The sequence below is a fragment of the Cucurbita pepo genome, chromosome 1, assembly GCF_057944985.1.
Source record: "Cucurbita pepo subsp. pepo isolate OVF chromosome 1, ASM5794498v1, whole genome shotgun sequence".
Lineage (NCBI taxonomy): Eukaryota > Viridiplantae > Streptophyta > Magnoliopsida > Cucurbitales > Cucurbitaceae > Cucurbita > Cucurbita pepo.
This window is the reverse complement of record NC_141798.1, coordinates 12,803,126-12,947,304: the sequence shown is the minus strand read 5'-3', so window position 1 is coordinate 12,947,304 and position 144,179 is coordinate 12,803,126. Positions and strand designations below refer to the sequence as shown.

Here is a 144,179-nt window from a genome sequence, read left to right as displayed (position 1 = left end):
AGGTGTATCTTGCCGACAACAAAACCTTGGAGATTGAAGGAAAGGGAGATGTCTCCATACAAACCCCAGTAGGAAATCAGTGGACATTACAAGATGTTAGATACATTCCTGGTCTCAAGAAGAACCTGATCTCTATTGGTCAGTTGGATAGCACAGGCTATGCAGCAGAGTTTGGAAAGAGTTCATGGAAGATTGTGAAGGGCGCCATGGTTGTTGCACGTGGCACAAAATCTGGAATCTTATACACTACTGCAAAGTGTATAAACATGACTGTTGCTGCTGAGAGTGCTTCCAATTTAAGTCTATGGCACAATAGACTTGGACATATGAGCGTCAAAGGAATGAAGATGCTCACTGCGAAAGGAGCTTTAGAAGGCTTAAAATCTGTTGATATGGGTTTTTGTGAGAGCTGCGTTATGGGCAAACAGAAACGAGTTAGTTTCACAAAGGCTGCCAGAGAACCGAAGAAAGTGCGGTTGGAAATGGTCCATACAGACGTCTGGGGACCATCTCCAGTTTCATCACTCGGTGGATCAAGGTACTACGTCACCTTCATCGATGACTTCAGCAGGAAGGTATGAGTTTACTTTCTGAAACGCAAGTCAGATGTGTTTACCATCTTCAAGAAGTGGAAAGCTGAATGACAATGGAGGAGAGTACAACAAATCAGAGTTTATAACATTTTGTGCAGCTGAGAGAATTAGATTAATAAGAACAATTCCCGGTAAGGCAAAACAAAATGGTATTGCAGAAAGGATGAACAGAACATTGAATGAGCGAGCAAGAAGCATGAGGATTCATTCTGGATTGGCAAAGACATTCTGGGCTGATGCTGTGAACACAGCAGCATATTTGATTAATAGAGGGCCGTCAGTACCCTTGAAGTTCAAATTGCCCGAAGAAGTATGGACAGGAAAAGAACTCAAGTACTCTCACTTGAGAACCTTTGGCTGTACTGCGTATGTTCATGTTGATCCAGAGAAGAGAGATAAGCTTGATGCTAAGGCTGTGAAATGCTACTTCATAGGCTATGGCTCTGACATGTTCGGGTATAGGTTTTGGGATGAGAAAAATATGAAGATCCTAAGACACTTTGATGTGACCTTTGATGAAAATGTCATGTACAAGGACAGAGAGAAGATAAACTCTGAGACTACGAAGCAAGTGGGAGTTGAACTTGAGTGGCAAGAAAATTCATGCAGTGGTGGTACAACAGAAGCTCAAGAAACTCCTGATCCTATTGCTGAAGAACTAGACGTGGAGCAAGTTGCACCTGAGCAGGTGTTGAGAAGATCATCCAGAACTACCAGAGCACCAGATAGATATTCAACCTCATTACATTATCTGTTGCTGACTGACGAAGGAGAACCAGAGTCCTTTGATGAGGCCCTACAAGTGGAAGATTCAATCAAGTGGGAGCAAGCCATGGATGATGAAATGAGCTCACTTGAAAGGAATAATACGTGGGTGCTGACTGAGTTGCCTACAGGAAAGAGAGCTCTGTTGAACAAATGGGTGTTCAAAATCAAGGTTGAACCAGATGGCAGAAGGTGGTTTAAGGCTCGGTTAGTAGTTAAAGGATATTCACAAAGAAAAGACATTGATTATGCTGAGATCTTTTCTCCAGTTGTGAAATTAACTACTATCCGAATTCTACTGAGTATTGTTGCATCGAAGAATTTGCACCTTGAGCAAATGGATGTAAAAACGGCATTTTTACATGGAGATCTAGATGAGGAGATCTATATGCAACAACCAGAACGGTTTGTAGCTCCAGGCAAGGAGCACATGGTGTGTAAGCTCAATAAGAGCTTGTATGGACTGAAACAAGCACCGAGACAATGGTACAAGAAGTTTGACTCCTTCATGAGCAAGAGTGGTTTCCACAGAAGTGAAAAGGATCAGTGTTGCTACCTCAAGAAATCCACTGATTCTTATGTGTTTCTACTCCTGTATGTGGATGATATACTAATTGCTGGATCAAGTATGAGGGAGATAAACCACCTGAAGGCAAGCTTGTCTTCAGTATTTGAGATGAAAGATTTAGGTGCAGCGAAGCAGATCCTTGGGATGAGGATTTCTCGAGATAGATCTGCTGGCACATTAAATCTATCCCAAGAACAGTACATTGAGAAGGTGTTGCCAAATTCAAGATGAATAACGCTAAACCCAGGACTACCCCCTTGGCAAATCATATTAAATTGTCAAAGGGGCAATCTCCGAAGACAGTTGAGGAACGTGAGCACATGACATCAGCTCCGTACGCTTCTGTAGTTGGGAGTTTGATGTATGCTATGGTCTGCACTAGACCTGACATAACACATGTAGTGGGAGTGGTTAGCAAGTACATGGCAAATCCAGGGAAGGAACATTGGGAAGCTGTGAAGTGGCTTCTGAGATATCTGAGAGGTACATCCAATACTACACTTTGTTATGGCAATGGCAAAGTAGTTCTGCAAGGTTTTGTGGATGCTGATCTGAGTGGAGATGTAGACTCCAGCAAGAGCACATATGGGTATATCTACACTATAGATGGAACAGCAGTGAGTTGGATGTCCAAGCTTCAGAAATGCGTTGCTCTTTCATCTACTGAAGCTGAGTACGTGGCCATAGCTGAAGCTGGAAATGAGATGATATGGATGACAGACTATCTAGAAGAATTAGGCCGAAAGCAGTGCAAGAAGATCCTTTATACAGATAGTCAGAGTGCCATACAGTTGGTGAAAAACCCAGTCTATCATTCAAGGACAAAACACATTAGAAGACGGTACCATTTCACTCGCAGGTTAGTGGAAGAAGGCGATATGTGTTTGGAGAAGATAGAGGGTGCAAAGAATCCAGCAGACATGTTGACAAAATGTGTTGATGTTGGAAAATTAAGGTTATGCAAAGCCCTAATTGGTATGGTGTAGGATCAGTCTCCAAGTGGGAGAATTGTTGAGTTATGGAGTCTGCTCCCTGTATTTATAGCTTGGTCAACAGCTATATCCGGTAAAGCTATATTTGGTAAAGCCATATATGGTAAAGCTATATCCGGTAATGCTATATATGGTAAATAGCTATATATAGTAGATGGTTAAATCTGGTAAATCTATATTTAGTAGACTGAACCATATATATATATCCCGTCCAGTAAAGCTTTGGAAATGTACTTTCTATTCTCTGTACTCTATCTTGTTGTACATACCTGAAGTCATCAATAAAAAATCCTTTTAGCCAGAGTTCTCCTTGCAATTTTCTCTATCCTTTTCTTTGTGTTCATCTAGATCGAGCGTGTGCGTTGTTGTGTGATCCTAACAGTCACCTGCGCGTGCATGTTCAATCATTTGCAACACAACCGACTTGCCTCTACATTAGAAAAGTCTACCATGACATTTACTTATCGTGGCACCAACCCATACAATACCAACCCATACAATAGTGATGTTTGAAAGCTTGTAACACAACCCTGTGTTGGCACTGCATTTCAGCAAGCTCTTCACTGGCCACCTTTATGTGGCAACATTTCTTTGACACTTCTTTGGTCTTGCTGCATGTTCACTTCTTTTTGCCCATGTCTAGCTAGTTCTCACTTCTCGAGCTGATGGTGGACTTGATCCTCTTGTGAAACCACCCACCTTTGGCACAAGGCAGTGGCTCAATGAATACACGTGTGCTTGCACTTTGGAGCATATTCATAGGCTGAATAACCCATTCACTCGGGTCCTCCCCCACTCAAACTTGGTTGCCTCTCTACAGCAAGATCGTCCCCCATAAGAACTTGTGTTGTGCTCAACTTTGCATTTGGTCGATGCTCGTCTTGTCTTGATCCTCGACTTCTCTACTTGCAACTACTTATACTATTCCACTAATGCGAGGGTTTTTTTTGGAAGACATTCGACCTGATGCGTCCTCTGTTTCATCTCTTGCCCACATCAGCACCCCAATACCTTGGAAAATGAGCTTGGTCTTGCTTGATGCGTAGATCTCCCCAAACTTAAGTGTCAACACATGAAACTAATGATCTTGGAGGAGTCTTGGTTTCAACCCACAACTGAATTCTGATTTTGACCCACAACTATCCTGCCAAATCTGACACTCTTGACACACTTGCAAGGTCTTTGGCCAACCCTCAGGTTCTGTGTCTTGTTGACTAGACACACAAAGTGTAATTCTGATATCAACTGCCATGTTTGTACTTTTTCAAACGTGCGGCATTGTGATCTTAACACGCTCAGGACAAGCCTCGAAGGGAACTCAATCCTCATACTCTTTTTTTGCATGACTTTGTGGCTTCATTGGACCTTAGGCGGGATTTGTCTTTGTGAACCGAACATCACTTGTGTAGAATCCAAGCTTGTTTGACCACACACGCCGCCTGCGCGTGTCTTTCAATCATCTGTGACACAACCGAATTGCCACTACACTAGATCAAGTCATTCGGCTCGACCTTGCTTCTACTTGGGATCAAGGTCTCTCAATGCAACGTCGTATCCCATCGTCTCATCTTGGTTTTAAATTAACATGAACCATATTTCTTGGCCATCGTGACACATAACCTTGGAATATCTCGAACATATTAAAATACCCTAGTGTCACTAGGTGTCGTTGGCCATCGCAGCTCACTTAGTCATGCCATCAAAAACGGGTCCACGTATCATTTATAACATTGGAACATCCCGAACATCTATCCATCTACATTTTATTGAGGGATTGTGATATGGAATCAACCGAATAGAAAGTTTTGGAATGAATTGTCTTGATGATCAAGATCAAAAGTAAAGAAAACTTGTCTCTAAACTCATGATTTGAATCATTCGACAAGATGTTTGATCAATACCACTTGAATGACTCTAGAATGCAAGTTCTAAACATAAGAATTTGCAAAGTAAAAACATATCTCTCAACAATGCTAAAATAGAAACTCTATTCTTTTCAATTCCAAAAAATGCGATGTCTACCATGAAAGAAAAGAAGTTTTATATAGCCTTTGTTAACTTAACTTAGAGACATAACCTCCCTATTAAAATGACTAGTTAATTAGAAATACCCATAATCTCTATATTAAAATGGCTCGTTAATGAGAAATACTCATAACCTCCATATTAAATTGCTGTGTAAAAACTCCTCGATATTAGAATAAGGTTGTAGATCAGCCTTGTTTGCAATCTCCGTGTTTAACCTATTAAGAAACCGTGCATAAGAGCCTCTATGTCCTCATCGAGATCAAGTCGATCCATCCGTGTATCCATCTCCTTGTAATAATCCTCCACAGGTTTGCGTCCTTGTTTCAATGCTTGAAGCTTTTGCGCCATGTCCCATTGAATATTGTGGAACAAAATGCTTCTTCATGGACTCTTTCCACTCGTACCATGAATCATTGCTGCTTCAAGATTTCTTCTCCTACTTGACATCAATTTATCCCACCAAATTTGAGCAAATTGTTTGAATTGAGCAATGCATAGCAATACCTTCCTTTCATCACTCAAATTATGACAGTTGAACACTGACTCCACCATTTTCTCCCATTCAAGGTACTCCTATGGATCTGTTTTGTCATAAAACTTGGGAAGTTTTAATTTGATGCTCTCCACGTTACGATCAATTCTATCTTCATAAGAAACTCGTTGTTGAAAATTATGATGGCTTCTTCCACGGTCTCTCCCTCGCATCAAGGCACGACCAACCGCATGTGGATTATCCTCGTCTTGATCAAAACTGTCTCCTTCATATTAGTCGACATGTTGTGCAGGTGGTGGAATCCTCTCTAGAGCTTGATTTTGAATCTCCAATCTTCCTATTCGATTTGTCAACTCCTCTATTCCTCGAATTAGTCTTTCCATGGTTCATTGTTGTGCTTCTTTCAATCGTGCATTAATAATGTTACTATTGTCTTTTGGATTTTTCATGCAACAAAAGAAAGTTAAAAGAGAGAGAAAAAAAAGGACCTTACAAGCGCTCCCTCACGTGTGTTCACTCGTTAATGTAGTTCACTCGTGTTTAGCACTCAACACTCGAATCAATGTATCACTCCCTTACTAACTCACCCTCAAAATTGAGTACACACAAATCACACTCCAAAACACGTTGGAATGTGAGACAAGCTACGTTATAGAGCTAAATGCAATTCAAAGTGAATAGATAGGACACTTAACACATAAACAAGGGTATTAAAGGAAGAATCCGAATAATAACAAAGAAACAAATTAAAGACAGAAGATGAATAAGGACGATTATAGTAACATATAATAAATAAAAAAAAGACATTTAACCTCAATAAGCTTTTTTTTTTTTTTTTTTAAGTGATTGTCAAAATCCAATAAGTTTACCATCAAGAGAATCTATTTAGAAGATCTTAAAGAAGAACGAAGTATTGATAAGATCAAGACCTAATACTTTATAAAATATGTTATATATATATATATATTTTGTTGAATATGAACATTCTACACAAATTTAAAAAAAATATATATATATATAAAAGAGAACTAAAAGAGATAAACGCAAGAAAACATATATCCAGCCTCGAACTTAAAGCTCTGATACCAAATGATATGAAATCAACCCAAGGGAAAGTTTTAGAATGGATTACCTTGATGATCAAGATCAAGAGTAAAGAAAACTCGTTTCTAAACTCGTGATTCGAATCACTCTACCAGAGGTTTGATCAACATCACTTGAATGACTCTAGCATGTAAGTTCTAAACATAAGAATTTGCAAAGTAAAAGCTTATCTCTTAGCAAATCTAAAATAGAAACTCTATTTTTTTTTCATTCCAAAAAATGTTATGTCTACCATGAGAAAGAAGACTTTATATAGCCTTTGACAACTTAGCAGTGACACATGACCTCCGTATTAAAATAGTAGTTAATGAGAAATACCAATAACCACCCTATTAAAATGACTAGTTAACAATGAAATAGTATAACCAATGCACAATAACCTTAACTTCAATATTAAAAATGAGTTTAAATAACAAACAAATATTTAAATTATAATTAAATAATGCAATAAATGAAATATGTTTATTGGTCATCCTTGGACTAGTTCCATCAATTTAATGGGTTCATTAAATGCAAATTAAAATGCATTTAATGCACCTCTATCTTGAAGCTTAACTTTACATAACAGGTAAAGAAGGTCTCCAACGTTTTTTAGAATTTTCTTTGATGAGCTCGTCGTAGCTTGAATATATGCGACTAAAGCTTATTGTAACTTCTTGGCTCTCATCCTTGTAATTGGACCTTGAAGTATGAAAATTCTTAGTCGTGGTTCATATCACATTGGCCCTCACGTGCTTATGCTATGTCATTTACGGATACCGTACCGGATAGTAGGTACAAAATCCAACCTCTGACCCATGGGTAGGGACATAATACCGACACACTCGTGTCGCTCAAGTGAATCAATTCAAATCGGTTCACTTGAATCGATTTTGGCCCAACAAAATCGAAAACCCCCTATTTTCATAATATACAATATTATGACTTGATTTTCGCCTTGATTCCAACCGTTCTAATATTTTTCCATAATATAGAACCTTATTAAACATCCATGTACACATACTTTGGATATTTGCCCTGTGCTTAGAGAGTCAGGAAAAAACATATAAATAAACTTGAGCTACTATTTTATGTTTGGTAAGCCATAAACCCTACTTTTTGGCCCATAGGCATTTTCGGTAGGTTAGGTATCCGGTAGGGACGGTGGGGGAGTGATTCCTAATTGTGAACTTTCCTCGAGGGGTCAAGGTCTACTAAATACACATAGTTTATTAGTCACCTACGAGGGACTTCAAGAGTCATATTGTGTATGCTATTGAGGATACGCATGCATGGGGGACAAGCAATCAGAGTACTTGTTTCATAGAGCATGACTCACCCATACACGAGACTTACTGTATGGCCCCTTACAAGGGCAAGTGGACTCACATATTAGCACAAGATTGATAGATTTTAGTGAGCGAAAATATAGAGCCAAGCATATCAGAACAACCCCTACACTATGGCCCGAGGTTAGGCATACACCCTAGAGTATAGTGTATAAAGTTTGGATACATATGAAGCTTATAGATCTAACACAAACTACATGTCAAGATATCAACTAATGCTAAGATTATTATAATGAACACATGCATAAGAACTCATCATAGGAATAAGTATGACGAGAGTCTACAAATAGATCACTTACTATAGTTTTATATCCATTCATATTATTCTTCATTTTTCAAATGAAGCGTAGATGACTATCCTACGAGATGGAGTCTTTTCCATCTCAACTCAACCAAGGGTGTAAATGGACTGTGAGAGAGATTTATTGGGTCCGATAAGAGGCCAAAATTGGGTCCACTGAATTCTTTGTATTTGGAGAACCAGTGTAAATTGATCCATAATGTTTAGTATTTAATAATTTTTTTTTAAAAAAAATGCAATAGAAGAAGTTAAAACTGTGCACCCACTTGAGAATAGGAAATTGGGTGAATTCATGGAATGCCAGAAAAAGGAAAAAGAAAGAAGAGAACTGAGAAAGTATTTTCCTGATTTGCCTCTCCAAACCCCAAACCCACAGAATTGATCGCTTCCTTCTTCCAATTTTCTCAAAACCAAATAAGGGAAATGAGATGGTGGGATATGTTGGGTTAGTGTGGAACAAGGGAAATGAAAATAATATAATATATAACCCAAGGAACAGAGGCATGACATGATTTGATGTAATCACATGTCCAAATCATACCAAATTCATAAACCTATTTTAACTTCCATTTCTGTGCTCCTCCTTTTCCCACTTTTCCCCCGTTTCTATTTATTTATTCAATTAAAATTTTTATGATTTGATAACAGCTCCATCACTTCTTAAAAGAGGTTACATCATTTGTACACATTACTCTATGCATAAACAAGAAACTTTATTATTCTCAACAATTTCAGACTGTCCTGTTTTTCTTTTTTTTTTTTTTTTTTTTTTTTTTTTTAATTTCTTTTTTTAACGCAATTCTTAGGTACACACTTGATGGGGTAGTTTTTATGTCAGTTGCTTTGTTTTCGATAAATGTGCCAAAAAGATTCTTACTTCCTCCTTTAATATATTTGTCCAATAATTGTTATAAAACAAATCTTTCCATATCATAAACAAAAGGTGACGGAAGATTTGTGTATATTCATTAAAAATATTTTTAGTTATTTCATAACTTTTTTGAGAAAGCGATCCTTCAAATTTTCACATTTTAAAAAGGTTCTGATTCTTGAAAACCACAACTTGTTTCTCTTTTTCTCTTCTATATATATAATATATGAAACTGGAATATTCGTTTACCATATTAAAAATTGTTAAATAACATTTTGAATTGATGTGTAATTAAATTATATATAAATGTAACATGAAAACGGTAGCGTTGACGTGAATTAGAAGGAAAAGAAAAAAGAAAAAGAAATAGAAGAGGGACAGGGGGTGGGAACCTTGGAAGACACACTCCCCGTTCTGTTTCCAGAGGCGGCAACTTGCATCTTTCCTCAACCCCACTTCACTTTCCAATTCACTGAATCCACCCCTCTCTCTCTGTGTTCTTTTTTAAATTAAGATTTCATATTGAGGAGAATTTAAATAATTAAGCCCCCAGATTGCTCCATCTTCCACAATCTCCTCTCCTCTCTCTCTCTCTCTCTCTCTCTCTGGATCTCTGTTTTCCTTTCCTTCTCTGCCCAATTTTGGGTTCCTTCCTAAATGAGTCTTGGACTTCCAGACACCGACACCCCAGGGGTTCCCAATCCCGACGACTTCATAAGTATGCAGCATCACCACCCCAACCCCCACCATTATTACTTTCTCCACGCCGCGGATTCCAAACCCGCCTTCCCTTCCTCCAATGCCACTCCCTATGACGCAGCCCCCCAGGAGCAGCGCATGCTGGAGTACACGCGGTCACTATCTCAGGGGACGGCGAGGCGATTGGTGCCCGCGGCCACGTATTTGGCGGTGCTGGTGTGCCTGGCGGCGTCGTTGTTGATCCTTCCGTTGATTCTACCGCCGTTGCCGGCGCCGCCGTTGATGCTGCTGTTGCTTCTTCCCATTGGTATTTTGGGAATGCTGATGGTGTTGGCGTTTATACCTTCGAATGACGCCAAGGATATTAGTTCCTCTCATACGTATATGTAATCTAAATCTCTCCTTCTTCCCTTTTCTTTCTTTGCCCTGCTTTCTTTTGTTTCTCACCCCTTCAATTTTCCCTCTTTTATTTCATTTTTCAATAACATATTACATTTTTATTCACACCCATCAAAACAAAAAATATATATTACAAATACAATTTATTCTTTAAATATTTAAATTTTTTATTTTTAAAATATATAATTAATGAGCTTATGATTGATCTATTTGGGTTTGGGTGGATGATTCTTAACCCTCTCAACACTAGTCTTTATTTATTGTGTTAAACGGTAAGTGAAAGCCCTCATATTTACTTAATACGCCACTTGCCACTTCCTCATATTTGTGCTCCATCTTAATTTTTTTCTTTCATTCAAAATTTTATTACAAATTTTCTTTCTAATTAAATGCTAATGTACCTGTATATGCTTTGTTTTATATGAAACATCAAATTTTCTACTTCAGTCTCGTACTCTCTTGAGAGGAGTTTCAGCCAGGTACTTTCTTAAGGTGCTCCAGCTGATGTTCAATCAACGATACAGTAGTAATATATGTCCAGTGGTTGATCTTTAGGTCTCATGTCACGATGTCCAACTAACTTGCAATCTTTATTTCTATTGTACAAAACATTATAGTCGATTATATTATTAATATATGTCAAGATTAAAAGATTATAGTCGATTGTATTATTAATATATGTCAAGATTAGTCAAACCACATTTAAATAAGATTTCTTTGAACTTTGCATGTGCTTACTAATGACTCCAATTAGCATTCTCAAATCCCTCAACTTAATGACTCCAATTAGCAGCATTCTCAAATCCCTCAACTTAATGACTCCAATTAGCATTCTCAAACAGGTAGATCTTTTAGTTCAACTCTTCGTTCAACTCTTCAGGTAAAAAAACAAACATTCCATACGTCCATCTGGTATAATTTTCTATTTTTACTTGACTTAAAGTACTAGTGGGATCTGTATGATAGTGATCTTCGCCATTGGACTAATTATTTCAATATTTGTTGAGAGAACCTTCGAATAACAGGCTAAGTCTTGTATCTCTCAATTGATTTATCTGATTGACACTTTATTTTGCTGACCCATTTGCCAGAGATGAGTTTGACATCTCCTAGTCTTGGCACTAGTTCCAAGATTTAATTTTGCTCTAGGGCTATGATTTATTTCTTCATCGCCTTCTGCCAAGTTGAATTTTGTGATGCATATTTACATGTCTCTCGCTCTTTAACTTTGTCTTCTATAATAGTAGTTATGTTGACATACTTAGGATTTGACTTTCAAATTATTTCTGATCGTTTATGCTATTAACTTGTCATTTCCTTTTCATTGGATTCACTCGTTTAGTTACTTCTTGCTCACAAACATCAATGTCATTTGGATCTTCAAACACATCAACACTTGACTGAATGTGTGTAGTTTGCTCCCCCATCTTTTGTTGTAGAACTTCTTCGATGTTGTTCAAGTCTGGAAAGACTTTCTTCTCTAAGAACCACCACTCTTCAGTTACACAACTCTAATCGCCAATTAGGTGGTTTGAGCATCCGGAATCAATGACCCAATTATTCTCATAATTTGGATTCTCTCCATCGACCCAATCATTCTCATAATCTGGATGCTCTCATCATCACCATGAGTGTTATTTGTCTTCTTCGGGCACATAGTACTTGTGCATCCCATTCATCCTCCATGAAGAAATTTTTCCTAGACCAACAATCTTTAGATTTGTAGCCATTTTTCCACATTTGTTGCAAATATCTTTGAATATTTTCTCTTGAGGAACTCTTGTTTCGTTTTTTTCTGAGCTCTCTAAGGTTGTGTAGTTTCTTAATGATTTTTTCTTTTGTCACTATTTTTATATCCACCCTTGGTGGACAGCTTATTGTTGCTCAAACTATCATTAGTGTAGAGCGCTTCTTCTTCCTCCCTCAATGTAATACCTTATGAGTTAATAAGCTTTACTTAACAAAATAAGTTATTAACGTGGAACAATTTTACTATAATTGTCCGTCATTATTAACTTGAACAAGTTTAACAAAATTATAAGTGTTTTATTCAGGAGAATGGTCCGTACTAATTAAGTTGGGGAGAAAGTTTAGGAAATGTAGTAATGTTTTCCTTATAAATAGGCTTGAGAGGTAAGTTTTATTTACAACAACTAAAAAAAAATTGAAAGCATAGTGCTTAATATTGTTCCGTTCAAAGAATCTCTCCTTATCATTCTTATTTGTGCTTCAGTTATTTGTTTAGGTGTACTTGATTAAGGGTCATATTCACCGTACCTTCTATTTGCTTAGCCATGGCTTCTTGGTTAGCTAGAAAATTTTAAAACTTTATAAGTGATGATTTGGGTAGGTTATTCTGGTAAAGTAACAAAAACTTCTATACTCTAGCGGTAATCCATGGGTGTTCTTTTTCATTCAAGCTTCTCCAATGACAAACTCTAAATCTAGTTTAGTAACTTCCCAACAGATCGATTTGACCCTGTGGAAATATTGAGCAATCGTCATGTAACATTGTGAGATTGATAATAACTCATTCTCCAAAACTTATAGTATAGTCTCACGTCATTCATCTTTGAGAAAAACGTCACGACCATGTCCTATACTTTTTTCGGTCTCTTGTTGATATTGCAACCCTAATCCTCGGCCCAATGATCAAAGCTTTTGTGGAAGCAAGAACCCTTGAATCAATGAAATTAACACTTTCTTACACAAAATTTGGATCAACCAAGAGATAAGACTAGAATTAGATTACCACTTAAGATCAAAGATCTAGATGTAAGATTTGGAATCATGTTCTAAATTTAGTTACTCCACGATCATCCAGGCTTGATTGAATGATTGAGAGATGCAATCTACACAAGAATTGGTTGAAACTTAGAAATGATAAGGATGATGCTTAAATTTTGTAGGACACAGGTCTCAATTTTAGATCTCAATTTCATTCATTCCACGTATCTGTCTTTTAATAGTCTCTCAAGTTAGTGGCCATAATTTAATCCTTACTTTTAATGCTTCGAATGCCTAAGTTAGTGGTCATAATTTAATCGTGATCCCCCTCCAATTTGTACAAAAGCAAGTCAATTTGACAAATAAATTCCACCTTTTTGCCCATTACAAAATTTAAAATAATAAATAAAGTTTTCTAACAACTTATCAAATTAGCTTGTAACACATGAGATAATGGTCGAACCGAGCCTATCCAATTTTGTAGATGAAGAATGAATGTTTGTTGAATTTTCTTGGCCTTTGATCGTATAATAGATCCAATTGGAACATTTGGAACCTCGTGATCCTTATCATCAATAGGTCCAATTGGAACATTTGGAACACCGTGATCCTTATCACTTGTTATCTCGAATCTGCTCTAAAATCTCCTCTTGGGTTATGGTCTTCAAGAAAAAAGTTGTCTTGTCTGCTTTGATTCTCCATTTACGCAAGGTACCATTAGCATCCTTCTCTATTGGCATAGTTTTGCTTCCGCCAACGACCTCCCAAAGACTTTGTCCTTATAGATAGGATATCATGCATATTGTAAATGTGTTGTAATTGTTGTTGTTGAGTTTATTGATTGCTCTGACAAATTGGAGATCACCCATTGTGATGACAATACCTTAGTAATGCCAAACAAGCTTTTTTTTATACAAAACTAGTAGAGTCACAAACTACTCACAACACAAAGAAACTCATTCACTAATAATGTTAAGAAATCGTTTCTAATGCGAAAGATAAAGACAAATATGCAATCACAGAGCATATTAGGAATTCCAAAAGAGACTCAACAACCTATACCAACTTCGCTTTAATACTAGATTGTTGAACACAACTCTCTTATGGGAAACACTCACACTTTTATTAATACCAATCAAGAAGAGATTATGAGACATTTGGTAGAAACTACTCCACTTTACTTTACTTGAGATTGTTTGGGATGAAAAACTTAATAGAGTGGAGGGGTATTTACAGTAGAGGCTAGACGATTTATCATAAAATATCTAAATATTTGTTCATAAACTACCTAAATCATTTTTCTAAAATATTAGGCAATAGGTTCATACAAATACTATTGGACTAGTGATAATCTTTTAACATGAATTCCATTCCAGCATACCTGAAGTTTATGGAACAATTTCAATGTTGGCAACTATCTTTATAATGTCATAGAGAATGTTGTAGCAAGTCTTTTCTAACTCTAGCTCATTTAACAAGGTCAAATCTTCTCTACTCTCATAAAGTTTTTCTTCTTAGGACTCGGTTCTCGATTCTGACTCTAGCTCCTTGAATGAGATCAAATCTTCTCTTCTTTCACAAAGATTTTCTTCGTATGACTCAATCACAAAACCAAGGTTGATGAGAAACTCTCAGAAAGAAATCCACAAATAAATTAGAATAGAAGAAATGTTGAAATGTAAAAGCTCAAAAAGAAAAAAAACAAATCCTATTTAGGCCTAAAAGCAAAGGTTCGCTTCAATTTAACCTTTCAAAAAGGAAAGATGTTGCATGCAGCCCAAGGAAGATTTCCTTCTCCACATCGTGATCGACACCCAGTTTACACAGCTAAGTTAACCGATGTATTCTTGTTGTAGCATCAACCACTCAATTTTTGGACACAACACAACCGCAAGGATAAAAAACTTTAGGTAATTACTTGTGTAGTCTCAAGTCACTCCTCATAATCGATTTAACAAGATCGTGACATCAACATTGTTCCAACTCTTCACTCAATAGTCACTCAAGTGGCGCTTTTCCACCATGTAACAGAACCCTCCTCAAGATTGAGTGTTTTGTGGGCGCTTTTCCACCAGAAGGGTATTTCGCCTTTTTAACATATGAGTGGCACAATGAAGCTAGTACCCAGCATGGCAGTTCATGTAGTACAAACCTGTCTCAACAACCTCTAGCTATAGATCTATCGTTTTGCCATCGAACAAAGAGGGTTATGCTTCTAAAAATCTCTCAGGTAATGAGGCACAACTTTCATACCCTTATTTTTGTCTTGTCTGAGCTTGAGTCTCTAGGGTTGGACTTCATCAAAAAACTGTCGAACCTCTAGAGTAGGGATCCCACATGGTTGTGCGATCAACACTTCTGGCATTGGCGCCAACACCTACAACAGTCTTTCTCTGAACCCTCCTAGGCGCTTGTACCTACGACATAACTCTGTCAGCATTGGGAGGCAACTCTGTAGTCTCACCCTGAGGTGGGTACTACTCTGCCTCAAGTGCTAGAACAACGGTGCCATCAACGACCCTTCTCCTACCTCTCTTGGGTGAAGGACTGACAACGATCCCTCTTTTCTTAGGATACTTTATCTATCATCAAACCAAAAATTATTGGATCATTACCTTTCCCATTTAAACTAATTAGGCAGACAAGGTATATTCTCTCAAGAATTTATTCTACAATTAAGTTCAGATATCTTACTTGGCCATGGTGGGGCGTGTTGACAAGCTGAGACACGATACATAACTCTTTATTCAAAATATATAAAATTCATCTCTTCTGATACTAATTTATCATGATCCCAATTTTTAAGTTTCAAATCTTGGACTGTGACTAAAAAGATAAGACAAAAATAAAAGCATAAGTACTAGCTTTAGCGCCCTAATCATAGTTTGGTTCACTCAGGCATGCTTTACCATTGAAATACTCCTATCAATTACCTAAAGCTCGAAATGCATATTCTATTTATTCATATATGTGCAGTTTCACACGCCAGCACCACCTCCCATGTCTACATGCTTTAGACCCACAATCCAAGTCTGAAAGCGTAGTCTAAGTCGTCTTCAACACCGACGTGTGTGAGGCTCAACCAACCTCCTAGCTTTGATTCAACTCGGTTCGATTTTTTCATTAGTAGTTCAATAAGTTTTTAGCCAATTTAGGGTATTTTTTCATCTAGTATGAAACGTTTCGTTACGTTTTAGACCAAATTAAATTTGAGGCTATCCAGACTAGTTTAACTCATGTTTTAGCTGATTTAGTACTATATTTTAGTGTTTAGGGTCGAGTTAAAGATAATTAGGTAGTTGTAGCTCTATGATTGCTTAAATGCTTTGAATGGTTTTAGTGAAATTGAATTTTTTTGGGGTTGAACATAGAGATGATTTTAACTAAAGGGATTGTGAGAGTATCCGATTAAGCTTCTATTGTAAGTGAACTTAGTGTTTGAACGCCTACGAATAAGGTTGGATGCTTGAATAACATGTATCATGTGACTTATTTATCAGTTATTAATTTGTTGTAATGATGTATGATTTATATGATGATGTGCTTTATGATTGTGTATAAGATTTACAAGATAGGATGACATAAAAATGTATGGTAAAAAATGATTGAAATGCCTCAAAAATGTATATGGTCTCTTAGGTATTTAAGACATAATATAGGATAGTATTATGTGCATCATCTCATTGAACTATGATTTTATATGTGGGACCTCATAAATGTTGTGTATTCATATGATCATGGATTTACTCCTCAAGGGAATGAACTCTTCATTAAAAGAAAGCATTCAGTATGAAAGTAAAAACTCTAACCATCATAGAAATCGATGGAGGTAAGACTCCTAGGTGCGTTTCAACATAGTAGAAGTTCCTCTAAAAGATCTTCCTCACTTTAACTCACTTTGACTTCAACACAAAGTCAAAGCTTGTTGGAGCATTTTAAGAGAAAATCTCCCTCACAAGGGAGAATGAGAGTTTTAGAGAGAAGTTTGTAGAAGAGAAAGTGTAGAATGAGATTGATACATTTTCACTTAACCAATTGTTCTATTTATAGTCACCTATAATTTATTTTTTATTTTTGTCAAATAATATATTTAAATGTCATGTTCCACGTCCTAATATATACCTAGCTAATTTAAATCTCAATCAGATATATATTTTTATTTAATATATTAATATATATTAATTATTTTAATATTTAAGGTGTGAGATGTAATAAATATATTTTTTTCTATTTCTATTTAATATATTAAATATTAATTCGAACATTTTAAATTATTTTTAAATTACATCTATTTTTTTTATTTATATTTAATATATTTTAATATATTAAATATTAATTTGAACATTCAAATTTTTCCTTAACTAAATTGAACCTTTTAACGTTAGCTAGCAAAGAAATCTGGTAGACCTATAAATTATAAGTTCCAATAATATAAATTAATTAATTAAACTCTTAAATTAGTCAACTTCCATTCATTAACTATATGTCACTCTACTATGTACCTAGAGGTGCACTCATATGCACCGTAAGATAAGTTGTGTCCATTGATATAATCATTACAAACAAGTCGATTCGTTCATAAGTTGTTCGTAATTACAGTCGGGTCAAAAGTTAGTTTTACCCCTATAATTACATCTTCCACCTTAAGTACTACTGGTTCTCTAATGAACAAATTTTCATGATCCAATCATAAATCAAATCTCATTTGGGCGAGTGAGAGGGTGCAACCCCATTGTTCAAGTCCCAAAATCAACACTTAGAAACTACTCATCTACTTACCCTAGATTGGAAAGGGTGAATTCCATCGTGTAAAATTATGTTTACAGCCCCATATTTGGTCAAGTTCCCAAAATAGCAGCCATATTGAATGAGCTACAAAAGTCATTCTCACACATGCAAATGAAAGGACAAACCCCTCCTAGGCCGGAGTTATGGAGTTCATAACTGACTTAGGATTAAGATCAAGTTACATACGATCATCTTGTGAAATATTAATCTTCTCGATTAATAGATTTATAAAGAGAAGTTAAATATTTTGTGATCTAGTCTTTTATATAGGATACTAATAAGGCAACCCTAATCCTTAGTTCAACGATCAAAGCTTTTGTTGAAGCAAGAACCCTTGAATCAAAGAAATTAACACCTCCTTATACAAAATTCGGATCAACCAGGAGATAAGGCTAGAATTAGATTATCTCTCAAGATCAAAAATCTAAAAGCAAGATTTGGAGCATTGTTCTAAATTGAGTCACTCCACAATCGAACTTAAAAGACTTGATTGAATAAGAATCTACTACAAGAATTGCATGAAACTTAGAAATGATAAAGATGTGCTCAAACTTCTAACGGTAAAAGTTTCAATTTGAGATCTCAATTTCATTCATCCAAAATCTGACTTTTACGTAGTATTTTGTTGGTATTTATAGTCTATCCACAAAAAAAAGTATTACTCTTCGAATGCCCACTAATGAAGTTAGTGGCCAAGATTGGTGAGTTAGTCCCACTACCCTTCAAATCTCTACAAAAATAGATGTTAGGACCACTTTCACAAGTAAATTCCCACCCTTTTCCACTACAAGAAATTATGGAATTAAAACAACATCATCCGTTACTTTAACCGTGCACATATTCACTTCTGAAGCTCCAAACGGTCATTCCTCAATCGAATCAGCTTGTAACACATGAAATAATGATTGAACCGAGTCTATCCCATTTTGTAGATGAAGAATGAATGTTTGTTGAATCTTCTTGGCTTTGGATCGTATAATAGGTCCAATTAGAACACCGTGATCCTTATCAGATACTCCCTGTAAAGACCAGATTGACTCGATGACTCCAAAAAGACGGGTAAATTTTTCCTAAAATAAAACAAACCAAATTTAAAACATAATAAACATATTTACATTATATCAAAATAAATTTTATACATAAGTATTTAAGACACAACATACTAGTTAAGACATAAAATAAGAAACAGACACAAAACATTTTAAAACAAAAGGGTTGAAGACGATGAGGCTTGTCTATGCACCTACTCCAGTGTTAGTTCCCGACCTTGACCAACACCTTATTACCTAAAAAAAAGGAAAATAAAGAATGAGTACAAGAGTCGGTAAGTAGCCTACTTGTAGGCTCTTAATAACGTTCTCTATATGCTAAGATACCACACTCTTTTTTGTCTTGTTTTGGTTCTTGTTGTAAGTACTTAGGCCCTCTATTTCTTGCTCTTGACTTGTTGTATTCTTATCATGGTCTATTCTAAGGACCTTGGTCATTGGATTCTAGAATCTTAGTTTTGATCTAAGGGCCTTAGTACTTTGGTTCGTGGTTCTTATCCTTAGGACTTGGATCTTGATCCATGTTCTGGTCCTTGATCTTTTTATTATTCTTGGTTACCTTCTAGGTTCTAGGTTCTTGGTTCTTTCTCCAAGACACAACCCCTGGGATTTACGGTACTAGTCATGAACATGACAACCTGTGTCCAAGGCTTCATGAGTTCCAAGCAACATATTCTTAACCTACGTCCAAGACTTCATGTGTTCCCAGCAACGTAGTCTGAACCGCATCTTAGGGCTTACCTTTCGATATGGTATAAAAATCTATGTCCAAGGCTTCATGCGTTCCAAGTGGCATAGTTTGAAAACCTACATCCAAAGCTTCTTATGTTCTAAGCGATATAGTCTAATCCTGCATCTAGGGCTTGCCTTGTGATACAACCTGTATACCTATGCCCAAGGCTTCATGTGTTCCAAGCAGCATAGTCTGAATACCTAAGCTCAAGGCTTCATGCGTTCCAAGTAGCGTAATCTAAGTCATGAGCATGTTGTACCATGGAAGGTCTTAGGAGGTTCTTGATTCTTGGCTAAGGTAACTTACTCTCATCTTGTTCCATCGTGGCCCCAGATTACTCCCCATGATAAATCATAAAGGTCACGTGATCGGTGCATACATGAACATGACATCCTACAAATCTTTGGGTACTCATAACATGGTGCAGGACATCTCATCTAGGTGAGGGAAACATGAGGCCAAACATGACATCCTGCAACGAAAACATGGTGCAGGGTGTCACAATCGCACTCTTGCAATAGATGGATAGTAAAATGTAGTAAAATGAGCAATTGTGATTTTCTTTAGCCAATGACTAAGTTTCTTTGCAATTCTATATAGTTTAGGTTGCATGTAGAATCATTCAAGCTTGTCATGATCAATCTTGCTTGTGGAATGATTTGAATCTCAATCAAGTATTCTTGCCTTGAGATATTTGATCAACAAGGTAATTTGAATCTTACTTCCTTTGTAGTGATTTCCTTATTATTTGGTATCAGATCTTTCCCTTGGGTTGATTCCTTATCATTTGGTATCAGAGCTTCATGCTCAAGATCAAATATATGTTTCCTTTACGTTTCTTCTCAATTTGATTTTTATTTATTTTTATCTATTTAGTTTTTAATCAACCTAGAGTTTAAAATTGAATCTTTGCTCTATTGAAATTTTTTGAGAGGTGAGAATGAGAGCTTCATTTGTGTAAATAAGTGTAAACAGAGTGACCTAAAATTCCTTGAGTGTATGCATGTGAGAGAGTGTTGTGAGGTCCTTTGTATTTTCATAACTTATTTTTTGCAACAAAGTTTCACAAATAGATTTGAGGACTGGTCCTCTCGAAGAAGTGGAGAATGAAATGAACCAAGACATCAATCATGCAATATAAATTTCAAGGAAGATGTGAAGAAAATGAGTGCAAATAGAGTAGCCTAAAATTCCTTGAGTGTATGCACGTGAGAGAGTGTTGTGAGGTCCTTTGTATTTTCATAATTTATTTTTTTACAGCAAAGTTTCACAAATAAATTAGAGGACGAATCCTCTTGAAAAAGTGGAGAATGATATGAACCAAGACATCAATCGTGCAATATAAACTTCTAGGAGATGTGAAGAAAATGTTGTCAAAATTAGCAAAAGATGTTTCAATTCATGTCACATTGAAGAAGAATCAAGTTTCATTGTTATAAATTTTGGATGGATCATCATTTTGAGTTATGATGTTTATTTAATGTATTTTAAGGCTTATTTACACATTAGTTAATTATAGTAATATAAATCTATGTATGTTATCTTACATAAAACTTGGAAAATGCAGTAAAAAGAGCATTTGTTCCTTCTTTTGGCCAATGATTAAGTTTCTTTCCAATTCTATATAATTTAGATTGCATGTAGAATTATACAAGCTTAACATGATCAATCTTGCTAGTGGAGTAATTCGAATCTCAAACAAGTATTCTTGCCTTCAGATATTGGATGAACAAGGTAATCTGAATTTTACTCTTCTGGGAGTGAGTCCATATAAAAGAGTTTATTTCATCCAAAAAATCTGAGCACAACAACTAGCAACCACAATATATTCCTCTTCGATAGTAGATAAGGTGTAAGAATTGAGATGACTCGATAACTCCAAATAGACGGATAAATTTTTTGCAAAATAAAACAAACGTTATTTAAAACATAATATTCATTAAAAAAAAATAGTGTTTATACAAGAGTAATTAAAACATGGCACAACAGTTAAAACACAAAATAAGGAACAGACACAAAACATTTTAAAACAAAGGGGTTGAGGACCACCAATGAGGCTTGTTTATGGCACCTTCTCGATCTTAACCTTGACCAGCTCCTAAAAAAATGGAGAATAAGGAATGAGTATAAGACTCAATCATGTCCTTGATGTGCTAGGGTACCACACTCTTTCTTTTCTTGTTTTTTAACCTACTTATTTATATGTTTGTAATATTCATTTTTAATACAAGAACTTGACCCTTGAAATTAACTTTATCTTCTTCTTTAATAACCCAAAACAGTTTTTAAATATCCTTTGCATCTAATGAAATTAACATGCTCTTGCCCATCTCATAAACATATTCTATAAATCAATAAATTAAATAACAAACTAAAAAATTAGAGAGACCTGTAAGCTAGTAAGCTAGGGAACCTTAGACATTTAATTAGATATCACCGCATTAATCACTCCTCTTCTTAAGCAAACTGATATGTAATATTTAGGTAAAGAAGCTGTCAAATCTTCTCCTAATGAATAAAAACTTCTCATTGGTAACTGAACCAATAAGCCTCCAAGGTAGAAACATTGTAACAAAGAGACATCAAATGCATTAGTTCACACCTTGTTTAACACCATATTTTGCAAATCACTGTGATTTTGAGCCCTTCCATATTTTAAAATAGTAAATTGAGCCAACAAATATTTTGAGAAAACTAGACTATTGAAACAACCATTTTAATGCTTACACTCCCTACACCTTTGCTTGCATTTCTGCTAATGCCTATAGCTTTCACCTGTCTTTTCAAGGTAGTATCACTCTCTAAGTGTTGAGTCTATTATTGCTTAAACAACTTGCTTAGGCTAAACCATACGAACTACTGCATCTAGATCTACTATTAATGGTTCATATATAACTCTAGCCTCTACTAACTCTAACTAATCTATTTTTTCTTGATTTGCAAGCAAGGTGTGCAAGAGAGCAGAGGTTGGTATTCAAGCTAATGCTCCTAGAACTCTCTGTAAAAGGCACTTGAGCAACTAACTAATATTAAGCATGAGTTTCTTCTTCATATTGCGAGCATTATGGATCTTCTAGTCTATCAAAGGTTCAAGTCATTTGAGCCAATAAGCAAAATCCGCTACTTGATTGAATAGGAGGATGAATGTTTTCCATCTACTCATTATAATATGCACATAGTGGATTGAAACTCAGAGAGCCAGAAGTTTGCCTTCTATCACATTGAGCTTCTATCACATTGAGGTAACAAATACTTTCGGACATCCATCCCATTGAGGCGACCAATATTGTGGAGCAAAACCAACCAATATTTGAAGGCAACTTATCTTTTGAGACAAACATTATGTTTAGTTCATTTCAGACAACCAATATTTCTAAACAATCATTATAAGTGAGGCAACTGACCTTTTGAGACAACTATCATACCGAGGCAATCATTTGTCTTGAAAATTATTATACTAAGGCAACTAATATTTCACAACTGTACTATTATGAGGCAACCATATTGGAAACTAAGCATATCAAGGCAACTAATATTTTCGGTCCATTATCATTTTAGGAAATAGCACATCAAGACAATCTTTCGGGATAACTATCATAGTGAGACAACCCATGTATTAAGACAATCATCAATTTTGAATAATTATTATAACTAAGAACAATCGATATTTCGAGACAAGTATCATACTGAAGCAACCAACTAATATTTTTAGAAGGCTTCAAAAGGCCAGGCCGTGTTCGTTATGTGATATGGAATCAACCCAATGGAAAAATCTGAAGCCAAATGATAAGGAATCACTTCAAGGGGAGTAAGATTCGGATTACCTTGTTGATCGAATATCTCAAGGCAAGAACATTGTTTGAGATTCGAATCATTCCACAAGCAAGATCGATCATGTCTAGCTTGAATGATTCTTGTTGATCAAATATCTCAAGAGAATAACACTTGTTTGAGATTCGAATCACTCCACAAACAAGATTGATCATGTCGAGTGATAAGAATCACGGTGTTCCAAATAGATTTATTGCCAAAAAGATTAAAAAAATGTCATGAAGATTCAAAAATGTCAACAACAGAATTCAAACCTACGCGCAGAGAGCTCAATTGATTTCAAACCTGTCGCATTAGCCACTCACGCATATCAACATTTGTTGGAAAGTATTATTTTCAATTTCATAAAATATGTAAGAGTCAAATGGTCAATTTGACTTCGTCTTTTGTGGAGATTAAAGAGGATCAGAAATAAATCCCGGCCACAAGCGTCTTTTATCGGGAGACTATAAATACCCACAATATGTTATGTAAAAATCAGATTGGTGAATGAATGAAATTGAGATCTCGAATTGAGACGTTTTTCATAGAAATCTGAGCATCAATTTTGTCATTTCTAAGTTTCAAGCAATTCTTGTGGTAGAATTGCATCCGAGCCATTTAATCAAGCCTTGATCAAGTTAGATTGTGGAGTGACTTAATTTAGAACAAGGTTCCAAATCCGGCTTCTAGATCTTCGATCGCAGGAGGTAATCTAATTCTAGCCTTATCTCTTGGTTGATCCAAATTTCGTATAAGGAGGTGTTAATTGCTTTGATTCAAGGGTTCTTGCTAAAACAAAAGCTTGGATCGTTGGGCTGAGGATTAGGGTTGCCTTATCAATTTGGTATCAGAGCCGGGTTGCATCTTTGTGGCCGACTCTAGAATTGAGTTTATCTTTAATTTCCGCTATTGTTTATCGTTTCTTTAAATCTGTCCATTTATTTTCTGGCTGCCATTTCCACCATTCTTCATTGTCTTTCTACTTTGTTCTTATTGTTCTATTAAAGATCATATTTAGATCTTGAAATAAAAAAAAAAAAAAAAATTCTTATCATATTATTGTTAATAAATCCTTATCATTAGACCATTTGCACGTTTATTTGAAGATAAATAAATTTCAATTCTCAATTTTTCCATAAAGCATATAAATCTGGAATTGTTGTGTTCGATATTTTTCTTTCATCATTTAAACTCGAAGATAACTTCTAAAATTTTTCGAATTCTGTAAAAAGGAAAGTTAGATCCTTCTCAAATCTTCACGACCATTCTTTAGAATTCTTTTTTTTCAGTGTGCAATTATATCCAAAAATATCTTTGTCCCTTATTTATTTGTTCCTTTCTTGTTTTATTTTGTTGTTACTACATAATTACCTGTCTTCATTGTCTTGAATAGCTTGCTACTATCAGAATTGCTTTATCCATATTACCTACCTTGATCATAAATTAGTCACTTTCCCAAATAGCCTATCTTTGTGTGTTAAACACGAGTGTTCTTAAGTGTAAAATCAGTGAGTTGAGTGTGTGAGGTCCTAAGCATACAAAACTACTGTTTGTACAATCATGAATCAAGACGAGAAAAATGGAGGGGAGATCAATGATCTAGTTGAAGAAGTCCAGAAGAATGAGGAGGAACTGGAAGATGATATTTATTTGGCACTTATTACAAGAAGACTTCTTAAAACTCAAGTTACGGAGAATGATGTTGATGATCAAAGAGACAACCTATTTCACACGCGTTGTTTAGTCAAGGGGAGTGCTTGTAGTCTTGTCATTGATAGTGGAAGTTGCACCAATGTAGTAAGTACCATGTTGATCAAAAGGTTGCAAATTCTAACTCAAGATCATCCTAAACCTTACCAGCTCTAATGGCTCAATGATAGTGGAACAATGAAGGTAGTTTCCCCAACTTTAATATCTTTTACTTTGAGAAAATATAAAGATGAAGTTATTTGTGATGTGTTACCAATGCATGCTGGAGACATATTGCTTGGCCGATCATGGAAATTTGACAGGAGGATTATGTATGATGGCTATTTGAATAGGTATTCTTTCGTAAGAGATGGTAGAAAAACCACTCTTGTACCTTTGAGTTCTACAAATGTATTTGCGGATCAATTAAAGTTGGAGGAAAAAAAGAAAGAGCTTGAGGAAAAAGAGTGGAAAGAAAAACAAGAGTAGAGTGAAAAAATAGAGAAAAATCAAAGAGAAAAAAATAGTGAAAAGAAGAATGAAAAAAGAGATGAAGTTGAAGAAAGAAAGAGAGAGAGTTGTATGGCTAGAGTTGGAGAGGTCAGGAGGTTTTCACAAAAATCAATCTTTGTACTTATGTACAAGGAAGAATATTTGGTCTCTAACGATAACAATTTGTCTTTCCCTAGTGTGTTTCAATCTCTTTTACAGAACTTTGAAGACATGTTTCAAGATAAAGAAATCATTCTCATTAAAGGTATTGAACATAAAATAGACTTCATTCCAAGGACTGTCATTCTTAATAAGGCAGCTTATCGAGTCAATCCAACTGAGACAAAAGAAATTCAAAGGCAAGTGGAGGAGCTCGTGGAGAACGGCTATATACGAGAAAGTTTGAGTTCATGTTTTATACGAGACTTGTTAGTGCCAAAGAAAGATGAAACTTGGCGCATGGGCATGGATAATAGAGTCCTCAACAAAATCACTGTAAAGTATCGACATCGTATTCCTAGGTTAGACGATATACTTGATTTATTGAATGATTCATGTCTATTTATAAAGATTATTTTGAAATCTGGATATCATCACATTAGAATCCATGTAGGAGATGAATGGAAAACAACTTTCAATATTAAGTTTGGATTGTATGAATGGCTTGTTATGCCTTTTGGGTTAACTAATGCTCCTAGTAAACCTATGCGCTTAATATATAATGTTTTGAGAAAATATCTGAAAAGCATGTTGTTGTTTATATTGATGATATTATAATTTATTTGAAGATTTTGTTTGAGCATGTGGAGCATGTTAAGTTAGTTTTGATTACACATCTAAAGGAGAAATTTAATTTTAATAAGTGTAGTTTTCGCATGGAAAAAGTTCACTCTCTTGTTTTCATAGTTTTCATAGTTGGTAAAAGTAGAGTAGCATTAGATAGAGAGAAAGTTAAAGTCATTAAGAATTTGACAACACGAAGAAGTGCACGTAAAGTTCGGAGTTTTCATGAGTTAGCTAACCTCTATAAGAGATTTATAAATGATTTTAGAACCATAACTGAACTATTGAATGACTTAGTGAAAAAGAATGTTGTTTTTAAACGGGAAGAAATGCAAGAGAATGCATTCAATTTGCTTAGGAAGAAATGAAGCAATGCATCATTATTTGTTTTGCCTAGCTTTTATAAAACTTTGAAATTGAATGTGATGTATGTGGTTTGGTCATAAGCATTGTTTTAATTCAAGATGGAAAACTGTTAAAATACGTGAAAAACTAAATGAGGCAATATTGAAATATTCTACTTATGATAAAGAATTGTTTGTAGTACATATATTGCATAGTCGCAACACTACTTGTGGCCTAGAGAATTTGTGATCCACCTTGATCAAGAAAACTTGAAGTATGTGAAGGGTCAAAGCAAACTGAAGCGTAGACATGCAAAGTGGGTGGAATTTATTAAAACATTTTCGTATGTCATCAAATATAAGCAAGGTAAGGATAATATTGTAGCTCATGTGTTATCTAAAAGGTACGATCTCTTTACTTCTCTTACCGCAAAAATTCTTGGATTTGAGAATATTACAGAATTATATAGAGATGACCAAGACTTCAGAACTATTTATGCATTTGTGTTGCAAAAAATGCGGTGCATGATTATTATGTGTGTAACGACCCAAAATTTTCTACTTAATTTAAGGTTGCTACTGTATACGTACCATAAACAGTGAATGCGGAAGACTTCATTTAAATTCCATAAAACATAACCTTTAACTTAAACACAGTCATGGACTTACATGTTTCGAAAACATCTTTAAAACGACAGAACAAAAGACCTGAAATAAAATAAATAAGCGTTCAAGTTTAAAACATCCTATTCTAGCCTAAGTCTAAGAAAATAAATACCACTATCCTATGCATGTGCCATGATCTCGAGTTGCGATGCCGTCGTCAACCGTACAGGAATGCTTTGCCTTAACCTGAAAAATGTAGTAGCTTGAGTATTTCTAGAATACTCAGTAAGTGACCCCATATCGGGGTTATGCAACAATCTCATGCAATGAAATGATGGGACCTATCTTTCGTTTCGTTTCGTTTCGTTTTCCTTACGGTGCTGTCCTAACGGGTTATCGTGGACGTGTACCATATACTCTACACACAACCCATACGTGCGAGTATGGGCTCACCAGCTAGTTCGCACACCTCTGGGCCACTTTCCTTATCCGGTGGGCATACTCTAGGAGCCCCTTATGCCGGGATCCATTAAAACTAGTAACCGTCACGGCAGCGCTATGCAAAGCATAACGATCGTTGTCCTGCCATTGGATGTACGCGTCCGTACCCTCGTGATGATATAGGGTATCCCCCCTAATGCATGAACACACATAATGCATGAGGTCCCCCCTGCTTCTACATTTATCATTAATGATTATAACCCCCTTGTCACGTTCCATGCTTCATGTCATTCTCATTTTCAATTTACATTTCATACATATTCCTATCGGGGTTATGATTCCAGACAGTTTACCGTATTTCATGTCATACAATTCATGCTGTTTACATTCAAATATTCCATACAATCATGCCATAATCATTCAGGAACCACATATTGTCACATGCATAACATATCACATCAAATTAAACAGCATACATAGCATACATTCACGGTCACATGAGTTCGTACTTAAGCACATTAAACTAGCATACAATTTAATGACACGTGCAAATCCACGGGCACGTGCCAACATACAACAAATAACGCATACCTACGACGGGTGAGCCACTTACCTGGCTAGCTTAAGTCGTTGTCACGAATATATCTTTAATGAAAGTTCGATTCCGTCATTTGAAATCCGAGTCAACCTATATGAGCCCATGACATTAGTTTTGGGTTTGAACTCTACAACCTTATTTCTCTAATTTACATTGGTCCATTGTTAAGAGTTTTGAAATGTTATATATCTATAATTATATTTTTATTAACAATCTTAATTTTCATGGTTACTATTGTATAAGAAAGTAGATAAAACTATTTCAAGTTACTTAATTTTGATGGTTACTATTGTATAAGAAAGTAGATACAACTATTTCAAGTTATTCTGGGCTTTATTACTCTCTATATTACCCTCTGTATTTACCTTTTCCTCTCAAATCTTTTTATTTTATTTTATTTTATTTTATTTTATTTTTTTTATTGTTTCCAAATCTTTCCTTATCTACGTGTTTCCTATTTCCTTATCTCAGTGTTTTACTATTCAGAAGTTTTCTTAGTCATTCTATCTTTAATCTATTTATTTGGCTACTGATAAAAATTTAATCTAATATTACTAATGTGACTTGATTTACTAGAATTGTATAAATGATTGTCATTTAGTTTCTAACTCAAACTAGACCATTGAAATAATTCAAACAAGATCTAACTATAATTGGTTGTGATTTCTAAAAAAAAAAATAGGATAAGAGAAAATGAAGATTTAATGTATACCTTATTGATCAAATCTATCTTCATGTAAATCTCCGCGAATCTAACTGGGTAAAGACTATTCTCATTTTTTTTTTTTACTCAAGTAAATCTAACTATTATTGTTTTTCTATTTCTTTTTGCAGTAACTGTTACTTTCGGGCATAAAGATGGGTTGAGGAAAGATGATTGTGGGAAGGGATGAGAGGTTAGTAGAGAAGTGGAGAAATGTTATTTATTTATTTATTTATTATTATTATTATTTTAACTACTTTTTATAATTATTTTTATTTATTTATTTCTTTATTTATTTTTGGGCTCTCTTGGTTCTTCACAATTGATGTCTCTTGGTTCATATAACATGAAAAAAATTTCTATGAGATATTATCAATCAATTCAAATACTACTAACTAAGTAAGAGGATGAGAGTAAAAATGAATCGTAAGCACTCGCCTGTTAGCTCACTTTCGATCATTTTCTGAACATCGTTGACAACTAAATATGCTTTGTAAAGACCAATCACCTCGTCTTGTTTCTTACCATCCTCCTATAGCTGCAATAAACATAATCAAAATCAAGAAATGGAGAAAGAAGATTGGGAGAATCTTCCTATTTCGGCGTCTGATCCACGCCCCACCTCCAATCTGAAGAGGTACAAGCATCATTAGCCAAAAATTTGGGGAAATAAAGAACGAAGATCTGGAGAATCTTCATATTTTCGTCGTCTGATCCATGTCCCACATCCAGTTTGAAGAGGTACAGGCGCTGATTGCCAAAAATCTGAGGTATAGAGAACGAAGATCTTGAGAATCTTCCTATTTCGGCTGTTTCATCCACGTCCCACCTCTAGTCTGAAGAGGTACAGGTGCTGATTGCCAAAAATCTAGGAAAATGGAGAACGAAGATCCGAAGAATTTTCCTGTTTTGACCGTCTGATCCACACCCCACCTCAAATCTAAGAGGTATAGGTGCCGATCGCAAAAAATTCAAGAAAATGGAGAACGATGATTTGGAGAATCTTCCTATTTCGACCTTCTGATCCATCCCCCACCTCCAGTGTTAGGAGGTACAGGCGCCAATTGCAAAAAAATTCGGGGAAATGGAGGACGAAGATCTGGAGAATCTTCCTATCTTTTTATTTCGCCTGTCTGATCCAAGACCCACATCCAGTCTGAAGAGGTACATGCCTCAATTGCAAATAATCCAGAGGAATAGAGAACGAAGATTTGGAGAATCTTCCTATTTCGGTTGTCTGATCCACGCCCCACCTCAAGTCTGAAGAGGTACAAGTGCCGATTGCCAAAAATTTGGAGAAATGGAGAACAAAGATAAGATAATCTTCCTATTTTGGTCGTCTGATCCGCATCCCACCTCAAGTCTGAAGAGAGGTACAGGCGCCGGTTGCCAAAAATCTGACGCGATAGAAAATGAAGATATGGAGAATCTTCCTATTTTGGTCGTCTGTTCCACGCCCCACCTTCAGTCTGAAGAGGTATAGGCGCCAATTGCCAAAACTTTGGGGAAATGGAGAACGAAGATCTGGAAAATCTTCATTTTTCGATCGTTTGATCCACACCCCACCTTTAGTATGAAGAAGTACAGGCGTCGATTGCCAAAAATCTAGGGAAATGGAGAACGAAGATTTTAAGAATCTTCCTATTTCGGCCGTTAGATCCACGCCCCACCTCCAGTCTGAAGAGATAGAGGCGTCGATTTCTAAAAATATGGAAAAATGGAGAACGAAGAAGAATTTTCATATTTCGGCCGTCTGATCCACACCCCACTCTTAATATGAAGAGGTACGGGTATGAAGGGGTACATGCATTGTTTGCCAAAAAAAAAAAATCTTGAGAAATAGAGAACAAAGGTACAGAGAATCTTCCTATTTTGGTCTCTAGTTTGAAGAAGTATATGGGCCTATTGGAAAAAATCCAAGGAAATGGATAACTAAGATCTTGATAATCCTTCTATTTCGTTTGATCCACACCCCACGTACAATGTGAAGAGTTACAGGCACCGATCCCCAAAAATCTGGAGAAATAGAGTACGAAGATCTGGAGAATCTTTGTATCTTCATATTTCGACATCTTATGCACACCCCACCCCTAGTCTGTAGAGGTACATGTGTCAATTTCAAAAAACCTAGAGAAATAAAGAACGATGATCTGGATAATCTTTCTATTTCGGCCGTCTGATCCACGATCCACCTTTAGTTTGAAGAGGTATAGGTGCCCATTGCCAAAAATCAGGCGAAATGGAGAATGAAGATATGGAGAATCTTCCTAATTCGGCCGCCTGATCCACGCCCCACCTCTAGCCTGAAGAGGTATAGACGCCAATTATAAAAAATTCGAGGAAATGGAGAACAAAGATTTTGAAAATCTTCCTATTTCGGCCGTCTGATCCATACCCCGCCGTCTGAATCATACCCCACCTCTAGTGTGAAGAGGTAAAGGCGCCAATTGCCAAAAATCCGGGAAAATGGCAAACGAAGATCTGGAGTATCTTCCAATTCGGCCGTCTGATCCATGCCCCACATTCAATCTTGAGAGGTACTGGCGCCGATTGCCAAAAATCAGGAGAAATAGAGAACGAAGATCTGAAAAATCTTCCTATTTCGGTCGTCTGATCCATACCGCACCTCTAGTATTAAGAGGTACAAGAGCCGATTGCAAAAAAATTGAGAAAATAGAGAACGAAGATTGGAAATCTTCCTATTTTGACCTTCTGATCGACGCCCAAAAAATTCCAAAAAATTCCAAAAAATTCGAGGAAATGGAGAAAGAAGATCTTGAGAATTTTCTTATCTTCTTATTCGGCGGTCTGATCCATGACCCACCTCAAGTCTGAAAAGGTACTGGCTGGCGCCGATTGCCAACAATTTGGGAAAATGGAGAACAAGGATCTAGAGAATCTTCCTATTTCGGTCGTCTGATCCATGCCCCACCTCAAGTCCGAAGGGTACCGACGCCGATTGCCATATCTGGGAAAATAGAGAAAGAAGATATAGAGAATCTTCCTATTTTGGACGTCTGATCCACACCCCACCTCTAGTCTGAAGAGGTACATGCATCGATTACCAACAATCTGGCGAAATGGAGAACAAAGATCTAGAGAATCTTCCTATTTCGGTCATCTAATAGATGCCCTACTTTCTGTAAGGATTCAAATTTTTGTTTTATTTATTTTAGATTTTATGATAAGATTTTATTTTTGCTGCTAAAACGAAAAGATATTATGCTGCATTTATTGTCGCTGGAAAAGGTACGATTTCTAGCAAGGAAATTACTACCTTAACGGAAAAGTCATAAAGACCTTTTATATTCCCATATAAAACTCTCCTCCTTCCTTGGAAACAACTTTTGCTCTCCAAACGTTTAGGGTTTTCGAGGGTGTCTGAGAGTACGGAAAAATCGAGAGGGTTAGCTAGGAAAAAACGTGTGAGGTGGTTCGCTGGATTTTCTTCGGTGAGTGGCCGGAGGGAGAAGCGACCGAGGTTATCGGTGTTGAATATCGTTGGTGTTGAATATCGTTGTGCGTCGGTCGGAATAGGCGAGGGGTGTCGTCGCATCGTCGGAATTGGGGTTGTGACGTCATCGTTGGCGGCGCAGCGACGATTAGGGTTTTCGCGAGATTTCGGGTAAGGAAGACGAAGGAAAACGGGTCGGGTTCACGTTTGGCCTCTGGACAAGCCCACGGAACGAACGCGGGCCCTGTGCGTTTCGGCCCAACGCGGACGCGCGCTGCAGCCTTGGTCTCGGCTCCGCACGCATGCTCTCGGCTCGGCTTGACGTGTACGGCGGCTCGGCTCCGTCAAAACCCGCGGCTCGGCTCCGTCAAATCCCGCAGCTCAGCTTGGCGGCTTAATTAGTCGGCTCGGCAGCTCGGCTTGGTGAATCGGTATCACTATAATATATCGATTCCAAGGTTTTTGGCCCTTTCGAAGCTGTTTCTGCCCTTAGTTTTACCATCCGAGGTCAGTATGACTCCTAAACGTTAAAGACAGATTTGTCGAGGGTTTATTTTGATAAATAACATGAGGTTTAGCTGGGTACCTTATGAAAGGTTCTAAATTTTTATGTGGTTATCATAGGACATATTTAACCACTGGGATTAGCTCATTGTGAGTGACTTCAACGAAGGCCATCGAGGTAAGTGACTTTACTATTGGAGTTAGCTTACTACGTGTTGTATGATGGTGCGTGCCCTGTGGCCCCTACATGCACCATATTTATGTGATATGATTATGTGATGTATAGATTGTGTTGACTGTCGATTGTGTATGTTATGTGATGTATGAATTATGTTGACGGTTGACTATTTATGTTATGTGATGTATGAATTATGTTGACGGTTGACTGTTTATGTTATGTGAAGTCATGAATGAGATGTTAGTATTATATGTCATGAATATGTTGATCGATGCCATAGATACACGTAGAATTATCGAGTCATGTCAAGAGATGTTTATGCAACTGAAATGTTTATGTAATATGCCATGTAATGTAAGCCATGTGAGATGCCATGTGATGTAAGAAACGCAAATGCGATGTTAGCACTGCTTATGTAATGCCATGTTAGATACGTTAAGAAACCTCATGCATATATGTATGTCATGTGCATCGGGATTCTTCCCCTTTATGATACGAAAGAATGAAATACGATATTTATGTTCGCCATGATATCATGCGGGCCCTTTTCTGTTATGTGGTGTCCGGCTACGTGTAACACGTTGTGCCCGACCAAGTCAGGCCCAGGGGGTACGTATAAGAGCTCGTCTGGTGGGTTCATGTACACGAACATGGGCCATGTGTGAAGGAGTACCCCACATCCAACCCTACCCGGAATAGAAAAGCCCCCAAGGCTATGAAAAGTTTATGAAAAGTTAGGTCCCGCTCATATGTTGCATGTGTTTGCATTCCTAACCCCAACAGTGGGGTGACTTACTGAGTACTTCATAAAATACTCAAGCCACGTGCTACCTACATTTTTCAGGTAAATGCAAGGCGCTAATGTACGATTGACGGCGGAGCTGAGGCCACCATGGAAGTTGGAGACGGGATATTTTTAGGAGTTTACTTTTATTAGACTGTTTTAAGTTATAGGATTGAGAAGGTTTATTTTCAGAGTTTAGGTTTTGTTTTGGATTCATGATACCGAGCCGCCAAGTAGAGTTGCCGAGCCGACCAACTAAGCCACCAAGTCGAGCTGCGGGATTTGATGGAACCGAGACATTTTCGTACACGTGCGAGCTGAGCCGCACTGTGTACGCATGCGAAGCTGCCAAAGCTGTTGGGCGTGCATCTGCGGCTCGACCCGATTCCAAAAACCTTGCCTTCCTTACCCGACATGCGATGAAACCCTAGTTTCTGCCTCCCCGATTCTGGTGACGCGCCGACGATCCCACAACATCCTCAACACCGATTTTCGATGGTCAACCTTCTTTGACACAATGATCCCGACATCAATACCTTACTTCCACTCGATTCTTCCTCCGAAGAGCAACCCAACGTTCTGGAGGAAAGTTTGAAGAGATAATCGTTTTCAATGGAGGTAAAAAGTTGGGCATACGAATATAAAAATAATTTCAATACATTTCCAATAAGGTATTCTAGAGTTTTAAGATAAAGAAAAGAAATATGAATGTTTCTATTAGGTAATAAAAGTATGCGAGATTACATTTAATTATTTATTTTATTTTTATTTGATTTTATTTTATTCCAGAAAACTTGAATCATTACACACCACCTCTGAGAGGGTACAAGCGTCGCTTGCCAAAAATTTGGGAAAATAGAGAATAAAGATTTGGAGAATCTTTCTATTTCGGCCGTCTCATGCATGCCCAACCTCCATTTTGAAGAAGTACAAGCGCCAATTGCCAAAAATTTGAGAAAATAGGGAAAAGATGAGAATCTTTTTATTTCGGTTGTCAAATCCACACTCCATGTCTAATCTGAAGAGGTACAGTCGCCGTTTGCCAAAAATCCAGAAAAATGGAGAACGATGATCTTGAGAATCTTCCTATTTCGGCTCTCTAATCCACGCCCCACCTTCAATCTGAATAGGTACATGTGCCGATTACCACAAACCTAGGGAAATGGAGAACAAAGATCTGGAGAATCTTCCCATCTTCCAATTTCGACCGTCTTATCCACGCCCCACCTCAAGTCAGAAGAGGTACATGCGTCGATTTCAAAAAATCCAGAGAAATGGAGAACGAAGATCTCGAGAATCTTCGTATTTTGGCAGTCCGATCCATGCTCCACCTCAAGTCTAAAGAGGTACCGTCGTCGATTTTCAAAAATTCGGAGAAATGGAGAACAAAGATCTTGAGAATCTTCCTATTTCGGTCATCTGATCCACGTCCCACCTTTAGTCCGAAGAGGTACAGGCATCGATTGCCAAAAATCTGGAGAAATTGAGAACGATCATGTGGAGAATCTTCCTCTTTCGACCGTCTGATCCACATCCCACCTCCAGTCTTAAGAGGTACAGGCGCCAATTGCAAAACATTCGAGAAAATGGAGAACGATGATTTGGAGAATCTTTCTATTTCGACCTTTTGATCCATGCCTCTCCTCCTGTGTGAAGAGGTACAAGTGCCAATTGCCAAAAATTTGAGAAAATGGAGAACGAAGATCAGAAGAATCTTCCTACTTCGGTCGTCTTATCCACGCCCCACCTCTAGTTTCTAGAAGTATGAGCACCTATTACTAAAAATTCGAGAAAATAGAGAACAAAAATCTTGAGAATCTTTCTATTTCGGCTGTCTAATCCACACCCCACATCCAGCCTGAAGAGGTACAGTCGCCGACTGTCAAAAATTTGATAAAATGGAGAACGAAGATCTTGAGAATCTTCCTATTTCGGCCCTAAGATCCATGCCCCACCTCCAGTCTAAAGAGGTACAGGTGCTGATTGTCAAAAATTCAGGGAAATGGAGAATGAAGATCTGGAGAATCTTCCTATCTTTCTATTTCGACCATCTTATCCACGCCCCACCTCTAGTCTGAAGAGGTACATGCGCCAATTTTAAAAATTCTAGAGAAATGGAGAACGAAGATCTCGAGAATCTTCCTATTTCTGTCGTCTGATCCACGCTCCACCTCCAGTCTGAAGAGGTATAAGCGCCGATTGCCAAAAATCTGGGGAAATGGAGAACGAACATCTAGAGAATCTTCCTATTTCGACCATTTGATCCATGCCCCACCTCCAGTCTTAAGAGGTACAGGCGCTGATTGCAAAAAAAATTCGGGGAAATAGAGAATAAAGATTTGGAGAATCTTCCTATTTAGACCTTCTGATCCACACCTCACCTCCAGTGTGAAGAGGTACAAGCGCCAATTGCCAAAAATCCGGAGAAATGAAGAACGAAGATCTAGAGAATCTTGCTATTTCGGTCGTCTAATCCACATCCCACCTCCATTCTAAAGAGGTATGGGCGCTTATTGCCAAAAATCTGGAAAAATGGAGAATGAAGATCTAGAGAATCTTCCTATTTCGGTCGTCTGATCCACAACCCACCTCCAGTCTGAAGAGGTACAGGCACCGGTTGCCCAAAATCCGTGGAAATAGAGAACGAAGATCTAGGGAATCTTCCTATTTCAACCCTTTGATCCACGCCCCACCTCCTGGCTGAAGAGGTACAGGCACTGATTGCCAAAAATCTGGGTTAATGGAGAACGAAGATTTAGAGAATTTTCCTGTTTCGGTCGTCTGATCCATGCCCCATCTCCAGTCTGAAGAGGCGCAGGCCTATTGCCAAAAATTTGAGGAAATGGAGAACGAAGACCTTGAGAATCTCTGTGATCCACACCCCATGTCCAATCTGAAGGGGTACAGGTGCCAATCGCCAAAAATCCGAAAAAATGGAGAACGAAAATTTAGAGAATCTTCCTATTTCGATCATTTGATCCACGTCCCCGCCTCGAGTCTGAAGAGGTATAGGCGCCGATTGCCAAAAATTTGGGGAGATGGAGAACGAAGATGTAGAGAATCTTCCTATTTTGGTTATGTCTAATCCACACCCCACCTCTCTCAATTATTTATGAGAATCGTGTTGTCAGTCGAATCCACGTCTCAATTTTTTCCACATCTCAATTTTTTTATTAGAATGGTACAACTAATTTATTTATGTAATTATTAATATAAATTAATTATGATTTATAGTTTTATTAATTATTGGGCTTTTGCATTATGGGCATTTCTTTTGCTTTGTAGTTTTCGTGCCCTTCCTTTCAAACTGTAGCTAGCTACTTTTTGTCATGTCTCATTTCTTCAAACTGTTTGAGCGGTGTTTGTCGTCTCTCATTTCCGTCCTCATTCCCTCCAATGATTTGCTTCCTCCTAAGACAACTCTTGGTCGTGTTTGCGTTGGTAAGGAACTCTATTTTTTAAGTTAGTCTTTCTTTTCTTTTCTTTTTTTTTTTTTTTTTTTTTTTAGCTTAGTGTAAATCGGTGTTCATTGTTCTGGATATATATTACGCTAAATAGTTGTTCATTGTTCTGGATATATATCATCTAAGCATAGTTGCAAAATGATCTTGCTCTAAAGGATCGTTTACATGTTTGAGTACATTGGTGGAGAGTATTCAGTTTTATAATACTACTCGTTTTCATGTATAAAAACATTGTCGGACTAGACTTCGTTGTCTATCGAAATGGTTGACCCCTTTCCTTTCAAGAAGATACATCGAAGACTAACGATCTCGTCGAACCGGCTTCTATTTCATTCTGCTCCAATACATTCCAGAATCTATTTTGCCAACTTTTTATTCTTTTACTTAACATAACTTAAGTGATTATTCCACTAGTTCACACCTATACTTCCTTATAATAAGGAAACATGTAAATCCAGAAAGGATACCCCTATACATTAAAGTTTGAACATAAGGACACTACTCAATAACTATTTAGGTTTTAGATTTTTGAATAATGAACCCCAATCATATTGTGTCGACATAGAAGTTTGAACAACCAAAATAATGAACAGCAATGGAAAAATTGAAACACAGCAAGATCTATAAGTTTGAAAGAATAATGAACAGACCCTGAAAAAGATCACGTAACCATATTTCTTAAAATTCATCTACAATCCTCCTAGTTTCATCCTCTCTAAACATGAGATTTTTTTTTTTGTTTGAGAATTCGCCTACTCTACTCATGGTGAACCATTTCTTTGAAATTTCAAATGGTGACTTCAAATGGCAATTGAGTTGCACTCTATGTCTGTTGTTTTGACTTCAGATGGTAATTATAGAGTGATTTGTTATTTTATCAACATCTTATTTTATGTAGCAACATTTTAATTGTCTAGTACATTGTCTTCTAAACTCTCTCGTCCTAAATGTAGTTTTTTTTGTTTGGAGATATTTGATGAACAATATTCATGTCTTACTTTTTGTTGAATGATTAGTTTTTGTTGTGAGTTTTTTTTTTTTTTTTTAAATCAACCAGATTACATGAATAAATTATACTTTTCATATCGACAGTAATATGGTATTAAAATTCGTATTTAGACCTTTTTCTTTATAGATATTTGTATATCAAATATTTAATGATGTATTCATTTAGTTGAATTTAAAATACTTTTTTTTTTGTTTAAATATTTTTTTTCTAGAAAAAATGAATTAAATTATAAAGAGTCTCCTAATTAAAAAAAAAGTTCAAATTTATTTTATAAAACTTTATTTTGATGATCGGATAAATTTTCATGAAATAGTAATTTAATAATATTCAAAGGATTAATTCTCCTTCTAAAATCTTTGATATAAATTATTTTTTTATTAAATTTTGTTAACGGTATATATTATTTGTTTTTTGAAGTTGGAAGAAATTACAAATAATTTAAATTTTAGAATAATTTACTATTCATGTATACGCTCCAATATTTTTTTGATAAATATTTTAGTCTATTCGACTCATTTATAAATATATTTGTGTTAATATGAGGTTCGACCTTAACTAAAGACGAGACCAAAATAATTGAGAATATTATCTTATGTTTTTTTTTATACATACTTTTTTTTTCTTTTATGAGCGTTTGAACTTGAATTATTTTTTCATATTGACGTATCATTAGGAATGAATTTTTATCTCTCAATAATATTTGAGTCACGCTAAAATATATTATCTTTTCTCTACAAGCATGGTAGCCTAACAAAAAAAAATTTATCAGATAAAATTGTGCAATACAGATGAGTTCCACCATGAAAATTTGTACATTATTTCTAAAAATAAATGAGTAGAGCAATGAGTTTAAATTGAAGTTAGACTGAGAAGAGTAAATTTGTAAATTAATTAAATATTATGTAAATATAATTTTAGGATTATTTACCGATCTTAATATTTATTTAAAATTGCAGTAAAAATATTTTTATCAGCAACGTAATATTCTTATTCCGAAAAAGATGTAATTATTAGTTATGTTTTTGTTATACATGTATTTTTATATTAATATTAAGATTTATTTTACATTTCAATAATAAAAATTATGTTTTTTTTTTTTTTCCTTTGAATTATACTGCGGTTAGACCATAGGTGCGGCCTACATTTCAACATTTTATACATTCACTTAGTTTAGAGGAAGGTTAGAAGCTTTTGAATGGATTTTATCTAATGAAGGAATTGTCAATGAAAAGATTACGAGTTTATGTATTTTATTAATTGTACAGCCTGATCCAGATTATAGCTAAAAGTAATATTGAAAAACTAAAGTCGAAGATCGAGTAACAACCAATAACATGTGGTCGAAGAATAACTAATGAACTAAAATTTTTCACAAATGTATGTAGAGTAAAACTCTATTAATAAATAAAATATCATAATTAAACATTATTATTTTAGTAGATTTAAGATAACGTTGTTTGTAATAAAAATATATTATGGTACTAAATTGATGGATGTAAGTTGGCATCCTGTTTTGACTGGATTAGGGAAAAAATGATAATGATAAAAAAATATTGGATGGGGAGATGAGGATATGGAAAGGTAAATAAAAATATTATTAATACAAATAATGGTATGTATATTTGTTTGTTTGTTTGTTTTTTTTTTTTTTTTTTTTTTTTTTGAAAAAAGTAGAGAAAAATGTTGTTATCCAAATAATCAAAATATGGAGGTCTAATTTTATTTGTTTTAAAACCAATATTAAATCTTCGGTTGAATGTATAAGTAAACATAAATGTAACGACTTGAACTTTTCTACTTAATTTAAGGTCGCTACTATATACGTACCATAAACATTAAATGTGGAAGACTTCATTTAAATTCCATAAAACATAACATTTATCTTAAAACACAGTCATGGACTAACGTGTTTCGAAAACATCTTTAAAACGACACAACAAAAGACTAAATAAAATGAATAAGAGTTTAAGTTTAAAAAATCATCATATTCTAGCCTAAGACTAAGAAAATAAATACCACTACTCTATGCATGTGTCATGGTCACGAGTTGCGATGCCGTCGTCAACCGTATAGGAGTGCCTTGCCTTAACCTGAAAAGTAAAGTAGCACGAGGCTTGAGTATTTCTGAATACTCAGTAAGTGACCCCTTATCGGGGTTATGCAACAATCACATGCAATGAAATGATGGAACCTATCTTTCGTTTCATTTCTTTTCGTTTCGTTTCGTTTTCCCTACAGTGTAATCCTAACAGGTAATCGTGGACGTGTACCATATACTCTACACGCAGCCCATACATGCGAGTATGGGCTCACCAGCTAGTTCGCACACCGCTGGGCCACTGTCCCTAGCCAGTGGACATGCTCTCGAAGCCCTTATACCGGGACCCGTTAAAACTAGAACCGTCACGGCAACGCTATGCAAAGCATAACGATTGTTGTCCTGCCATTGGATGTACGCGTCCGTACCCTCGTGATGGGATAGGGGTATCCCCCAAATGCATGAGCACACAATATGCATGAGGTCCCACTAGTCCTACAGTTATCATTAATGAACATAACCCCCTGTCATGTTTTCATGCTTACATGTCATTCTCATTCTCATTTCTTTATATGTCATACATATTCCTAACGGGGTTATGTTTCATGCAATTTACCGTATTTCATGTCATACAGTTCATGCAGTTACATTCAAATATTCATACAAACAAGTCATAATCGTTCAACGACCACACATCGTTACATGCATTACACATCATATCAGACTAAAAGCATACATTCACGTTCACATAACTACGTACTTGAGCACAATAATCTAGCATACAATGCATCATATCATAAACAATTCATAACGTAAACACTTCATAGTCATATCGTTCTCTAACTTACCATAGCCTTAATGTTCTTATACTTATCACAGACATATCATTACGTAACGTACCTTAGTCATATCATCACCAGAACGTATCCTAACGCCATTGTTCTATCAATCTATCACAAACCTATCCCTTTCTACCCATAACCTAACCGTATTCTTTCATCAATCTCTCCTATCCATAGAACTCCGGTATGTAACCTAACCTTAACGTTTCATGAACGTATCTTACTCCTATCGTTACATTTTGTTTTGTGCATCCTTCTCGTATCCTATCTCAAACATCTTCTAGAGCACATCGTACCATAATTATTATCATACAATCCACATATTATAACATAACATAACATATAGGAAGCATATCGATCCACAGACAATTCACACATATCAATATATATGACACGTGCAGAACCACAGGGCACGTGTCAACATCAAATATAACCATGCCGATAGTAATGTCACTTACCTGGTTAGCTTAAGTCGTTGTCACGAATATATCTTTAATTAAAGTTCGATTCCGTCATTTGAAATTCGAGTCAACCTATATGAGCCCATGACATCAGTTTCAGGTTTGAACTCTACAACATTATTTCTCTCATCTACTTTGTTAAAATTGTGATATTTACTGTTAGACAAAATTTAATGAAGTTCCATGCCCTCCAAAATTTCCGATATTATTTTTAAATTATGTTCAACAAATCTTTCCTCAATCTTCCCTTTTCCTCTGTAATTATTTTAAGGGCAAGGAGATAGTGTTAGGCAATTTTGTTAATCTATTCCTACTTCCAAATCTTCCCTTTTTATTTTTATTCTCTTTTTCTTTTGAGTTACAGTGTTCTCCATTTCCATCTCTATTTCATTTTTTCTTATTTCCTTTGTCTTCTTTCTCATTTAGTTAACAATTATATTCTTAGCTTTTAATTTAATCGATTCATTTGGTTATATTCTTTTCTTATAATTCATATAAAATTATTGACCAACCTAAATCATTGCAACAATTCAGTAGATTTAATTCATTGCAACAATTCAGTAGATCTAAAATATAATTGGTTGTGATTTCCGTAACTCATACATAATTCTTTTCATTTAATCTCTAATTCAAAACTAAATAATTGTAACCAAAATAATATTATTTAATAAAATAGAATGAAGATTTAACATAGACTACTGACCTCTTCAAATGACATATCTCCTCCGGCGAACTAAATCTACTTAAACTTTTTGTTTTTTTTCTATTTGTTTTTGTAGAAAGAAGAAATTCTGGGTAAATCTGCAGTTGTTTTTACTGAAAATGAATTTCCTTATTTGTTGACAGATTTATTTTGAGGGGAGGAGTGGTGAGAGATTGAAGGAGGAGGGATCCTTTACCAAATGTTTTTCTTCTTTTAATTTTTAATTTTTATTTATTATTTTATTATTATTATGATTATTATTATTATTATTATTACTATTTTATTTTATTTTATTTTTCCGGTTGTTACATTATATACCTCTCAAAAAAACTTTCGTTCTCGAAAGTGCTTTAATCTCGAAATAACTCGAGCTTTCGTTCTGAGAGTTCTTTGTTAAGTCTTGAGGCACAACTGAGGAAGAATTCTTAGCAAATACGCCCTCATTTGTTTGGATCATAAACATTTCTTTACATGCATAAATCCTTCCTAAAGTCTTTCATAAATTCTTAACAAGTATAAGTCTTTCGTAACCATCTAGTTGTGAAGAATAAAAATCATGAAAATGGTGGAAAAGTTTTATAGATACTATACAAACGGAGGTGTGAAGTGAGCAGTATATCGTACCGCTTTCCAAGATCCTTCTACATCCTTGAAGATTGTACTATTTCATTGTAACTAGATGTTCCAAATGATATAAAAAATGTTGCATAGATAAGTTTACTTCTATTTTGAAAGGGTTTTACAAGGCAACATCTCATCAAGTTCTTGACAACTTTGTTGGGAGCCAAACTCACACCAAAATTTTTAAATAATCTCTCATAAACCTTGGTAGCAAAGAGATATCTTCATGAAACGTGATCATTGTCTTCTAACCAACGTCCTTGGCAAGAAACGTACCGTGAGTTTCAAAAACTAAGGATGAAGATCGCTTGAAAAAAACCATTGTATTACTCCTCCTCAAAGAACCAACTTGCAATAATCTTATGACAAAGTCTTTAGTAGAGGAAATATATTAATTAGCGCCAACATTCATTTGCTCATTTTATTAACATTTTGTTTATTTGAAGTGCATTGTCACTCGTGCCTTTCATATTTGCTGTATTGCCAATTCCATAATAAATAAGTTTACTAATGTTCGATTTCGCATTAGAATATCAGTGAGAATACTACTATCCTTATATTTGTTTCCTATTGACATTGGTTGTCATCAATTGTCGGGGAGAATATTGTTATCCTTGTATCTTTTCCTCTTGATTCATATCCCAAAGTTGTCCTAATCTCCTTAAGATCTTCCATACTCATAGTTAATATCATATGAGTCTCATATAAATTTTCATAGTATTTTGAGTCTTTCAAGTCTTAAAAACATCTTAGAATTCGCATAAGGGTATTTTGGTCATTTACCACCCCAAATCTTTGTTTAATTTCTCAGCATATTCCAATGGCCTTGTAACTTTGTATAATCCTTTCATATCATGACATAAGACTCCTCTTCAACTTGAATACTATTGAGAGATCACTTTGGTCATAAACCAGTGGTACATAATTATAGGGGCATTTTAGTCATTTTTCGCATACCCTTGGTTTAGCCTTATCATATTCGAATGATCACCAAAATTTCATAAATAACTTTATCGCGTCATCTTGATTCTTCTCGTAAATTTCATGAGCAACAGAACTCTGGCTCAGACGCTTCATTGACATCAATGTTCATGTGGACACTAAGGTGGGCAAACTTACTCAATTTAATCTCAAGACCCTCATTTCTTTTTTTTTTTTTTTTTTTTTCTTTCATGATGATTTCATCAACTGATTTGTAGTTTTACTAGTTTCCCACACTACATTGTTCTCCCAGTCAAATTCTCTAACTTTGGTAAAGGTTCAATAATTGACCTCTTTGCCCATACATCCTCAAAATTTTATTTTTAACAATTGTCCTCTGACCATCGTAGGAGGGCACCACAACTTTTTTTTTTTTTCCAACTACCTCGTAATACCAAGAAGGAGGCTTAACAAAATTCTAAAAATTGGTATTACATGAGCATGATAGATATCCTCAAATGCCATAAACTTGGGATACATAAAAAAGAATCCAACTTAAAATTACAGTCTTGATACCTTAACTATGGTAGTACCTTTTAACCAGGTTGACTTTGCTAGGAAAAATTGTTCGATAATTTTCTACAATAATTTGTTTACGTTGAGCTTCCGGAGTGCATTCATGTACCCTAAGGAGGGTTACCACAAAACTTCTAGTTGATTTAGATACAATGTCCCACTCTACTCCTCGTGTATCCCCCACCCAAGTTCATCTTAAATCATGATTTCTTAAATTTAAGGTATCTTGACAATCTCATACCGTAGTCCCTCTCCATATACCTCTAAAATTTTGACCATAATCGTAATGCATCGTCCAAACTGTGGTTCTATGCTTTTAAATCACCTCACAACTTCCATAATTGGTTGTATTATTATTATTATTATTATTATTATTATTATTATTATTATTAATTTTCAACTTGTATTAAGGAAGGAAAGTTTTCTAATCTCAGTACTTCCAAAGCTCAGCTTCCAGTAAAGGCACTTATGTCATTCACCAATCAATTTAAGTATACATGTTTTAAACTTTTATGGTCTTAACTCAATTCTTGTTTTTTTTTTTTTTTACTGATATTTTTAATTTCATCTTTACATACTTCAAAGTTATAAAGTTTTCTTTCAAACACTACCACTTTTAATATCTATAGTATACTATAGGATATTGACATTTATCAAGCTTCTTAGGTCATTTTATTTCATCTAAAACTACTTACTCTTCCGTATACATTGGTACAGTCCTCCCCATCTCTATGGTCATAAGACTGTAGTTTATCTATGTTCAAGACGTCTAACTAAAACATATGATCTTGCTTAGCAAAATCATTTTCACGCATACACTAACATTTAGTAGCTTACTAAAATTAAAGCTACTCATTCACAGTAACAATCTCAATAAATCTAAACATCATCAATACAACAATTTACATTCACATTCTAGACAAGGTAAACATAACGTATTCTAAATTAAAATAAATATAGAATTAAGCTAACATCAATGCAGTAAATTATAATACAGTCAATAGAGTAAAAGTCCAATTATGAGTTATATTTTATAATGACCCAGCAATAACAACATACACAATCAATGACATTTCATTTTCTTATCTTACGCAAGACATACCTGACGGAGACGGGGCACCGACGGTGGGACCATGGAACATGTCAAGCCTACATCGTAGGCTAGTCTACAAGATCTATAACCTAGAGCTCTGATACCAACTGTAACGACCCGAAATTTTCTACTTAATTTAAGGTCGCTACTATATACGTATCATAAACATTAAATGCGGAAGACTTCATTTAAATTCCATAAAACATAACCTTTATCTTAAAACACAGCCATGGACTTATGTGTTTCGAAAACATCTTTAAAACGACACAACAAAAGATTAAATAAAATGAATAAGAGTTTAAGTTTAAAAAGCATCCTATTCTAGCCTAAGACTAAGAAAATAAATACCACTACCCTATGCATGCACCATGGTCTCGAGTTGCGATGCTGTCGTCAACCGTATAGGAGTGCCTTGCCTTAACCTGAAAAGTAAAGTAGCACGAGGCTTGAGTATTTCTAGAATACTCAGTAAGTGACCCCCTATCGGGGTTATGCAACAATCACATGCAATGAAATGATGGGACCTATCTTTCGTTTCGTTTCGTTTTCCCTACGGAGTAATCCTAACAGGTAATCGTGGATGTGTACCATATACTCTACACGCAGCCCATACGTGCGAGTATGGGCTCACCAGCTAGTTCGCACACCGCTGGGCCACTGTCCCTAGCCGGTGGACATGCTCTGGGATCCCTTATACCGGGACCTGTTAAAACTAGAACCGTCAAGGCAGCGCTATGCAAAGCATAATGATCGTTGTCCTGCTATTGGATGTACGCGTCCGTACCCTCGTGATGGGATAGGAGTATCCCCCCAAATGCATGAGGTCCCACTAGTCCTACAGTTATTATTAATGAACATAACCCTCTGTCACGTTTTCATGCTTACATGTCATTCTCATTCTCATTTCTTTACATATCATACATATTCCTAACGAGGTTATATTTCATGCAATTTACCGTATTTCATGTCATACAATTCATGCAGTTACATTCAAATATTCATACAAACAAGCCATAATCGTTCAACGACCACACATCGTTACATGCATTACACATCACATCAGACTAAAAGCATACATTCACGTTCACATAACTACGTACTTAAGCACAATAATCTAGCATACAATGCATCATATCATAAATAAGTCATAACGTAAACACTTCATAGTCATATCGTTCTCTAACTTACCATAGCCTTAACGTTCTTATACCTATCACAGACATATCATTATGTAACATACCTTAGTCATATCATCACCAGAATGTATCCTAACGCCATCGTTCTATCAATCTATCACAAACTTATCCCTTTCTACCCATAACCTAACCGTATTCTTTCATCAATCTCTCCTATCCATAGCACTCCGGTATGTAACCTAACCTTAACGTTTCATGAACGTATCTTACTCCTATCGTTACATTTTGTTTTGTGCATCCTTCTCGTATCCTATCTCAAACATCTTCTAGAGCACATCGTACCATAATTATTATCATACAATCCACATATTATAACATAATATAACATATAGGAAGCATATCGATCCACAGACAATTCACACATATCAATATATATGACACGTGCAGAACCACAGGCCACGTGTCAACATCAAATATAACCATGTCGATAGTAATGTCACTTACCTGGTTAGCTTAAGTCGTTGTCATGAATATGTTCTTAATGAAAGTTTGATTCCGTCCTTTGAAATCCAAGTCAACCTATGTGAGCCATGACATCAGTTTCAAGTTTGAACTCTATAAAATTATTTCTGTCATTTACATGTTAAAATTCTGATATTTACGGTTAGACAAAATTTAATGGAGTTCTATGCCCTCTAATATTTCCTGTTTTATTTTTAAATTATGTTCAACAAATCTTTTCTCAATCTTCCCTCTAATTATTTTCACTGTAAGGAGATATTATTCATTTGTTTTTGTAGAAAGGAAGAAATTCTAGGTAAATCTGGAGTTTTATTTACAGAAAATGAATTTCCTTATTTGTTGACAGATTTATTTTTAGGGAAGGAGGGGTGAGAGATTGAAGGAAGGAGGAGGGATCTGTTACCAAATGTTTTTCTTCTTTTAATTTTTATTTATTTATTATTTTATTATTATTATGATTATTATTATTATTATTATTACTATTTTATTTTGTTTTTCCGTTGTTACAATAAATTTCAACTATAATACAAGTAAATAAAATATCAAGTTATAAATAATCGAGAAGATTTTTTAACAAACTGAGAGAGTTGTTATCATAATTATTTGTTAAATCTAAAAAGTGGTGGTATATTTATTTAATGAATCCATATAGATAATAACTATCATTTTTTTAGGGTTTAGAGCTCTTCGCCAAGGCGTTCCTCACCACATGTCAGCAACAATATTCTGCAGAGAGATAAACAGAAAAAAAAAATATCGCTATATATACATAAATACCTGTTAAAAAGTCAATAAGAACAAATCAAATAAATTTACCATTGAGGTGTGCCTGAGTAGAGTAGTTGGATTCATACCACTTTACTTATAAACATGACAATCAAAAGTACAAAGCAACAAATTATAATACAATTGGTAACCTAATCTTAACACAAAAATTAGGCTTCTTTGTTTTCTTCATAAAACTCAGTAGTTCCTTGAGAGATTGATGACTATATTTACGTCTTCTAAATTATTTCTCATCAACACGAAGTCGGCTACCTCGATGGCAAGTCTAACAGGAACAATGCAAGAGCAGCGATCCATCCATAATAGAGAGTATATAACTTTCCAAGTAAATTGAAAGCTCATCTCGTAAATTGAAAGTCCATCTACCCATAGTTAAAAATCTTATATCACACTTTCATGAATTACTATTATTATTATTATTTTATTTAAGAATATGTATAATGTTCCTTCATTTCAGTAGATACAAGGATATGAGTAATTTTTGTAGGTTATAGAAAAAATAATAATTCGAGAGAATGAGGAGAGAAGAACGAGCCAATTATTACTGAAGTCTCATATATATATATACATATATATATATATATATGTATATATACATATATATACATATATATACATATATGTACATATATATATATGTACATATACATATGTATATATATGTACATATACATATATATATATATGTATATATATACATTTCAATTCTATCTGATAATATTTTTTTTTTCAAATTTAATATTAATACGAAGAGCTTATATTTAAAAATATTTATGTTAGATAGTAGATTAATTTATTATTGCTCTAAGATGTGTTGATATATATATATATAAAATTCAAACCAAGCCAATACATTTAATTCTTCCAAAAAAAAAAAAAAAAAACTTATATAGGATAAAAATTCAAAAACAAGGTCAATACATTTAATTCTTCCCAAGAAAACTATATTAGCATAGAAATTTAAAAATAAAGTCAATACATTTAATTCTTCCAAATAATGTATTATAGAGATTATGCCGTGGCCAATTAAATGGCTTTGGCCGACAAAAACAAAGTTCAACCACTATAATTGGAATACGTAATAAACACCTTAGCTTGGAAGATTATCTTGGAAAATTCAGCTCATGTTCCAATTGGCTTCACATTAAATGTGATGTAATACCTTGTCCTACAGTCTTCTCATGATTCAACTTCACAACGATTACAATTTCAAAATTAGTTCTCTATTAATAAGGCAGAATAAACATTCATATATATATATATAAATAAGCACAAATACATCGGAGAAGGACAATTTATTTTTTCACATAATAAAAGAACACAAAATGGACATAGCGAACGAGTTAAAATGATTACATTAGATTCTTCAACGACATAAAAATATTCCATCTCTTCGTTCTGAGTGAGAATATGGTAACATCTTGATAAAATTCATCATCTAAATCCATCTCTTCCATCTCTTCTTCCTTAGTAAAACTACGATCAAACCTTTCCAAACTGTTTTTTACATTGAGATCCAAAATATGTATATATATATGAAAATTATTAAGATTTATATAGTTAAAAATATTTATAATTTTATTCTCCAACCAACCGCACACATGAATGAAATAAGAAAGGAGAAACAAAAAGAATAGAGTGAGTTTTTTTTTTTTTTTTTTTTTTTTTTTTTTTTTTTTTTTTTGAAAGAGAATCAAATGGTTTATGTTTCTGACATTCTTCACTTTCTCCTTCACTATTCTCCATTTTCATCATTTTCTTTTTTAATTGGCCTAGGCTTCGAATCAGGTTAAGTTCTCTCTTTCCGCTTATTTTTGCTCCTAAATTCCATACCATTTCTCTAAGCATGAACTCTTGTTTTTATTTTTCCTCCATTTGTGCAACGAATTGAGTTAAATTTGTTTTCAGTTGTTTTAGCTCGTTGTTTCTCGTTCTAACCCAATATTTTACAAAAGTGAGCTCATTTGTGATACTTAATATGTGTTTAGAAGCTTTGGTGCTCTTTTCTTCGATTTTTCTATTTATTCTATCCATTCCAAATTTGTTCATGTTGTCAAGTTTCATCAGCTCAGCTTCATGATTTCGATTTTTTGTTTGAATTGTCTCCTCTTGCTAGTATCTTTTGTTTCTCGCCCTGAACTTTTCTCTGCTTTCGTTTTGTAGTTTCTTTGCAACTAGGAAACACTGAGACAATAGACGGATTTTATCTTTCAGGCGGTTGCGTAGCTCTTCCAAATATGGATACCTATAGGACCCAATTTGAGTTCGTGCAGGCAACTCTTCCAAATATGGCTACCTATAGGACCAATCCCATCGAGACTAAGGAGATTTAGAGACAAGTGTAACGCCCTGTTGGGTTTAATTATATATATATATATATATATATATATGTGTGTGTGTGTTAAAATAAAATTAACAAAATAAGGAAAAGAAAAAAAAAAACTGACCACCTCCTTTAATCTCTCTGTCCATCCCCTAAAATACCTCCCTCAGCAGACAATCGAGAGATGGTAGACAGAGGAAGAGAGATGTCATTTGAAAAGGTTAGTAGTCAGATTTACCTTTTTTATTTTTCTCTTTCTTTCTAAGGATATTAGCCATTATTTAGATAAAATTTAAAAATTTTCTGTTGCAATGATCGGAATTAGAAATTATCTATCGTAGTGAGGGTCCATGAAAATTGATCAGACAAAAAAAGAATAGATAGATAAGGAGGAGAGGAAGATAGGGAAAAGAAAGATCTAGCAAACATATTCAAATAAAAAAAATAAAAAATCTGGGAATAGAATTAAAATATGAGACAGAGAATGAGAAGAGAGAAAGATTGGAAAACAGATCAAATAAAAATAAAAAATACCAAATTAGGGAAAAGAAAGATCTAGCAAACATATTCAAATAAAAAAAATAAAAAATCTTGGAATAGAATTAAAATATGAGACAGAGAATGAAAAAAGAAAGATTGGAAAACAGATCAAATAAAAATAAAAAATACCAAATTTGGAAAACATAATCAAAAGAGATTTTCACAGAAAAGAGAGGAAGATTAGATTTGGAAATAGTAAAAACTTAAACCCTTGAAATAAACGGCTTAAAAAAATGAAACTAATTAAAAGAATTAAATTTAAATTACTTCAAATAATTAGATATGGAAGTAGAATTGAAAGGAATTAGAGTTAAAAGAAAGAAAAAAAAATAAAAGAGAGAGGTGTTAAGGATAGTTGACCGTTCATTATAAGCCAAATATCGATATTTGCCTTACATTACGGGTTACCATATTTGCCCTTATTAAAGGCAAATATATTGCATTCATTTATTATTATTTCCTTTTATTACTATTTCCATATTATTTGTAATTTACCATATTTCTGTATCCTGTAAATGATTATAAATAGGAGAATTCTTACCCCATTTAGGTGTGGTGATTCAGCAAACATTCACATGGTATCAGAGCGCTTTCGGTTTAACAACCCTGATCCTTTCTTCTCTATGGCTTCCGAATCTTCTTATCATCTTCTTCCTTTCAATACTCTAATCCATATGATCACCATCAAACTTTCTTCCTCCAATTATCTTCTTTGGAAAAGCCAACTTCTCCCTCTCCTTGAGAGTCAAGACATGCTGGGCTATGTCGATGGAACTATGGTTCCACCACCTCGCTTTAAACCAGAAACCTCTTCAACACTCAACCCCAAATATTTGGCATGGAGAGCAGTCGATCAACGACTTCTCTGTCTCCTGCTCTCCTCTCTCACTGAGGAAGCCATGGCTGTTGTCGTTGGTCTCTCTACTGCACGTGATGTTTGGCTTGCGTTGGAAACTACGTTCAGCCATCAGTCGAAAGCTCGTGAACTGAGACTCAAGGATGAGTTGCAGTTGATGAAACGTGGCACCAAACCTGTTGCTGAGTATGCCCGTGCCTTCAAAAAAATTTGTGACCAACTTCATGCCATTGGCAGACCGGTCGAGGACATTGATAAAGTGCACTGGTTCCTTCGTGGACTCGGCACCGAATTTTCAGCTTTTTCTACTGCTCAGATGGCTCTCACCTCTATCCCCTGTTTTGCAGATTTAGTCTCTAAAGCTAAAAGTTTTGAGTTGTTCCAGCTCTCCCTTGAGTCTTCTATCCACTGATGAGCGCGTATGCGCACAGGTGCGAAAGCACACAGATGAGGGTGTTCATGAGGTGCATGACACTATGGGGTTCCGCTGACCTCCAGACGTCGCTACAGATTAGCTTGACCAGAGGGTCTAGGGGGTGTGCGAGCGCCATGGAGATTCACACTCGCACGTGTGAGTCGTGTGTAGGGAAGTACTACACATCCAATTTGTCCGAGACTGGAGGCCACCCCTAAGATGATTAGAGATAGGTCCCTAAATCATGATTGCATGTGTTTGCATTTGCATGGCCCCCTATAGTGGGGCTACTTACTGAGTATTCTTTGAAATACTCAGGCCGTGTGCCACATCATTTTTCAGGTAAAGGCAAGGTGCACTTGTACGGAGGACGGCGGCATCGCGAGCAGAGACTATGGCACGTGCATAGGGTAGATTCAGATTTAAATTTCTAGTCTTAAGTTAGAATAGGTTGTTTTGCATTTCATTGTTTTAAATTATTTTGTATTTGTTTTTTTTTTCTATAAATTTCAGTATTTCATATTTAAACACGTAAGACCATGGCTGTCTTTTTTAGAGAAGAAGTTGTTTTAAACGTTTTTTTGAAGTTTACGTTATCAACTATATTCATGTAAGAGTTATATTTCCGCATTATAGATGAGCATGAGACGTTAGTAGCGACTCTGAGTATGTGGAAATTTAGGGTCGTTACAGTTGGTATCAGAGCTCTAGGTTTTAGATTCTGTAGACTAGCCTACAATGTAGGCTTGGCACGTTCCATGGTCCCAACGTCGATGCCCCGTCACCGTCAGGTACGCCTTGCACAAGATAAGAAAAGAGTAACGTTTTCAAACTCGCATGCATTTTTATGTTAATGTTACTGAAATTGTTATGATATTTCACGTATTTATTTAAGAGCATGATGTGATGTGTTGCATGCTGAGTGATTTTGTTTGCAATATGATGTGAACCTAGTAGATGTGATGCATAGCATAATTTCATAGGTAATGAGCCTTAGACTTAAGAGATGCTATCTTGGTTTCTAGAACCATGCTGCCTAGACCATGCGAAAGAGTAAGACGAGGAAGGGGACTACCTCCTATTAGAGATAGAGGACGAGGTGAGGCTAAAGAGAGCCCACCTCAAGAGGGACCTGAGACAGGTTTGAATTAGAACCCTTATGGTATGTATGGTCGGCAAGCAGCCTTGAGAGGGTAGACGTAGTAACTAAGGATAGAGTAAATAATGACCAAACAATAGTAGCCGACCAAACTCTAAGCGTAGTCTTAATAGTAGTAAAGATGACCGACTTCGACGTAATACTAGACATGGATTGACTAGCTGCAAACCATTCTATTATAGACCGTCACAAAAAAAAAAAAAAAAAAACGAAGAGAGATATTCTCACCACTGATGTGACCTAGCTTTAAATTTAAAGGCACAAGTACTGGGACTACCTCAAAGGTAGTCTCGATGATGAAAGCAAAGAAACTAGTCCAACAAGACGGTTGGACTATATTAGTATGTGTCGTAGACATAAGAGGAAAAGAAAAGACCCTAGAAAACGTGTCCAGCGTAAACGAGTTTCCAAATGTGTATCCGGATGACCTACTTGGAATACCCCCTTCTCGAGCGGTTGACTTTATCATCAAACTCGAGTTGGGAACTGGGCCTATTTCTAAAGCACCAAGGCGCAATTACAAGACTTACAGGATAAAGGGTTCATTCGACCTAGCATATTCCCCTAGGTTGCGCCAGTGTTGTTTGTTCAGAAGAAAGATGGATTGATGCATTTGTGCATCCATTACAGAGAGTTAAATAAGAGAACCATAAAGAACAAATACCCTCTGCCTAGAATAGAAGACTTATTCGATCAACTAAGAGAAGCAACGATATTTTCTAAGATAGATCTGCGGTCAGGATATCAGAATAAAGAGTAAAGAAAAAGACGCACCAAAGACAGCATTTAGGAAAGGTATGATCGCTATAAGTTCGTGGTAGTTCATTTAGCCTCACCAATGCTCCAGCTGTGTTAACGGAGTTAATGAACCGAGTGTTCAAAGACTGTCTAGACACTTTTGTGATCGTGCTCATTGATGACATCCGAGTGTACTCGAAAACAGACTTGGAACATCAGGAACACCTCTAAAAAGTCCTAACCACCCTAAGAGAGAACAAGTTGTATACCAAGTTCTCAAAGTGTGAATTTTGGTTACGATAAGTCTCTTTCCTAGGTTACGTGGCGACAAAGAACGAAGTATCCGTAGATCCTACTAAGGTCGAAGCGGTCACGAAATAGGAACGCCAAACTTCGACAACATCAGTACAGAGTTTCTTGGGACTAGTGAGATACTATCGAAGGTTCGTGTAGCACTTCGCTAGAATAGCCTCGCCTTTGACATAGCTAACGAGAAAAGGGGTACCATTTATATGAAATGATGCTTGTGAGGCCAGCTTCCAAAACCTAAAAGAGAGATTGGTAACCGTCCCGGTACTTACGGTACCCGAGATCTCAGAAGAGTATGTAATCTATAGTGATGCCTTTGAAGAATGGACTAGGATGTGTGTTAATGCAACACGGTAAAGTTGTTGCATACGCGTCCCGCCAACTAAAAGAATACGAAGATAATTACCCTACCCACGACCTGGAGTTGGCCGCTGTAGTGTTCACGCTGAAATTTGGTGACACTATCTGTATGGAGAGAAAATTCAAAGTTTAACCGACCACAAGATTTTAAATATTTCTTCACCCAGAAAGAGTCAAATATAAGACAGAAAAGGTGGTTAGAATTGGTGAAGGACTACGATGTAGATATCCAGTATCACCCTAGAAAAACAAATGTGGTCGCAGACGCTTTGAGTAGAAAGGCGGCCCACTCTTCGGCCCTCATTACGAGGGAAGTAAGGGTACAAAGAAAATTCGAGGGAGCCAACATAGTTGTAGCGACCGAGAGAGTCATAACACAACTGGCCCGACTTATAGTGCAACCTACACTTTGGCAAAGAATGGTGACCTCCCAACGAGAGGATCCAAACCTACAGAAAGTCTTAAGCCAGCTAGCTGAGAGTCTAGTAAATGGATTCTCGAAGACCTAAGATGAAGGACTATTCTATCAGGGAGGCCTATGTGTCCCAGAGAAGTTAAGGAAGGAGATACTAACGGAAGCTCACAACTCGCCATTTGCCATGCACCCAGGAGGTACAAAAGTGTACCAAGATTTTAAACAACATTTCTGATAGAAGAGCATGAATAGGGACATGGCCGAGTTTGTGAGCGAGTGCTTAGTTTGTCAACAAGTGAAAGTTCCTAAACAAAAGGTAGTAGGGTTGTTGTAGCCCCTAAGCATACCAGAGTGGAAGTGGGAAAACATAGCAATGGATTTCATAGTAGGATTACCCAAAACGCACAAAGCATATACAGTGATCTGGGTAGTTGTCGATAGGTTGACCAAATCGGCACACTTCCTACTTGGGAAAGCTACATATACAGTTGACAAATGGGCACAACTGTATGTGAAAGAAATAGTAAGACTACATGGAGTCCTAGTGTCTATAGTGTTGGATCGGGATTCACGCTTTACGTTAGCATTTTGGCGCGGACTTCAAAAAGCATTGGGTACCCGCCTCGATTTTATTACCGCCTTCCACCCCCCAAACAGATGGACAAACGGAGTGTTTAAACCAAATTCTAGAGGACATGTTATGCGCTTGAGTACTAGATTTTAGGGGAAGTTGGGATTCCATACTCCACCTCATGGAATTCTCGTATAATAACAACTTCCAAGCCACTATTGGTATGACACCGTTTGAGGCCTTGTATGGGAAACGGTGTAGGTCCCCACTATGTTGGGACGAAGTAGGCGAAAGAGAGTTAGTAGGACCTGAGCTGGTTCGACTCACCAACGAGGCTCTTCAGAAAAATTCGAGCGAGGATGCGTATCGCTAAAAGTCGACAGAAAAGCTACGCTGATGTAAGGCGTAGAAGCTTAGAGTTCGAGACAAGGGGCCTAGTATTCCTCAAGGTGGCACCTATTTAAGGTGTCTGGAGGTTCGGACGTACAGGCAAGTTAAGTCCTAAATTCATTGGACCATTCGAGATCCTAGAGCGAGTTGGTCCAGTAGCGTATAAGTTAGCCCTACCTCTAGCCCACTTAGGAGTACACGATGCATTTCATGTGTCGATGCTGAGGAAGTACATTACGAACCCTATCCATGTAATAGACTATGAACCACTCCAACTCAATGAAGATCTGAGTTATTAGGAAAAACCAATAAGAATCTTAGCAAGAGAAGTAAAACCGTTATGCTACAGAAACATTGCGTTCATTAAGGTGTTGTGGCGAAATCACCACACTGAAGAAGCCACGTGGGAGTGTAAGGACGAAATAAAAGAAAAATTCTTTGAGTTAGTATACGAGTTGGAGACTTTCGAGGACGAAAGTTCTTTTTAGGGGTAGATAATGTAACGCCCCGTTGGGTTTAATTATATATATGTGTGTGTGTGAAAAAAAAAAAAAACTGACCACCTCCTTTAATCTCTCCGTCCATCCCCTAAAATACCTCCCTTAGTATCAATAATTCAGCAAAAAAAAAAAAAAAAAAAAAAAAAAAAAAAAAAAAAAAAAAAAAAAAAAAAAAAAAAATATTTTTCTGGAGAAAAAAAAAATGCATATAATTGAGTGGTTATCCAATAATGGAGACATCGGTAAGGCAGACAATGGAGAGATGGTAGACAGAGGAAAGAGAGATGTCATTCGAAAAGATTAGTAGTCAGATTTACCTTTTTTATTTTTCTCTTTCTTTCTAACGATATTAGCAATTATTTAGATCTGAGTTAGAAATTTAAAAATTTTCCGTTGCAATGATCTGAATTAGAAATTATCTATCCTAGCGAGGGTCCATGAAAATTGATCAGAGAAAAAAAGAATAGATAGATAAGGAGGAGAGGAAGAAATTGATCAGAGAAAAAAAGAATAGAGAGATAAGGAGGAGAGGAAGATAGGGAAAAGAAAGATCTAGCAAACATATTCAAATAAAAAAAATAAAAAATCTGGGAATAGAATTAAAATATGAGACAGAGAAGGAGAAGAGAGAAAGATTGGAAAACAGATCAAATAAAAATAAAAAATACCAAATTTGGAAAACATAATCAAAAGAGATTTTCACATAAAAGAGAGGAAGATTAGATTTGGAAATAGTAAAGTTAAAGAAAATCTGGCAAGTAGAATTAACCCTTGGAATAAACAGATTTTGCTTAAAATAATTAGATAGGGAAGTAGAATTGAAAGGAATTAGAGTTAAAAGAAAGAAGAAAAAAAAACAAAAGAGGGAGGATTTTAGGAAAGAAAAGAAAGTTAGAACTGTTTGAAGATGACAAGCACTGTTCATATGGCAAAATTGAAAGGCTAAAAAGAATTAGAGTTAAAAGAAAGAAGAAAAAAAAAACAAAAAAAAAAAAACAAAAGAGAGAGGATTTTAGGTTAGAACGGTTTGAAAATAACCAGAACTGTAAATAGAATTAAAATATGACATAGAAGAGAAATAAGTCAGAGAAGAAGATATGAGAAATTGTTATATTTGTATGTCTAGGATATAACATTAAATGTTGAATTATCCAAACCACTTGAAATATTAATAATATTGACATATTATTAATTTAAGTTTTAAGTTTTATTATCCTATATAATTTAGAAACAATGAAAACATGGAATTCGATTTTTATTGAGACCGTTTACAGCAGTTTTTCACACGGTTAGTTGGATTATTAATTAAAATGTGAAATACTAACAAAATGTGACGAACGATGCGATAGGAAGCAAACCTTGGCAACATTTGGTGTAGTTCTCGAGGAACGGGAGCTTACGTAAATAAATTAGGGAATTCTTCGACTAAGGCCAACCAGGTAAGTGGCCTTACTATAGGATAGGCTAAAAAGTATATGAGTTATGATGATGTATGAGTTATGATGATGTGTGGGTTATGATACCTGATGATGTACTCAGTATATATATATATTTTGATGAATGTCGTACTTGATATGTTTGATGCACTTTGTGGCAATATGATGAGTATGATGATTGCGTGACGTTTATCTTAATATGATGATGTTTTCCATATTGAGCATGCTATATGATGATGAGTGCCATATTGCATCATGTCGTTAGATCGACATAGGATACAACCCTAAGAGCGTGAAAATGATATTAATATAAATATCCACGAGTATGTGTTACTTAAAGTAACAAAGAGATGAGACTAGAGGGTTGTGTCAGAAGAGATTATGATGGATTTAGAGGGACCTCATGCATATTGTATGTTCATAAGCATAGGGCTACTTCCCCTAGAGATGATGAGTGCGAACGCGCACCGTATGATGAACGCGTATGCGCACAGGTGCGAAAGCACACAGATGAGGGTGTTCATGAGGTGCATGACACTATGGGGTTCCACTGACCTCCGGACGTCGCTACAGATTAGCTTGACCAGAGGGTCCAGGGGGTGTGCGAGCGCCCTGGGGATTCACACTCGCACGTGTGAGTCGTGTGTAAGGAAGTACTACACATCCAATTTGTCCGAGACTGGAGGCCACCCCTAAGATGATTAGAGATAGGTCCCTAAATCATGATTGCATGTGTTTGCATTTGCATGGCCCCCTATAGTGGGGCCACTTACTGAGTATTCTTTGAAATACTCAGGCCGTGTGCCACATCATTTTTCACGTAAAGGCAAGGTGCACTTGTACGGAAGACGGCGGCATCGCGAGCAGAGACTATGGCACGTGCATAGGGTAGATTCATATTTAAATTTCTAGTCTTAAGTTAGAATAGGTTGTTTTGCATTTCATTGTTTTAAATTATTTTGTATTTGTTTTTGTTTTCTCTAAATTTCAGTATTTCATATTTAAACATGTAAGACCATGGCTGTGTTTTTCAGAGAAGAAGTTGTTTTAAACGTTTTTTTGAAGTTTACGTTATCAACTATGTTTATGTAAGAGTTATATTTCCGCATTGTAGATGAGCATGAGACGTTAGTAGGGACTCTGAGTATGTGGAAATTTAGGGTCGTTACATAAAGGCTATGTTAGAGAAAGCATGAGTTCTTGTTCGGTTCCTGTGATTTTGGTACCCAAGAAAGATGGCATGTGGAGGATGTATGTTGATTGTCGAGCCATCAACAAGATAACGGTAAAGTATCGATATCCAATTCCTAGATTAGATGACATGTTAGATGAATTATATGGTGCTAATCTGTAACGCCCCGTTAGGTTTAATATATATATATATATATATATATATCTGTGCGTGTGTATTAAAATAAAAATAACAAAATAATGAAAAGAAAAAAAAAACTGACCACCTCCTTTAATCTCTACGTCCATCCCCTACAATATCTCGTCCATTTAGTATCAATAATTCAACAAAAACAGAAATAGAAAGAAAATATTTTTCGGGAGGAAAAAAATGCATATAATGGAGAGATGGTTATACAATAATGGAGAGATTGGGAAGGAAGACAGATAATGGAGAGATGGTAGGTAGAAGAGAGAGATGTCATTTGAAAAGGTTAGTATTCAGATTTACCTTTTCCTTTCTAAGAAGGATATTAGCAATTATTTAGATATGAGTTAGAAATTTAGAAATTATCGGTTAAATTATCTATCCTAGCTAGAGTACATTAAAATTGGTCCAGGAATAGATAGATAAGAAAGAGAGAAAGATAGGGAGATAAGAAAGAGAGGAAGATAGGGAGATAAGAAAGAGAGGAAGATAGGGAAAAGAAAGATCCGGAAGACATATTCAAATAAAAAAAAGAACAAGATTTGGAAAACATGATGAAAATGAAGATTTGTATAACATATTCAAATAATAAAAAATAAAAAAAAACTAAGATTTGGAAAACAGGATGAGAAGGAAGATAGAGAAAAGGAAGATCTGGAAAATATATTCAAATAAAAAAGAAAAGAACGAAGATTTGGCAAACAGGATGAAAAGGAAGATCTCGAAAACATATTCAAATAAAAAAAAAACCTAAGATTTGGGAATAGTAAAGCCAAAGAAAAAAAATCTGGGAATAGAATTAAACGGGTGAACAGAATTAAACGAAGATTTTAAGAAAGAAAAGAAAATTAGAACGGGTTGAAAATAGCAAGTACTGTTCAAGTACTGTAAACAGAATTAAAATATAACATAGAAGTGAAATAAGTGAAATAAGTGAAATAAGTGAAATAAGTGAGGGAAGGAAAATGGAAAATATGAGAAATTATTATATTTGTATCTATAGGATATAACATTAAAGGTTGAATTATACAAGCCACTTGAAATATTAATGATATTGACATATTATTAATTTATGTTTTAAGTTTTATTATCCTATATAATTTAGAAACAATGAAAACATGGAATTCGATTTTTATTGACACCGTTTAGAGCCGTATTTCACACGGTTAGTTGGATTATTAATTAAAATGTGAAATAATAACAAAAGGTGACGAACGATGCGATAGGAAGCAAACCTTGGCAACATTTGGTGTAGTTCTGGAGGAACGGGAGCTTACGTTAAATAAATTAGGAAATACTTCGGCTAAGGCCAACCAAGTAAGTGGCCTTACTATAGGATAGACTAAAAATTGTATGAGTTACGATGTTGTATGAACTATGTCGTACGATGCGGTATATGAGTTATCATGATGTATGACTTATGATGATGTGTGGGTTATGATACCTGATGATGTGTGGGTTATGATACCTGATGATGTGCTCAGTATATATATATTTTGATGAATGTCGTACTTGATATGTTTGATGCACTTTGTGGCAATATGATGAGTATGATGATTGCGTGACGTTTACCTTAATATGATGACGTTTTCCATATTGAGCATGCCATATGATGATGAGTGCCATATTGCATCATGTCGTTAGATCGACATAGGACACAACCCTAAGAGCGTGAAAATGATATTACTATAAATATCCACAAGTATGTGTTACGAGTAACAAAGAGATGAGACTAGAGGGTTGTGTCAGAAGAGACATTATGATGGATTTAGAGGTACCTCATGCATATTGTATGTTCATAAGCATAGGGCTACTTCCCCTAGAGATGATGAGTGCGGACGCGCACCGTACGATGACCGCGTATGCGCACAGGTGCGAAAGCACACAGATGAGGGTGTTCATGAGGTGCATGACACTATGGGGTTCCGCTGACCTCCGGATGTCGCTACAGATTAGCTTGACCAGAGGGTCCAGGGGGTGTGCGAGCGCCCTGGGGATTCACACTCGCATGTGTGAGTCGTGTGCAGGGAAGTACTACACATCCAATTTGTCCGAGACTGGAGATCACCCCTAAGATGATTAGAGATAGGTCCCTAAATCATGATTGCATGTGTTTGCATTTGCATGGCCCCTATAGTGGGGCCACTTACTGAGTATTCTTTGAAATACTCAGGCCGTGTGCCACATCGTTTTTCAGGTAAAGGGCAAGGCGCACTTGTACGGAGAACGGCTGCATCGCAAGCAGAGACTGTGGCACGTGCATAGGATAGATTCATATTTAAATTCTTAGTTTTAAGTTAGAATAGGTTGTTTTGCATTCCATTGTTTTAAATTACTTTGTATTTGTTTTTATTTTCTCTAAACTTGAGTATTTTGTATTTAAACACGTAAGACCATGGCTGTGTTTTCCAGAGAAGTTGTTTTAAACGTTTTTGAAGTTACGTTATAAATGATGTTCATGTAAGAGTTATATTTTCGCTTTATAGATGAGCATGAGACGTTAGTGGCGACTCTAGATATGTGGAAATTTAGGGTCGGTACATAATCTGTTTTCAAAAATAGATCTTAAAAGTGGTTATCATCAAATTCGAATGAACGTGAGAGATGAGTGGAAAACGGCTTTCAAAACAAAGTTTGGGCTTTATGAGTGGCTCGTTATGCCGTTTGGCCTTACAAATGCGCCAAGTACTTTTATGAGGCTAATGAATCATGTTTTGAGAGACTATATTAGAAAATTTATTGTTGTATACTTTGATGATATCCTTATATACTCAAAAAACACTCAGAGAAGAGAAGCTTCATGCCAACTTCAAAAAGTGCAGTTTTTGTCTAGACCAAGTCAACTTCCTAGGGTTCTTGGTTGGAAAGAATGGAGTACAAGTTGATGAAGAAAAGGTAAAGGCCATTAGAGAATGACTAACACCCACAAATGCAACCGAGGTAAGATCTTTCCAGGGTTTGGCTAGTTTCTATAGGAGATTCATTAAGGATTTCAGTAGCATAGCATCACCATTAAATGAACTCGTTAAAAAGCATGTGAAATTTGAATGAAAGGAAAAACAAGATAAAGCATTCAATGAACTAAAAGATAAATTAATCAATGCACCTTGTCTTGCTTTACCTAACTTTGATAAATCTTTTGAAATTGAATGTGATGCAAGTGGGATAGGCATAGGAGCTGTTTTAATGCAAGAAAGAAGGCCAATCATGTTCTTTAGTGAAAAGCTTAATGGAGCACAACTCAACTATCCAACTTATGACAAAGAGTTATATGCACTTGTGAAGGCTTTGCAAGTTCGGCAATACTGTTTGTGGCCAAGAGAGTTTGTTATTCATACGAATCATGAAATCTTGAAGCATCTCAAAAGCCAAACAAAGCTAAATAGGAGACATGCAAAATGGGTGGAATTCATTGAGACATTTCCTTATGTAGTCCATCACAAAAAGGAAAAGGATAATGTGGTCGCAGATGCATTATGAAGAAGGTATGCTTTATTTTCTACCCTTACTGCACAAATTCTTGGTTTTAAACACATGATTGAATTGTACAAAGTTGAAAAATCTGAATTTTATGATGTGTATATGCAATGTTTAGAAGGGAGACATGTGCAAGATCATATTGATGGTGTTACTCTAACACGTGCGGAAGCAATTTGGATCTTAGGCACTCTAAGTACATTAATTATAGTAAATTAGCTAGCATGTTCAAAAGCATTAAAACTCAATGAGTTTAAATACTAACATTTTGTAGTTCAAATTTCTTTTTCCTCACGAACCGGTTTCGAACTACCTCAGTGTCTTCCCTACTATTCTCCAGTCTTAGAACGGGATTGTGGAATCCGATGAGTGACTAAACTTGATAGAAATTTAGTGTAAAGAGAGAGTTTTGAGAGATTTTGTCAAAGTTTTTCAAGCCAACTTTCCATGTACCTTGATCACTCTATTTACAGAGTCATATTTGCATCTTCATGCAAATTTGAGATTACCAAATTTTGACACTCAAAATTCCACTCAAATTTGTGGAATTACGTGGCAAGCATGCAAATTTGAGTTAACCAAATTTTGACACTCAAAATTCCACTCAAATTTGTGCAGTTTACTTGGCAAACATGCATGATTGGTTAAACCAGATTTTGACACTCAAAATTTTACTCAAATTTGTAGGATTATGTGGCAAACATACAAGTTTCGTTAAATGACCTTCAATATTCTACTAACTCAAACATGGATTAAGTCAACATTTTGACTTTCTTTATTTTAATTCAACAATTAATTTAAATAATTAATTTCAAATCAAAATAATATTAAACGATTAATTAAAAATTTAATTAATATTTAACATTAAATAAAATATCAATCCCAATCAATTCCGGCACATATGGATTATGAATCCCTATTCATAATTAAAATACAATTCTCTCTTTTTGTTTAATTCATAATTAAAACAAAATGCGGTTAAATATATCGTATATATTTAGCATATATTCCCTAATTTGAATTCGAACACTTCGAACTCACTCGTCACATTGTTCAAAGGTTGAGTCTGATATGAGCTAGTAGGGGGACCTAATGGACCTTCAGATCATGGGCTCCAACGATCCGAGATTAACCGGCTAAACTCATTAACCTTGTTAACCAACATTCATTAACTACTAGGACACTCTACTATAGCCTAGTAGTTGCGCTCCCCTCACTATAGATATTTCTGTCCATTTGATATAACCATGATTAGTAAGTCGATCCTTCACATGTTGTTCTTAACTAGAGCTGGGTCAATTTACCATTTTACCCCTAAAGTTACTTCTTGTTCCTTGAGTCCCACTGATTCTCTAATGAACAATTGGTTGTGGTCCAACCACCAAACCGAATCCTTCTCGGGTCAATGAGAGGGTGGGGCCCCTTGTTCAAGACCTGGAGTCAGTACTTAAGGGAACAACCTCTCTATTATCCCTAAAAGCAGGTAGGAGTGAATTCTATCTTACACTCTGTGTCCCCAGCTATTCACCCAGTCTTACCCCTGAAATGGGAGGCTTATGGAGTCGGCGAACTCGGGCCACTCTCACCCATGCAAATGAGGATAATTCCGTAGTTCAGGATTAAGATCGAGTTACCTAGGTCATCAAATGAAAAAATCAGTCTCAACAGTAAACGACATTATAAAGTGAAAGTAGTTTTCTTCATGGTTCGATCTTATGCAATACTCATTGCATAGGACGCCCCCACTCACATGTCTCCACATGTACAATTTAGTGATCACATTGTTTATATCATATACAAAAGTGGGTCGCATCTATAGTGTCCCTAGAATAAGGTACTCAACCTTATCCCTGTACTATAGATCATTTTGACTCTATACTTGAACTTGATCCACTCTTATGTCTCTACATAGAGTTCAAGTAATTCGACTAAAGCCAGAGTGTTCTTAGTTTATTGAATTTAGATTAATGATCGTAACATTCACTTTATTCAATAACAATCTTTACTAAATAAACATCAATAATAACTTTATTAAAACAGAATATGTTTTTGTTTACAAACTATGAGTTTTAGGACATAAAACCCAACACATATTGTGTTCGATGATATGCTTTTTAGGAAGGGTAAACTTTGTATTCCTAAGTGTTCTATTCGAGAGTTACTTGTGAAGGAGGCTCATGGGGGATGACTTATGGGACATTTTGGAGAATTTAAAACATATAGCATGTTCTATAAACATTTTTATTGGTTGAAAATGAGGAAAGATGTGAACAAAGTATGCAAGCAATGTTTTAAATCTAAGGAGGCTAAGTCTAAGACACAACCACATGGTCTTTACACACCTTTTGATGTTCCTAGTGAACCATGGATTGACATTAGCATGGATTTTGTTCTAGGATTACCAAAGACTAGAAGACACAATCATAGCATTTTTGTGGTGGTTGATAGGTTTATTAAGATGAGACATCTCATTCCATGTAACAAAACATGCTACCAATGTAGCTAATCTATTCTTTTAGGAAAGTGATTAGATTGCATGTTATTCCCACAACCATGGTTAGTGATAAGGATTTAAAATTTTTAAGCCATTTTTGGAAAGTTTTGTGGGGAAAGTTAGGAACTAAGCTTCTATTTTCTACAACTTGTCACCCCCATGTAACAACCCCGAAAAATAATAATAATAATAATAATAATAATAAATAAATAAATAAATAACTAATAAAAATATTTTTAAAAAAACATTTGGTAACCGATCACTCCTCCTTCCTTCAGGAATTCCTTTTCTGTAAAAACAACTGGAGATTTACCCATGTCACAATTTCTTCCTTCCTACAAAAACAAATAAAAAATACAAAAGGTTTAAGCCGATTTAGTTCGGCCGAGGAGATATGTCATTTGAAGAGGTCAGTAGTCGTATGTTAAATCTTCCTTTTATTTTATTAAGTAATATTAATTTGGTTACAATTATTTAGTTTTGAATTAGAGATTAAATGAAAAGAATTTTGTATGAGTTTTAGGAAATCACACCAATTATATTTTAGATCTACTGAATTGTTGCAATTACTTAGGTTGTTGATAACTTTATATGAATTATAGAAAAAGTATATAACCAAATGAGAACTAAATCAAAAGGAAGACAAAGGAGATAAGAAAAAAAAAACCAAATAGGGATGGAAATCCATTAACGGAAAAGAAAGAAAAAAAGAAATAAAAATAAAAAGGGAAGATTTAGGAGTAAGAATAGACTAACAAAATTGGCCAATATCTCTTTACAGTCAAAATAATTACAGAGAGAGGAAGAGGGAAGATTGAGAAAAGATTGGTTGAAATGAATTTAAAAAATAAAATAGGAAATATGAGAGGAAGGAACTCCATTAAATTTGGTGTAACAGGAAATATCAGAATTTAACAATGGCGAACGTAAATTAGAGAAATAATTTTACAAGTTCAAACTTGAAAATGATGTCATGGGCTCAGATAGGCTGACTTGGATTTCAATGCACTTTCATTAAGGATAACGACGGAACATCAGTCTAAGCTAACCAGGTAAGTGACCTTACTATCGGCATGGTTATATTTGATGTTGACACGTGCCCTGTGGTTCTGCACGTGTCATATATATTGATATGTGTGAATTATCTGTGGATCGATATGCTTCCTATGTGTTATGTATATGTTATAATATGTGGATTGTATGATAATAATTACAGTACGATGTGTTCAAGGATATATTTGAGATAGGATACAAGAAGGATGCACAAAACGAAATGTAACGGATAGGAGTAAAAAACGTTCATGAAACGTTAAGGTTAGGTTACATATCGGAGTGATATGGATAAGAGAGATTGATGGAAGAATACGGTTAGGCTACGGGTAGAAAGGGATAGGTTTGTGATAGATTGATAGAACAATAGCGTTAGGTTAAGTTCTTTTGATGAGATGACTAAGGTACGTTCACGTAATGATATGTCTGTGATAGGTATAAAAACGTTAAGACTATGATAAGTTAGAGAACGATATGACTATGAAGTGTTTACGTTATGACTCGTTTATGATATGATACATTGTGATGCAATATGTCATGGTATGACGTGTATATGATGAAATGTTATGTTAAAAGCATAGAACGTTATGTTAGGTCTCGTAAATTGTGTGTATACAGCATGATGTGAATGACATGAAATCACGATAAATGACATGAAATATAACCCCGTTAGAATTATGTATGATTTGAGAACTGAAGAATGAGAAACGATATGATATGAATGATGAACGATATCTAAAACGATATGAAAAAATGATATGATATGTACATAATGCTAGCGGGGTTGTATTAAAGGATAATGAGAATGGAAAAGTTTTGGGACCTCATGCATTATGTGTGCTCATGCATTTGGGGGGATACCCCTATCCCATCACGAGGGTACGGATGCGTACATCCAATGGTAGGACAACGATCGTTATGCTTTGCATAGCGCTGCCGTGACGATTACTAGTTCTAGCGGGTGTCAGGCCTAAGGGGCTCCCAGAGTATGTCCACCGGATAAGGAAAGTGACACAGCAGTGTGCGAACTAGCTGGTGAGCCCATACTCGCACGTATGGGCTGTGTGTAGAGTATACGGTACACGTCCAAAATTACCCGTTAGGATAGCACCGTAGGGAAAACGGAATGAAAGATAGGTCCCATCATCTCATTGCATGTGAATGTTGCATTTAACCCCAATAGTGGGGTCACTTACTGAGTATTTCTTTAAATACTCAAGCCATGTGCAAATACATTTTTCAGGTTAAGGCAAGACATTCCTGTACGGTTGACGACGGCATCGCAACTCGAGACCATGGCACATGCATAGAATAGTGGTATTTATTTTCTTGGACTTAGACTAGAATATGATGTTTTTAACTTAAACGCTTATTTATTTTATTTAGTCTTTTGTTGTGTCATTTTAAAGATGTTTTCGAAACACGTAAGTCTATGGCTGTGTTTTAAGATAAAGGTTATGTTTTATGGAATTTTAATGAAGTCTTCCGCATTCAATGTTTATGGGACATATACAGCAGCGACCTTAAATTAAGTAGAAAATTTTGGGTCGTTACACCCAAACCCATGGACAACTAAGGTCGTTAATAGAACATTAGGTGCCTTAAGGAGCCTTACTTACGTCACTAATTTCTAAAAAACTGAAGTCTTGGGAAGAAACTCTACCTTTTATGGAATTTGCATACAACAGAGCGATACATAGCACCACTCATTGTTCACCTTTTGAGGTTGTGTATGGATTTAATCCTTTAACTCCTCTGGATTTATCACCTTTGCTACTTAATATGTTTGCTAATGATGCAGCTTCTTCCAGAGCCGAATACTAAAAAAAAAAAAAAAAACTAGTTACTCCCAAGAACCAAGGAAGAAAGAAATTGATTTTTAAACGAGGTGACTGGGTTTGGGTTCATCTACCAAAGGAAAAGTTTCCAAATCAGAGAAAATCTAAACTTCAACCAAGAGGAGATGGTCATTTTCAAGTACTAGAGCGGATCAATGACAATGCATACAAGGTAGATCTCACATGTGAGTACAATGTATGTTCTACTTTTAATGTGGCTGATTTAACTCCATGTGTTGTAGGGAATGAACTTGATTTGAGGACAAATCCTTTAAATAAAGGGAGATGATATGAATTCAACTACTGACCATTTGTAGGTACCCGAAGGACCGATTACAAGAAGTAAGGTTAAGAAGATTCAAGAGACCTATACATTGCATCTTCAAAGGCTAGCTAATGTACGAGTTGAAACAAAGACTTTTGAGCGAAAAAATCTTTATAGCATTAGCCTATCAAATCAAAAAAACAATGAAGTGGCAATAAACTTCACCTGACATTCGAAAGTGATTAGAAGAATTTTGCGTTTTGTAGTTGAACTACCAATTAAGACAATTGATTAGAAGACTTTTGCCTTTGGTAGTTAACTACCAATTAAAACAATTTATGTCATGCTTTATTTTCTTCTTTTGTATTTACTAGCTTTTATTGGTAGTTGTAGTTTGTAGTTTGTTTAGGTTACTTTTTGGTCTATCTAAAGGCATGAATATTCATGTTGAGAATCAATTATGAAATACAAACAAAACCTTTGTGTTTTCTTGATATCTTTTTGGTGTTTTTTTTTTTGTTTTTTCAAACCTTGATTTAGGTTTGATGTTTAAACGATCCATTAGATTAGTTCCGATCAAGCTAATTCTGGAGTGAGTCGTCTTGGAATCTAAGAGTAACAATCATAGATTTCAAGTTCGATCTAAGAGCTATTAATCTCCTAACCAGTTCTTGGTTGGAATTAATTCGTTAAGTTAGTTTTCTTTGCCAAAGTTTGCAAGGATTCTAGAAAGACCTCTAACTTCACAAAATCTAGCATTGTTGGCGCTTATCACTTAGGGGGAGTGTCTTGGAGAACGAATCAAGAACAAAATAAAAACCAAGAACAAGAGAAAGATCAAGGTCTAGAACATGGATAAAGATTCTAGTTCTAAGGACAAGAACGTAGAACCATGGTACTAAAGCCCAAAGGAAAACCAAGGTTTTAGAATGCAAGGACAAAGGTCCTCACGATAGATCAAGATAAGAACCCCAAGTCAAGAATAAGAACTTGAGGGCCTAAGTACTCACAACAATAACAAGAACAAGAACAAGAACAAAGAATGTGGTACCCTAACATATCAAGGATATGATGAAGAGCCTACAAGTAGGCTACTTATTGAGTCTTTCTACTCATTCCTTATTCTTCATTTTTTTTTTTTCAGGTGATAAGGAGTTGATCGAGGTCGGGAGTGGACTCTAGAACAGGTGCCACAGACTAACCTCACCTGTCGTCCTCAACCCTTTTGTCTTAAAATGTTTTGGGTCTGTTCCTCATTTTGTGTTTCAACCATTGTGTTGTACTTTAAATTACTAATTTACCCACCCTATTTTGGTATAATGTAAATTATGTTTTAAATTTAAATTGTTTTATTTTGCAAAAAAATTTACCCTGTCTTTTAAAGTCATCGAGTTAGCCCAGTCCTTACATAACCCTTCCATTTCAAACGGTTGATTTATAAATATATATTTTTTTGTTCGTTATATAAGGGTAAGCTAAAATAATACTTAAACAAAATAATCCTTACTAAATATTATTTCAGGTATTTTTTATCAGCGTCAACATAACATTTGTACTCCAGATGAAAAAATATTTTTTTTTTAGTTTCAAGAGAATTAACAATTTAATCAGATAAAAATTGATATATAATATTTTTTTAAAATTTTTTATAAATGACTTACTTTTCACGGCTAATTTATAAATATATATATATTTTTGTTCCTTATATAATGTAAGCTAAAATAATACTTAAACAAAATAATCCTTACCTCTTATATTTTTTCTATAACTTAGGTATTTTATTAATTGTCCTTTATTTTTCTTATAATATAACTTAGGTATTTTATTAATTGTCGAGTTGAAAACCTAAACAAGAGATAAGTAGATATTGAAATCCTAAACTCAAACATTAACGTATAAGAATGACTAATGAGCTAAAATATTATGGTTAAACATTATTATTTTGTAGATTTAAGAATTAACGTTCTGTTTTTTTTTTTTTTTTGTAGGAAATATATTTTTTTTCTTTTTTTTAAGAAATATATTATGGTAGAATTTGTGGATGCAAATATTAAAACTAAATTTCGTTAATATAGAAATAATAATTTAATAATATTTAAAGGATTTGTTCAATTATTTCCAGACCTTTTAAATTAAAGGTTGACTTTATATCCATTATTTTTTAATTAACTTTTATTAATTATAGTACATATTATAATTATAATTTTTTGTTAAGTTAGGAGAAAATTACTAATAATTTAAAATGTTAGGTCTTAGATAAAAGGTAGACCAAAATAATACTTAAACAAAAAAAATTAATATTATTTTAGATATTTTTTTTGTCTGCTTCAACATAATATTTTTATTCTAGTTCGAAATCAATAAAGATGGAGTAAGTATTAGTTATTCTTTTATTATACATGTATTTTCATATTTATATTAAGATTTATTTTACAGTCTTAGATAAAAGGTGTAACGACCCTAAATTTCCACATATCTAGAGTTGCCACTAACGTCTCATGCTCATCTCTAATGTAGAATAAAAATCTAAGAATGCTCATCTTTATTAGCGGAAAAAAAATTTAAAACTTCAGAATACATTTAAACATTGGAAAACACTGCCGGACTTACATGTTTCAAACATCGTGCTGGAGTTCAAAAAGATAAAATAAAACGATTACAAATTAATTAATATAAATGAATGAAATGCAAACGCCCTATCCTAACCAAGACTAGAAATTTTAAATTTGCAACTATCCTATGCACGCGCCACAGTCTCTGATCACGATGCCACCGTCAACTGTACATGGGAGCCTTGCCTTTACTTGGAAAACAATATGGCACACGGCCTGAGTATGTATTTCGAAGAAATACTCAGTAAGTGAACCCACTATAGGGGTCATGCTAATGCTAACACATGCAATCATGAATAGGGACCTATCTCTAATCATCTTAGGGGTGGCCTCCAGTCTCGGACAACTTGGATGTGTAGTACTTCCCTACACACGACTCACACGTGCGAGTGTGAGTCCCCAGGGCGCTCGCACACCCCCTGGACCCTCTGGTCAAGCTAATCTGTACCGACGTCCGGAGGTCAGCGGAACCCCATAGTGTCATGCGCCTCATGAACACCCTCATCTGTGTGCTTTCGCACCTGTGCGCATTCGCGCTAATCATAAGGTGCGCGTCCACACTCATCATCTCTAGTGGAAGTAGCCCTATGCTTATGAACATACAAAATGCATGAGGTCCCTCTAAATCCATCGTAATGTCTCTTCTTACACAACCCTCTAGTCTCATCTCTTTGTTACTCTAGGTAACGCATACTCGTGGATATTTATATTAATATCATTTTCATGCTCTTAGGGTTGTGTCCTATGTCGATCTAACGACATGATGCAATATGGCACTCATCATCATCTAGCATGCTCAATATGGAAAACATCATCATATTAAGGTAAAAATTATGCAATCATCATGTTCATCATAATGCCACAACGTGCGTCAAACATATCAAGCATCACTCAACAAAATATGTATATACTGCACATATCATCAAGCATCATAATCCACACATCATCATAACTCATGCAATTTATTTAGCCTATCCTATAGTAAGGCCACTTACTTGGTTGGCCTTGGCTGAAGTACTCCTTAAATAGCTAAACGTAAGCTCCCGTTCCGTGAGAGCTGCTTCCTACGTCACCGGGGTTTGTTTCCTATCACACCGTTCACCACTTTCCGTTAGTATTTCACAATTAACTTACCTATAATTTAATAAATGTGAAATACGTCCCTAAAACGGCCTCGGATACCTTAATCGGGGCCGAAAACAGATCCGGGAGGGTTGGAACAGTGGAAACTAGGCTGAAAACAGGTGAGCTGAGTCGAGCAGCCGCTGGAAGCCGCCGGAGGAGCCGCCGGAACGTCGCTGGAGGGAGCCCGAGCCGTTTGCGCTGAGCTGAGCCAAGGGACCGCCTGCGCCTCTATGTGACACGTGGCAGCAGTAGAGCGAGCCACGTCGCGCGGTAGCGTCGAGTCAAAGCGCGAGTTGCAGTTCGGTTCGGGTCGTGGGCTGCGAAGGCTACTGGGCCAAGACTACAGTTGGGCCTCGGCTCATTGGGCTGGGTTGAAAGTTTTTTTTCGGGTTGCAGGGCGGCTCGATTGGACCGTGGGTCTGGTCTTGGGTTGGTTCAATTGAACCGTAACTTCTGGGCTGGTCTGAGGTTTGGGCCGCTGTAGTTGGGCTGGGCCGAAGGCAGAGGCCGAGAAAAGAATGGGCTAACCCTCTCGGGTTCTGGGTTCGGGTTGACCCGGATCCGTGGGTCTCGTCTTCCTTACCCGACTTCGGCCGATTTTCTGGCGAGCTTTCTCTCTCTCCTTCCCGCAGCGTTTCCGTTGCCGATTTCGGTCCTCTCTCTTCCTCTTCCTCTTTATTTTTCGTCCTTCTTTCTTTTCTGGAAGTCTTGCGGCCTAAAGGTTCCTAAAACCACAGATCTATGAACGATTAGAACAAACCCAATTTTCCGACCTCGGTTACCGATGACGGCGTTTACGAAGAAGCACATAACGCACCTTGAGTTATCGTTCTTTCGTTAGGGACCAGCAAGTATTAGTTATTCTTTTATTATACATGTATTTTCATATTTATGTTAAGATTTATTTTACGGTCTTAGATAAAAGGTAGACCAAAATAATACTTAAACAAAATAATTAATATTATTTTAGGTATTTTTTATTATCTTCAACCTAACATTTTTATTCTAGTTCGAAAAAAAAAATTAGTAAGCAATTTTAATAAATGTCGTTAAATATGGACTAGTTTATAAATATATTATTTTGTTAGTAAGGCTAGGTTAGGTCTTCTATATAGACCAAAATCATACTTCAACAAAATAGTTAATATTATTTTAGGTATATTTTATCGACTTCAATATAACATTTTTATTCTAGTTCGAAATCAAAAAAGATGTAGTAAGTATTAGTTATTCTTTTATTATACATGTATTTTCTTATTTATATTAAGATTTATTTTACTAATTATTTTAGATATTTTTTATCAGGTTCAACCTAATATTTTTATTCTAGTTCGAAATAAAAAAAAGATAGAGTAAGTATTAGTTATTCTTTTCTTATCATGTATTTTTATATTTATGTTAAAATTTATTTTACAAGTTTTAGATAAAAGGTAGGCCAAAATAATACTCAAACAAAATAATTAATATTATTTTAGGTATTTTTTATTAGCTTCAACCTTCCATTTTTATTCTAGTTGGAAATAAAAAAAGATCAGTAAGCAATTTTAATAAATGTACTAGTTTATAAATATTTTTTTTTTGTTAGTAAACCTTGCATTTTTATTCTAGTTGGAAATAAAAAAAAATTAGTAAGCAATTTTAATAAATTTACTAGTTTAAAAGGTAGGCCAAAATAATACTTAAACAAAATAATTAATATTATTTTAGGTATTTTTTATTAGATTCAACCTTGCATTTTTATTTTAGTTGGAAATAAAAAAAGATTAGTAATCAATTTTAATAAATGTATTAGTTTATAAATATATATATATATATATATTTTTTTTTTGTTAGTAAGGCTAGGTTAGGCATTCTAGACAAAAATCATACTTAAACAAAATAATTAATATTAGTTTAGGTATTTTTTATCGACTTCAATATAATATTTTTTAAGTAAACCTTGCATTTTTATTGTAGTTGAAAATAAAAAAAAATTAGTAAGCAATTTTAATAAATGTTCTAGTTTAAAAGGTAGACCAAAATAATACTTAAACAAAATAATTAATATTATTTTAGGTATTTTTTATTAGCTTCAACCTTGCATTTTTATTCTAGTTGGAAATAAAAAAAAGATTAGTAAGCAATTTTAATAAATGTATTAGTTTATAAATATATATATATATATTTTTGTTAGTAAGGCTAGGTTAGGCCTTCTAAACAAAAATCATATTTAAACAAAATAATTAATATTAGTTTATAAATATATATATATATATTTTTGTTAGTAAAGCTAGGTTAGGCCTTCTAGACAAAAATCATACTCAAACAAAATAATTAATATTATTAGTTTATAAATATATATATATATTTTTTCTTTGTTAGTAAGGCTAGGTTAGGCCTTCTAGACAAAAATCATACTTAAATAAAATAATTAATATTATTTTAGGTATTTTTTTATCGACTTCAATATAACAACAAAAAAGTATTAGTTTATAAATATATATATATATTTTTTTTTGTTAGTAAGGCTAGGTTAGGCCCTTCTATACAAAAATCATACTTAAACAAAATAATTAATATTATTTTAGGTATTTTTTATCGACTTCAATATAACATTTTTGAGTAAACCTTGCATTTTTATTCTAGTTGGAAATAAAAAAAAATTAGTAAGCAATTTTAATAAATGTACTAGTTTAAAAGGTAGGCCAAAATAATACTTAAACAAAATAATTAATATTATTTTAGGTATTTTTTGTTAGTTTCAACCTAACATTTTTATTCTAATTCGAAATAATAAATATTAGTAAGCAATTTTAATAAATGTCTTACTAGTTAAATATGGACTAGTTTATAAATATTTTTTTTTGTTAGTAAGGCTAGGTTAGACCTTATATATACACCAAAATCATACTTAAACAAAATAATTAATATTATTTTAGGTATTTTTTATCGACTTCAATATAACATTTTTATTCTAGTTCGAAATTAAAAAAAGATGTAGTAAGCATTAGTTATTCTTTTATTATACATGTATTTTCTTATTTATATTAAGATTTATTTTACTAATTATTTTAGGTATTTTTGATGAGGTTCGAACATAATATTTTTTATTTAGTTCGAAATGAAAAAAGATGGAGTAAGTATTAGTTATTCTTTTATTATACATGTATTTTCATATTTATGTTAAGATTTATTTTACACAGGTCTTACATAAAAGGTAGACCAAAATAATACTTAAACAAAATAATTAATATTATTTTAGGTATTTTTTATTATTTTCAACCTAATTTTTCTTCTAGTTCGAAATAAAAAAGATTAGTAAGCAATTTGAATAAATCTTTTATTAGGTTAAATATGGACTAGTTTATAAATATATATTTTTTTTTGTTAGTAAGGCCATGTTAGGCCTTTTATATAGACCAAAATCATACTTAAACAAAATAATTAATATTATTTTAGGTATTTTTTTATCGACTTCAATATAACATTTGTATGTTAGTTCGAAATAAAAAAAGATAGAGTAAATATTAGCTATTCTTTTATAATATAAGGTGGCGTGTGCGGCGTATGTATTACAAAAAGATGCAGAAGTGTGGTGGTCGGACAATAAACAGAGTATCAACCCGGGTGAGGGGATTACAACGTTGGAAACCTTTAAGGAAGCCTTTCTGAAGTATTATTATCCAAAGGAAACCCGTATAAAGAAACAACAAGAGTTTAATCACTTAACCCAAGGAGGTCGCACGGTGGATCAGTATGATCAGGAGTCCATGAGATTAAGAAGGTTTGCACCGTCATTAGCTGACACGGAAGAGAAATAGATGGAGAAATTTGTGTTGGGGTTGAACCCGAAGACCCGCCGCATGTTGAAGGCTTTTAACCCAACAACTTATGAAGAGGCCCTATGGACGCCTAAGTCCCTAGAGGAACCTCCGGAGGAGAAAAAAATCGGAGCCGACAGTTGTCACAAGGAAGAAACGCCCTGTCGAGGTCGGAACCACAGAATTCCAACCACTGCTCCAGAGACCTCGATATCAGAATAGGCCACCTGCTCACCGCCAATAGCCCAATACCTAACACCGGAGAAGCCCCTGTGCCACGACTGTGGAAAACAACATGTTGGGAGATGTTTGACAGGCTCAGGTATGTGTTATATCTGCGGTCATGCAGGTCACTCAGCCAGAACTTGCCCTACAAGGAGCGCAGGAAATTCAAGGGAACCCCTTAGAGGACCGATCATTCGAGAACCCACCATACAAACCCGCCCATAGACTAGGGCATATGCAACCACCAGTAAAGAGGCAGGAACGTCTGGCACCGTGGTGACAGGTACACTTTCTATACTAAGATACTTTGCATTGACATTGTTTGATTCTGGTTCTACCCATTCGTTTGTTTCTTTACCATTTGTTAAACAAGCAGGGTTCATAGTAGAACTCTTAATGCATGTATTGTCGGTCGGTACTCCAGCAAGGGTAGACCTAGTGACGAAAAATAGGGTAAAAGACGGACAAGTGGTAATAGTTGGATAAACCATCCACGTAGACTTCAAAAGTAGTGGATATGATGGATTTTGATGTCATACTAGGAATGGACTGGCTAGCCGAAAACTTTGCTAGCATAGACTGCCATAAGAAAGAGGTGATATTCACACCTCCAAACGGACTTACCTTTAAGTTTAAAGGAACCTTCACAGGTACCACCCCAAAAATAATATCGATGATGAAAGCGAGACGCCTGGTACAACAAGGGGGGTGAGCGTTTTTAGCCTGTGCAGTAAACACAAAAGGAAAGGAAAAACCAATAGACACAGTACCCATAGTAAACAAATTTATAGATGTCTTCCCGGAGGACCTCCCGGGAATCCCTCCACTGCGAAAGGTAGACTTTGGAATAGAACTGGAGCCAGGAACGAGACCCATCTCTAAGGCCCCGTACTGCATGCCACCAGCAGAACTAAAAGAACTTAAATCACAACTGCAAGACCTATTAGATAAAGGGTTCATTTGACCTAGCGTATCCCTTTGGGGAGCGCCAGTGTTGTTTGTCAAAAAGAAAGACGGCTCTATGCGTCTATGCATTGATTATAGGGAATTAAACAAGAGGATGGTAAAGAACAAATACCCATTACCCCACATCAAATTAAGATTAAAAATGAAGATATACCGAAAACAGCCTTTCGAACTAGATATGGCCACTATAAGTTTGTGGTAATGTCTTTTGGTCTCACTAATGCCCCAGCGGTATTCATGGAATTAATGAACCGAGTATTTAAGGAATGCTTAGACTCGTTTGTGATCGTGTTCATAGACGACATCCTCATATACTAAAAAATAGACCTAGAACACCAAAAGCACCTTCGCAAAGCCCTAACTATCTTAAGGGAGAACAAGTTGTATGCCAAATTCTCCAAGTGCGAATTTTGGCTACGACAGTTTTCGTTTTTGGGGCACGTAGTGTATAAAGACGGTATCTTAGTGGATCCCAACAAAATAGAAGCTGTCACGAAATGAAAACACCCAACTACGGACATTGAAATACGAAGTTTCTTGGGATTGGCGGGTTACTATTGAAGGTTTGTTAAAGACTTTGCTAGAATAGTCACACCTCTCACCTAATGGACAAAAAAAAAGGTGTACCCTTCGTTTGAGACGATTCTTGTGAGGCTAGCTTTCAAGAACTAAAACAAAGACTGGTGTCCGCCCCAGTGCTCACGGTTCCAGAAAGTTCGGTGGGATACGTGATTTACAGTGACGCATCCAAAAAGGGGTTGGGTTGTGTACTGATGCAACAGGGCAAGGTGGTCGCGTATGCGTCACGCCAACTAAAGAATTATGAGAAAAACTATCCTACCCATGATTTAGAGTTGGCGGCAGTGGTGTTCATGCTAAAAATTTGGTGACACTACCTGTATGGCGAAAAGACACAAATTTATATGGACCATAAAAGCCTAAAATACTTGTTCACACAAAAAGAATTGAACATGAGACAACGTAGATGGCTAGAGCTGGTAAAAGATTATGACATAGATATTCAGTACCACCCTGGAAAAGCAAACTTAGTCGCTGATGCACTAAGTCGAAAAGCAGTACACTCGTCGGCCTCATCACGAGGGAGCAACGAGTGCGAACTGATTTCGAACGAGTTGACATAGCGGTAGTAATGAAAGAGGTGGCAGCTCAAATAGCCCGACTGACAGTGCGTCCCATGCTCAGACAAAGGATCATAGACTCACTCACAACGTGAGGACCCAATCCTAAACAAAATCCTAAACCAGTTGAAAACAGGCCCAGTGGACGGTTTTTCTAAGTCAACAGATGACGGACTATTATGTCAAGGGCATTTATGTGTCCCACTGGTCAGTGAAATAAAGAACGAAATCCTAATTGAGGCACACAACTCACCCTTCTCGATTCATCCAGGTGGAACAAAGATGTATCAAGACTTGAAACAACATTTCTGGTGGCGAAGTATGAAAAAGGATATCGCGGAGTACGTGAGTAAGTGTCTAGTGTGCCAACAAGTAAAAGCCCCTAGGCAGAAAACCGCCGGGTTACTACAACCTCTAAGCATACCAGAATAGAAATGGGAAAACATAGCTATGAATTTCATAGTAGGCCTACCCAAAACACCAAAGGGCTACACGATAGTTTGGGTGGTTGTCGATCGTTTGACAAAGTCGGCTCATTTCCTGCCAAGTAAGGCAACATATACAGTAGACAACTGGGCTCAATTGTATGTTAAAGAAATTGTGAGGTTGCATGGAGTTCCGGTGTCTATTGTGTCGGATCGGGACCCGCGTTTCACGTCGACCTTTTGGCGCAGACTCCTAAAAGCGTTGGGTACCCGCCTCGACTTTAGCACCGCCTTTCACCCACAAACTGATGGCCAAACGGAATGATTAAACCAAACCTGGAAGGCATGCCTCGGGCATGTGTTATAGATTTCACAGGGAGTTGGGACGCTAAACTACACTTAATGGAATTCTCATACAACAATAGTTTCCAAGCAACCATCGGGATGGCACCCTTTGAAGCGTTGTATGAAAAACAGTGTAGATCCCCATTATGCTGGGACGAAGTAGGAGAACGAGAACTAGTAGGACCCGAGCTGGTCCGAATCACCAACGAGGCAGTATAGAAAATTAGAGTAAGGATGCGCACCGCACAGAGTAGGCAAAAGAGTTACGCCGACGTTAGGCGTAGGAATTTAGAGTTCGACCTATGAAAGTCATTTTAAGATTCGGACGAAAAGGGAAGCTAAGCCCCCGATTTATCGGACCGTTCAAAATTTTAGAAAGAGTAGGTTCTGTAGCTTACAAACTAGCTTTACCACCTTCACTCTCAAGCATACACGATGTATTTCATGTGTCCATGTTAAGGAAATATATTTCAAACCCTACGCACGTAACAGACTACAAACCTCTCGAAATCGAGGAAGATTTAAGTTATAAGGAGAAATCGATTAAAATCCTAGCCCGAGAAGTGAAAGCCTTACGTAATAGAAACATAGGTGTCGTTAAGGTATTGTGGCATAATCACCAAATCGAGGAAGGTACGTGGGAACGAGAGGAGGAAATAAAGGAAAAATATCCCGAGTTGATCCAGAAGTTCGAGACTTTGGAGGACGAAAGTTCTTTTTAGGGGTAGGTAATGTAACGGATCAAAAAAAAAATGGAGTCGTTGGCAGAACCAAAAACTCTGGCGAACACCGGAGTTTTCAGTCGCACACGACCCACAAAGGGCGGCCGAAGGTGAGGATGCCACGGAAACTCGATCCTGACCTTCAGCCACCCCAGAACACCTGCAAAGAAGGAAAAAAAAAATAAAGAAAACGAAGAAGACAGAGAAAATCCGACGAAACTCCGGCGAGGCCAAACCCTACAAAATTGACGCCAAAACCTCCATTTTACGCAACAAAAGTAATCCCAAAGCCTTTTACACACATCAGGGGTAGATTTAGACGAGTCCTATACGTTGAACATCGTTGGCAAGGGAGACGGAACGTCGCATTTTCGAACCCTTCCAGATCCGGGAGTGTGAGATCTTTACGAACCAAACTAATACCAAAAATGGAGTTAGGGGGAGGAAGAGACTCGGGAACGGAGGAAAAAGGAGAGAAGAAGGACATCGGAACAACGTTGAAGAGGAGAGAGAAAGGTTGTCGGAAAAACACGTAGGCAACCGGATGAAGAAGACAAAGTCCGACCCGAGGGCCGGATCCCGCGACTCGAACCGAACCCAACCACCGTAGGTCAGCCCAACACCCGACGACTCCCGCAGCCCAGTCGCTTCAGCCCAAAACCTGTAAGCCCAGTTACAACCTAATCCGTCAGCCACGACCCGAGACCCGCTGTAACGATCCGAAATTTTCTAAATTTAAGGTCGCTACTGTATACGTACCAAAAACATTGAATGTAGAAGACTTCATTAAAATTCCAGAAAACACAGCCATGGACTTACGTGTTTCGAAAACATTTTTAAAACGACACAACAAAAGACTAAATAACATGAATAAGAGTTTAAGTTAAAAACATCATATTCTAGCCTAAGTCTAAGAAAATAAATACCACTATCGTATGCATGTGTCATGATCTCGAGTTGCGATGTTGTCGTCAGCCGTACAGGAATCCCTTGCCTTAACCTGAAAAATGTAGTAGCACATGACTTGAGTATTTAAAGAAATACTCAATAAGTGACCCCACTATTGGGGTTAAATGCAACAATCACATGCAATGAGATGATGAGACCTATCTTTCATTTCGTTTTCCCTACGGTTCTGTCCTAACGGGTAATTTTGGACGTGTACCATATACTCTACACACAGCCCATACGTGCGAGTATGGACTCACAAGCTAGTTCGCACACCGTTGGGCCACTTTCCTTATCCAGTGGGCATACTTTGGGAGCCCTTTATGCCGAAACCCGTTAGAACTAGTAACCGTCATGGCAGCGCTATGCAAAGCATAAGATCATTGTCCTGCCATTGGACGTAAGCATCCGTACCCTCGTGATGGGTTAGGGGTATCCCCCCAAATGCATGAGCACACATAATGCATGAGGTCCCAAAACTTTTCCTTTTTCATTACCCTTTAATACAACCCCGCTAGCATTATGTACATATCATATCATTTTTCATATCGTTTCAGATATCGTTCATCATTCATAACATATTGTTTCTCATTCTTCAGTTCTCGAACCATACATAATTCTAACGGGGTTATATTTCATGCCATTTATCGTAATTTCATGTCATTCATATCATGCTGTATACACACAATTTAAGAGACCTAACATAACGTTCTATGCTTTTACACATAACATTTCATCATATACACATCATACCATGACATATTGCATCACAAAGTATCATATCATAAACAAGTCATAACGTAAACACTTCGTAGTCATATCGTTCTCTAACTTATCATAGCCTTAACGTTCTTATACCTATCACAGACATATCATTACGTGAACGTACCTTAGTCATATCGTCACAAGAACTTAACCTAACACTATCGTTCTATCAATCCTAACGCTATCGTTCTATCAATCCGAACGTTATCGTTCTATCAATCTATCATAAACGTTATCGTTCTAGCATTATGTACATATCATATCATTTTTCATATCGTTTCAGATATGTATGCTGTTTAGTCTGATGTGATTGTAATGCATGCAACGATATGTTGTTCTTGAATGGCTATGTCATGATTGTATGGGATGTTTGGATGTAAACAGCATGAATTGTATGACATGAAATACGGTAAACTACCTGGAATCATAACCCCGATAGGAATATGTATGAAACGTAAATTAAAAATGAGAATGACATGAAGCATGGAACGTGATAGGGGGTTATGTTCATTAATGATAAATGTAGAAGTAGTAGGGACCTCATGCATTATGTGTGTTCATGCATCTGGGGGATACCCCTATCCCATCACGAGGGTACGGACGCATACATCCAATGGCAGGACACGATCGTTATGCTTTGCGTAGCGCTGCCATGACGGTTACTAGTTCTAACGGGTCCCAGCATAAGGAGCTCCCAGAGTATGCCCACCAGATAAGGAAAGTGGCCCAGCAATGTGCGAACTAGCTGGTGAGCCCATACTCGCACGTATGGGCTGTGTGTAGAGTATATGGTACACGTCCAAAATTACCCGTTAGGACAGCACCGTATGGAAAGCGAAACGAAACGAAACGAAAGATAGGTCCCATCATTTCATTGCATGTGATTGTTGCATAACCCTAATAGGGGGTCACTTATTGAGTATTCTAGAAATACTCAATCCTCGTGCTGCTTTACTTTTTCGGATAAGGGCAAGGCACCCATGTGAGCTCGACGACGGCATCGTACACCCCGAGACCGTGGAACATGCATAGGGTAGTTGTTTTTCCATTTCATAGTCTAGGTTGAAATCGGTTTGCATCATTAACATAGGTTAGTATAGGTTGAATTGTTTTTGCATAATAAACCATAGGGTAGTATAAGACATTCATTTTAGTTTTGTTCTTTTTTTTTTTCAATATTGTTTTTTTTTTCTTTTTCCTTTCTTTCCCTTGTATTCGTTTTCTCTTTCACAAAGTAATAAAAAGTGAGTGTAAGTCGCATTTATAATCAGGGTCCATTTAATGTAATTCGGCATTCCAAGGTATAGTAATGACCTTAGATTAAATAGGTAAATGTTAGGGTCGTTACATCTCTCTTAAAACTCATTCACTCAAAGTTTTTTAATTTAACATATACCTCATTCATTTTTTCATATAATATAACTTATATATTTTATTAATGGTAGAGTTTAATCAACAAATTTAAGAGTATATTTTGAAATAAACTCAAATACCAAGAACAAGGAGTGGTATAAAAATGACTAATGAACTAAATTTTTTTTACAAATGTAGGTAGAGCCAAACTCTATTAATAAATAAAATATTATAGTTAAACATTATTATTTTAATAAATTTAAGGAGTAAGGTTCTTTTTCTTTCTTTTTAATATGAAATATATTATGGTATTGAATTGATGAAGGCAGAAATTAAAACTAAATTTTGTTATATACTTATAATTTAATAATATTTAAAAATTCGTTCTCTCATTTAAAGTAATATAAATTAAAGGTAAACTTTATATCAATTAGTTTTTAATTAAATTTTTTTAATATAGTGTACATCGTGACAACCCATGTTATTAAACGGCTGTCGTAGACTTTTTATAGCGTTTTCGTACGTCGTGACAACCCATGTTATTAAAAGTCTGAGACTTTTTATAACGTTTTTTTATAACTATAATAGATGTTATATAAAGTGACTTTTTATAGCGTTTTTTTTATAGCTATAATAAATGATATAATAGAGTATGAAATTATAGCTTATATACATTGTTATAGCGTTTTATTTAAGCTATATTAATATATTTAATAAGCTAAAATATCATGCTATCATTAACTTATAATAACATTTTTTAAATGCTATAATATAGTATTTATAACTTTAAATTTATGCTATAATAAAATTATTTATTCATTTATAATTATTATAGTTATCGGATAGCATTTATTTTAATAAAATTTAATTCAAATTCTCATTTTTTTTAACTAAATAAACACGTGAAATATTCATAACACATTAAATATCATGACTTCCATTTATAATTGAGATTTCATAATCTATTTCCATTATAAAGTTATTCAAACGATACAAGATAAAATATTCTCTACTACTTGCAATGATTTTCAACGTCTGGGGACCGCTATCATGGCCTCGTCTGCCAATTATGTGTAATGATCATGTGAATATATTAGTTGAAATACAAAGATAATTAGATAACGATATAAATAAAAGATATATTCACATGATCATTACACATAATTGGCAGACGGTAAACTCAAAAGAGCACAAGGAGTCGTCAAAATGCATCATGATCAACAGTTAAAAAGTAATTAAACGTACTACCATATTCTCAAGTACTAAAACAATTAAAATTATTCAATTTACCGATATTGGAAATTTAGAAAGTTGTGTGATAAACTCACAAACGAATTTTACAAGCCACATCCACACAAAAATGTGCCAAGTTGCTAATACCATGATTTAAGAAGAGATTTCACAAGGAGAATATTTGTAAATAGAGTGTAACGACCCCAAATTTTCTACTTAATTTAAGGCCGCTACTGTATACGTAGCATAAACATTGAATGCGGAAGACTTCATTAAAATTCCATAAAACATAACATCTTAAAACACAACCATGGACTTACGTGTTTCGAAAACATCTTTAAAACGACACTACAAAAGACTAAATAAAATGAATAAGAGTTTAAGTTAAAAACATTCTATTCTCCCCTAGGTCTAAGAAAATAAATACCACTATCCTATGCATGTGTCATGGTCTCGAGTTGCGATGCCCTCGTTCACCGTACAAGAATACCTTGCCTTAACCTGAAAAATGTAGTAGCACATGACTTGAGTATTTAAAGAAATACTCAGTAAGTGACCCCACTATTGTGGTTATGTAACGACCCTAAATTTCCACATATCTAGAGTCGCCACTAACGTCTCATGCTCATCTCTAATGCAGAATAAAAATCTAAGCATGCTCATCTTTATTAGCGGAAAAATTTAAAACTTCAGAATACATTAAAATATTGGAAAACACTGCCGGACTTACGTGTTTCAAACATCGTGCTGGAGTTCAAAAGACAAAATAAAACGATTACAAATTAATTAATATAAATGAATGAAATGCAAACGCCCTATCCTAACCAAGACTAGGAATTTTAAATATGCAACTATCCTATGCACGCGCCACAGTCTCTGATCACGATGCCACCGTCAACCGTACATGGGAGCCTTGCCTTTACTTGAAAAATAATATGGCACACGGCCTGAGTATTTCGAAGAAATACTCAGTAAGTGACCCCACTATAGGGGCCATGCTAATGCAAACACATGCAATCATGAATAGGGACCTATCTCTAATCATCTTGGGGTGGCCTCCAGTCTCGGACAAATTGGATGTGTAGTACTTCCCTACACACGACTCACACGTGCGAGTGTGAGTCCCCAGGGCGCTCGCACAGCCCCTGGACCCTCTGGTCAAGCTAATCTGTAGCGACGTCTGGAGGTCAGCGGAACCCCATAGTGTCATGCGCCTCATGAACACCCTCATCTGTGTGCTTTCGCACCTGTGCGCATTCGCGCTCATCATAAGGTGCGCGTCCGCACTCATCATCTCTAGGGGAAGTAGCCCTATGCTTATGAACATACAAAATGCATGAGGTCCCTCTAAATCCATCGTAATGTCTCTTCTGACACAACCCTCTAGTCTCATCTCTTTGTTACTCTAGGTAACGCATATCGTGGATATTTATATTAATATCATTTTCATGCTCTTAGGGTTGTGTCCTACGTCGATCTAACGACATGATGCAATATGGCACTCATCATCATCTAGCATGCTCAATATGGAAAACATCATCATATTAAGGTAAAAATCATGCAATCATCATGCTCATCATAATGCCACAACGTGCGTCAAACATATTAAGCGTCACTCAACAAAATATGTATAAACTGGCACATATCATCAAGCATCATACAATTTATTTAGCCTATCCTATAGTAAGGCCACTTACTTGGTTGGCCTCGGCCGAAGTACTCCCTAAATAGCTAAACGTAAGCTCCCGTTCCGTGAGAGCTGCTTCCTACTTCACCGGGGTTTGTTTCCTATCACACCGTTCACCACTTTCCGTTAGTATTTCACAATTAATTTACCTATAATTTAATAAATGTGAAATACGGCTCTAAAACGGCCTCGGATACCTTAATCGGGGCCGAAAATAGATCCGGAGGGTCGAAACAGTGGAAACCGGGCTGAAAACAGGTGAGCCGAGCCGAACAGCCGCTGGAGCCGCCGGAGCGTCACCGGAGGGAGCCCGAGCCGTTTGCGCCGAGCCGAGCCGAGGGACTGCCTGCGCCGGTGTGTGACACGTGGCGGCAGCAGAGAGAGCCACGTCGGGCGGTAGTGTCGGGTCGAAGCGCGGGTCGCAGTCCGGTTCGGGTCGTGGTTCGGGTCGCGGGCTGTGGAAGGATACTGGGCCAAGGTTAATCATTGGGCCTCGGCTTACTGGGCTGGGCCGCAAGTGTTTGGTTGCAGGCCGGCTCAATTGGACCGTGGGTCTAGTCTGGGTTGGTTCAACTGAACCGCAGCTTCTGGGCCGGTTTGAGGTTTGGGCCGTTGTAGTTGGGCTGGGCCGAAGGCAGAGGCCAAGGGAGGAACGGGCTGGCTCTCCTGGGTTCTGGGTTCGGGTTGACCCGGATCCGTGGATCTCGTCTTCCTTACCCGACTTTGGCCGATTTTTCGACTGGATCTCGTCTCTCCTCCCGCGGCGTTTCCGTTGCCGATTTCGGTCCTCTTCCTTCCCTTTTCCTCTTTGTTCGTCGTCCTTCTTTCCTTTTTGGGAGTTTTGCGGCCTAAAAGCTCCTAAAAGCCATAGATCTAAGAATCGATTAAGAAACCTAATTTTCCGACCTCGGTTACCGACGACGACGCTTACGAAATAACACAAAACGCACCCTGAGTTATTGTGCTTTCGTTAGGGATCTCTCTTATGGTAGTAACAGGTCGTTTGGTGTCGATTTAAGGGTGGTTTGAGGGCTCATCGGAGAAACTGGACACTCGCCGACGTTTGTCCGAAATCTCTCTCTCTCTCTCGAAGTTTTCTCTCTTTTCTCCTTTTGCAGGTGTTCTGAAGATGCTGGGCTGAGGGTGGGCGTGCTGTGGTCGTCGTTTCGCGTGGGTTCCGCGAAACTCGGCGGTCGCCGAAAAATTCGCGGGTTTTCCGGCGACTGGGTTTTTTTTTTTTTTCGTTTTCTCGTTTTCATTTATTTATATATATATATATATATATATATATATATATATATATATATATATATATATTTTCTTTCTTTCCCGGGTCGTTACAGGTTAAATGCAACAATCACATGCAATGAGATGATAGAACCTATCTTTCAGTTCGTTTTCTCTACGGTTCTGTCCTAACGGGTAATTTTGGACGTGTACCATATACTCTACACACAGCCCATACGTGCGAGTATGGGCTCACCAGCTAGTTTGCACACCATTGGGCCACCTTTCTTATCCGGTGGGCATACTCTAGGAGCCCCTTAGGCTGGACACCCACTAGAACTGGTAACCGTCATGGCAGCGCTATGTAAATCATAACGATCTGTAATGACTCGAAATATTCTAGTTAATTTAAGGTCGCTACTGTATACATAACATAAACATTGAATGCGGAAGACTTCATTAAAATTCCATAAAACATAACCTTTATCTTAAAACACACCCATGGACTAACATGTTTCGAAAACATCTTTAAAACGACACAACAAAAGATAAAATAAAACGAATAAGAGTTTAAGTTAAAAACATTCTATTCTACCCTAAGTCTAACAAAATAAATACCACTATCCTATGCATCTGCCATGGTCTCGAGTTGCGATGTCGTCGTTAGCCGTACATAAATGCCTTGCCTTAACCTGAAAAATGTAATAGCACAGGGCTTGAGTATTTAAAGAAATACTCAGTAAGTGACTCCACTATTGGGGTTAAATGCAACAATCACATGCAATAAGATGATGAGAGCTATCTTTCATTCCATTTTCCCTACCGTGCTGTCCTAACGGGTAATTTTGGACGTGTACCATATACTCTACACACAGCCCATACGTGCAAGTATGGACTCACCAGCTAGTTCGCACACCACTGGGCCACTTTCCTTATCTGGTGGGCATACTCTGGGAGCCCCTTAGGTCGGACACCCGCTATAACTAGTAACCGTCACGGCAGCGCTATGCAAAGCATAACGATTGTTGTCCTGCCATTAGATGTATGCGTCCGTACCCTCGTGATGGGATAGGAGTATCCCCCCAAATGCATGAGCACACATAATGCATGAGGTCCCAAAACTTTTCCATTTTCATTATCCTTTAATACAACCCCGCTAGCATTATGTACATATCATATCATTTTTCATATCGTTTCAGATATCGTTTATCATTCATATCATATTGTTTCTCATTCTTCAGTTCTCAAATCATACATAATTCTAACGGGGTTATATTTCATGCCATTTATCGTAATTTCATGTCATTCATATCATGCTGTATACACACAATTTAAGAGATCTAACATAACGTTCTATGCTTTTAACATAACATTTCATCATATACACATCATACCATGACATATTGCATCACAATGTATCTTATCATAAACAAGTCATAACGTAAACACTTCGTAGTCATATCGTTCTCTAACTTATCATAGCCTTAACGTTCTTATACCTATCACAGACATATCATGACGTGAACGTACTTTACTCATATCATCACAAGAACTTAACCTAACGCTATCGTTCTATCAATCCTAACGCTATCGTTCTATCAATCTATCACAAACCTATCCATTTCTACTAGTAACCTAACCGTATTCTTCCATCAATGTCTCTTATCCATATCACTCCGGTATGTAACCTAACCTTAACATTTCATGAACGTATTTTATTCCTATCGTTACATTTCGTTTTGTGCATCATTCTTGTATCCTATCTCAAACATATCCTTGAACACATCGTACCGTAATTATTATCATAGAATTCACATATTATAACATATACATAACATATAGGAAGCATATCGATCCACAGACAATTCACACATATCAATATATATGACACGTGCAGAACCACAGGCCACGTGTCAACATCAAATATAACCATGCCGATAGTAAGGTCACTTACCTGGCTAGCTTAAGTCGTTGTCACGAATATATCTTTAATGAAAGTTTGATTCCGTCCTTTGAAAACTGAGTCAACCTATATGGGCCCATGACATTAGTTTCAGGTTTGAACTCTACAACATTATTTCTCTAATTTACATGGGTCCATTGTTAAAAGTCTTGAAATGTTATATATCTATAATTATATTTTTATTAAAAATCTTATTTTTCACGGTTACTTTGTATAAGAGAGTAGATACAGCTATTTCAAGTTATTCTGGGTTTTACTACTCTATATTTATCCTTTGCCTTTTAATTGTGTTCTCATCTATTTCAAATTCAAATTTCTAGTGGACCTCTATTTCCAAATTTTTCCTTATCTTAGTGTTTCCTATTTAGAAGTTTTCTTGGCCCTTCTATCTTTAACCTATTCATTTGGCTACTGATAAAAAATTAATATAATATTACTAATCTGAAGTAATTTACTAGAATCCTATAAATGATGGACATTTAGTTTTTAACTCAAAGGTAGACCATTGTAATAATTGAATGAAGATCTTACTCTAATTGGTTGTGATTTATAAGAAAAATAGGATAAAAGAAAATAAAGATTTTAATAAATATTTTTATTAGTTATTTATTTATTTATTTATTTATTATTATTATTATTATTATTATTATTATTATTATTATTATTAGTTTATTTTATTTTTCCGGATTGTTACATAGAGTTTAACATAGCAAACATGGCATAGAAACTTACCATTGCAACAAATGACCACATTTTGTTGATAGCTTATTAAGCCATTTCACCTAAAATGCTAAACAAAAACATAATTGAAGTACAAAATTTTGTATCGATAAGTCACTATGAGTTAAATATGAGAGCACATAAGAAACCAAGTTTTAAGTATATTGCTCAAAGATAAATAAACAACAACAACTCATCTACACAAAGCTGATCCTGCATAATTATTTAAAGTACCCCAAAGTATACCAAGTAATAAGAAAGAAAGCATGTACCTTTACATTCCCAATTCTTCACTTCCTTTTGCATGCAACTAGTTGAAACCTTGACCAGAATTCCTTTTTCTTTCTCAACCCTTTCAGCGGATAGGATGGTACTGCGTAATTCTCGTTTGGGAGGCAGCTTTCTCAGAATGAAGAGGACTAGAGAAGAAGGTAAAATCTCAACCAACCGTAGACATGGAAGCACAAGTAAGAACTTGTACCTTTGAAAGAAAATGACATTCCACATTTTTTCGAGCAAAAAGAAGTAGAAAATACTAAGGAAAAACATATTCCATTTGAAGAATAACTCACATCATCCATCTAGGGGAAGATTATAATTTTAAAGGCCCGATCAGCATAAACATGACAATGAGACTGAACTAAATTCATCATCATCATAGAACACCAATACGCAAATTGAATGAATTCATCATCATAGAACACTAATACTCAGTTGCAGGAAACTCATCATATTGATTAGAATACCCCAATTGACTAAAAGATTCCAGTAAAACAAACAACCACAAGCGAAATATCATAGGTAAAACTGAATTTACAAGGTAGTATATAAAATTTAGAACAGGATGATCCAAAACATCGAGGTCTATAGCTTGATCAAAAGCATTAAGATCAAAAGCATTAAAGCATATCTACCACGCAAGAAAATTAAACCAAGATTAAAATGAATTGAGTATCAACATAAAGCAATTGAAAGACAAAACATGTTGTTCATTTCACCGTATTAAATAATGCACAAGTAATAGCTACAAGGATAAGCCTATATGTAACTTTATTACGCTATTCTCAATTCTTGAGGACGGCGTCAGGCTTTCATGTGATTGGTTAAGGACCCAAACGAAAATGAATTTGAAGTACCTTGTTATTGTAAATTGTCATAAGTTATGATTTGATTTGATTTGGTTATTTGGATTACATTTAGTCATATCGGAATTTGATATTGGGATCTGGGAATGTTTTGTGTGTCACATTGTATTTCTGTATTTCTTGAGTGACATATTGGTGAGAGTCTATATAGTGTGATAGTGAGGTATTCACTTGGAAGGCTTGGTTTTAGGAGTGATTGGTCGCTACCGTGGATGTAGGAACTTCTTCTCTCCGAACCATGCAAATATCTTGGTGTCTCTTTGTGTAATTCCGTTCATTGGTGTTGTGAGTACATTTGTTCCGCTTTTGGCACACAACAAGTGGTATCAGAGATAATTAAGATCCGCCAGAAATGCTGCCATTGAAGATCCTCAATGGTATCGCCGTGGGCCACACCATGCCAACGGAAGGAGCGGTCTTCGTCCATAACGTCGCGGTCATAAATGAAAAAGAAACCCTCTGGTGGCAGATGAAAATGCAGTCTCTGCTGTAGCTTTTGCAGCTCTTTCTTCAATTTTCTCACGTTATCCGTTGGGCTCACTTCCATTGGTATCTTTGAGTTCCCAAATTTCGGTTGCACCATTACTTTCAACTTGTTCTTCGACGACCCCCTTGTTGCCACCATCACAGCCGCCGTCGTTGTCGACGGCTGCGGCGGCGGCGTTGTCATCCCGGCGTAGTGGTCAAAACTGTAGGCAACGACCGCAAACAAACCTCAACCTCAGAATTCTCCGACATCTCACTGTCACGCAAGGAACTTTGATCCTGTAAGTTGGCAGGGGAGGCGTTGGGTTGGAGCATGATCCCGTTGATGGGGCCCACAGAGTTGATTTCGTGGATCCTCTGTTTGAGGTGCCCGATTGAATGGTTCGGGTCGATTTGGGGTTGTGATTGGGATTGGGAATTGTTTTGGGATTCGGAAGCTACGAGGAGTTGAATGCGAGAGTGTTGGAGGATTTCGTAGAATTCGACGTCGCAGTCGTCTTAGAGGACGTGGCCATTGAAGATTAGGGTTTGTTTGGGGATTGGGATATGGTGGAGTTGTCTATATGGGCAATAATAGTACTTGCAAGATGATTAGAATCGGCTCAGTACAAATCAAGATGTTTGACGGGGTTATACAAAAACTCAATGATGTGAGGTATGTCCTTGACTTGAAGAAAAATTTGAACCTTGGTGCTTTGGATGCGAGTGGTTATCGTATCATTTTGGAAGGAGGGAATTTGAAAGTAGCTCGTGGAGCTTTGGTGGCAATTAAAGGAACTAGAAGAGGTAGCATATACTACCTCAACGGAACCACAATAATTGGGCATGCTGCTGTGGGAAGGTTGAAAGAACAAGACATATCGAAATTATGACACATGAGACTTGGGCATGCTGGTGAGAAGGCGCTTCAGACATTGGTGAACCGAGGAGTCCTTAAGGGTGTCACAACTGTTCACTTGGTGAATCGTTTGCCTGTTTCTGGAAATGGTGGGAAAACTCTGCTTGAGACTCAAAGCTGGATCCTAGAGCAAAAAAAGCCAAGTTTATGGGCTTTAGTAAAGGCGTAAAGGGAGCAAAAATAGCCAAGTTTATGGGCTAAACAAAGGCATGAAGGGCTATAGGTTATGGTGTCCAGAAACAAGTGGAGAAGGTGGTGTTTTCTCCTGATATGGTTGCTCCTATTGTGCTCCTACTGAAAAACATATTGATCAGGTAGATAATAACTTGATGTCTTAGAACAGGAGAAGCAAAGCCTTGTAAATGAAAGAGTGGAGGAACCTAAGTCCATCGCCAGGAGTAGACCACAAAGGAAAATTCGAAAACCTGCAAGATTTGATGATACGATAGCATATGCTTTCCCTTTGATTGATGGAGTTCCCAACAACTACAAAGATGCTATCCAGAGCCCGGATAGATTGCACTGGCAAGAGGGTATGAATCAGGAGATTGCATCATTGGAGATAAATCAAACTTGGGATTTGGTACAACTTTCAAAAGAAGCTATTTGGATGCATGGTTTGATCAATGACTTGGGTATTTTGCAGGAACATATAGATGTGTTTTGTGATAGCCAGAGTGATATTTGTTTGTCAAAAAATCAAGTCCATCATGCTCGTACTAAACATATTGATGTCCGTTTTCACTTTATTCGAGAAATTATTAGTGAAGGGGACATTCGTTTATTAAAATTGGAATTGCTGATAACCCTACTGATATGTTAACAAAGGTGATCACTCGTGAAAAGTTCTGGCATTGTTTGGATTTCATCAACGTTGGAAGAAAGGAGTAGTGTGTTGACGTGGTAGCAACCAACTCAGTTATCAACTTGGAGATCTTATGACAAGGTGGAGATTGTTGTAAATTGTCATAAGTTTTGATTTGATTTGGTTATTTGGATCCGATTTGATTTGGTTATTTGGATTAGATTTGATTTGGTTATTTGGATCAAATTTGATTTGGTTATTTAGATTAGATCTGATTTAGTTATTTGAATTAGATTTAGTCATACCAGATTTAGTCATCTCGGAATTTGATATCGGGATTTGGGAATGTATTGTGTGTCATATTGTATTTCTTGAGTGACATATTGGTGAGAGTCTATATAGTGTGACAGTGAGGTATTCACTTGGAAGACTTGGTTTTATTAGTGATTGGTTGCTACCCGTGGATGTAGGGGAACTTCTTCTCTCCGAACCATGTAAATATCTTGGTGTCTCTTTGTGTAATTCTGTTCATTGGTGTTGTGAGTACATTTGTTCCGTTTTTGGCGCACAACAAGGACTACAATCAATGAACAAAATTACACAAAGAGACACCAAAATATTTACGTGGTTTAGAGAGAAGAAGTTCTCATACAACCACGGGTAGCAACCTGTAACGACCCTAAATTTCCACATACTCAGAGTCGCTACTAACGTCTCATGTTCATCTATAATGCGGAAATATAACTCTTACATGAATATAACTGATAACGTAAACTTCAAAAAAAAAAAAACGTTTAAAACAACTTCTTCTCTGGAAAACACAGCCATGGTCTTACGTGTTTAAATATGAAATACTGAAATTTAGAGAAAACAAAAACAAATACAAAATAATTTAAAACAATGAAATGCAAAACAACCTATTCTAACTTAAGACTAGAAATTCAAATATGAGTCTACCCTATGCACGTGCCACAGTCTCTGCTCGCGATGCCGTCGTCCTCCGTACAAGTGCGCCTTGCCTTTACCTGAAAAAAATGATGTGGCACACGGCCTGAGTATTTCAAAGAATACTCAGTAAGTGGCCCCACTATAGGGGCCATGCTAATGCAAACACATGCAATCATGAATAGGGACCTATCTCTAATCATCTTACGGGTGGCCTCCAGTCTCAGACAAATTGGATGTGTAGTACTTCCCTACACACGACTCACACGTGCGAGTGTGAGTCCCCAAGGCGCTCGCACACCCCCTGGACCCTCTGGTCAAGCTAATCTGTAGCGACGTCCGGAGGTCAGCGGAACCCCATAGTGTCATGCGCCTCATGAACACCCTCATCTGTGTGCTTTCGCACCTGTGCGCATTCGCGCTCATCATAAGGTGCGCGTCCGCACTCATCATCTCTAGGGGAAGTAGCCCTATGCTTATGAACATACAAAATGCATGAGGTCCCTCTAAATCCATCGTAATGTCTCTTCTGACACATCCCTCTAGTCTCATCTCTTTGTTACTCTAGGTAACGCATATCGTGGATATTTATATTAATATCATTTTCATGCTCTTAGGGTTGTGTCCTACGTCGATCTAACGACATGATGCAATATGGCACTCATCATCATCTAGCATGCTCAATATGGAAAACATCATCATATTAAGGTAAAAATCATGCAATCATCATGCTCATCATAATGCCACACGTGCGTCAAACATATCAAGCGTCACTCAACAAAATATTTATATACCGCACATATCATCAAGCATCATAATCCACACATCATCATAACTCATACAATTATTTAGTCTATCCTATAGTAAGGCCACTTACATGGTTGGCCTTGGCCGAAGTACTCCCTAAATAGTTAAACGTAAGCTCCCGTTCCGTGAGAGCTGCTTCCTACAACGCCGGGGTTTGTTTCCTATCACATCGTTCACCACTTTCCGTTAGTATTTCGCAATTAATTTACCAATAATTTAATAAATGTGAAATACGGCTGTAAAATGGCCTCAGATACCTTTATCGGGGCCGAAAACAGGTTCGGGAGGGTCGAAACAGTGGAAACCGGGCTGAAAACAGGTGAGCCGTTTGCGCCGAGCCGAGCCGAGGGACTACCGCGCCGCTGTGTGACACGTGGCAGCAGCAGAGAAAGCCACGTTGGGCGGTAGTGTCGGGTCAAAGCGCGGGTCGCAGTCCGGTTCGGGTCGTGGTTCGGGTCGCAGGCTGTGGAAGGCTACGGGGCCAAGGCTAATCGTTGGGCCTCGGCTTACTGGGCTGGGCCGCAAGTGTTTGGTTTGCAGCCCGGCTCAATTGGACCGTGGGTCTAGTCTGTGTTGGTTCAACTGAACCGTAACTTCTGGGTCGGTTTGAGGTTTGGGCCGCTGTAGTTGGGCTGGGCCGAAGGCAGAGGCCAAGGGAGGAACGGGCTGGCTCTCCCGGGTTCTGGGTTCGGGTTGACCCGGATCCGTGGATCTCGTCTTCCTTACCCGACTTCAGCCAATTTTCTGACGAGCTTTCTCTCTCCTTCCCGCGGCGTTTCCGTTGCCGATTTTGGTCCTCTTCCTTCCCTTTTCCTCTTTGTTTGTCGTCCTTCTTTCCTTTCTAGGAGTTTTGCGGCCTAAAAGCTCCTAAAAGCCACAGATCTAAGAATCGATTTAGAAACCTAATTTTCCGACCTTAGTTACCGACGACGACGCTTACAAAATAACACAAAACGCACCCTGAGTCATTGTGCTTTCGTTAGGGATCCCTCTTATGGTGGTAACAGATCGTTTGGAGTCGGTTTGAGGGTGGTTTGAGGGCTCGTTGGAGAAACTGGACACTCGCCGACGTTTGTCCGAAATCTCTCTCTCTCTCTCAAAATTTTCTCTCTTTTCTCCCTTTGCAGGTCTTCTGAAGATGCTGGGTGTCGTGGGCTGAGGGTGGGCGTGCTGTGACCGTCGTTTCGCGTGGGTTCCGCGAAACTCGGCGGTCGCCGGAAAACTCGCAGGTTTTCCGGCGACTGAGTTTTTTTTTTTTTTTTTTCGTTTTCTCATTTTCCTTTATTTATTATATATATATATATATATATATATATATATATATATATATATATATATATATATATTCTTCTTTCTTTCCCGGGTCGTTACACAACCAATCACTAATAAACAAAGTGTTACAAGTGAATACCTCACTATCACACTACAAAGACTCTCACCAATATGTCACTTAACAAATACAATGTGACACACAAAACTCTCCCAAATCTCGATATATAACTATATAACTAAATCTAATTCAAATAACCAAATCAAATCTAAACCAAATAACCAAATCAAATCTAATCCAAATAACCAATCAAATCTAATCCAAATAACCAAATCAAATCAAAATCTTATGACAATTTACAACAATCTCCACTTTGTCATAAGATCTCCAAGTTAATAAATGAGTTGGTTGCTACCACATCAACGCACTACTCCTTTCTTTCAACGTTGATGAAATCCAAACAATGTCAGAAGTCTTCACGAGCGATCACCTTTGTCAACATATCAGCAGTCTAATAAACGAATGTCCCCTTCACTAATAATTTCTCGAATAAAGTGAAAACAGACATCAATATGTTTAGTACGAGCATGATGGACTTAATTTTTTGACAAACAAATAGCACTCTGGCTATCACAAAACACATCTATATGTTCCAGCAAAATATCCAAGTCATTGATCAAACCATGCATCCAAATAGCTTCTTTAAAAGCTTCCGTTACTGCCATATACTCTGCTTCGGTGGTAGACAGTGCAACAGTAGACTGCAATGTTGAATGCCAACAAACAGGTCCATCAGCCATAGTAAATAAATAACTCGTAGTAGATCGTTGCTTATCCAAATCACCAGCATAATCAAAATTCACATAACCAACTACAAGGTTGTCAAGATTAAACATTTCTTGTTTTTGAAACTTAATACCAACATCAATCGTACCAAGAATTTACCTAAGAATTCATTTGACAGCCAACATCAGTAGTACCAAGAATGTACCTAAGAATCCATTTGACAGCCTGCTAATGCTCTTTACCAGGATTATGCATATAACGACTCACCATGCTTACTGCGTGTGAAAGATCAGGTTGAGTACATACTATAGCATACATCAAAGCACCAATAGCGTTTGTATAAAGAATATTCTCCATATACCTTTTGTCATCGTCAGAACTTGGACACATGAAGCACTAAGCTTGAAATGAGGAGCAAGTGGAGTACCAATGGGTTTGGTTGAATTATTCAAACTAAATCTTGTCAATACCTTGCGTACATATTGAGACTGAGTCAACCAGACTGTATCTTTTTTTCGATCTCACTCTATCTCAATTCCAAGTATTTTCTTTGCATTGCCAAAGTCTTTCATTTCAAATGTTTTAGAAAGCTGATCTTTGAGCTTATCAATCTCCACTTGTCTCTTTGAAGCAATTAACATATCATCAACATAGATAAAGGATCCATCATCAAGACACCGATAATACACACAATGATCAAATTGACTATGAGTATACATATGCTCTACCATGAAATGATCAAACTTTTTATACTATGGCGAGGAGATTGCTTCAGCCCATACAAAGATTTCTTCAATCTGCATACCAAATGTTGTTGTCCAACTACTCGAAAACCAATCGGTTGCGCCATATATATTTCTTCTTCCAAATCCCCATGCAAAAAGGCGGTTTTTACATCGAGTTGTACAAGCTCAAGATCAAATTGAGCAACCAAAACCAACAAAATTCGAATGGAAGAATGTTTTACCACAGGTGAGAAAATTTCATTGTAATCAATATCTTCTTTTTGTGCATAGCCTTTAGCCACAAGTTGAGCCTTATAACGTATACCAGAAGAATCTTCTTGTTTTACAAAAACCCATTTATAACCAATTTCCTTCCTACCGTTTGGAAGTTGTACCAAATCCCAAGTTTGATTTATCTACAATGATGCTATCTCCTGATTCATAGCCTTTTGTTAGTGCAATCTATCCGGGCTCTGGATAGCATCTTTGTAGTTATTGGGAACTCCATCAATCAAAGGGAAAGCATATGCTATCATATCAACAAACCTTGCACGTTTTGAATTTCTCTTCGTGGTCTATTCCTGACGATGGACTCAGGTTCCTCCATTCTTTCATTTACAAGGCTTTGCTCCTCCTGTTCTAAGATATCAGAGTTATTATCTACCTGATAATAGGTTCTTCAGTAGGAGCAACCATATCAGGAGAGAACACCACCTTCTCCACTTGCTTCAATGCCTCGTCATTATTTTCAATTTCCAACAAAAACATTCCAGACTCATCGAATGTCACATCTCGACTATTAACAATCTTACGTGTTTCTGGACACCATAACCTATAGTCCTTCACGCCTTTGCTAAAGCCCATAAACTTGACTTTTCTTGCTCTAGGATCCAGCTTTGAGTCTGTCACATGATAATAAGCAGGACACCCAAACACATGCAATTTATCATAATCACTAACAGGAGTACCTGACCATACCTCAAGCGAAGTTTTCCCACCATTTCCAGAAACAGGTAAACGATTCACCAAGTGAACTGCATAACTGAGAGCCTAAGCCCAAAATGCCTTACTCAATCCTGCTTAAGACAAAATGCATCGAACCTTCTCTATTAATGTCTGGTTCATTCTCTCAGCAACTCCATTTTGTTGTGGCTTACCAGGAACAGTGAAGTGTCGAAGGATCCCTTCATCTCGGCATACTTTAAGAAATGGATCATAAGTATATTCTCCACAGTTGTCTGATCTCAACTTTTTGATTTTCCTGTCTGTCTGACTCTCTACCATTTTCTTCCACTCTAGGAAGATTTGGAGAACCTCGTTTCTGTGCCTCATGGGATACATCCAAACTCTCATCGAGTAGTTATCAATAAAGGTGACAAACCACCTCTTTCCTCCCAATGAGACATTATTCGTGGGGCGCCATACATCAGTGTGAACATAATCCAAAATGCCCTTTGTTTGATGTATAGTTGTACAAAACTTTCACATTTTTTGTTTACCAAATATACAATGTTCATAGAAATCAATTTTACCAGTTGAGGTACCCTTAAGGACTCCTTGGTTGATCAATGTCTAAAGCGCCTTCTCACTAGCATGCCCAAGTCTCATGTGCCATAATTTCGATATGTCTTGTTCTTTCGAACTTGCCACAACAGCATGCCCAATTATTGTAGTTCCGTTGAGGTAGTATATGCTTCACGAGCTACTTTCAAATTCCCTCCTTTCAAAATGATACGATAACCACTCGCATCCAAAACGCCAAGGGAAATCAAATTTTTCTTCAAGTCAAGGACATACCTCACATCATTGAGTTTTCGTATAACCCCGTCAAACATCTTGATTTGTACTGAGTCGATTCCCATCATCTTGCAAGTACTATCATTGCCCATATAGACAACTCCACCAATGAACTCTTTTAAGTCCAAAAATCTCTCTGTTGGGACACATATGATAGGAGCACTTAGAATCAAGAATCCATTCACTGGTTTGGCTGACTGATAAGGAGATTGTCAAGGCATCATCTGTATCAGTGTCGTCATCTCTAACCATATTGGACTTCGACCCCTTCTCTTTTAAGATCGGACAATCTTTCTTCCAATGGCCTTTCTATCGACAATATGCACACTCGTTTTTATCAAGTTTTCTCCAATTATCTGATCTACCTCTCGACTTTGATCGGGACTCTCCACATTCGTTCCTTTGCCAAGTAGAAGTCCTTCCACGAGCAGTGAGAACATTTGAGCTAGAGTCTTGATATGTCTCCTTTTCCTTCTTTCACATCTCATTATTTATCTTGAAATGTCTCCTTTTCCTTCTTTCGCATCTCATTATTTATTAAGGCATTTGAGACATCTTCAAAATCATTATTAATGATTCCATATAGTAGGGTCGTTACTAAGAACTCGTAGGATTCCGGCAAAGAATTTAATAACAACAACACCTTGTCTTCGTCATCAATCTTAACATCAAGATTGAGCAAATCAGTGATAATTTTGTTAAATCATCCAAATGCTCAGCCATTGAGATACCTTTCTTGTAGTCAAAACGGAAGAGTTTCTTCTTCACATAGAGTTTATTTTCCACACTCTTTTTCATATATTTCGCCTCAAGCTTGTCCCATAGTTCTTTCGCCATGGTTACCTTCATAAATGGATATTTCTGATCCTTACCAAGACATGATCGAATAATTCCACAAGCTTTCCAATTTAATTTCGTCCATTCTGCTTCTGTCATGTCTTCAGGCATCACCTCTTGGAGAGAAGCATCAAGATCTTGCATGATCATCAAATCGCTAACTTCGCCTCGCCAAACACCAAAATTATTGGTTCCATCAAATTTCTCTACTTCGAGATTAGAACTCAAAAATCTCGATCCACGCCGTGATTTAATTCCAGATGATTCTGCCATTTTCAAGAAAATAAGCACGATTGTGAGCACATCTAGTGGTCGATGAGGCCAAAACTTTCACAATACCCCAAATGACACAATCAGGCTTTGATACCACTTGTTGTGCGCCGAAAGCGGAACAAATGTACTCACAACACCAATGAACGGATTTGGAGAGAAGAAGATCCCAAAAACTTGATAAAAATGAGTGTGCATATTGTCAACAGAAAGGCTATTGGAAGAAAGAATGTCCGATCTTAAAAGAGAAGGGGTCGTCCAATGTGGTTAGAGATGACGACACTGATACAGATGATGCCTTGACAATCTCCCTATCAGTCAGCCAAACCAGTGAATGGATTCTTGATTCTGGGTGCTCCTATCACATTATAAGACTTAGGCCCGACCCAGTCACTAGTCTGTTAACCAAGAAAGAGACCAATTTAAATACCCAACTTTCAAATTATATTTATGTTCAAAGAGACTAATCATACCTTTGAGTATTACCAAGCCTTACTTAATGGGCTCACTATACCACAAGTAGCCAAAGTAGCCACAAGCACGGACAATCGAAATCAAAGCACAAGAGATTTTAAATTCATTGGTAGCCAACATAGAGAAGAATATAACATCTCCAACCATGTAGCAAACATACAAGGTATCAGTTATTGAGTTAATTAAATAAGGTAGAATACTAAATGGTGTAAAATACAATTTCAAGTGCACCAATTAAGCAAGTTCAAATGAGAAGAAATCAATCAAAAGGAAAAAAAAGATACAATTTTTTAACATGAATTTCTACAAGAACATTACAACCAAGAAAATAACTTTTAGACTTTGATCATCTTCTTGTTGTTGATATGACTAAAGGTACATTAGATGTTTTTCAATACCTTGCACTAGTATGCTAGATGAGATTAGAGAATTTTGATCATGTTGTTTGAGGAACCAAAAGAAGGGAGAGCCATTTTAAGTGTAAAGTCACCAATCTTTGAGTGTAAAGGGTTAAACCATCTCTACCTCTTTTTTCGCAAGTCACCCATCTTTGAGTGTAAAGGGTTAAGCCATGTCACCAATGTTATGCAACTTTGTTATTCCACATTTTTTCTTCCCAACTTAGTTCCTATTTACCTAGTAAGGAAAAAAGTCAGACCATTTATCCGCACCAACTAAAATGTTTTTACACTATTAATAAAAGCAAACAAAATGAGCTGATACAGACGACAACAAAAACTCAAAAAATGCCAAAAACCAAAGAAAGCATCCAAAATAATTAACATAGTCGATCAAGACTTTGAGAAGTAAAGGTATTTAGAAAAAATCTTAAGTACAAAATTTTAACTTACTCTCTTGTATATCTTCTAACACTTAGATGGTTCAATAGGTACTTGCAAAGTTCAATTGGAAGAATTGAGTTATAATGTGAAAGACTACCAAAAAGGAAAAAGTCAATTCAAACAAAGATAAAAGAAAATCTATATTATCAAAACCAAATCTCAATTAGTACAAATCCTTGCCCCTAAAAATAAATTAAAATTATCCATGTTTCATGCAATTTTTAAAACTTATTACCCACCCGGTCAAAAAAACATTCATAAGACATTTTTCTTTTGATTGTTGCATGAAAATGTGTTCCACATCCACCACTTAGCCATACAAGATATTCGAGCTTAGTTAACCAAATTGATTTTACATAGAAAAATGTAATGAGTATATGAAATTGAAAAGAATCTTTTACGAAGTCATAAAAAATTTCAGTCTCTTAATATATCACATCTTTTGTCATCCTACCTAAACTACACTCGTATGCAAGTTAACTAAACATTGGAACAATTTGTTACTGACTAGAAGAGAAAACATAGAACATCAACCTAGATACAACACATAAAGAAAGCTTAGTACATTATCTTTTTATCTTGATAATTAACCACTCTATTCACTGTAAATTTTCTGCAAGAAAACAAAATAAGATTACCAAATATTAATAACTTGAACATTTCAATATTTAACTGATTGCATAAAAATAATTAGACATCATGTCATCATGTCATCATATATATAGCGAAGTGGAAATTAGGTGGTCTTGCTTTTATCCCGAGCATGAAAAAAGAAGTGATAAAAAATAGAACAAGGAGACACTAACAAATTTTGAATTTGAAATAAATATAATTCTTTAACGGTGTTTTTACAGTTTGCCATAATTTCAATGGCAACAATAATAGAATTAAAACCCAAAACAACCCAACACAAATAATTGGTAGAACCATTTACCATAATTTTAAGGTAATCAATAATAGAATCAAAACCTCAAACAACCAAATAAAAATAATCAAAGAGAAACCACACACTCCAAATCAACCTCTCCAAATGCTTGAGTTGGAATATAAACTAAAAATTAAATTAAAAAAAGGGAGAAATGTTGGAGTAAGAAATGAATGAAAACTAGATATTAGGCAAAAGAAAGGAGTTCAGCGAAAATAGAACATTTGATAAGAAAGGCGAGAACGTGTTATCGAAAAATCAAAACTTTAAAATCATGTCATAAGACTGTATGGAGAAGATGGCCCCTTGTTATTAAAGAGAGAATAAATTACCATGGTTCCTTAAATAACAAGGGGCCATCTTCTTCCAATGGTTTCTACAAAGGGTTTAAGGCTTCAATTTTTTGAACCACCATGAACTCGAAACTTTCTGTCATCATCTTCAGCAAATAGATTAGGGTTTCATCATTTACAATCTTGTCTAAACTTTCTGTCGGAGAGTAGAGAAGAAAAAGTCATAGATTAAGGTTTCATCATTTACAATCTTGTCTAAACTTTCTGTCGAGAGTAGAGGAAAAAGGAACGAATCAGAAATAAAAGGAAAAAGAAAAAGAAGAAATCAAAGAGATGGAAAAGAGAAAAGAAGGAATCGGAGAAAAATGAAGGGAAGAAAGGGGGAAATAAAAAGGAAAGTATGCACGAAGGTAGAAAAGAAAACAAAAAGAGAAAAAATCAATAGAATAAAAAAATTCAAATAAAAAATAAATAAGAAAATGGAGCTTTTTAAAAAAATCTCATTAGCTATAGATGCAATATCAAACGTATTTTTTTAGCATATTTTAAAAAATGCAATATTCAAATGCTATAAAAAGACATTTTTGTGATAGGATTATTACAAAATACAAGAAATTATTTAAATGATACACCGATCCAAGATAAAGTATTCCTTTGCAGAATGTAATTATAAAAAAAATAAATTAATTCACAAAATACAAAATACCACACCATTTACAACCTTTCCTTTCTTTACTTTTCCCTTTTCATTTTGTTCCTTCAAACTCCTGGACACAATCAACTATAGAGTTACTAGTATCCCTTTGATGAGGTAACAATTGTTGTTCAAATATTGGAAGAGAGAAAAAAATAAAGAATGAAAATTTTAAAGAGCTTCAACTGAATCTTATTAAAGAAAACATTTCCACATTCTTGTCACGATTACCCACTTGAGTATTGAGTATTCATTTTCATATAGTACAAATAGGAGTTGACATAGATATTATAAGCATTTCTTAGAATGATATCTCTCCACGTTAATGGACTATAAAAAAAACAAAAAAAATAAAAGAATGAAAATTAACCATACCCCTATAATAGAGCAAAGACGAAGTTGTCATCTGATGCCGGACAAAAATATATTACAAAAGGAAGAAAAAGATGAAATACATGGGTTATAGCTCCATAGATTATGGCAAAATGGACCACAAGGGGAAGAGAGGAAATTAAGAGGAAAAAATAAATCTAGCCTCCACCCCTAAATTAGGGCACAACTCAGGGAAGAAAAAAGAGAGTAAATTAAGAACTTTACCATTTAAAAATATATATATATATGTAGCTCTCCTTTTTTTTTTTTATTTTGTTTTGTATCAGCTTTTTTATTTTATTTTATTTTGTGTTCAATCTTTTTCTTTTTTTTTTTTTTTTTGGGAGAATCAAATTGTTTTTGTGTTTATGACATTTTTCCCTAATCACTTTTCGGTTGTCTTCTTCAAGTTTGGACGTTCTTCTTCTTCTCCTTCACTATTCTCCGTTTTCATCATTTTCTTTTTCAATTGGCCTAGGCTTCGAATCAGGTTGAGTTCTCTCCTCCCTTTGTACTTATTTTCGCTTCTAGCTTTCATACATTTTCTCTAAGCATGAACTTCTGTTCTTTTTTTTTCTCCATTTGTGCAATGAATCGAGTTAAATTTGTTTTTAGTTGTTTTAGCTCGTTGTTTCTCATTCTAACTCAATATTTTGGGAGAGTGAGCTTATTTGTGATACTTAATATCTGTTTAGAAGCTTGGTGCTATCTTCTACAATTTTTCTGTTTATTCTATCCATTCCAAATTCATTCATGTTGTTGAGTTTCAGCCGCTCACCTTCATGATTTCGACTTTTTTATTTGAATTGTCTCCTCTTGCTCGTATCTTTTGTTCTTCGCCCTGAACTTTTTTCTGCTTTCGTTGTGTAGTTGCTTTACGACAATAGACGAATTTTATCTTTCAAGCTGTTGGAGCTCTTTTGCTTAATCTTCCATCTTCCTCTCTATGCTTATCAGGCTCAAAGCCACGTCTAATAAGCCGCTCTTCGCTTGCTTGCTTTCTTCCAATAATGATTTAGTCCTTTTTCTTTAGGGTTCTTTCTCAATAGATAATTTTAATTTTTAATCTGAGAAAATTTTTGTTTACATTGCTCCATATCTTGCCCTAATTTTGTTCTCTGATTCATCTATTTTTTGTTTCAAACTCTTGACTTACCCTACTAAGGCGATTATCTAAGAAGAAGCTTATGTCTCCTTACACGTCAATGTCAGCTCCAACTCGAAATTCCTAGTGTTGTTGAGCCACTAATTTTTTGATCTCATCCGAATGTTCTGTTCTTCTATTTCCCTTCTACTGTAATGTATAGTGTCTACTTTTGTCTCCAAGTCCTTAATCCATGGTAAGAACTCTCTCTTTCTCATGTAGTACCTTTTGTGCAATTCAATCTTTTCCATCCATTCTTCTTTCAAATTTCCTATTAAAATCATTTTCTCGGATATCTCTTAGTTTTTTCTGTTTTCCAGTTTGGTTTCTTACGTTTTCTAGTTTCCAATGTAGTGAATCAACTTTAGTCAAGACTTCATTCTTTTATTTAATTTTTTTTTCTAGTTAATCAGCTTGAATTTGAGCACCCAAGCTGCTCGACTGTTCATTATGTAAATAATAGAAACTACCATTGCTCATTTCCTCTGACGAAAAGTATTCTAACTCAGAGTCGGAGCTGGAGCTTGAAGATGAAGAAGAGACATCTCCTCATTGTCTTTCTTTTTTTTTTTCATTCTAGATTTAATGATTCTCTCAATTTCATCTTGAAGATGACCATATTCTTTTGGTAATTTTTGTATAGATCTCCAACGAGACCAACAACTTTCGTTTCCTTCTTCAAGTCCCTTGGCATTCCTTTGCTTTTTCCCTGGATCTCTGTTGTTCGCTAGCTTCAGGATTCTCGTCATCTTTTGTTTCATTTCTGCAAATGGAACAATTTATTATTATTTCAGAAAAAAAATTTAACAAATCTAATGCACTCGAAAGCCGCAACCAATGAAACAAACAAATTTAGGTGAGTCGCTCAACTATTTTGGTTATGCTAGCCATTTGATCCAGCCCTACCTCGAGTTTGACCCACGTCTTAATTCTTTATGAGAATCCTACAAATAATCAATTTCTCTCCGAAGATGTAATTAATAATATAAGTTAATTATATAATTTTTTTTAATAATTGGGTTTTTGCATTGCGGACTTTTCCTATGTAGTATTCATTCCTTTCATTCAAATTGAGTCACGCCCTATCTCAAGTCTGGCCCACGTTAAATTCTTTATTAGAATAGTACACATTATCAATTTCTTGTGAAGAAGATTTAATTATTAATATAAATTAATTATATAGTTTTATTAATCATTTTTGCATCATAGAGTTTTGCTCTGCAGTCTTCATCCCCTCCATTTCAATCTGAGTTACGACCCACCTCGAGTCTGACCCACATCTCGATTCTTTATGAGAATTGTACAAACCATCAATTTCTCGTAAGAAGATGTAATTAATAATATAAATTAATTATATAATTTTATTAATCATTGAGTCTTTGCATTACTGACTTTTACTCTGCAGTTCCATCCCTCCATTTTAGTCTGAGTTATGCCCTATCTCGACTCTGACCCACGTAAGTTACTGACAACAAAGGGTGGTTTAAGGTTTAGCGAACTAATTGAAATTAAAGGTGTTGAACAGATAATGTAAGTTACCTTATTCTCGTCTTATATTTTAGAAAGATTTGAATGTACTTGTTACACTAAGTTTTTACCTTTCGTGGCTCTTTATTATCATATATATATATATATATATATTATGCTCCAACTTTAAAGATAACACAAATATATCAGAGTTATCGATATCTTCTTTTCTTAAATAGTGATTGTGAACCAAGTTATCGACGGTCCAATTGATCATCCTATTAAGCATACCAGAGCTTTCAAAATGTTCAACAAAGATTGGTTGTATTTGAATCAGTATGAGAATATAAGTTTCAATACACTTTATTTTTAAGACACATACTTACCAAAATTGACTTTGTCTAATAGTGCTACTGATGAGTACATGGAAGGAGCATATAAATTTCTACAAGAAATGAAGAAAAGGAAGCTGGATGCCAAAAAGTTTCTATGTCCATGTAAAAAGTGTAGGAATATGAGACATTATGATATCCAAACCATATATGAACACCTAATCATTAAGGGAATGGACCCTACATATAATGTTTAGTATCATCACGGAGAAATATGTGAGGAGGATGATGTTGAAAAAGAAGTCGATGATGCTCTTATGTTGGAAGCAACCATCTTATATAAGAGCACATATATTGAAGAGGAGGACAAGAATGGTTCTTTTACATCGAGGAAGACAAAAATATTTCTCACAATATCCAAGAGGCAAACACTCCATTGTACACCGGATGTACAAAATATACAAAGATATCAGCAGTTGTGGCATTGTATAAACTTAAGACATATAATGGTTGGTAGAGGCTAGTTTCACAAGCCTTCTGGAATTGATAATGTCACTCCAAGATCTATTTATGAAGTTTGAAAATTGTTCAAGGAATTTGACTTAGGCTACCAAAAAATCCATGCATATGTAAAGATTGTTGTGTATTTAGAAATGAAAAAGAAAAGTTAGAAAGTTGTCCTCAATGTAATACTTCAAGGTGGAAGGTTGATAGACAAACGAATGCAATCAAGCAAGGTATACCTGCTAAAGTATTAAGATACTTTCCTATCATTCCGCGACTTAAACGAATGTTTAAAATATATGAAATGGGTGAAAGTTTACAATGGCATTCTCAACATAAAAGTATTCATGGAAAGATTCGACATCCAGTTGATTCTGTTGCATGGGAGTTGATTGATAAAAAGTGGCCCGAGTTTGCTATGGACTCTCGTAATCTTAGGTTAGGCCTTGCTACAGATGGTTTTAATCCATTCTTCAACATGAGCAGTCGATATAGTTGTTGGCCAGTCATGCTTGTTACGTATAACTTGCGTCCTTGGTTATGTATGAAAAAGGAAAATATAATGTTAACATTGTTGATTTCTGGCCCTAGACAACCAGGAAACGATATTGATGTCTACTTACAACCTCTTGTGGAAGATTTACAGCATGTATGAAAAGGAGTACAAGCTTATGATATTGTAAGTAAAACATATTTCAATTTAAGAGCAATTCTCATATGGACTATAAATGATTTTCTTGCATATGGAAATCTTGTTGGATGCACCACAAAAGGTAAATAGCATGTCCAATTTGTGGAGATAATACTCCGTCTCTTTGGTTGAAGAATGGAAAAAAGTATTCATATATGGGTCATAAGAACAATTCCACTATTCAATATTTATTTGATATTGAATTAGATTCTATATTCATATTCCCGCTAAGATCCCAATAATTTAGTAAATTACTATGCATGTAACATTTCCGTTATGTGAGCCCGCTTAGCTCAGAGGTTAGAGCATCACATTCGATGGTCATCGGCTCGATTCCGATAGCCGGCTTTTCTCTATTTATTTGATTTTTGACATAATTATTAAATCAAATAAATAGAGAAACGACTTCTTCCCCTTTTTCAAAGGTCACCGATCTACCATGTCGTAGGAACTTCCTATTATGAATAAAAATGGAGAGGTTCTTGTCAAAGTTGCATCCACATGGAAGGAATAAAACATGGTTGGATGAAAAAATAGAAGAAGCATTATGTAATAGCCAAAAATAAATAAACAAATAAACCAATAAAAAAATAGTTAAAATAATAATAATAATGAATTATAATTAAAACTAAAAAATTATAAAAAAAAATTAGTTATAATAATAATAATAATTAAGTAATTAATTAAATAATTAAAATAAAAATAAATAAATAAAAAAAAACAACATTTTCCTCACTTCTCTCCACTAACCTCTCATCCCTTCCCACAATTATCTCTCATCAACCCAAAAAAAAATAACACTGCAACAAGAAAAAGAAAAACAATAATTGTGTGAGAAAAAGAAAAACAATAATTGTGTGAGAAAAAGAAAAACAATAATTGTGTGAAAAAAAAAAGAATGGCTTTTACCCAGTTGAGATTCAAAGATTTAATAGATAGGATCAATAAGGTATATATTAAATCTTCATTTTTTTTATCCTATTTTTTCAGAAATCACAACAAATTATGTTAGATCTTCATTGAATTATTACAATGATCTAGCTCTGAGTTAGAAACTAAATGTCAATCATTTATACTATATCAAGTCAAATTAGTAATATTAGATCCAAATGGAGATAGGATAGCCGAGAAAACTTCTAAATAGAAAACACTAAGATAAGGAAAGATTTGGAAACAGACATCCACTTAAATTTGGAATACATGAGAACAGAATTAAAAGGCAACAGATAAAAAAAATTAGAGAATTAAAAACCACAAACTAAATATAGAGGGAAAGATAAATACAGAGAGTAGTAAAGGCCAGAATAACTTGAAATAAATGTATCTATTTTTTTTTTTTTTATAGAAAAGTAACCATGAAAAATAAGATTTTTAATAAAAATATAATTATAGACATTTCAAGACTTTTAACAATGGACCAATTAGAGAAATAATGTTGTAGAGTTCAAACCTGAAACTAATGTCATGGGCTCATATAGGTTGACTCGAATTTCAAAGAACATAATCGAACTTTCATTAAAGATATATTCATGACAACGACTTAAGCTAGCCAGGTAAGTGACCTTACTATCGGCATGGTTATATTTGATGTTGACACGTGCTCCGTGGTTCTGCACGTGTCATATATATTGATATGTGTGAATTGTCTGTAGATCGATATGTTTCTTATATGTTATGTATATGTTATAATTATGTGAATTGTATGATAATAGTTGTAGTACAATGTGTTCAAGGATATGTTTGAGATAGGATACGAGAAGAATGCATAAAACAAAATGTAACGATAGAAGTAAAATACGTTCATGAAACGTTAAGGTTAGGTTACATACCGAAGTGATATGGATAAGAGAGATTGATGGAAGAATATGGTTAGGTTACGGGTAGAAAGGGATTGGTCTGTGATAGATTGATAGAACGATAGCGTTAGGATTGATAGAACGACAAGGTTAGGTTACGTTTTTGTGATGATATGACTAAGGTACGTTCACGTAATGATATGTCTGTGATAGGTATAAGAACGTTAAGGCTATGATAAGTTAGAAAACGACATCACTACGAAGTGTTTACATTATGACTTGTTTATGATATGATACATTGTGATGCAATATGTCATGGTATGATGTGTATATGATGAAATGTTATGTTAAAAGCATAGAACGTTATGTTAGGTCTCTTAAATTGTGTGTATATAGCATGATATGAATGACATGAAATTACGGAAAATGGCATGAAATATAACCCCGTTAGAATTATGTATGATTTGAGAACTGAAGAATGAGAAACGATATGATATGAATGATGAACGATATCTGAAAGGATATGAAAAATGATATGATATGTACATAATGCTAGCGGGGTTGTATTAAAGGATAACGAAAATGGAAAAGTTTTGGGACCTCATGCATTATGTGTGCTCATGCATTTGGGGGGATACCCCTATCCCATCACGAGGGTACGGACGCGTACATCCAATGGCAGAACAACAATCGTTATGCTTTGCATAGCGCTGTTGTGACGGTTACTAGTTCTAGTGGGTGTCTGGCCTAAGGGGCTCCCTTAGTATGCCCACCGGATAAGGAAAGTGGCCCAGCAGTGTGCGAACTAGCTGGTGAGCCCACACTCGCACGTATGGGTTGTGTGTAGAGTATATGGTACACATCCAAAATTACCCGTTAGGACAGCACCGTATGAAAAATGGAATGAAAGATAGATCTCATAGGATAGTGGTATTTATTTTCCTAGACTTAGGCTAGAATAGGATGTTTTTAACTTAAACTCTTATTTCTTTTATTTCGGGTCTTTTGTTGTGTCGTTTTAAAGGTGTTTTCGAAACACGTAAGTCCATGGCTGTGTTTTAAGATAAAGGTTATGTTTTATGAAATTTAAATGAAGTCTTCCACATTCAATGTTTATGGTACGTATATAGTAGCGACCTTAAATTAAGTAGAAAATTTCGGGTCGTTACAAATTACCTCTCAAAATTGCAACAAGTAGTGCAATTTATACCAAACTTCGAGACTTTGAAAATTGTTGGGGAAAATGTGAAAGCTTAAAAAGAAAGAGTAAGAAACAATGCACAAGTCAAAGGTGGAAGAAGCGATCCATTTTCTTCGATCTACCATATTGAAAGGTTGACAAACTCTAAATTTATGGTGTATTTTATTGAGCTTCAAGTTATTAAGTTTCAAACGGCCACTAAAAATTTTACATATAATTTATTGGCTAGGAATTACCAATACACCACAACTTGGATTTCATGCACGTAGAAAAGAATGTATGTGAGAGTATTGTAGGTACATTATTAGAAATAAATGGAAAGTCAAAAGATGGAATTAATGCAAGAAAAGATTTACAACTTTTGAAAATTCGGCCAGACCTATATCCTCAAGAGCGAGGTGGTCGAACTTACCTACCTCCTGCTCCACATACATTGTCGAAGTTTGAGAAGAAATTATTTTGTTCAAGGCTGTATAATCTAAAGTTGCCTGATGGATACAGTTCCAACATTTCAAAGTGTGTATCATTACAAGATTGCAAAGTGATGGATTGAAGTCTCATGATTGTCATGTATTGATGCAACAACTTTTATCTGTGGTGCTTAGACGCTTGCTCCCAAAAGGTCCAAGACATGCAATATATAAGCTATGTTCATACTTTAATAGACTATGTCAACGTGTCATTGAGAGAAATTATGTTACACCTTGAAAAAGAGGTAGTGGACATTTTATGCCTTCTTGAAAGGTACTTTCCACCTTCATTCTTTGGTATAATGATACACTTGGTTATCCATTTGGGACGTGAAGCTCATATATGTGGTCCTGTTCAATATCGCTGGATGTAACCATTCGAAAGGTGAATTATTTGCTTCTTAATATCATGTTGGTAGTAATTGTGGTCATCTTCATAATCTTTATGTCTCGTTTAGATATATGAAGGTATTGAAAAGTTATGTACGGAACAAAGCACGACCAGAAGGGTGCATTGCAGCGTGCTATGTAGCGGATGAATGTGTAGACTTTTCAAAAATGTATTTTAAACACTCGATTGAAGTTGCACATAATGAACATCGTAATCAATAATATGAAAATGGTGTCATTCTAGAATGTCGTCCTATATCAGCTGGGACTTCAATTACATTACCCGATGATGTACTAGAAAATGCACAAATTAAGTGCAAGTTACTAGATTGGCATGACTCAGGAGAGATTGTTGTAGAAGGACGATGGTCTTCTAATGATCCAGCTGCTCTTGTTCATCACATCCCTATTGGACCGCATGCTATTAGAGTATGAGTTGATATACCAAAGAAATGCAATACCTATTTGTGGCAGCCTACGTCACAAATGACATGTATTGAAAGAGCTGTGGGTAGTACAGTTGCTTGGTCATCCGACAAAGTGATTATCGGTATGTAATTTTTGAAGTTTATTTATTTAAATTAATGAAATAATTTTTTCATTAGTTAATTAAAGTGTTCACATAATCATATATTCATATATATTTTGTATATTTATATAGGTGAATAAAGTGATGCATGCCTTATTCATGCCAATGATGAATTTGAAGATGATACCTTATCTACATGATAAACTTGAAGCCAAACTTTGTGAATTTTGTATTTTGTGAACTACTTTATGTTTTTTGTACTTGGGCAAAAACTTTATCTTGTGTAACGGATTGAAGAAAAAAAAAACGGAGTCGTCGGCAGGTCCGAAAACTCTGGCGAACGCCGGAGTTTTCGCTCCCACACGACCCACAAAGGGCAGCCGAAGTCTGGGTCACCAAGGAAACTCGATCCCGACCTTCAGCCAACCCAAGACACCTGCAAAGAAGCAAAAAAGAGAAGGGAAAATAAAGAAGACAGTGAAAATCTGACGAAACTCCGGCGAGGCCAAACCCTACGAAATCGATGTCTAAACCTCCATAACAAAAGTAATCTCAGAGCCTTTTGCACACATCAGGGGTAGATTTAGACGAGTCTTACACGTTGTACACCGTCGGCAAGGGAGACGAAACGTCGGATTTTCGAACCCTTCCAGATCCGGGAGTGTGAGACCTTTATGAACCAAACCAATACCAAAAACGGAATTAGGGGGAGAAAGAGACTCAGGAATGGAGGAAAAACAGGAGGAAAAAAACGTCGAAACGACGTTAGCGAGGAGAGAGAGAGGTCATCGGAAAGAACCGCAGGCAACCGAGTGAAGGAGACGAAGTTTGACCCAAGGGCCGGATCTCGCGACCCGAACCGAGTCCAACAACCGTAAGTCAGCCCAACACCCGACGACTCCCGTGGCCCAGTCGCCTCAGCCCAAACCAGTAAGCCCAAGTACGGCCTAACCCACCAGCCATAACCCGAGAACAAAAACCCAACCGACCCGAGACCCGCAAGCACAGTCCAACACCCAACACGCACAGCCCAGCGCACCTACACGTCCTTCAGCCAGGCCGGCCCATAACCCGCACCTCGATCCGAGACCGCTGCACACATGTCACCCTCTGGTTGTGCCATGTGGCACGTTTGCAGCGCGACACCCCTCGGCTCCGACGGGTTGATCGACTCGGCGGCGGCTTCTCGGCTCCGGCGGCTTATTTGGCTCAAAAAACCTGTTTTCAGCCCATTTGTCACCGTTCCGACCCTCCCGGACTTAGTTTCAGCCCCGTTTAAGGTAAAATAGATCATTTTAAGGTCGTATTTCACAAATTCAAGTTTGAAATTAATTATGTTTGTGAAATACTAACGAATGTGTCGAATGATACAATAGGAACCAACCACCAACGGGAGCGTAGAACTTTTACGAGGAGCTAGGAGCTTACGTTTATATTTTAGGGAGTACTTCGGCTAAGGCCTACCAAGTAAGTGGCTCACCCGTCGTAGGTTACGCGTTATTTGCTGTTTGTTGGCACATGCCCGTGGATTCGCACGTGTCATTAAATCGTATGATAGGTTGTGCTTAAGAATGTAATCATGTGAACGTGAATGTATGTTATGTATGCTGTTTAGTCTGATGTGTTATGTAATGCATGTGACGTTATGTTGTTCTTGAATGATTATGGCATGATTTTATGGAATATTTGAATGTAAACAACATGAATTGTATGACATGAAATACGGTAAACTGCCTGGAAACATAACTCCGATAGAAATATGTATGATACGTAAATTGAAAATGAGAATGACATGTAAGCATGGAACGTGACAAGGGGGGTTATGTTCATTAATGTTAAATGTAGAAGTAATGGGGACCTCATGCATTATGTGTGTTCATGCATCTGGGGGATACCCCTATCCCATCACGAGGGTACGGACGCATACATCCAATGGCAGGACAACGACCGTTATGCTTTGCATAGCGCTGCCATGACGGTTACTAGTTCTAACGGGTTCTGGCATAAGGGGCTCCCAGAGTATGCCCACCGAATAAGGAAAGTGGCCCAGCGGTGTGCGAACTAGTTGGTGAGCCCATACTCGCACGTATGGGCTGCGTGTAGAGTATATGGTACACGTCCAAAGTTTACCCGTTAGGACAGCACCAAAAACGAAACGAAAAGATAGGTCCCATCATATCATTGCATGTGTTTGTTGCATAACCTCGATAGGGGGCCACTTACTGAGTATTCTAGTAATACTCAAGCCTCGTGCTACTTTACTTTTCAGATAAGGGCAAGGCACCCATGTGACATCGACGGCGGCATCATACACCCCGGGACCGTGGCACATGCATAGGGTAGTTGTTTTTCCATTTCGTAGTCTAGATTGAATTCGGTTTGCATCATTAGTATAGGTTAGCATAGGTTGAATTGTATTTGCATAACAAATCTTAGGGTAGAGTAAGACATTCATTTCAGTTTTGTTCTTTTTCCCTTATTTCAATAATGTTTTTTTTCTTTTCTTTCTCTTGTAATCGTTTTCTATTTCATAAGGTAATAAAAGGCGAGTGTAAGTCGCATTTATGATCAGGGCCCATTTAATGTAAATTCTGCATGTCAAAGTATAGTAATGACCTTAGATTAAATAGGTAAAATTTATGGTCGTTACAGTTGGTATCAGAGCTCTAGGTTATAGATCTTGTAGACTAGCCTACAAAGTAGGCTTGACATGTTCCACGGTCCAATTACCGATGCCCCGTTGTTGTTAGGTACACCTTACGTAGTATGAGGGATGTATAATTTTTTTTGATATATTTAATGTGGTTGGCTTTAAATGTTGAATGACATGATACTGTATGATTTTGTGTTGTGATGTGATCTGGTGTCAATGCATGTCTTTACGTCACGATATTTATGTTTTCTTTTATCTGAATTATATGATAGAATGTAGGGAATGTTATAAATAAATCATAAACTTAGTTAGAACCCTTAATGCACGTATTGTCGGTTGATACCCCAGCAGGGGTAGACCTAGTTACGAAAATTAGAGTAAAAGACGGATAAGTGGTAATAGCTGGACAAACCATCCACGTAGACTTAAAAGTAGTGGATATGACGGATTTTGACGTCATACTAGGAATGGACTGGCTAGACGAAAACTTTGCTAGCATAGATTGCCATAAGAAAGAGGTGATATTCACACCTCTAAACGGACTTACCTTTAAGTTTAAAAGAACCTTCACAGGTACCACCCCAAAAATAATATCGATGATGAAAGCGAGACGCCTGGTACAACAAGGGGGGTGGGCGTTTCCAGCATGTACAGTAAACACAAAAGGAAAGGAAAAATCAATAGATACAGTACCCATAGTAAACGAATTTATAGACGTCTTCCCAGAGGACCTCCCGGGAATCCCTCCATCGTGAGAGGTAGACTTTGGAATAGAACTGGAACTAGGAATGTGACCCATCTCTAAGGCCCCATACCGCATGGCACCAGCAGAACTTAAATCACAACTACAAGACCTATTAGATAAAGGCTTCATTCGACCTAGCATATGCCCTTGGGGAGCGCCAGTGTTGTTTGTCAAAAAGAAAGACAGCTCTATGCGTCTATGCATTGATTATAGAGAATTAAACAAGAGGACGGTAAAGAAAAAAATACCCATTACCCCGCATCGAGGACCTATTTGACCAACTTCAAGAGGCGACAATGTTTTCCAAAATAGATCTTCGATCAGGATACCATCAAATTAAGATTAAAAATGAAGAGATACCGAAAACAGCCTTTCGAACCAGATATGGCCACTATGAGTTTGTGGTAATGTCTTTTGGTCTCACTAATGCCCCAGCGATATTCATGGAATTAATGAACCAAGTATTTAAGGAGTGCTTAGACTTGTTTGTGATCGTGTTCATAGACGACATCCTCATATACTCGAAAACGGACCTAGAACACCAAAAGCACATTCGCAAAGCCCTAACTATCTTAAGGGAGAACAAGTTGTATGCCAAATTCTCCAAGTGCGAATTTTGGCTACGACAGGTTGTTGGTGTTAATATAACACATGCGGAAGCAATTTGGATCTTAGGCACTTTTAGAACATCAATTATTGTAAATAACTAGCATGTTCATAAGTATTAAAACTTAATGAGTTTAAATACTAACCTTTTGTAGTTCAAACTCCTTTTGCCTCACGAACCGGTTTCGAAGCACCACTAGTGTCTTCTCCACTATCCTCCGGCCTTAGAACGGGATTGTGGAATCCAGTGAGTGACTAAACTTGGGAGGGATTTTGTATATGTGAAAGAGAGTGTTTGTGAGAGGTTTTTCTCAAGGTTTTTCATCAAGATGAAGAATCCCTTCCAAGTATCATGATCACTCTATTTAAAGAGTCAAGTTTGCATGTTCATGCAAACTTGAGATCACCAAATTTTGACACTTAAAATTCCACTCAAATGTTTGGGATTATGTGGCAAGCATGCATGTTTGAGTTAACCAAATTTTGACACTCAAAATTCCACTCAAACTTGTGGGGTTTATTTGGCAAACATGCAAGTTTGGTTAAACCAAATTTTGACACCTCAAAATTCCACTAACATGGATTTTTCCATTAGATGAAAGTCAACATTTTGACTTTCTTCATTTTAATTCAACAATTAATTTGAATAATGAATTTCAAATTAAAGTAACATTAAATGATTAATTAAACTATTTAATTAATATTTAATATTAATTCAAATGCCAATCCAATCAATTCCGATACATAATTGATTAAGATATTTAAATCTTATTTAAATATCTCAGATTCTCTCTTTTCGTTTAATTCGTAAATAAAACAAAATTGCGGTTAAATATATCGTATATATGTAACGCATATTCCCTAATTTGAATTCAAACACTTCGAACTCACTCGTCACACTGTTCTATGGTTTAGTCCGATATGAGCTAGCAGAGGGACCTAATGGACCTATAGATCAGGGGCTCCAACGATCCAAGATTAACCGATTAAACTCATTAACCTGGTTAACCAACATTCGTTAACTACTAGGACACTCCACTATAGCCTAGTAGTTGCACTCCCCTCACTATAGATATATTTCTGTCCATCTGATATAACCATGATTAGTAAGTCGATCCTTCACAGGTTGTTCGTAACTAGAGCTGGGTCAATTTACCGTTTTACCCCTGAAGTTACTTCTTGTTCTTTATGTCTCACTGATCCTCTAATGAACAATTGGTTTGTGGTCCAACCAGTAAACCGAATCCCTCTCAGGCCAATGAGAGGGTGGGGCCCCTTGTTCAAGACCTGGAGTCAGTGCTTAAGGGAACTACCTTTCTTCTATCCCTAAAAGTGGGTAGGAGTGAATTCCGTCTTGCACCCCACGTCCCCAGCCATTCACCCAGTCTTACCCCTGAAATGGGAGGCCTGTTGAGTCGGCGAACTAGAGCCACTCTCACCCATGCAAATCTAAGGATAATTCCACAGGAGTTCATGGTTAGCTCAGGATTAAAACCGAGTTACCTAGGTTATCGAATGAAAAGAAAATCAGTCTCAACAGTAAACGACTTTATAAAGTGAGAGTGGTTTTCTTCATGGTCCGATCTTATGCAATACTCATTGCATAGGACGCCCCCACTCACATGTCTCCACATGCACAATTTAGTGATCACATTGTTTATATCATATACAGAAGTGGGCCGCATCCATAGTGTCCCAGAATAAGGTACTCAGCCTTATCCTTATACTATAGATCATTTTGACTATATACTTGAACTTGATCCACTCTTATGTCTCTACATATAGTTCAAGTAATCATACTATAGCCAGAGTGTTCTTAGTTTATTGGATTTAGATTAATGATCGTAAAGCTCACTTTATTCAATAACAATTTTTACTGAATAAACATCAATAATGACTTTATTGAAAATAGAATATATCTTTGTTTACAAACTATGAGTTTTAGGACATAAAACCCAACACAGGTTTCGTTTTTGGGGCACATAGTGTCTAAAGACGGAATTTTAGTAGATTCCAACAAGATAGAAGTTGTCACGAAATGAAAACGCCCAACTACGGTCACCGAGATACGAAGTTTCTTTGAATTGGCGGGTTACTATCGAAGGTTTGTTCAAGACTTTGCTAGAATAGCCACGCCTCTCACCCAATTGACAAAGAAAGGTGTACCCTTCGTTTGGAACGAGACTTGTGAGGCCAGCTTTCAAGAACTAAAAAAAAGACTAGTGTCTGCCCCAGTGCTCACGGTTCCAGAAAGTTCTGTAGGATACGTGATTTACAGTGATGCAACAGTGCAAGGTGGTTGCGTATGCATCACGCCAACTAAAGGATTGTGAGAAAAACTATCCTACACATGATTTGGAGATGGCGACAGTGGTGTTCGCGTTAAAAATTTGGCAACACTACCTGTATGCCGAAAAGACCCAAATTTATACGAACCATAAAAGCCTAAAATACTTGTTCACACAAAAAGAATTGAACATGAGACAACGTAGATGACTAGAGCTGGTAAAAGATTACGACAAGATATCCAATACCACCCTGGAAAAGCAAACGTAGTCCCTGATGCACTAAGTCAAAAAGCAGTACACTCGTCGGCCCTCATCACAAGGGAGCCACGAGTGTGAACTGATTTCGAATGAGCTGACATAGCGGTAGTAACCAAAGAGGTGGTAGCTCAAATAGCCCAACTGACAGTGCTTCCTACGCTCAGACAAAGGATCATAAACTCACAACCTGAGGACCCAAGCCTAGACAAAATCCTAAACTAATTGAAAGCAAGCCTAGTGGACGGTTTTTTTAAGTCAATAGATGACGAACTATTATGTCAAGGGCGTTTATGTGTCCCACCGGTCAGGGATATAGAGAACGAAATCCTAACCGAGGCACACAACTCACCCTTCTTGATACATCCAGGTGGAACAAAGATGTATCAAGACTTGAAACAACACTTCTGGTAGCGAAGTATGAAAAAGGATATTGCGAAATACGTGAGTAAATGTCTGGTGTGCCAACAACTAAAGCTTCTAGGCAGAAAACTGCCAGGCTATTACAACCTCTAAGCATACCATAATGGAAATGGAAAACATTGCTATGGATTTCATTGGTAGGCCTACCCAAAACACTAAAGGGCTACACAGTAATTTGGGGGGTTGTAGATCGTCTGACAAAGTCGGCTCATTTCCTCCTGGGTAAGGCAACATATACGGTAGACAACTGGGCTCAATTGTATGTTAAAGAAATTGTGAGGTTACATGGAGTTTCGGTGTCTATTGTGTCGGATTGGGACCTGCGGTTCACGTCGGCCTTTTGGCACAGACTCCAAAAAGCGTTGGGTACCTGCCTCGACTTTAGCACCACCTTTCACCCACAAAATGATGGCCAAACGAAACAATTAAACCAAATCATGGAAGACATGCTTCGGGCATGTGTTATGGATTTCACAGGTAGTTGGGACACTAAACTACACTTAATGGAATTCTCTTACAACAATAGTTTCCAAGCAACCATTGGGATGACACCCTTTGAAGCGTTGTATGGAAAACGGTGTAGATCCCCATTATGCTGGGATGAAGTAGGAGAACAAGAACTAGTAGGACCCCTGAGCTGGTCCACATCACCAACGAGGCAATACAGAAAATTAGAGTAAGGATGCGCACCGTACAGAGTAGGCAAAAGAGTTACGCCAACGTTAGGCGCAGGAATTTAGAGTTCGACAAGGGAGACCTAGTGTTCCTAAAAGTAGCTCCTATGAAAGGCATTCTAAGATTCAGACGAAAGGGAAAACTAAGCCCCCGATGTATCGGACCGTTCGAAATTTTAGAAAGAATAGGTTCAGTAGGCCACAAACTAGCTTTACCACCTTCACTCTCAAGTGTACAGATGTATTTCATGTGTCCATGTTAAGGAAATATATTGTAGACCCTACGCACGTAATAGACTACAAACCCCTCGAAATCGAGGAAAATTTAAGTTATCAGGAGAAACCGACAAAAATCCTAGCCCGAGAAGTGAAAGCCTTACGTAATAGAAACATAGGTTTCGTTAAGGTATTGTGGCGTAACTACCAAATCGAGGAAACTACGTGGGAACGAGAGGAGGAAATAAAGGAAAAATATCCCGAGTTGATCCAGGAGTTCGAGACTTTCGAGGATGAAAATTCTTTTTAGGGGTAGGTAATGTAACAGATCGGGAAAAAAAATGGAGTCGTCAGCAAGTCCGAAAACTCCGGCGTTCGCCGGAGTTTTCGTTCCCACACGACCCACAAAGGGCGGCCGAAGTCTAGGTCGCCAAGGAAACTTGATCCCGACATTCAGCCACCCCAAGACACCTGCAAAGAAGAAAAAACGATAAGGGAAAACGAAGAAGACAGTAAAAATCCGACGAAACTCCAGCGATGCCAAACCCTACGAAATCGACGTCTAAACCTCCATTTTACGCAACAAAAGTAATCCTTTAACTCCTCTGGATTTATCACCTTTGCTACCTAATATGTTTGCAGCTTCTTCAAGAGCCGAATACTTAAAAAAAAATATCAAAAAGACATAAAAGAAAGAGTTGAAAACAAAAATAAAATAAAAAAACTAGTTACTCCCAAGAACTAAGGAAGAAAGAAATTGATTTTTAAATAAGGTGACGGGGTTTGGGTTCATCTACAAAAGGAAAAGTTTCCAAATAAGAGAAAATCTAAACTTCAACCAAGAGGAGATGGTCATTTTCAAGTACTAGGGCAGATCAATGACAATGCATACAAGCTAGATCTCACATGTGAGTACAATGTACGTTCTACTTTTAACGTGGCTGATTTGACTCCATTTGATGTAGGGAATGAACTTGATTTGAGGACAAATTCTTTAAAAAAAGGGGATGATATGAATTCAACTACTAACCCTTTACAGGTACCCAAAGGACCGATTACAAGAAGTAAGGTTAAGAAGATTCAAGAGGCCTATACTTGCATCTTCAAAGGCTAGCTAATGTACAAGTTGAAACAAAGACTTTTGAGAGAAAAAATCTTTATAGCATTAGCCTATCAAATCAAAAAATAATGGAGTGGCAACAAACTTCCCTTGACATTGGAAAGTGATTAGAAGACTTTTGTCTTTGGTAGTCCATTAAGACAATTTATGTCCTGCCTTATTTTCTTCGGTTTGTATTTACCCGCTTTTATTGGTAGTTGAAGTTTGTTTAGGTTACTTTTTGGCCTATTTAAAGGCATGTAATATTGATATTGAGAATCAATTATGAAATACAAACAAAACTTTTTCTTCATACCTTTTTGGTGTTTTTTTGTTTTTTCAAACCTTGATTTAGGTTTGATGTTTAAATGATTCATTAGATTAGTTCCAATCAAGTTAATTCTGGATTGAGTCGTCTTGGAATCTAAAAGTAACCATCATAGATTTCAAGTTTGATCTAAGAGTTATTAATCTCTTAACCAGTTCTTGGTTGGAATCAATTCGTTAAGTTAGTTTTCTTTGTGAAAGTTTGCAAGGATTCTAGAAAGACCTCTAACCTTACAAAATCTAGCATTGTTGGCGCTTATCACCTAGGGAGTGTCTTGGAGAACGAATCAAGAACAAAATAAAAACCAAGAACAAGAGAAAGATCAAGGTCTAGAACATGGATAAAGATTCTAGTTCTAAGGACAAGAACGTAGAACCATGGTACTAAAGTCCAAAGGAAAACAAAGGTTTTAGAATCCAAGGACAAAGGTCCTCACGATAGATCAAGATAAGAACCCCAAGTCAAGAATAAGGACTTGAGTGTAACGATCCGAAATTTTCTACTTAATTTAAGGTCGCTACTGTATACGTACCATAAACATTGAATGCGGAAGACTTCATTAAAATTTCATAAAACATAACATGTATCTTAAAACACAGTCATGGACTTACGTGTTTCGAAAACATCTTTAAAACAACACAACAAAAGACTAAATAAAATGAATAAGAGTTATAAGTTAAAAACATCCTAGTCTAGCCTAAGTCTAAAGAAAACAAATACCACTACCCTATGCATGTGTCATGGTCACGAGTTGCGATACCGTCGTCAGCCGTACAGGAATGTCTTGCCTTAACCTGAAAAATGTAGTAGCACATGGCTTGAGTATTTCTAGAATACTCAGTAAGTGACCCCCTATCAGGGTTATGCAACAATCACATGCAATGAAATGATAGGACCTATATTTCGTTTCGTTTCGTTTTCCTTACGGTGCTGTCCTAACGGGTAATCGTGGACATGTACCATATACTCTACACACAGCCCATACATGCAAGTATGGGCTCACTAGCTAATTCGCACACCGGTGGACCACTTTCCTTATCCGGTGGGCATACTCTGGGAGCCCCTTATGTCGGGACCTGTTAAAACTAGTAACCGTCACGGCAGCACTATGCAAAGCATAACGATCGTTGTCCTACCATTGGATGTACGCGTCCGTACCCTCGTGATGGGATAGGGGTATCCCCCCAGATGCATGAACACACATAATGCATGAGATCCCCCCTACTTCTACATTTATCATTAATGAACATAACCCGCCCTGTCACGTTCCATGCTTCATGTCATTCTCATTTTTCAATTCACATTTCATACATATCCCTATCGGGGTTATGATTCCAGACAGTTTACCGTGTCTGTCATACAATTCATGCTGTCTACATTCAAACATTTCATACAATCATGCCATAACCAATCAAGAACAACATATCGTCACATGCATTACACATCACATCAGACTAAACAGCATACATAGCATACATTCATGTTCACATGACTACGTACTTAAGCACAATAATCTAGCATACAATTTAATGACACGTGCAAATCCACGGGCACGTGCCAACATACAACAAATAACGCGTAACCTACGACGGGTGAGCCACTTACTTGGCTAGCTTAAGTCGTTGTCACGAATATATCTTTAATGAAAGTTTGATTCCGTCCTTTGAAATCTGGGTCAACTTATATGAGCCCATGACATTAGTTCCGGGTTTGAACTCTACAACGTTGTTTCTCTAATTTACATTGGTCCATTGTTAAAAGTCTTGAAATGTTATATATCTATAATTATATTTTTATTAACAATCTTATTTTTCTTGGTTACTATTGTATAACAAAGTAGATACAACTATTTCAAGTTATTATGGCCTTTACTACTCTCTATATTTATCCTCTGTATTTACCTTTCACTCTATATTTAACTTGTGGCTTTTAATCCCAAATCTTTTTTCTTTTTTTTTCAACTCTGTTCTCATGTATTCCCAATTTATGGTGGATCTCTATTTTTTTTATCAGTTGCATTTTAACTTTGTTCTCATGTATTCCGAATTTAAGGTGGATCTCTATTTCCAAATCTTTCCTTATCTTAGTGTTTCCTTATCTCTGTGTTCCCTATTTCCTTCTCTCTGTGTTTCCTATTAAGAAGTTTTCTTGGTAATTCTATTTTTAATCTATTCATTTGGTTATTGATAAAAATTTAATCTAATATTACTAATGTGGCGTGATTGACTAGAATCGTATAAATGATTGACATTTAGTTTCTAAGTCAAAGCTAGACCATTGTAATAATTCAATGAAGATCTAAGTTGTGATTTCTAAAAAATAGGATAAAAAAAAAAATGAAGATTTAATATATACCTTATTGATCAAATCTATCTTCACTAAATTTTGAGGGAATCTCAACGGGGTAAAGGTCATTCTCATTTTTTTTTCCCAAGTAAATTTTCTGTTTCCTTTTGCACTGCATAACGATGGGTCGAGGAGAGATAATTGCGAGAAGGGAAGAGAGGTCAATGGAGAGAAGTGGGGAAATGTTGTTTTTTTGTTTATTTATTTATTATTATTATTTTAACTACTCTTTATATTTATTTTTATTTCTTTATTTCTTTATTTATTTTTGGGCTATTACATCGAGGGCCTAAGTACTCATAACGATAACAAGAACAAGAACAAAGAATGTGGTACCTTAACATATCAAGGACACGATTAAGAGCCTATAAGTAGGCTACTTATTGAGTCTTTCTACTCCTTCCTTATTCTTCATTTTTTTTTTCTGGTGATAAAGAGTTGGTCGAGGTCGGGAGTGGACTCTAGAGAAGGTGTCACAGACTAACCTCACCTGTCATCCTCAACCCTTTTGTCTTAAAATGTTTTGGGTCGGTTCCTCATTTTGTGTTTCAACCATTATGTTGTACTTTAAATTACTAATTTACCCACATTATTTTGGTATAATGTAAATTATTTTTTAAATTTCAATTTTTTTATTTTTGCAAAAAAATTACCCTGTCTTTTAGAGTCATCGAGTTAGTCCAGTCCCTACATATCCCTTCCATTTCAAACTGAGTCATGCCCCACCCCGAGTCCAACCCATGTCTTAATTCTTTATCAAAATCGTACCAACAATCCATTTCTAGTCATAGTTATTAATATAAACTAATTACGTAGTTTTATTGTAACGACCCTAAATTTTCTACTTAATTTAAGGTCGCTACTGTATACGTACCATAAATATTGATTGCGAAAGACTTCATTTAAATTCCATAAAACATAACCTTAAACTTAAAACACAGCCATGGACTTACGTGTTTCGAAAACATCTTTAAAACGACACAACAAAAGACTAAACAAAATGAATAAGAGTTTAAGTTTAAAACATCCTAGTCTAGCCTAAGTCTAAGAAAATAAATACCACTACCCTATGCATGTGTCATGGTCTCGAGTTGCGATGTCGTCGTCAGCCGTACAGGAATGCCTTGCCTTAACCTGAAAAATGTAGTAGCACGAGGCATGAGTATTTCTAGAATACTAAGTAAGGACCCCCTATCGGGGTTATGCAACAATCACATGCAATGAAATGATGGGACCTATCTTTCGTTTCGTTTCGTTTCGTTTTCCCTACGGTGCTGTCCTAACGGGTAATCGTGGACGTGTACCATATACTCTACACACAGCCCATACGTGCGAGTATGGGCTTACCAACTAGTTCGCACACCGCTGGGCCACTTTCCTTATTCGGTGGGCATACTCTAGGAGCCCCTTATGCCTGGACTCGTTAAAGCTAGAATCGTCACGGCAGCACTATGCAAAGCATAACGATCGTTGTCGTACTATTGAATGTACGCGTCCGTACCCTCATGATGGGATAGGGGTATCCCCCCAGATGCATGAACACACAGAATGCATGAGGTTCCCCTACTTCTATATTTATCATTAATGATCATAACCCCCCTGTCACGTTCCATGCTTCATGTCATTCTCATTTTCAATTCACATTTCATACATATTCCTATCGGGGTTATGATTCTAGACAATTTATCGTGTTTCATGTCATACAATTCATGCGGTTTACATTCACATATTCCATACAATCAATGCCATAATCATTTAGGAACCACATATCGTCACATGCATAACGTATCACATCAAACTAAGCAGCATACATAGCATACATTCACTTTCACATGAGTTCGTACTCAAGCACATTAAACTAGCATACAATTTAATGACACGTGCAAATCCACGGGCACGCGCCAACATACAGCAAATAACGCGTAACCTACGACGGGTGAGCCACTTATCTGGCTAGCTTAAGTCGTTGTCACGAATATATTTTAATGAAAGTTCGATTCCATCCTTTGAAATCCGGGTCAACCTATATGAGCCCATGACATTAGTTTCGGGTTTGAACTCTACAACATTATTTCTCTAATTTACATTGGTCCATTGTTAAAAGTATTGAAATGTTATATATCTATGATTATATTTTTATCAACTATCTTATTTTTCATGGTTAATGTTGTATAAGAAAGTAGATACAGCTATTTCAAGTTATGTTGTGCTTTACTACTCTTTGTATTTACCCTGCCTCTTAATTGTGTTCTCATGTATTCCAAATGTCCAGTGCATCTCTGTTTCCAAATCTTTCCTTATCTCAGTGTTTCCCAGAGGTTTTCTTGGTCATTCTATCTTTAATCTATTCATTTGGCTACTGATAAAAATTTAATCTAATATTACTAATTTGACTGATTTACTAGAATCGTATCAATGATTGACATTTAGTTTCTAATTCAAGGCTAGATCATGCTAATAATTCAATGAAAATCTAACTATAATTGGTTGTGATTTCTAAAAAAATAGGATAAAAGAAAATGAAGATTTAATATATACCTTATTGATCATATCTATTCACGTAAATCTCCGGTGAATCTCAATTGGGTAAGAGTCATTCTCATTTTTTTTCTCAAGTAAATCTGACAATTATTGTTTTTCTTTTTCTTTTTGTGTTACTTTCTAGGGTAACGATGGGTTGAGGAGAGATAATTATGGGAAGGGATAAGAGGTTAGTGGATAGAAGTGAGGAAAGGTTTTTTTTTTTTTTTTTAATAATTAATTAATTAATTTATTTATTTATTATTATTGTTTTAACTATTTTTATAATTATTTTTATTTCTTTATTTCTTTGTTTATTTTTGGGCTATTACATTTATTAATCATTGGGTTTTTGTATTGTTTTGGTCTCGAATCTTCATTTCCTCCATTTCAAACTAAGTCACGCCCGCCTCGAGTCTGACCCACGTCTCAATTCTTTATCAGAATCGTACAAACAATCCATTTCTCGTTAGAAGATGTATTTATAATATAAATTAATTATATAGTTTTATTATTCATTGAATTTTTGTATTTGAGAGTTTTGATGTACAGTCTTCATCCCCTCCATTTCAAACTAAGTCATGCCCTACCTCGAGTCTGACCCACGTCTCAATTCTTTAACAAAATCGTACAAACAATCCATTTCTCACATTTCCGTCTTCATTCCCTCCAACGATTTGCTTCCTCTTGAGACAACTTTTGGTCCTGTTTGCATCGATGAGGAACTTTATTTTTTAGGTTAGTCCTACTTTTTTGGTTAGCTTAGTGTAAATCGGTGTTCATTGTTCGGGATATATATTACACTAAACCGGTGTTCATTGTTCTAGATATAATATCATACAAGCACAGTTGCAAAATAATCTTGCTCTAAAGGATATTTTACATGTTTGAGTACATTGGGTAAAAGTGTTCAGTTGTCTCAAATTATTTTTAATACTACTTGTTTTCACGTATAAAAAAACACGGCTAAACTTGACTTTGGTATTTACCAAGATGGTCGACCTCTTTCCTTTCAAAAATATACATCCAAGACTAACGATCTCGTCGAAACGGTTGCTATTTCAATCTGCTCCAATAAATTCCAAAATCTGTTTCGTCACCTTTTTATTCTTTTACTTCACATAGCTTTTTATCTCCTTAGAGTTTGAACTAAACTAATAAGGGAGCATCCACGCTGACTAATTGGTCCGCTAGTCCCAGCCTATACTCAACCTTATAATAAGGAAACATGTAAATCTACAACAGAGAAATACTAAACATAAAAGTTTAACATTAATCTCAATAGCCATTTAAGTTTTAGATTTTTGAATAATGAACACCAACCATATTGAGTCCAACCTAGAAGTTTGGACAGCCAAAAAATAATGAACTGCATGGAAAAATTGAAACACAGCAGGACCGGTAAGTTTGAAAGAATAATGAACATTACCTCAAGAAAATCATGCAACCATATGTTCTTAAATTTGATCTACCATCCTCTTCGTTTCACCCTCCCTAAACATGAGATTCTTTTGTTTGAGAATCCGGACTGTGAGCCATTTCTTCCAAATTTCAAATGGTGATCAAGTCTGCATTCTATATGTATGCTGCTTTGACTTATATTTTTTTGTATTTTATGTAATATATGTTGTGCAGTCAATCTTAATTATAGATTGATTCGTTATTTGATCAACATCTTAATTATAAATTTATGTAGATATGTGAGATTTGGATCTCAATTATCTATTGCTTTGTCTTCCAAACTCTCTCCATCTTAATTGTATTTTGTTTTGAGATATTTGATAACAACTTAATTCAAGTATCACTCTTTTTAGAGGGATGGATATTGTTGTGAGTTTTTTTTTTATATATATATTTTAACACTTGTTATTTAAAATTTTATATATCCGGAGAGTTTGGAGGGTTCTTACCTTCCATGAATTATACTTTTCATATGATTAGTAATATGGTATTAAGATTCATATTTAGACTTTTTTTTTTTTTCTTTATAGATTATATCTGTATATCAATATAAACATCTGTAATAATGTATTCATTTAGTTGAATTTCATACTAATGTATTCATTTTAGTACTTTTATATTTAAATACTTTTTTCTAGAAAAAAATGGATTAAATTATAAATGGGTCTCCTAATTTAAAATTTAAATCATGTTAAAATAAAATGGATAATACTTTCTTTATTTCTCGATAATATTTGAGTCATATTTGAGTCATGCTAAAATATATTAGGTTCATATTAGTGGTTAATTATTTTTTTTATTAAATTTTTTAATAATAAAGTCCATATTATAGTTTTTTTTCTTTTAGGTATAAAAAGAGATTACAAACAATTTAAATTTTTAGAATAAAAATGGATATATATATATATATATATATATATATATATATATATAATATTTTTTCTAAAATTTTCATAAAACTTACTATTCATTTTATAATATATATATATATAATTATTAACTGATTTATAAATATATTACCAGATTGATTTCATGTAATAAAAAATTAGAGTTACGATTATCCATGGAATTAGTTCTTATCCATAAATGCACAAGTAGTTAAAAAGTTGATAATGTTCAGTAGTTACAAAGTTGATAATGTTCGGTGGTCATCTCAGACCTTGTGCTTTAGCCCAAAAAAATAAAAATAGGGTATTTCTAGCCATGGATTTACTAAATGAACAAAATAATTTTTATTAGAGAATATTATATTATGTGTTCTTTTATATCGATTTTTTTTTTCTTTTTCTTTTATGAACCTGATTTTTTTTTTTTCATAAACCATATTATTAAGAATGTAATAGCTCAAAAATAAATAAAGAAATAAATAAATAAAAATAATTATAAAAATAGTTAAAATCATAATATTAATTAATTAATTAATTTAAATTTTAAAATTTAAAAAAAAAAAAAAAAAACATTTCCCCACTCCTCTCCACTAACCATCTCTTCCCATAATTATCTCTCTTCAACCAATCCTTACACCAGAAAGCAACTGTTACTGCAAAAAGAAAAAGAAAAACAATAATTGTCAAATTTACTTGAGAAAAAAAAAATGAGAATGACCTTTACCCAGTTGAGATTCACCGTAGATTTACGTGAAGAGAAGATAGATCTGATCTTTAATAATGTATATATTAAATCTTCATCCATTTCTTTAGAAATCACAACCAATTATAGCTAGATTTTCATTAAATTATTACAATCATCTAGCTTTGAGTTAGAAACTAAATGTCAATCATTTATACTATTCTAGTAAATCATGTCAGATTAGTAATAATAGATTAAATTTTTATCCATAGTCAAAAGATTAAAGATAGAATGGCCAAGAAAACTTTTGAATAGGAAACTGAGATAAAGAAAGATTTGGAAACAGAGATCTACTGGAAATTTGGAATACATGAGAACAGAATTAAAAGGCAACAGATAAAAAAAAGAAGATTTGCAATTAAAAACCACAAACTAAATATAGAGGGGAAGGTAAATACAGAGGCTAAATACAGAGTAAAGCCAATAATAACTTGAAATAGTTGTATCTACTTTATATAACATTTTACTTTTAACAATGGACCAATGTAAATTAGAGAAATAATGTTGTAAAGTTCAAACCCGAAACTAATGTCATGGGCTCATATAGGTTGACTCGGATTTCAAAGGACGGAATCAAACTTTCATTAAAGATATATTCGTGACAACGACTTAAACTAGCCACGTAAGTGGCTCACCCGTTGTAGGTTACACGTTATTTGTTGTAAGTTGGCATGTGCCCATGGATTTGCACGTGTCATTAAATTGTATGCTAGTTTAATGTGCTTAAGTACGAACTCATGTGAACGTGAATGTATGCTATGTATGCTGCTTAGTTTGATGTGATATGTTATGCATGTGACGATATGTGGTTCCTAAGTGATTATGGCATGATTGTATGGAATATTTGAATGTAAATAGCATGAATTGTATGACATGAAACACGGTAAACTGTCTGGAATCATAACCCCAATAGGAATATGTATGAAATGTAAATTGAAAATGAGAATGACATGAAGCATGAAACGCGACAGGGGGATTATGATCATTAATGATAAATGTAGAAGTAGGGGGGACCTCATGCATTATGTGTATTCATGCATTTGGGGGATACCCTTATCCCATCACGAGGGTACGGACGCGTACATCCAATGACAGGACAATGATCGTTATGCTTTGCATAGCGTTGCCATGTCGGTTACTAGTTTTAACGGGTCCCGGCATAAGGGACTCCAAGAGTATACCCACCAGATAAGGAAAGTGGCCCAGCGGTGTGCGAACTAGCTGGTGATGCAAGTATGGGCTGTGTGTAGAGTATATGGTACGCGTCCACGATTACCCGTTAGGACAGCACCGTAGGGAAAATGAAATGAAACGAAAGATAGGTCCCATCATTTTATTGCATGTGATTGTTGCATAACCCCGATAGGGGGTCACTTACTGAGTATTCTAAAAATACTCAAGCCTCGTGCTACTACATTTTTCAGGTTAAGACAAGGCATTCCTGTACGGCTGACGACGGTATCGCAACTCGAGACCATGGCACATGCTTAGGGTAGTGGTATTTATTTTCTTAGACTTAAGCTAGATTAGAATGTTTTTAACTTAAACTCTTATTCGTTTTGTTTAGTCTTTTGTTGTGTCGTTTTAAAGATGTTTTCGAAACACGTAAGTCCATGGCTGTGTTTTAAGATAAAAGTTATGTTTTATGGAATTTAAACGAAGTCTTCCGCATTCAATGTTTATGGTACGTATACAGTAGCAACTTTAAATTAAGTAGAAAATTTCGAATCGTTACAATGAATAAATTTTTATTTCTCGATAATATTTGGAGTCAGGATAAAATATATTAGGTTCAAATTAGTGGTTAATATATTATTTTTGGTAGCTTAAACTTTTTTGTAAGATAAAATACAAAATTTATTTTAGGGAAAAATTCTCTAATTTAATAATATTTAAAGATAGTCATATAAATTAAAGGTTGATTTTATATAAATTTTTTTAAATTAAATTTTCTTAATCATACACCATAACTTTTTTTTAAGTTGGGAGAAAATTACAAATAATTTAAACTTTCTGTGATAAAAATTAATAGGTTAGATAAAGGAGACCAAAATAATAAACAAAATAATCCTTTGAAATTAAAGATAATGCTTTTCTCATAACTTCTCATCTCGAAGGACTCCTCAACAAAACCGTGTGGTTAAAAGGAAAAATCATGCTTTACAAGAATTTGCATGAGTATGATTTATCTAAATATTTTTTAGCGGAAGCCGTTAATACCGTTATGTTTCAAATAGAGTTTTAATTAGATCTCTTTAGATAAAATTTCTTATAAACTTTGGAATAATAAATTTTCAAATATGGGGTATTTCAAAGTTTTTGGTTCGAAAGTTTTATTTGAATAACAAAAGCTCGAAAAAATTGATTCTAACACGAATATTGGTATTTTTGTTGGTTATTTTATTCTAATACGAATATTGGTATTTTTTGTTGGTTATTCGTGTAAAGAGTTTTACGTAATAGAATTTTAGTTCTAGAGAAATTTATGTAGGTGGTATTTGATGAATGTTCTAGTAATATTTCTAATGAGTCTATTTGCAATGATGATTTAAAAAAAGATTTGGGAGATTTAATTGTTAGTAACAAAGGCAAAGAAATGGTTTCTAATGAAGAAGGAGTGAGCTTAAATTAAAAGAAGGAAGAAGGTTTTTCATCAAGGACAAAAGAACGAAAGTATGTCTTATCTCATCCCAAAAACTTAATTATTCGTGATCTCGAACAAGACGTGAAAACTAGTTCTTCTATTAATTTATTTATTAATCTTGCTTTTGTTTCTCAAATTGAACCAAGATGCCGAAAATGATGAGTTTTGGATTTTAGCTATGCAACGAAAACTAGATTTTGGAAATTAGTCCTAACATCTCTAATATTTTGTTGCCAGTGCTCAAATTATTTAGATGAAAAAAAACTTTTTATGATTTTGGATTAAAATTTGATAGTGTGACGGTATTTTGTGATAACAGTGATATTAATCTAACCAAAAACTCTATTCATCATTCTAGAACTAAACATATAGACATTGTACGTCATTTTATTAGTGAGGAGTGCAAAATAAACATATTATTCTTGATTTTGTAAACTCTAATAATCAATTAGTAGATATTTGGTAATAGCCCAAAAATAAATAAACAAATAAAAATAATTATAAAAATAGTTAAAATAATAATAATAATAATAATAATTAATTAAGAAAAAACAAAAACAAAAAAAAAAACAACCTTAGGCCACAATTATCTCTCCTCAAACCATAAGTAAAGTTACTGAAAAAAAAAACAAAACAAAAAAAAAAAAAATTATAGTTACATTTTCATTGAATTATTACCTGATCTAGCTTTGAGTTAAGAAATTAAATGTCAATCATTTATATGATTCTAGTAAATCACGAAGATTAGTAATATTAGATTAAATTTTTATTAGTAGCCAAATGAATAGATTAAAGATAGAATGACCCAGAAAACTTCTGAAACACTAAGATAAGGAAAGATTTGGAATCATAGATCCACTGGAAATTTGAAATACATGATAACAGAATTAAAAGGCAACGATAAAAAATAAATAAAAAATAAAAAAAGATTTGGGAATTAAAAACCACAAACTAAATATAGAGGGAAAGGTAAATACAGAGGTAAATACAAAGAGTAGTAGAATAACTTGAAATTGCTGTATCTATTTTCTTATACAACAGTAACCATTAAAAATAAGATTGTTGGTAAAAATATAATTATAGATATATAACATTTCAAGACTTTTAACACTGGACCAATGTAAATTAGAGAAATAATGTTGTAGAGTTCAAACCCGAAACTAATGTCATGGGCTCATATAGGTTGACCTGAATTAAAAAGGACGGAATCGAACTTTCATTAAAGATATATTCGTGACAACGACTTAAGCTAGCTAGGTAAGTGACTCACCCGTCGTAGGTTATGCGTTATTTGTTGTATGTTGGCACGTGCCGGTGGATTTGCACGTGTCATTAAATTGTAGGCTATTTAATGTGCTAGAGTACGAACTCATGTGAACGTGAATGTATGTTATGTATGCTGCTTAGTTTGATGTGATATGTTATACATGTGACGATATGTGGTTCCTGAATGATTATGACATGATTGTATGGAATATTTGAATGTAAACAGCATGAATTGTATGACATGAAACACGGTAAACTGTCTAGAATCATAACCCCGATTGGAATATGTATGAAATGTAAATTGAAAATGAGAATGATATGAAGCATGGAACGTGATAGGGGGGTTATGATCATTAATGATAAATGTAGAAGTAGGGTAGACATCATGCATTATGTGTGTTCATGCATCTGGGGGGATACCCCTATCCCATCACGAGGGTACGGACGTGTACATCTAATGGTAGGACAACGATCGTTATGCTTTGCATAGCGCTGCCGTGACGGTTATTAGTTTTAACTGGTCCCGGCATAAGGGGCTCCCAGAGTATGCCCACTGGATAAGGAAAGTGGCCCAGTGGTGTGCGAACTAGCTGGTGAGCCTATACTCGCACGTATGGGCTGTGTGTAGAGTATATGGTACATGTCCACGATTACCCGTTAAGAAAGCACCGTAGGGGAAACGAAACGAAACGAAAGATAGGTCCCATCATTTCATTGCATGTGATTGTTGCATAATCTCGATAGGGGGGGTCACTTACTGAGTATTTAAGAAATACTCAAGCTTTGTGCTATTACATTTTTCAGGTTAAGGCAAGACATTCATGTACGGCTGACGACGGCATCGGAACTCGAGACCATGACACATGCATAGGGTAGTGGTATTTATTTTCTTAGTCTTAGACTAGAATAGAATGTTTTTAACTTAAACTTTTATTCATTTTATTTAGTTTTGTTGTGTTGTTTTAAAGATGTTTTCGAAACACGTAAGTCCATGGCTGTGTTTTAAGATAAAGGTTATGTTTTATGAAATTTTGATGAAGTCTTCCGCATTTAATGTTTATGGTACGTATACAGTAGCGACCTTAAATTAAGCAGAAAATTTTGGATCGTTACATATTTTCACCCAGCTATTAAATGAATTTTTTTTTTTTTACAAAAATAGGTTTGAGCGATGTATTATTGGTTGTGATATATCTTGAATTTTATAATCTTGTTCACATGTTATTAGAAAGAGCCACTATATCATTCTTAAGAGAAAATTAAGAAAAATATAATGTAAGTTTGTTATTTTATAATTTATCAAGCAATACGTTTGAGTATTAATATAGGGGAGAATATATTTAATGAATTTTAAGTATGAAATTTATGATGATATATTAGAATACATTGATATTATTATTTAGACATGTGTATTATTTTAGGTTCGATGAATTTCATACTATTTTTTTAAATAGTTGCTCGAAATCTATTGTTTTTCTGGCCCTTAATTTTAAATTAATTAATTAATTATGTGAGTGATATTTTGATAATAAAAAAAATCTACCCTTAATTTTTAATCAGTATTTTGAAGGGTTGGAATAACTATTTAGGTTTTTTTAGAATAACTATTTAGGTTTTTTTTTTTTTCAATTACTCAAATGAGAGCAAAAATAAAAAAGTTAGGATGGAAACAAGATACAGAATTGATGATATATTTAATTATTATATTATTATATTTATAATAAATTTTAAATGGAACGGTTACTCACTTTTTTTTATTATTATATTATTATATTTATAATAAATTTTAAATTTTTTAATGACGTTACTCCCACTAACTTTTATTATTTTTATATTATATAATTCTATTATTATATTTAAATAATAATAAAAATAATAATAATAAATTTAAAAAAAATTTCTTAATATTTTTTAATAGTCCACCCCATTTCTTTTTCATTAATTTTTTTTTTCACCTTTCTTCCCAATTTAAAATCATCTTCCCAATTTCAACCCTTCTTCTATAAATTTTTCTAAACACTCCATGTTTTTCTTTCAATTTTATTTATATTTTATTTCTTTTCATCTAATTAAGAGGGTTGTTTTTTGACGAAATAGTTGTGACTGATTAAATAGTTGTCTTGTTTTCCTACTAAATTCAAATATTCAAATACTTCGACTGATTTTGAGTCGTAGAAAGTATTTATTTGCTCTTAAACCTGTAAAGAGAACGGTGTAGCAGTTGGCTCTGATATGAGGAAAGAGTAAAAAAAATATATTTATTCAAATTTTCAAGAAGTGCTTGGAGAGTGTGGTAGGTCGAGTTTGACCAAAACAACCACGGTGTTATATTTTCTAACTCTTTCCTATTTAATCTCGAGATTGTGATTTATAGCATCTTAGAAGTTTTTCCTAATTTGTTTAGTGTTATTTGTTAAACTATTTTATTGTATTAATTATCCTGTTCTTTTTTTTTTTTTCATAATTATAAAAATTAATCTATTCATAATCCATCCCTAACAAATTTCACATAAAAGTTAAATTTATTCTATAACACCTCATTTTTATAATTGGATAAATTCTCATGAAAGAGTCTTTCATATAAATTAAATGTTAACCTCATATCAATTATTTTTTAATTAAATTTTCTTATTCATAAAATACATATTATAATTTTTCCTTTTAAGTTTTAAAGAAATTACAAATAATTGAAAATAAAAATTGATATATAATATTTTTTCTTGAATTTTGATAGATGATTTACCATATTGATTAGTTTATAAATATATTTTTGTTAGTAAAAAGGTTAGGCCTTAGAGAAAAGATAGACCAAAATAGTACTTAAACAAAATAATTTTTACTAGAATATTATATTGGGTATTTTTTATCCGCGTCAACCTAACAACATAACATTTTTACTCCTGTTAGAAATCAAGAAGATAAAGTAAGTATTAGTTATTCTTTTACTATATATATATACGTGTATTTTCATATTTATATTAAGATTTATTTTATCTTTTAATAATTAAAATTATGTTTTTTTTTTCTTAATTAAACTGCAAATGCTATTGAATTGCTTTAGAACATTGTTTATAAGGGTTAATACAAAAATATACTTGCACTTTAACCTCTTGATCCTAATACGGATATAGCTCCAAAAGAATTAGGTAAGAGAAGAAGAGATCTTATAAAGAATTGACAAGAAAAGGATTACCATGGGTTCGAATAGGGAATTGCAAAAAAATGAAAGATTTCTTTTAAAACTCTTTCACTTAACAAAAATTAATTTAACATATACGTCCTTTGTTTTTTCATATAATATAACTAATGTATTTTATTAATTGTAGAGTTGGATCAGCACACATCAAAGTAGATATTAAAAACCTAAACTCAAGATAAGCCGATATTGAAATCCTAAACTCAAACATCAACGAACAACCAATAATAGGTGGTATAAGAATGACTAATAAAATATGATGGTTAAACATTATTATTTTAGTAGATTTAACAAGTAACTTTCCTTTTTTTTTTTAGGAAATATATTATGGTATTGAATTGGTGGATGCAGATTTACAACTAAATTTCGTTAGTTTGATTAGCACACATAAAGTAGATATTGAAAACATAAATTCAATATGAGCCGATATTGAAATCCTAAACTCAAACATCAACGAACAACCAATAACAGGTGGTATAAGAATGACTAATGAGTTAACAAAAAGTTCACAAACATGAGTACAGTAAAACTTTATTAATAAATAAAATATTATGGTTAAATATTATTATTTCAGTAGATATAAAAGAACGTTCTCCCTCCTCTTTCTTAGGAAATATATTATGGTATTGAATTGGCGGAGATATCACAACTAAATTTCGTTGTTATACTCGTGAAATAATAATTTAATAATATTTAAAGGATTCATTCTCTCATCTAAAGTCGTATAAATTAGACGTTGACTTCATATAAATTATTTTTTAATTAAATTTTCTTAATTATAAAGTACTTATTATAATTTTTTTTTTTTAAATTTAACTTCAAGAAATTACTAATAATTTAAATTTTTAGAATAAAAATTAATAAATATCTTACTATGCTTGAATATTTGCTGGTTTATAAATATATTTTTGTTAGTAAAATCAATGGGTAGACCAAAATAATACTTAAACAAAATAATTAATATTATTTTAGTTATTTTTTTTTATGATAACATTTTTACTTTTAGTTTCAAATGAAAATGGAGTAAGATATATTTTTCATATTTATATTAAAATTTATTATTACATTTTAATAAATAAATTATGTTATTTTTAATTAAATTTTCTTATTACATATTATAATTTTCTTTTTAATTTAACTTGAGAGGAAATTATTAATAATTTTAACGTAATATTTTTACTCTAATTCGAAATTAAGGAAGATGCAGTAAGTATTAATTATTCTTTTATTATACATGTATTTTCATATTTATATTAAAATTTATTTTTACATTTTAATAAATAAATTATGTTATTTTTAATTAAATTTTCTTAATTACAAGGTACATATTATAATTTTCTTTTTAATTTAACTTTCGAAGAAATTATTAATAATTTAAACTTTTAGGATAAAAATTGATATATAATATTTTTTTTTGATAAATGTCTCACTATTTAAGCTGGAATATGGACTAGTTTATAAATATATTTTTGTTAATAAGAAAGTAGACCAAAATAATAGTTAAACAAAATAATTAATATTATTTTAATTATTTTTTATGGGTGTCAACGTAACATTTTTACTTAATATTAACGGGTGAAATTATTAATAATTTAAACTTTTAGGATAAAAATTGATATATAATATTTTTTCTTAAATTTTGATAAATGTCTCACTATTCATGCTTGAATATTGACTGGTTTATAAATATATTTTTGTTAGTAAAACGGTAGACCAAAATAATAGTTAAACAAAATAATTAATATTATTTTAGTTATTTTTTTAGGGATGTCAACCTAACATTTTTACTTGAATATTGACTAGTTTATAAATATATTTTTGTTAGTAAGACGTTAGACCAAATAAACTTGTCTGGGTAAATGAAAAGTTGATATATAATATTTTTTCTGGGTAAACGAAAATAATACTTAAACAAAATAATCTTTACTAAATATTATTTCAGGTATTTTTTATTCGCGTTAACATAACATTTTTATTCTAATTCGAAAAAAGATGCAGTAATCATTAGTTATTTTTTTTTATTATATATGTATTTTCATATTTATATTAGAATTTATTTTACATTTTAATGATTAAAATTATGTTTTTTTTCTTTCAATTAAACGCTTGTTGAGTCATAGCAGTCGCTAGTCCTATTGAATCACTTTATAACGTCGTTTATAAGAGTCAATACAAAAATATAATTGCACCTTAATATCTTATAGATTGCATGAATCCTAATCTAACAATTATAGCTCAAAAAAATGCGGTAAGAGAAGCTTTTGAAAGGATCCTATCTAATAAAAAATTGACAAGGAGAGAAAAGATTACAATTTTGTTAGAGGAGAGAATGACAAAAAAAAAAAAAAAAAAAAAATCATAGAGATTTCTTTTAAAACTCATTCCCTTAAAAAAAAAAAAAAATTAATTCAACATATACTTCTTTTCTTTTTCATATAATATAACTTAGGTATTTTATTAATTGTCGAGTTGAAAACCTAAATAGAAGATAAGTAGATATTGAAATCCTAAATTCAAACATGAACGAACAATCAATAATAGGTGGTATAAGAATGACTAAGCTAAATATTATGGTTAAAAATTATTATTTTAGCACATGGCTTGAGTATTTAAAGAAATACTCAGTAAGTGACCCCACTATTGGGGTTAAATGCAACAATCACATGCAATGAAATGATGGGACCTATCTTTCCTTTCGTTTCGTTTCGTTTTCCCTACGGTGCAATCCTAACAGGTAATCGTGAACGTGTACCATATACTCTACACGCAGCACATACGTGCGAGTATGGGCTCACTAGCTAGTTCGCACACCGCTGGGCCACTGTCGCTAGCCGGTGAGCATGCTCTGGGGGGCCACCGGGACCCGTTAAAACTAAAACCGTCACGGCAGCGCTATGCAGGGCATAACGATCGTTGTCCTGCCATTTGGATGTACGCGTCCGTACCCTTGTGATGGGATAGGGGTATCCCCCAAATGCATGATCACACAATATGCATGAGGTCCCACTAGTCCTACAGTCATCATTTAATGAACATAACCCCGTGTCACGTTTTCATGCTTACATGTTATTCTCATTCTCATTTCGTTATATATCATACATATTCCTAGCGGGGTTATGTATCATGCAATTTACCGTATTTCATGTCATACAATTCATTCAGTTACATTTCAATACCCATACAACAAGCCATAATCGTACAAGGGCCACACATTGTCACATGCATTCATATCACATCAACTAAGCAGCATAAATAACATACATTCACGTTCACATTTCAATATGATACGTACAGAACCACAGGGCACGTGTCAACATCAAATATAACCATGCTGATAGTAAGGTCACTTACCTGGTTAGCTTAAGTCGTTGTCACGAATATATCTTTAATGAAAGTTCGATTCCATCGTTATCCTTAATGAAAGCCCATTGAACTCCAAGTCAACCTATGTGAGCCCATGACATCAGTTCCGAGTTTGAATTTCTACAAAATTGTTTCTCTAATTTATATTGATCCATGTGTTATACTTCATGCGAACGTTAGAGTCTTTGCCTGAGTTAGGTCTTGAAATATTTGTATACGTTTGTTATAGTATTATTTTCATATAAACCATTTAATACCCATTAAAATTTTCCAGATATTCTATTTTCTCTTACCGTGTTTAATACTCTTTAACATTTTCCAGATAATTTCAATTATATTCACAATCTTCCCTCCATGTCTGTTACTGTATTTCCCTTCTTTTAATTATCCCTTGAGGATGACTTTTAATATCATTAAACAATATAAAAGGAAAACTACTGAAATCCAAAATCCTTTTAATATCATTAAATAAAATAAAAGAAAAACTATTGACCTCTTCAAATGCAAAATCTTTTTGTAGCAAAATATCTCTCACGAAACTAAATCTGAACCTTTTTTTTTGTTTGTTTTTGTGGAGAGAAGAAATTCTGATATGTTAAATCTGTTTAACCTTTCTTCTTTAGTTTTGTTTGCTACCTTTTTTCAATTAGGTTACCAATTATTTTGGCCAATTTAATCGATTCTATTTTTTTTGCTATTGATTCTGACGATCTTTCTAAACAAAGTAAATTGCTAAATAAAACTAAATACTCACAGACAAATCTCAAATCTCTCTCCCATGTAAATCTTATCATCTCTCTCCCATGTAAATCTTATCATCTCTGCAAGCTCATCTCCTATAAATTTGATCAGGTATTTCTGTTTTCTCAAACCTGACATTTTTCATTTCTTTTCATATTTGCAGGAATTATCAGGTGAGTTGAGGAGAGATTGTTGGGGAAAGTGACTAGGAGAGATGAGGGAATAATTATTTTTATTGACTTATTTATTATTATTATTATTATTATATATATATATTTTACATAATAATAATATTTTTTTTTTTATGGCTGTAACAGTTATTTTTTTAGAGAGAAAATTACTAATAATTTAAATTTTTAGGATAAAAATTGATATATAATATTTTATCTTAAAATTTTTATAAATATCTTACTAGCTCATAGATTTATAAATATATTTTTGTTAGTAAGACCTAACCACCTTTGAGATAAAAGGTAGACCAAAATAATTAATATTATTTTAGGTATTTTTTATGAACTTTAACATAACATTTTTATTCGAGTTCGAAATAAAAAAATGATGCAGTAAGTATTAGTTATTCTTTTATTATACATGTATTTTTATATTTATATTAAGATTTATTTTACATTTTAAAAATTAAATTAAATTTTTTTTTTCTTTCCATTATTGTTCATTGCAGTAGTTTGGACTATTAAATCGTTACAACATGATCCATACAAAAATATATTTCAAGTTGCTTAAAATCTTATAGGTTGCCTTGATCCTAATCCAATAATTATATCTATAAGCGAATGCTATAATAGAACCAGATCTTATCTAACATAGAATTGACAACAAAAGTATTATCTAACATAGAATTGACAACAAAAGTATTACCATTTTGTTAGAAGAGGGAATGGTAAGGAAATCGATTTGTTTTAAAACCCATCCACTCAAAAAAAAAATTAATTAATATATACATCATTTATTTTTTTCATAATATAACTTATATATTTTATTAATTAAAGAGTATAACAAATATAGAAGTAGATATTGAAAACTAAAACTCAAGATGAGTAGATATTGAAATCCTAAAACTCAAACATCTAGTAACACCTAGGTGGTATAAGAATGACTAATGAGCTAAATTATTTTACAAATGTTAACAAATAAAAACTCTATTAATAAATAAAATATTATGATTAAACATTATTATTTTAGTAAATTTAAACTAACTTTCTCTTTCTTTTGTGGGAAATATATTATCGTATGGAATTGGTGATACAGTTATTAAACTAAATTTCGTTGATATACTCGTGAAACAGTAGTTTAATAATATTTAAAGAATTCGTTCTCTCTTTAGAGTCATATAAATTAAAGATGGACTTAATATTAATTATTTTTTAATTATAAATTACATATTATAATTTTTTTTTAAAATTACAAATAATTTAAACTTTTTAGGAATAAAAATGGATATATAATATTTTTTCTAAAATTTTGATAAATGTCTTATTATTCATACTTATGACTAATTTATAAATATATTTTTGTTAGTACGACGAACTTGAGTAGATGGAGGTAGACTTAATATTAATTATTTTTTTAATTATAAAGTACATATTATAATTTTTTAAATTACAAATAATTTAAACTTTTAAGAATAAAAATTGATATATAATATTTTTTCTAAAATTTTGATAAATGTCTTATTATTCATATTTAATATTGACTAATTTATAAATATATTTTTGTTAGTATGACGAGGTTAGGTAGATGAAGGGTAGACCAAAATAATACCCAAACACAATATAATCCTTATTAGAATATTATTTTAGATATTTTTGATCGGCTCAATATAACATTTTTACTCAAATTCGAAATCAAAGAAGATGTAGTGAGTATTAGTTATTCTTCTATATTTTTTTTTTCTCTCAATTAAACTGTTGTTGGGTCACAGTAGCCGCTCATGCTATTGAATCACTTTACAACATCGTTTATAAGGGTCAATACAAAAATATACTTCAAGCTGATCTTAAGATCTTATAAATTGGATTGATTCTAATTTAACAATTATAGCTCTAAAATGATCTTATCTAATAAACAAGCTACAAAACAAAAAAAATTTTATCTAATAAAGAATTGACAACAAAAGGATTACCATTTTGTTAGGGGAGAGAATTGCAACGAAATCATAAAGACTTCTCTTAAAACTCATTCACTCAAAAAAAAATTTAATTTAACATATATCTCATTCATTTTTTTCATATAATCTAACTTATATATTTTATTCACGGTAGAGTTTAATCAGCAAATATAAAAGTAGATATTGAAATCCTAAACTCGAGATAAGTATATATTGAAATAAACTCAAATAACAAGTCGGTGGTATAAGAATGACTAATGAACTAAAAAAGTTTACAAATGTAAGTACAACAAAACTCTATTAATAAATAAAATATTATGGTCAAACATTATTATTTTGGTAGAGGTAAGAAGTGAGTTTTTTTTTTTTAATTAGAACTAAATTTTGTTGATATACTAGTGACATTGAAATCCTAAACTCGAGATAAGTATATATTGAAATAAACTCAAATAAATGGTATAAGAATGACTAATGAGCTAAAAAAATTTACAAATGTAAGTACAGCAAAACTCTATTAATAAATAAAATATTATGGTTAAACGTTATTATTTTAGTAGAGGTAAGCAGTGAGTTTTTTTTTTTTTTTTTGAAATTAGAACTAAATTTTGTTGATATAATTTAATAATATTTAAAAGATTCGTTCTCTTATTTAAAGTCATATAAATTAAAGGTAGACTCTATATAAATTATTTTTTAATTAAATTTTCTTTTAATATAAGTTACATATTATAATTTTTTTTTTTAAGTTGGGAAGAAATTACCATAAGTTAAACTTTTAGGATAAAAATGGATAAATAATATTTTTTTCTAAAATTTTGATAAATGACTTACTAGCTTAACTATTTAAATATTGACTGTTTATAAATATATATATATATTTTTGTTAATACGACCAGATTAGGCCTTAGATAAATGTAGACCTAAATAATACTGGAACA

The 144,179-nt window shown here is 35.1% G+C and overlaps 1 protein-coding gene and 3 pseudogenes across 1 annotated transcript; 3 read left to right on the top strand and 1 right to left on the bottom strand.

Annotated features, from left to right (window-relative positions):
* Positions 1–9,626: 9,626 nt before the first annotated feature.
* On the top strand, positions 9,627–10,182 carry LOC111778514 (ARGOS-like protein). The gene has a single exon (XM_023658399.2). The coding sequence runs from the start codon at positions 9,701–9,703 to the stop codon at positions 10,130–10,132; it is 432 nt and encodes a 143-aa protein (XP_023514167.2). The 5' UTR covers positions 9,627–9,700; the 3' UTR covers positions 10,133–10,182.
* A 24,658-nt stretch (positions 10,183–34,840) lies between these two features.
* Positions 34,841–106,044, bottom strand: LOC147794795 (uncharacterized; annotated as a pseudogene).
* A 671-nt stretch (positions 106,045–106,715) lies between these two features.
* Positions 106,716–108,519, top strand: LOC147794794 (uncharacterized; annotated as a pseudogene).
* A 3,014-nt stretch (positions 108,520–111,533) lies between these two features.
* Positions 111,534–112,569, top strand: LOC147794793 (uncharacterized; annotated as a pseudogene).
* Positions 112,570–144,179: the final 31,610 nt, after the last annotated feature.

Bases quoted from the DNA above. Each gene is read 5' to 3' on its own strand.
- LOC111778514 (XM_023658399.2), top strand. From the start codon at position 9,701: ATGAGTCTTGGACTTCCAGACACCGACACCCCAGGGGTTCCCAATCCC.